This window comes from Diadema antillarum, unplaced genomic scaffold, assembly GCF_040938485.1.
Source record: "Diadema antillarum isolate AM-2024a unplaced genomic scaffold, OU_Dant_1.0 seq00000836_RagTag, whole genome shotgun sequence".
In the NCBI taxonomy this organism is placed as follows: domain Eukaryota; kingdom Metazoa; phylum Echinodermata; class Echinoidea; order Diadematoida; family Diadematidae; genus Diadema; species Diadema antillarum.
In genome coordinates this window covers 532,507-676,685 of record NW_027271712.1, presented here as the reverse complement: position 1 = coordinate 676,685, position 144,179 = coordinate 532,507, and the positions used below count along the sequence as shown (strand labels likewise).

At 38.4% G+C, this 144,179-nt stretch overlaps 2 protein-coding genes and 1 pseudogene across 2 annotated transcripts; 2 read left to right on the top strand and 1 right to left on the bottom strand.

Moving 5' to 3' along the window:
* Positions 1–55,670: 55,670 nt before the first annotated feature.
* Positions 55,671–60,863, bottom strand: LOC139740130 (c-Myc-binding protein-like). Its single transcript, XM_071650711.1, has 4 exons — positions 60,814–60,863; positions 57,682–57,803; positions 56,763–56,892; positions 55,671–55,793 (listed from the first exon to the last, which is right to left on the bottom strand). Exons 1-4 carry the CDS (start codon positions 60,829–60,831, stop codon positions 55,746–55,748), a joined length of 318 nt encoding a protein of 105 aa, XP_071506812.1. The 5' UTR covers positions 60,832–60,863; the 3' UTR covers positions 55,671–55,745.
* Positions 60,864–65,663: 4,800 nt separating this feature from the next.
* LOC139740115 (serine-protein kinase ATM-like) lies at positions 65,664–138,361 on the top strand. Its single transcript, XM_071650698.1, has 56 exons — positions 65,664–65,758; positions 66,350–66,503; positions 67,127–67,210; positions 68,837–69,001; positions 69,475–69,640; positions 70,339–70,498; positions 71,403–71,507; positions 72,213–72,292; positions 73,253–73,313; positions 74,463–74,641; positions 75,482–75,589; positions 76,661–76,795; positions 78,298–78,426; positions 80,760–80,966; positions 81,666–81,981; positions 82,383–82,508; positions 83,187–83,426; positions 83,880–84,093; positions 84,457–84,650; positions 86,212–86,247; positions 87,162–87,244; positions 87,848–88,012; positions 89,239–89,466; positions 90,563–90,662; positions 91,967–92,137; positions 92,865–93,028; positions 93,680–93,929; positions 94,625–94,861; positions 95,853–96,164; positions 97,102–97,317; positions 98,117–98,264; positions 98,732–98,842; positions 101,275–101,455; positions 102,164–102,308; positions 103,546–103,734; positions 104,425–104,593; positions 104,945–105,032; positions 110,577–110,711; positions 111,836–112,036; positions 113,764–113,869; positions 114,414–114,565; positions 115,052–115,279; positions 116,877–117,099; positions 117,728–117,889; positions 126,695–126,817; positions 127,109–127,317; positions 128,452–128,932; positions 129,484–129,628; positions 130,304–130,527; positions 130,847–130,963; positions 132,506–132,664; positions 134,064–134,232; positions 135,169–135,255; positions 136,125–136,239; positions 137,322–137,385; positions 138,020–138,361. The coding sequence occupies exons 1-56, from the start codon at positions 65,687–65,689 to the stop codon at positions 138,359–138,361; spliced, it is 9,330 nt and encodes a 3,109-aa protein (XP_071506799.1). The 5' UTR covers positions 65,664–65,686.
* On the top strand, positions 118,859–123,795 carry LOC139740111 (uncharacterized; annotated as a pseudogene).
* Positions 138,362–144,179: the final 5,818 nt, after the last annotated feature.

Sequence of the window (144,179 nt, the reverse complement as noted above, 5' to 3'; positions counted from 1 at the left end):
TACTATTGCATACTTTTATTATAACAGTTAACAAATGCTTTTATTCAACGCAAATACACTTTGGATACTATGTATTATGCATATTGTTTACCGAGGGATCCACGTCTACAAGCAGTGCTTTTTAGTATATTACTACTTTTTGCATTGCTTTACATCTTAATGTTATTTCTACAACGTGTACGTTGTTTACTTTATACTATTGTACTTTCATTCTCATGTACATTTAGTACTATTCTTTATAGTGTGTATACGTCTTTACTTTTTGCTTGTATACTTTGTATAATTGCTTTTTTGTTCGATTGAATTAAAGCAATTGAATTGCATTGAATTAAATGAAACAAACTGAGTTGATGTTTTAGTAGGTCACTAAACCTATGCTATTGCTCTTTATTTTTGCTTCGTTTAGTTTTCTTCTTTTTTTCTTCTTGCTGCTGTCACAGATAAGTTTCAGTTTTAAAGGACAATTGATATTGATCGAATGGATAGCCATACTTGAACAGTTTAGTGGGGAAGGAAAACCACTATAGAATGTTACCCTTGTACTCTGCTCGCCACGTGATTTCAAATCTATGGAAGTTGAAGTGAAAGTAATAGAAGCTTGGACGCACAGCAAAGACGAGTCCTTCCAGTTCAATAGGAGATTGTGCAATCAGCACTAAGGGTGAAACTCTTTGAAATATTATACAGCGTTTCGCCATCAAACTGTGCCAACCTTTAGCTATTTTAAACTAAATACACCCCTCACTGAGAATGGTATCTTCAGAACGGAAGCCAAGATTTGCGGAAGGAACAATCACTGCTTCATAGTTGTGGTGGCTTCTAGAGATGTGATCTTTGGCTACGAAGTATACATCGACGCTGCAACGCAAGACGGTTTACCCATCACTGTCACAAAGAACAAGGGTTGTTTATTGTCAAGCATCATACTCATTCAGAGTATTAAAGTCCGTACTTGGTAATCATTACCAGAGGAAAAAATATGGCATTTAGAGCAGGTCTTCTACTTCTGAAATGTTTATATTTCTGTGATCTTGTGACGGCTTCGACAGATCAAAGACTGGAAACTTCGGCCGTTTTCTTTCTTGAACAGCCAAGAAATGTGGTTACTTCTCTCGGGGATATTGTGAACTTTGCCTGTCTGGCTGGCAATGTCGATATCAGCCGTCATCGTATTAAATGGGACTCTGTGCAAAATAGATGGCAAGATCTCGAACAGAACACATTTACCGTCTGGAATACCAACGAGAGGAGAACAGCCTACTCTACGCTGATAATTCCAAATGTTTCAGAGGATCACCAAGGGTTGTATTTCTGCGAAGTCTATGACCATGAAACATTAATCAATTTTACAAGTGCTTCTCTGGCTCTTCGAGCGGTGAAGAAAAATCTGACCTGCTCAGCATCTTCCCGACAGGGAAATGTTATTCGTCTGTATCCCGGACGTGCAGCTGAGTGGATATCTTGTAAGATTCCCAGAGGTTTTGATGAACTCTCTTGGAATGCACTCCATTACACTTCAGACATCAACAGGAAGCTCGATCACAACAGGTTTGATAGGAGTAAGTTTGTTCACACGAGAACATTCACACATACATTGCATTTGTGACCGTGCATCACAAAACGAACAAAACGTCGCACCCCTTGATTTTACATGAGGACTCAAAAAAGTGAAATGGGGCAACCGAGTCAATCTAGAGTAACAGAGTTTTTCATATATTCTGAAAGAGCTATCCTTGTTGACTGATGTAAATTCTTCTCAATCATCCAGTCGAAGTACAAGATCAAAGATTAATTGAATCAAGAAACTGGAAATAAACTCACTGTTGCGACGTTTCACCAATTATCAATTGGCTTCTTCGGGCGAATGAAGCTCCCGATGATGGAATGGCCCTTAAATAGTGAAGCCAATTGATTATTGGCGAAACGTCGCAACAGTGAGTTTATTTCCAGTTTCTTGATTCAACTAATCTTTGGGCTATCCTTGTTCTACGTTATTCTTCAGTTTGGAATCATATATGAATGGGAAAGTGTGTTTTGAGCAGTTTTTCTACAACTTTTTTTTTTTTTTGGGGGGGGGGAGAGTAAAATGATCACCTATGTATTAGAAGCCTCCTTTCATTTTTCTAAAATCCTTTGCATACTCTTTACTTTCAAGTTTATAACGTTTAACATCCTTTGCATACTCTTCACTTTCAAGTTTATAACTTTTAAAAGGATAATACTACTGTTTTTAAAGTTGGCATTAATTATGAACAGAATGTGTTAATAGAACATGCTCGATTTCAGCTTAATCTGATAATCCCTTCATTGTTGTTGGTCAGGTTGTTTACATCCTGTGTTCTGTCCCTCTCATCACACAGCTAGCACGGCTTGGTAAAGATTAAGCGCTTCCCTAAATTGAATAGACCCTGTATTTCAGAGCCTTTTTTCTCAGTATACACTGTTCCAGAGTGTGTGTTTTCTTTTTAGTATTTAGATAGGTTAGGAGAGTCCATTTGAATTGAGTTATACATCATTTTAAAGCTTAGAGTCTGTTCTTGAAGAATCTGCCCTTACCTAAAAATTCATGTCTGGCAACTTCTTGTGGTTTTGTGATACAGGGTCACATTTGTAATTACATCAACCGCTATATGGCAGATCCCATTATTCAAGGTGTCTTTGAAGAAGTGAAAATTCACTCTAATTCTAACAAATAATCACGACTACAGTATCTTATCCAGTATTGGCAATACTGTATATATTTTGATATCTATATTTGTTTTCAGATGGATACAGGCACAAAAACACAACGTTGTCGTGGGACCTGGAGCTTGACAATGTGATTCTTTACTGCACCGGGCTCAGCTTCGAAGAGTCTTTTCCCGCTAACCCGTGCGTTTTTGGATTGATTAAGGTTGTTCATTCTGCCAAGGTTAAACCAGCGACTTACTCTATCATTCAGGGATTGGTCAACTCCGCCGAATTCCTTTGTGAAATTCATGGATTGTCATCGTCGTCCTGCTCGTACTCGTGGACATGTGAACCCGAGGATTTCATTCATGGCTGCCACAGCGACACCGAGAAACTTTATTTGTTCACTAACGCCTCCACACCTTTGCCTTTACTATCACAAGATAACCTGTATAACATTACGTGTACAGCTGAGTGTGTCAATGGCTACTTGACTTCATTTTCAGCAACATTAAACGTGCAAAGTTCTAACGAGCCTAAATCCTCAGGAGAACGTGCTAAATCCGTGACTTTTTCTTCCGATACATTTGGCTCACATAATCTTACCCTTTCTGGAATCAATGATGAACATGGCGGTATTCTTGCTGTCACGTGTTCGTTCGATTCCGAAAACTCAGAAGAGCCGTTGTTCAGGTGGTACATAGATGGTGAGCAGCTTTCGGCTAACGGTGAAGTCAAGCAGGAAGACCGAGGAAATGCATCCGTAATTTATGCATCAGATCTCAATCACACGAATTTGATTGCTTGTGATGTGGTCATTGAAGCTGAAGTGTTAAGAGTGTGGGCGCACGTTGATGAAGTGCATATGATATCGAGCACGACAACTGAACCTTTTGGAATGACTGTCAACAATGAATTGTCAGTTGCAGATTCTATACCACCTACACTATTTTCTACAGGTACTCCCACAACATCACACTTTATTCAGCTTATCAAAGATTCTTGGCAGGTAGTTGTCGTCGTGTGCTCTCTATGTTTGGTGTTTCTATTCGCCGTAATCGCATGTAATGTCATATTTCGTCGGTGTCGAAGCTCTAAGGATACGCGAATTGATAGAAATTCAATAAAGAACCAACGTCATCAGGAGCACGAGGAGAAAGAAGAATATTACGACGTATATTTAGAACCCGATGCGGCAGGACATACACTGGGAACGGATTTTTTATCGCAAGCCGATTCTCCAGCTGAACATGATTACGCTGACGTAGATTATCCGAGTCCCTTCTATGTCACGGACCTCAGTAAGAACCGTGAAAACCCAGGTTCAACCTTTCTGTCAAATGCTGGTTTTTCAGACGCATCCGACTATGAACACGCCTTTAGTGGCTATCACGGTCCCATTTATGTCACAGATCTCAGTAACAATCAGGGAAAATAGTCACGCTCAATACTCAAAAAAGTGGAAGAAATGCCGATCGACGCATCGCCTAACACTGAATAACGAATGCAATCATGACCAATCCAGCCCTACTTCACCGACAATATGCGGAAGGATGCAACCCTTACAGTGGACACTCCCGTCGTCCTCGGAATGACTCCCTCCAATATCGTCCTGGAACTTTGTCCTCTACCCTTCGCTATCATTTAGCAGCTCAAGGGAGAGTTATCGCTTACCCTCAAAGCCGTGGAAAAATGCTTTCAATGAAGAGGTACTAACAGATAAGTCTCGGTGATCTTTACAAATCAACAATTTTATCTTCCTCAGATGGGGAAACTTCAAAGTCAGGTATCGAGTGAAGTTGCAAAACTGCATGGACCCCAACAGGAGATTAAATGTGATACGATAAACCACGGAGTCCATACAAACGAGACGGTTGCTTGGAGGGAAGAAAAGAGGATACCAACACTCGCTCGATAAAAACTTTGTGTAGGTCGATAAAAGGACAGAAACAAACCGTTGAAAACGGAAAGAGTAAAATAAAATGTCGATTTGAGACAGCCTGTTCTCTGGTTAATTTGGTGGTTATATTTTCCTTCGTGTCCTCTGTTTATTTGTTGAATTTTGTTGACTCAAAATTCGAAATAACCAGAAACAGCTGGGATCGTTCATTATGTTTAAGTGTATTCGAAATGACCAGAAAGAGGGATCGTTAATTATGTTTAAGTGTATATTGTCATCTTAATGCACTTTTCTTTATTCGAGCTTACAATAAAGACACATTCACACTTACACATTCTTGATTACAGTCGGGCAAAGCCAAATATGTGCAGACTTATCTGTACGAAACAAATCTAGAGCTATCTGTCCGCATGATTTAATGATCACCCTAGTTTCCGTAGAAAACGATTGTGATTGATGAAGAATTCGATGTTTGATACCTGACTATTTACATATAGCCCGTAGATAAGTAGGAGGACTTAATAAGTATGTAAGTGCGTGCGCACATACACGTGATTTTTTCATGATAGAAAAAAATGATTAAAAAATTATTAATAGGTCCTATATATTGAACAGGGTTTCACCTTCTGATTACGCAATATACAGTAAGAGAGGAAGGAATAGGTTAGACATGTGTCGTAAGTCTCTACTCTCTTAATTTCTAGGATTTATTTTTAAGTCCTAAGGATTTATTTTTTTAAGTCCTAGCGGACTGTAAATACAGACAAAACCTTAGGACTTAAAAGTAAGTCTTAGCTAGGATTTAAAAATTTAAGTCTATGTTCGACTTAAATTTCAAGTCTATAGGATTTATTTTTTAAGTCTTATTAGATTACATTTAAATCTTTCTTAGACTTGTTTTTAAAATAAATCCAGCTTGGATTTAAACGACGAAAGACTTATTTTAAGCCTTCCTTGGATTTATTTCAAATAAATCCATCATGGATTTAAACTCAGACTACTGAAAATGACAGCCAATTGATGCACTTTCTTCACATGTAAAGGTCTATTTATTTTAACAAAATCAAACTGATGCATTTTTCACAAACATCGATAAGTTACAAAATATACAGATGATTGTCATACACATGTAGGCTCCAGAAAAAATGAAATACGACATGATGAAAACAGAGCATATTTTGCAATAGTCTCAGATGGTCACATCTTCACATTCATGTTACTGATGCTTCTTTCACTGTGTTCTGTAAACAAGTTACTAGACGACTGGAACCTTCATTGCCAAATAGATTACTTTTTTTCACTTTTTTTTAAAATCTTGCAAGATGACTCCATACGACTCGATTCACTTTCATTTTATGTATTTCTTTCCCTGGTGAGCATCGTTAAGTCGTAAGATGGAAACTATGAACAAATATAAGATTATATAAAAATTCTAATAACTTAAATTTTAGAAATGATGCTGTGTAATAAACAATACAGCCTCCATTAAGTTGACGTTTAGATTTACACGCTTTGTACGTCCCATGCATGCAATTTAAAGAATTATTTGATTTTTTGTGCATAGTATAAATTTAATCAAGAGGGAAGTAAAGGCCAAAATTAGTGTAATCAAATTAGAAAAGAGAAGAAATTTCCGTACACAGAATGGTGTAAAGACTATGAAAATCAGGTACGAAATAAGGAAGATATGCCTCTTTTCACTTTCACACATTTCCAGAAAACAGATCTTGTCCAGTCTTTATGAACGTCCAAATGAGGGAATTGATGATGTCATTCCTTCAAAATATTTTTACACTTTTCACCTGCATGTATTTGCATATTCATACGGACTAGTCAAGAAATGTTTTCTGAAAACGTGTTACATTTCCTTATTTCTTACCAGACTTCCCTAATTTTTCCACTATTCCGTAGGGAAAATTTACAATTGAATCCAAACTGTATTACATACAACAATAGGGAGCAAGATCTATGTAAACTCTGAAGTAAATTCACCTTAAAACATTAAGAAGCTCAAATAACAATTAACATTCTAAACTTACTTCTAAAATTCCTTGAATATCGATTGTCTGAAATGGATTTACATAAGTACATTTCCATACTGCATTTTGGTAGACAAAATGTTTGACAAAAGAATATACAAATTCCTGCTTAATCTATTGATATTTAAGAATCCATCTCAACTGATGACAGGGAACCATCTCAAGAGACTGTTCAAGTGAGATGGACCACTAGTTTCTTAATTACTTTGATGTCATATCTCGTAACAAAGCACTATGTTGAAGTGATGCAATCTGAATTTTCAACTAGAATTATCACTCATTGTGATTAATATACCCCCACCCACAATTGAGGGAATAAGCTCAACCAGGATAATTTTTTCTTACTTTTTAATGAAGAAAAAAATTACCATGGCAATGCACTGTTCCACCTCTCAAATCAAGTGCTCAAAAACTGAGTGAGCAAGATAAATAAACTGACGATTTCTATGGTTTTTACTAAAAATTGTGTAACCATGGCAACACAATGTTGGACATTAGGAAAAAAATGAAGTTTGCACAACTACAGGCCCTATATCATAGCCGTCATATGTGCCAAATTTCAAGCTAAATGCTTAAAGGGTGAGGGGTTTAGTTGAATTCACATTAGTGTATCATTTTCATGCAAAATATACTGTTACCATGGCAACACATTTTCCACACTGACAAAAGATTTTTTGCACATCTAGGTAATGTAGAGGTAACATGTGCCAAATTTGAAGCCAAAATGCTCTAAACAGAGACAGGAGAATCGAAATGTTTGTATGATCTCATTGAAAATGCACCGTTACCATGGCAACACATTGCTTAACAATGATGGAATATGAAGTTTGCATATTTCTGAACTACAAGCGTTGCATGTGCCAAATATCAAGCCAAATGCTCAAAGACTGAGGGAGTTACCTGAATCCAAAATATTTTTGTATGATTTTCATTCAAACTATGTTGTTACCATGGCAACACAATGATCAACAATGACGAAAGGTTAAGTTTGCACATGTGCGTACCATAGTGGTCAGGTGTGCCAAATTTCAAGCTAAATGCTCAAAGACTGAGGTTGTTACATGAATCCACAATATCTTTGTATGCATTTTAGTGAAAAGATGCTGTTACCATGGCAACGCATTGTTCACCATTGATGAAAGATTAAGTTTGCACATCTATATGCTAAAGTTGTTGCATGTGTCAAATGTCAAGCCAATTACTCAAAGAGTGAGGGAGTTAACTGAATCCACAATATTTTTGTATGATTTTCATTCAAAATATGCCATTGCCATGGCAACACATTGATCGACACTTACGAAAGAATACGTTTACACATCTACATACCACAGTTGTCTTTTGTGCCAAATTTCTAGCTAAATGCTCGAAGACTAAAGGAAGTTAGCTGAATCCACAATATTTTTGTATGTTTTTTGGTTTAAAAAAAGCTGTTACCATGGCAACGCATTGCTCACCACATTGTTTCCATATCTATATACCATAGTGGTCATGTGTGCCAAATTTCAAGTCAAATGCTCTAAATTTGTTTAAGGTGCCCATCTGCGCTGAATCTATCCTTCCTCGTGGGTTCAAGCACATACTTTGGCTGGAAAACCAAAGTTTATTTCTTTATAAATAGAGAGTTTCATATTAAAGTGTTTAGCCACAACGTCATAATGAAAATAGCAACAAATCAGCGCTCAATAAATGTGATGGACAATGGCTCAACAACACTGTGGGAGTGATGAAAATTAGGTAATCGTTGAATAATTACAAAAGTGTTCAGGGGAACTTAAACTTTCTTCTTTCAAATTTAAATCAATGCGGATCTGGCATTACTTTTTTTTTTCATCATCAACCAGACATAATATACAGAAAACAAGCCAAAGATGAACAATAAATAAATTGAAACTGAACATGTATAAAAACTTGAAATATTGTTTAAATGTTCACGTAGCAATGCAAATGCAAAAGTGAGGCACACACATACATGATAGCACCTCTAAAGGAAACACTGCGGCATTAACTTTCCTTATTGTGTTATTTTCATTTAAAAATGCACACAAAAAAAATTACAAGGAAACTTTACTACAACCAGGGCATGACAGACATGCTTCTTGTGTGCATGGATTTGTAGCTCAATATAAATGGAAAAGTGAGGCACACATAACATAACTCAATATCCATGAGTCAAACATTATGCATGATAGTATCTTCAAAGGAAACATTGCAGCATTTTACCTGTGTTACTTTGATTTAAGAATTCACCGAAAATTAAGAAAACTTTGCTGCACATCAGGGCAAGTCAGATATGCTTCTTGTGTGCATGGGTTTGTGGCACAATGTCGGAAAATCTTACCAGCATCATACACTGACGTGTTCTTGAAGTTCGTGGCTAATGCCCAGACCGAAGCCCTCACTTGGGATTGTAGCAGTACATGAATATGCCGCCACAAAATCAAAGAATGCTTCAAGCACCCAAGCATATTTGACGATGAAGACACAGTGGGCTTTAAAGAGTCTGTCAAATTCTTACTTTCGGTCATCTCCAGCCTGGACTTAGTATGGTCTTGTCCAGGATGAGAAAATACTGGATGTACGTCTAGTCACTCCCTTATCTGACTAAGCAGGGCTGGCTGAAGGTGGCATCTTTAGCATCACTGAACTTCGCGCTTCTCGCTCGTGATGTATACGTTTCGCGCGGATCAACTTGGCGTTTCCCGTTTGCTAGGGCTTTAAGGTGGGAGAATCTCCAGATCAGAAGATGCTTGGGGCTGGGGTTGGAGTCTCTGCATCAGCAATGCCATGAACATTGGTTCCTACCTGAAAAGAGATTAAACATGTATAGCACTACTGATATTTTGAACTAAATTTCACTTGAATCGTTTGAGCAAATGACAAAGGCTACAATTATTATCAAATAAACTTTGCATCACATAGAGGGAAGTTAAGTTCTCAGTGAGAGGGCACTCTGGAGGGAAAAAATATTAAAATATAATTTTACATATTGATCTTAAATACAATGTACTAATAACATATTCATCACATAACTTTTAGTTTGTGATGTACAAGTAAATATTTCTGATATATTTCGGAACATATTATTTTAAAACATTTTGTCTCATCTGGTAAACCTCAAAGCCTTGAAAAAAATTCCCAGAAATCAGATTACTTTTTGCCATCATCGGGGTGGGGCCTACTTGATATTTACATGTTCCAGACTCATAAGATATTTGATGTACATATTATTACAAGTCAATAGAAGTCAGCATGCATTTTTAATCCGTAATTTAATGAATTTAAAAGAAAACTGTCAAAACACGGTAGATACCCCTACACAATACTCATTGCTGAATGTTCTAAAGTTTGTTTGAGAAGAATCGCTTCAAAAACACTGATATATCAGAGAAGAAAACTTTGCATTTCTCACGACAGCATGAGAAATTCAGATTTTTAAATTCTACCTGTTACTGAGTACATGCAGATTCTACACGAGTCTTGCTTTGTAAGATACGAAGCTCAAATATTCTTCTCTAAACATGAGCTGGTACTTAAAAGCCCAATGAAACATGCATATTGATAATTCTCAAAATTGGAAGCTCAATGATTTGATCATAAACTGATTTCAAGTCTATAAACATTAAGCATATACTGTACTTACAGGCACATAGTCATTCTGCACCATGTACTGCTGGGCATCCCTCGGGAGCACGAGAGGTCCTCTCCCTTTCTTCTACATGGGGATGTTGGGTCTGTGAAGCATCGCTGCAAGTAGTGACATTCCACAAAATTCCTATAGAATGGAACACAATACAATTTTTTTTTTCAACTTTAAGTATTTCACCCATTCTCTTTAACATATTAGATATGACGCATTGTATCAGCTCTGACAATCCCTAACATTCAGTACGTTTTCGACTTATTATCAATATCAGTCTATGAAGAGCAAATTCGTACACATTCACTTTCCTGAAAGGTGTAATAGCAATGAAGCATAAACAAATGAGTAAGTTTTACTCTTACACTTTGGACAGAAATTGTTCCAGTAATTATAATCAATGCCACAAGATCTATGAGGATTGGCGGAAGGACTTACTGTCTCCATCCATGTCTTCACATCTTCTTACGATGTCTTGCAACTAAGGGTGGTTTCGCTTGGCAAGTGCAAGATTCTATTGACGTAAAATGGCCCCCATCTGTTCACTATCTCCTGCACTTTTCTCGGTACAACTGGGCAAAGTCCGCATTGATCTGAAAATAAACACAAAAACTGTGAAATATCAGTGATAAGGAAGTGGAAAATGAAAAACAGAAACGCTTGACAAAAAAAAAGGAAGAAAACAAATATGCTTCGGGGGTATAAACGGTCGCCATAGCCACATTTCTAGATTTTTATGTAATTAATTATTTCTTATTGGTCTCGAGGGTTGTATTTCATGCTGGAGGAAAAAATGAGACCGATATCTCTGATTTTTGTTTCAGATGTTATCGTTAAAATCAATTTTTAGAAATACCAGGGATGTCTTGCATATCTAAACACCAAGAAGGGATAGTCCTGACAGAGTACTCCTTGGAGTACAAATTATACAAATAACAGATAATTTGCATTCCCTTTATCTTAAAAAATATTAAAAGTAAAAAATAAAAAAAGGCCTCATAGGTCTATATTGTAAAACTTCACTACATTCTCTCACTGGTGTATGTGATGCTTAATGCATACATCTCAGCCCGAAGTGTAGATCTGTAGAATTTTTAAGTCTAGATCCTTCTACTCAAACACAGATCACCACATTGATTATGCTACAAAGAGAAAGACTGGAGTAGAATACCTTTATCCAGGTGCGAAATCTTGTTCCACTGCACGAGTTAATCCCATACATTATTTGTTTCATACAGCGCCTTCAACAATAAACACTAACAGACTTACTAGTTCAAGAAAGAGTCTTGAATTCAGTGCAGAAATGGCAACCATAAGGCCTAGGTGTCCAGGCCTACTACTGAGTGGTAGTAATAATAGTAGAAGTATTTTCATGGAATGCAAATCAGTAGCACATTCACATTACATACACATGTACGCAGCCAAGTGCAAGTAGCATTGAAGTTGATTATTCCAGTAAAATGAGTGACATGATGCACGCTTGATAGTAAGAGTGTTGAGTGCACACGCCAAAGGTAATTGTTTATTGTGACATCAGACTCAGTAGACCTAGTCATGCAATGGAACAGAAACTGTTTATTAATTGTAGATCCCCTATTTTAATATGGGAGTCAATGGAAATTGGTGATGTCAGCCAATATGGCCCATGCGATAGAAGTTTTTACAGTTCAGAGCTTGACGCCACTGCACTGGCATTGCAACATTGGCGCCCTAAACCCTGGGGCGCTCATCACACAGGGGGCTTCGTGTTTGGGCTGGTCGCAGTTCTATTGTAGCGCCCATAGGGTCTACGTACTATTGGTGGCCTAAACCAGGGAGCACCTCCCTGCCTAAACACAACGTTAAAAATAAAACCCATCTAACAGCATATGCCCTACATTTTATCAAAGCATAGTGGGGCATGATAAGGCCTAGAACTGTGCCTTTCTACGTAGAAATTGATAAATTAAACCTTACAAGAGTGTAGGAAGGGGTGAACTGACACTAACTTGTCACTGTTACTCAGTGTTAGACGACAGTTAGGCCTACGCTACAGTAGCCTGTGTTATGCCCATAGCTTTACCTTTCAGTCAAGACACCAACATCATAAATCATTAGGTAGAATGGGCGCTTTATAAGAGTCCCTGTATTATTACACTTGTACTTGCAGTTTCACCGAAATAGAGCCCCCACAATACTAGTATAACGTTAGCCTACATGTAACTTGTTACAATGTTTGGATAGACACATTAGCCATGAACAGCTAACGTTAGCGCTGGCGCTTCAGGGATGGACAGCGCTGTATACAGCGGCAAGGCTCAAACTCGCCAAAAATGTAGGGCGGTTAGTGCACATCTTAACATCTTTTATCTTTGGTTACTGAGTCCCAGAGTTATCAAACACATTCTTAAGCATTCATACAGTAATATGCTCACCTTAAAGCAACTTGGTCAAGCTTCCGTCAGATCATGCCCTCAAAAAACTCCGGCCTGCATGACTTCTGCCTTCAAGACCAACTCAACTGTTCGAGTCAATAGCGTTCGTTTGCAAATGGTCGATGGTAGGTACAAGATAAGTACATACTATAGTACATGTACAATGTACATATTGTGCACTGAATGTGTGTGTATGACTACGCTATCTAGCTAGCATCGCATGAAGCAAAGTGACGGCCAGCGCCAATTCCGGTTTTAGGCGGTTCAAGATAGCGCATGACGTCATTTACAAGTCATCTGATTGGCTGAAAGTTTAAGTCCTTGTTAGATTTAGATTGCGAACAGCTTCGACACTCAACTTTTAATCGAAGCCACCTAAAATAAGTCTTAAAGACTTAAAATATTTTAAGTCGTAAGAAAGATTTAAAATTTAAGTCCTAGAAATTAAGAGAGTAGCTTTCCCTTAATGTTTCCAAACTGGCAACCTTGGGACCTATTTACTTATTGTTTCACTTGATTCTTTTGTATTTGCATATAATGGTATTCTATTTAGTTGAAAATGTGCTTTTCAATGGAGTTCTGTTCAAGCAAACTCATACTCATATATACTTGCACTCCTCTTTGATTAAGATGCCCTTACGTACGATAGAAGCATAGCTTCTTAATCTTTTGGAAAGAAAAAAAAAAATGAATAGTTGCCGGAAACATTTTATCAACTGGAGTTTTCAGTATCAACTCTTGATATGTAGTCTTTTCCACAAGCATATTTTGTAATTAAATTTTTTTATGCACCAATGACAGAATGAGGAGAAGACGGGGATGACAAGACATATTGACATATTCGTTCTGACCGCATGTAATCTGAATTATGTAAGTTAATCATTCATTATATGAATAACCCATAATATCCCTCATCCATAGCATTCGGTCAGAAATGTGGGTAGTTGAAAAAAAAATCACATTCTGTGGTCTTGTGCCATGGAAATGAATATCACCGTGATGACGTAACCTGAAAGATACGTTCGTACTATTTTAAAAGGGGCCAACAAAATATTAATTGACAGAGTGAAATATAGGCCAGAACTCGCGAAGGTGATACAATCTTTGTCAATGGTAAAAATTATGGACAAAGACCGTAGTTTGTACGGTGCGCCAAGTGTGGCATGGCCTATTTCGTCGTCGAAATGTTAACATTTCGTAACGAAATGAACATTTCCTCGACGAAATGACTTATTTCGTAACGAAATAGGCCATGCGTGACACTTAAAGGGGATGGCTAGTAACCGATCAGTGGGAATCAGTGGGAATGCTGAGGGATGATTGTTCCAATTCTTGTGGGATTCATTTAAGAGTACATTATACATCTACTGTTGTGTGAAAATTATTTGCTTCAGAACGCTCTCATATTCAAGTAATGTGCAGATTTGGCAATAATGCCCCGTCACTGACCAGGCACGCTAACCTGGAAACATTAAACTACACATTACTTGAATATGAGACCATTCTGAAGCAAATAATTTTCACAAAAGAATAGATATATAATGTGCTCTTAAATGAATCCCACAAGGATTGGAACAATCATCCTCCAGCATTCCCACTGATCAGTTACTAGCCACCCCCCCCCCTTAACACCCCATACAAACTATACGGCCTTTGCCCATGGTTTAAACTCACGAGTTTGACTTCTCTTGGATCCTGCTCCTATAGTATTTTTCGAATGGATTTACAGTTTTATCTGTGAAAAGTAACCCAGGGTGAGGAAAGGTCGTATGCAAGATGGAAAATGGTATATATAAGGTAAGAGGTATAAAGAGGGCAGATGATAGTTATCTGTAATCATAATTAGAGTTACATCACTAAGAAGTATGAAGAATACGACACGAAAATTTTATGAATTGGACGCGTTTAGTATTTCACTGTTTGAAAGGGCCACAATACTCCGGGAGTGGCCAAAAGAATCGTAAGCACCTCCTTGAGGGCAGAACTTTGCAATGTTGAGCTGGCACACACAGTTATACAGGTGCGCTTTCCATTTTGCCTGATGTATACTCGTACAATTTTATTTCACTTAGAAAATATGAGGCACAGATAAATCATGAATTAAAAATCAATTGATAAGAACAATGTTTATTTACATTGATACTTTATGCGTGGTTGAGTGTATGTCCTGATAAAGCTGACGTGGCACCTTCACATGGTTGAAAGAGCATATTCAACACTCTTGATTATAAATGTTAGTGCATGTATCATGTAAAGGCATTGGTCAAATTGAACCAAGGGAGGCATCAATCCTTTGGGAAGATGATCGAGAGGTTAAGGGCGACAAAGATTTCCGTGATGGAAGTGACAACCATTATGTCATCGACGTTGGGATCAAAAAGATGAGGTCCGCTTGCATCGAATCATAGTATATGAAAGGATATTTTAACATAATTCAAAACAGCGTAATTCCTTGGAAATAAAAGGAGTGTCCTTTACAGTTGTGAAGAACCAACAAGGTGTACACAATATTTATCGCACAATGCAGACTTTCATGTAAATGAAAACAAAATGAGGCTGTGATTTATGTCCTACACACTAAGAAAAAATGATTCATTCTTGCACCTTTTAAGGGTGCAAAATGATGTCACACTGGTGGCTCCCTATGGGTGTTATCTTGCACCCTCAAGAAATTGGTGCAAAAGTAGCACCATGGTGCAATGGTATAATTTTGCACCCTGTGGGTGCACCTTTGCCCCTCCATAGAGGGTGCAACATTGCACACTTTATTGAGGGTGCGAAGTTCTTCCCTTGGGTGCATATTTCCACCCACACTAAGTGGTGCTAAGTTTCACCCTTTTCTTGAGGGTGCATCTTTCCACCCACACTAATTGGTGCCGAGTTGCACCTTTCTTGAGGGTGCGATCTTTCTCCCTTTAATTTTCGGCGCAACTTTGCACCCTCTCTTGCCTCTACTTTTGGTGCAACTTTACACCTTTCGTGAGGGTGCAAAGAAGCACCCTAAGTTCCAAGATTGTAGCCTCTTTTGAGGGTGCGATTTTGTGCCATATATATAGGTATAATGTTGCACCTATGTGGTGCTTATTTGATCCATGACTGCAGCAAAATTGCTTCTTTAAAGGAGCCAGTCAGTGTCACTGTCTACCCTTTAGAGGCGTAATGTTGCCCAGTATAACCTCAAGTGCACCTTGAGATTACTGGGCAATATTGCGTCTCTAGAGGAACAGGCAGTGACACTGATTGGCTCTTTTAAAGAAGCAATTTTGCAGCAGTTATGGATGAAATAAGCACCACATATTTGCAACATTATACCTATAAGGTAAATATACTTAACATCACATAACAAGGTACAATTTGGTTACTTAACTACTTTAAACCTTGAATAGTGCGAACTAATGCAAGCCTGTTTGCTCAGTATATCAAACTTATGCTGTTGTTGCACTCTGCAAAGTAAATAAGATTGGTGTAATTATTGGACCCTGTGAATCATGAAATGTGTATGTGGAATTTGTGAGTTTTGAAATGTTAATGTAGAAGTTAACTTATAGTTGTGTTTGAATGACATACTAAAACCAAATATTTACCCAATTACCTTTCCAATGAGGTTAGCACTATCACTATCTATCAAACAAACCCTCTAGGCAAGAGCATACATCTGCATGAAGGAAGAGGTAAAAATATGATATACATTTGTCTGGATACGTTTTATTCAAAACGTACTTGAATACGTACTTATTCACATAATCTATAAGAATAAGATATGCTTTTTACCAGTACTCAAAGCCTAAGAGAACAAAAGCATGCTACGTACATTTCTAAAGTATGCACCATTCCATATATCTATAAAAAAAATGTAAGAGGATTTAACAAGTTGTTTGTATGCATTTAAACGAATAGGCCTACATATTTCCATGCGTACAATATTCATGTAACAGTGACGTCATCATGAATCATCAAAAAGATATGTTTCCAGCATAGACATGAATTTATCTAAAATTTAAAACATGTCTTACAATTAGGAGTTTGTTTTATAATGACGATGCCAATTGTCTTAAAGTCCTTATCACGACATGTCTTGGTGTTCACACTTATTCAAATCATGAGATTCTTGGCACTTAGATTACGACTACAATTTATTATGGTTTAGATACTTAACTGACATACGCATACCATATTCAGGTATACGGGCATTTCGATGAAAACATCAAAATACAAGGTATAATTATAATATGAAAATCGAACTTGATACCAGCCCTTATAAGATATGGGCTACCAATGGAGACTAGGCAGAATCGCAGTTATCATGGTTATGTATTCAGATTTTGTTTTGGGTGATACACTCATTCCGACTGATTTGGGATCAATTCGAGTCCCTCGAGCTGAGATTCCGGAACTGCAATGAGCAAATCATCATAATGACTAACAAAGTGACTGAGAATAATACATGCACCAGTTTCTGTTTCGTTGTTCTATACATAGAAAGTTGTTACGTTTTCCAATCCTCTGTAGGCACACAGGGATTTGCAGATCACCTTTGGCTATAACGCCATGGTCGCGTGCAAAATGATTGCAGCTTATCTAACTTGTAGTTTCCGAATAGGGGACTACCGTGCTTATACATATTAATCGGATGATAGACCCCGTCAAAGAGTTAATTGCGGATATCGTATACCATTGTCAAATCCACTTTTTGTTCTGTACATAGTTTCACTGGACTCTTATGAACCACTTAAAGGACAAGTTCACCTTCATAAACATAAGGATTGAGAGAATGTAGCAATATTAGTAGAACACATCATTGAACGTTTGAGGAAAATCAGACAATCCGTTCAAAAGTTATGAATTTTTGAAGTTTTTGTGCAGTAACCGCTGGATGAGAAGACTACTCCAGTGTATGAATAACTTAGATGTCACATGCGTACAACAATATAAGGAAAATATAAAGAGAATTTCACAAAATGCCATCTTTTGAAAAAAGTACACATTCCCCTGACTCGTTACCGACAAATGTTATGGGTAATATTATTCCCCTGCCTTTAGAAAGAGGCAAGTCAAGAGCTCTTTTATTATGCGAAAAAAGTGAAAATATGTTGAATTTTCTTTTACATTTTCTTTATACTGTTGTACGCATATGACTCACAAGCTGTAGTAGTCTCCTCATCCAGCGGTTCCAACACAAAAAATTTAAAAATTCATAACTTTTGCATCGATTGTCCAATTTTCCTCAAACTTTCACTGATGTGTTCTACTAATATTGTTGCATTTTCTCAATCCTTATGTTTATGAAGGTGAACTTGTCCTTTAAGCATTACCAAATCATGGAGTATAAGAATAATCTTATGTTATTTCCTTGAAACGGCTGCATTTGTATGAGCGGGAACAGTTTGGCATCATACATGACTAAATGCATGTATTATACAAGGTTTCAGGACACTTTGAACCGTGTCCCCCCCCCCCCCCCCCCAAAAAAAAAAAAAAAAACAAGAAAAACAAACACAAAACAAAACAAAGCAAAACAACAACAACGAGTGAAATGTTGTTATACCCTAGGCCCATTAGTGTATGATCTTTGTCCTTTGAATACATTGCCCATATTTTTCAACGAATAGGCATCTGGATGCCACGTAGGTGTATATAAAATGATTGTTTTTTAAAGGAAAATACATTTAACCACTTCAGAAATAACTATGGAACAAATAGCATAATATTGACACGTTCCCTTATTCCTAAATGACGTGACAGAAAAATTTCCTCACCGAAATCATTCTGTCGTTATTCAAGTACAAGACATTGATGATTATATACCTAGTTCGATTAAAAGTATACATGGAGTCATTGCAAAAGTATCTAATGAATAGCATGCTTCAGAACTACATCATTGTCATTTATTCTATGACGCTAATAATAGAGTAATTGTTCCGCCATGCTGCCTGGCAGGTTGTAGTCCTCCTACGACGTTTGTTAAGCAAATAAGGCACAAAATAAAATTTTGCGAATTTTACACGCTGTTGCCAAAGTATCTAATCTTCTTTACCACTATTCTCAGACATAAGGTATGCTGATGCTGTATGAATTAGAAACGGAAGCTTCACAAATATTCACCATCTAACAAGGTAAAAGCGAAGTGATGTCTTGCCCACATATCGAATTTGCGATTACACTGATTTTCAAATGTAAGCTCATTGACTTTTTGACTGTTGACGGAGTCGGACTTCACCAATATCAACACTTGACAGCCATCTTTAGATGATCTGAGGAGTGAATTTGGTGGTCATATAGCTCAAAAGTGTGGAAAGTTATTAAAAGAACACCACAATACTATGTCGACAGTGCTTACAAGGTGAGATACAAAGAAAGAGCACGAAATGGCATTGTAGAATTTGACAATGACCTACAATATTTGACCTTGAACGCTGGCACCCACAAGGTGGTAGAAGTAACTTCGTCCAATCGTACATACAATACATGCAAAGTTTCATTTGGATATACCTCAAACGGTACTTAAAGGGGAATGAAACCCAAATGTACCCGTGGATTGGAGCAATATCATAAGAACACATAAGTGAACATGGAAAATCGTATGATCCAGTGGAAGTTATACATTTTTTAAAGTTTCAGTGTCACTTTCATGTATGGAAACGTATATGAAGAAAATATCAAGGGAATTCCATAAAATCTGATTCTAAATGAAAAGTACAAATTGCCTCCACTTAATTGTCGTTGCCATAATGTTAAGGGTAATATTACCCCCACCCCCTTCTGGAAGAAGTAAATCAAGTGCTCCTTTTGTAATGCTAGAAACGTGAAACTATGCCTATTTTCTTTACATTTCTTTATATAATTTCCCATGGTTGACGTCAAAGATGTAGCTTTCTCATCTCGTAATGGCGGCACTGAAACTCTAAATATATGTGTATATATAGCTCTTCAACGGATTTTCCGATATTCCTCAATTTGTGACGATGTGTTCAACTGCTAAAGTAATCTCCCTGCATTAACTTGTCCACTTGTACTTTTCGTTTCATTTCCCTTCGTGATACAACGTTGCCATAATCGATAACAGACTGATGTACGAACGGAGGGACAACCTGAACAACATCATTTCTCTGGTGACAATTCCTTGTAAAAGTATACACCATGAAAACTTAAGGCTGGTAAACTATATCAAGACAATTATTGAACAATATTGTTAATGAAATGCCGTAGGTTTTTCTTCGTGATAGTTGCCTGTTCAGATCAAGGCTTGCAATGTACTGCTGAAGTATGCATCGGGTGTTTCTGCTTTGTCTGGGATACTGAAAGCCACAGAGCACAGAAGGCCGGAAACATTGTAGCGAAGGAAGACACGATTGTATACAGGAATTCGGGCAGATTTCACAACCATCCAGCCAAATAGTGATGTCACTAGTGCGCAGCATTCACAGTGAAGATTGTGGGATTTAGTCCTGCCAGGTTCTGAAAGAGATTTTGGCATGAATAAATAATGACTGAATAAAATTTCGAAGGAAATAGGTCGTTTACACTACGCAGTTTTGTTGGTTACATAAACTAACAGGTTGCAACTATGACCATTGACCAGAAAATGGAAAATTAAATTGATTGCATAGATCTACTTCAGGTTTCTAACGTCTTTTGCTGAAATAATGAGAAATGGTTTTGAAATAGCTGCGATATCCAAAACAGAGCAATAATAATATAATATAGGACTCACTTTTTATCACGATCGCTGCGTTTTATTTTGTTTTTGGATGGCTCATCCATTTCAAAACCAATTTTCATCAAATAATCTTTAGAATTCCTCTTAGAATGGCATACTCTCTATTATCATAAGTAGGTTCTTGGTATATCACAAAAAGTTAAAAGCCCAAATCCTCACCTCCACCAATACTATACCATCCCTTTAAGCTTTGATATTGGTTTCTAAACAAATCCGGTCGGATAGATTTATTTCAGCTCTTTGTCATATAAGTAAAACATGATAATGTTGCAAAGAAATATTCCTCTTATATTTCTAGTCACAAAGCAGATGGAATTCCCGTCTCCCATAAAAAAATAAAAGTGCAGCACTTACTTTGTCACAGACATACAGCATGTCCTCTCCAGGCAGACGGGGAATTAGGAGACAGCATGCCGACATCACTAAGTTAGAGCTGAAAAAAAAAAGAATAGATGTGGAATAGCCTGAGTAAAGTCATGTTGAAAAGAAAAATGTGGCGAATTTGGACTGAGATGAAAATACACACCTTTTATGTAGGCCTGCATACATTTATGACATAGGGCATATTCAAATATTCCCACATTTTTCCTGACCAACTCAAAGTCTTCATAACATAAAATAACAAAGTAAGACAACATCAAATTACATGCCAATTTAACATCAGTTTGCTGTATATTTTACACAGTTAGGAAAGGAGTAAGACTTATAGACCTCAGCCATTCAGCCGTTGCTGAGCTTGCCACAGATGATGGTCCGGGTGCTGGCCATGGCAATGGGTGTAATGATGCCCATTATGGTTGACACCTCTAATCCTGCTACCACACACACAAAAAAGTGAAAATATAGCCCCCTCTACTTATTCATAACATTGATTTGATTTACTTTGATAATACTGGTTACAGAAAAGAAGATTACCCCCCCCCCAAAAAAAAAAATAATAATAATAAATAGAATAGAATGAAATAAAATAAATAATACATAAATAGATAAATAAATTAAAAAATGAAAAAAAAATGAAGATTCTTGCGGGGTAGAGATGCGGCCTGTATGAGTTACAATCCATCATGGAGTTTTCAGGAAAAAGTCCCCCCCCCCCCCCCAAAAAAAAAAAAAAAAAAAAAAAACTGAGAAGACGTAGAACGGAAAAGGCAAGAATGAATGATAGCAATGGTCCACTTGAGCAACATATCTCTCGATTATAGATGGTATCAAAAATTGCACTATAGTCTTATCAAATTTTCCGCAACCCACTAAACGGTGGCTACGTTATAGTAACTGATAAAACTGCGTTCATGTGTAATAATACGCTTTAATATAATATACTTCACGGATATCACATGCTGAAAATCTAGATGAATCAATAACCTGAAAATACATATACATGTATTACGGATTAATCCATTAATGAAACTTACATATTCTGTCGAGGAATCACTCTGTCCTTCAGAATTGCATATAAGTTTACGAGATCAGGAGAATGCGCGCAACTTCATCATATTGTATCTTGCTTGAATACCTGAAAAGGAAAATCAAGTGTCATGAGTTCAAGGCCACTGTTCATGCGTGTGTAATAATTTTGCAGAAGAGTTAACTTATGTAAATGTGACTACATAACTCACTCCATGGCAGCTCAATGTATAGTTCAACTTTTATGCACTGCCTTGCTGCATACAGGGTGAACTTAAAAGACGTCGGTGGCTACTCCGACTCGTATTTGACATTGTTTCTACGTTGTGTGTGTGTGTGTGTGTGTGTGTGTGTGTGTGTGTGTGTGTGTGTGTGTTTGTGTGTGTATGTATTGTGTATTATATTCGCACGTGTGGACGGTACAACTAGATGATAGATCTACGGTAGATACGCGTACGCACCCCGTACGCGGTTTGCCCTTCGCACGTACTTTTCCAGTCTCAAGCGGCTAGCGCAGCTGCAGCCCTACCTGTCGCCGCTCATGCATGTTCTATAGTACGTACAGAGTGTACATTTGTAGGTAGAAACGATTCTACACAGGCCTGCTAGTACACTACAGGGGCGACCGCATTCAGCGTCGTCTGGTCAGGCTATCTTACATCAGTAGTTTTGCTCGAATCGTGCAGAAAATTTCCCAGGAAAATCCTTTTTTCCGTCCCAGACCAACAAAAGTATCGTGAAAGGTGAGCTGTATGGCTGGGAAATATCGGTACAACGATGCCGAACATAAGAAACTTTGGGCCTACAAAATCTCGAAATCGTGTTGTGACCTACCTGTGCGTGGACAATTTGTGAAGTGATGTTTTTACGTGGACCGGCAGGCTGTGGCCCTCGGTTATAAACCGAGAAAACTCCTGAAACCAGATGCAATCCTGACCATTTGCTCACATGAGTTATAAAACAGAAACACCTCGAGCATCGACTTCGAAGAGAACCGAGGGAAAAAGCGTAGAGAGGTAAGGAAAGTGGCTAGCTATGTTTAATTTACCGTGGGCCTGCAGCCGGAGTTGGACTGCAGTATAGTGCCACTGAGCTAGCTGCTGCCAGTGCCGACTGGACATGCACGGCAAAACATGGAGCGAAATCATATCCCTACGACCCCCTGTGTTTACCCTTCCCGGCTCACGTCATATTTTTTTTTCGAGGAAAGGCGATTATCTGACTACTTACAGAAATATTGAGATACAAACAATATTTTCTTTGAAGAATTCGACTCTCTCATGCACAGGTTATCTTCGGTTTGAATGCCAAAATCGACTGGACGGAGTCGAGTGTACTGTGTATTGGTATGGTAAGGATTTGCGCGCGAGAGTGGTTTCTACGCTAAGAAGTATGCAACACGGACGGAAGCTAGAAAACGACCGTGCCTATTTGATGTCAATTTCATGGTATATTTGGTTTAAAAATACATATAAATTTATGTTTACAATATTAATTTTTCGTAAATTATATATATCTAAGCTTGAAATATTTTGTTTGAAATTATAAAACCACAAACTTTCACATTATATGATAAAATTGTAACTAATCATTTGAACACTTAAATTGTTTTTTAGAGGCACGGCTGTCAACTTGGTGAGTAGGGCATGCACTACGTAGCATCTTTTTGCCGGCTCTTTCACGGTCGCTTGCAGGAATTATTTTTCAAAAATCGCGTACGGAGACAATTTTTGATGTCCAAGCGTATAAATTGGTGAAAGTTTATATTTTTTACTCTTGTCCACCACTAACACTACCTGACTACAGAGAATTATCCCAGCATAAAGATAAGCGTGCAATGTTTGCCATTATAAGTTTAGTTAGTACACTGGTCTATTCATCCATAAGTTTATCAACAATTATTCATCAACTTCCGTTCCTTTTATTCGTTATTAATCAAATGTGGTATGGCACGACGCGATGTATTATCCTTGGGGATGTGTGTGTGTGTGGGGGGGGGGGAGGTGGCGTAAAGGTTATGTTAAGGATACACTTCCTATAGGAATATCCGATTCCACGTTTTCTTAACTATTTTGTTTTGTTGTTGATCGGCAAATATAAAGAATTACTTGAAATTTGTGATTATGTATGTGTTCACTGTATTGTGAGTATAAATTATGCTTGTATAATTGTGTATGTAGTGAAAATTGTATCATTTATAATGTGTACATGTACATGAATGTGAGTTTATGCATGTATGTAGATATTCCTATGTGCACGCCCATGTACCAACAAAAAGAATTTCCTAAATGAACAATAAATGAATCTGAAATCTGAAATCGGAATGCCATGACGTCTTTAGCAAGACATTTTATCGCTAAAGCTGCTCTAATTCCACAGGATGGTTACGAAACAAAACAAAACAGAAAAGAAAACAGCACGCATAAAACTAGCCAGTTTTAACAGAACTCTAAAATGAACATTTTAATATTACTGCCTGCAAGCCTACATTATAAGACATGACTATACAACCAAAAACATAACAGATACAAGAAATTTGATGAAGGGTAATATCGAGAGTAAGGCCTTGGTCGAGAACATTGTGGATATTTCAAATCATGCTTTACGATGATGTTTTAACTCACCATTTTCCACGTAGTAGGAATCTGCGGGGTCTTGATATTATGAAGTGGACAAAATAATTTTGAAGTCAGAGTTGCAGTAAGCCGCTACGAAAAGCCTCAGAAGAGCTGATCTGCTATGGAAATGGAATTTGCGCTAGATGCTCAGCTCAAACACGCATGAACGAGCTGTACAATGAGCCATCTGGGAGTCAACTTGTGTGCACATAAGTTTGCACGACTCAATAATTCATTGAATTCATAAATCATGTTCAAGAAAAGAATGAACATGCCCACACCAGGTGACCAAACTACTGGGTCCGTGAATTGACACTTTAGGAAACATCCATGTCATTATTTTGCATCGAATGTATTCTATGGATTAATAGGCGTTTAAAAAAAAAACATTTTCCACTTTTGATTCTTAATAATTCAGTAACAATATATCAGATAACACTATCATTGATATGGGAGATAGTTGTATAGTGTACAATTTCGTTGGAGGTGGTTTAAAACACAAATCAGTTTTATGAAATCCATGATCAATTTCACAGTTAGGTTACAGATTTTGCTCTATTTCCAACCCTCTGTACAAAATTTTCACTTTGCACAGGGGTCAATGGGTGTGTATGGGAGTATGTGGTTAACACCCTGACAGTGGTGTTGAACAATGGCCAGGGTTTGAATGCTTTATTATTTATTCATGAGAAATTCCACTATGACAGCTAGTCTTTATTCATTCTAAAATGTGGTGTTTGCAAGCACACGGAAACATGTGCTTACATTTTTCATGTGCATGCATTTTACCCATAGGCTTTACCGTGCATGAATCCATGAAAAAAAGGGGAAAAAAAATCAACCCTTACAAATAAATCGTGTAGTTTGCACCCTTATATATCCGCGAGTTTGCTCTCTAAATGATTTTAGTTTATCATTTCCTTTACTTTCACTTAATAAAATATGCATACATAAAATGTGACAATGGTATGAATAAAATGACAATGTGACAAACAAACAAACAAAGCAAACAAACAGCAAAAGATATCAAGTGAAGGGGTGAGTGAGAAGGCAATTGGCCTTATTTAAAACTAATCCCGGAAAAGTAAATACATTGTATATACAGAGAAAAACATTGGCACACACACACACACACAAACACACACACACACACACACACACACACACTCACACATACACACACATGCATACACAGACAAAAACATGGACCAGCGCATATTAGCAACACACAAGATGTCATTTTCACAAACACACCCTATCTTTCTAGTCTCTTATAAATTCGTAAAATGATAATGGTAACTTCCAGAAAACCTTTCAAGTAAAATACGTTTGAAAGCTTCCTTAAAACTTTGTACTGTTTTCTTACATTTCACATCAGAGTGGATGGAATTCCAGATTTGAGGGCTTTGAAAAAATATTGATTTTTTTTTTCTGTCCCGAGATCGAGTCGCAACGAAAATCTTTAGCGTGTAGTAGGGTTTGATTCCATCATCGCACAGTAAGCATGCAGGGAATGCTGTGACATATTCCATTTCGATTGGTCAATACCAGACGAGCAGTCAAGTATTCTTCGTTAGCTTGTTCGCAGACCCTTTCATCAAAGACTCAACTTTATTTAAAAATGCTCCGATGAATGATTATGAAATTATGGGAGAACATCAAGTTTTATGATGTCTTAAAAAAAAACATGTACATAGTAGCACCACGACGGTATGCAATATTGTATTCAAGTGTCGATCAACACCATATGGGTCTTTTTTTTAGACTTGTTATGGGCTCAATATTGCACCTTAGCAAGAATGAACCACAAACAGGAAGATATGTCTTTGTAATGGTAATTAAGTTTCGACATCCCAACCAATAAGAGATAGGTTAGGTGAATGTTAAAGACACGGGGATACACGAATAGAAATTGCTCCAAAAAAAAATGAAATAAAACGAACATTATTCTAATAGGCATGCCTGGGCAGTAATCTGATGTTTCTATTGATAAAGAATTCTATTTGAAGATTCATATCAGTTTGCATTGTCAGAATCATGAGGAAAAGTGATAAAATAAACCGGCTATCCAGGGTACAGTTTAAACACTTTCACATGAAACAGCTCTGATTAACACTTTTGCACAATAATATTTCCGTTCAGAATTGACTTTTGCTTTATATGTTTTTATCTTAAAGTATAGGATTTCATTTGAAGCAAAATATAGCCAAAATTATGTAAACGTCCGAAATGAATCTTCAGATTGCTCAGCGAGACGGCGACATCGAATCCCGATCAGCGAAGGCACAAATGCACCTGTGGAACTTCATCTGTTAAACCTCCTAGGTTATGTGTACAATGTGATTGGTCAATACCAGACAAGCAATCAGGTATTCTACGTTTGTTTGTTTTTTAGTAGACCCCTTTCATCATGGACTCAACTTAATTTGAAAATATACTCTCGATGAATGATTATAGAATATGAAAGAAACTTAAGTTTCCTGATATCAAAAAATATATGTTCATAATATCAGCACAAGGATATGTAATATTGCATTTTAGTGCCGAGCAACACCATAGGATGGCCTTTGTTTTGAGACATAGTTTGGGGCGTAATATTGCACCGTCAATGACCGTGGCAAGATCGAACCCAAAATGAACCATATACGAAGCAAAGTTCCACCATTTTCTCAAATCGTGTAGTTTGCACCCATTTTCGCGACTTCGAACCCTTCTAGCTCCCTTATTGATCCTTTTTTTCTTAGTGTTTACATAATTAGGACGGTGTTATTATTGTGATATAAAACGGAAATGCTAATATTCGGATGACTGAGATCGGAAACACCAAATAATCAATGTCACCTATCAGAATAGAGTAAATGCTATGTAGAAGTGTCTAATCACAAATAAATGACTGAACTTTGAATATATCGACTTGTCTTCTTGGTGTTATCAATTGTGTTGAGTGAGTTTTCAACCTTTTACCTCCAAGCGGTGCTAGTGGCTGTATTGTCTGGTATTCTGGAGGTAAAAATCAATACAACCATATTGGTCTGCACAGTAATTAACAAAACTTAACAGATATTCCCTAAAATAGATCGTTCATTTTAAGGTTGTTTAGCTCTGTGCATTAAGTTTTTTGAAGCTATTGCCATCCTTACGTATGAGCAGAATTTAGGAATGGAAATGCATAGTGTTTGGAATTTTATTTGGATGTAAACTCGAGTCAAAAGGGACCTGAGCTTTCGATCATGGCAGAATCTTCCTCAGAGGCAAAATGGTAATTTTGTCTCTGACGAAGATGAACGTATAAGGTCCATCCACACTCACGAGATATATGTTTTTTTACTCCTATAGTGCGTTTTTTACAACTGATTGACAAATTGCCCTACATCCATTGACATCGACGTAAAAAAACACTGAAGTGATGATAAGTGTGTTAGAAGTAGCCATTGACAGAAGAAATCATGGGCATACATACCCGAGCAGGAGTCGAACCTACGACCTGCTGATCATAAGGCAATCTTCTTAACCACTGGACTACCGAACTTTATCCCGACAGCCAGTACTGGTTCTAATCCTTGTAACATGCAGCGGGTACTGGTCATAGGTTCAAATCCTGGTCGGAGGTTCAAATCCGGCTCGAATTCGTATGCAAATGATTTCTTTTGCCATGGCTACTACTAAAACACTGATGAATTCAGTGCTTATTTCCGTCGATATAGGGCAGTTTGTCAATCAGTTGCAATAAAACAACTAATGCAAGAATTTCATCAAGTTGTATCTATATACGCAATACCCGCTACACGCTACAAGCAGTGACAAGGAGCTGGCTGTTGGATGGAAGCTCGGACGCCCAATGGATGAGACGACTTTTATTTTACTACTTTGTCCCGCAAATTTGCCTTGAAACTTTCTGCTCCTACCTCAGGTCTTCGCCATCTACTCCCAACTCGAAATCCCGGCATACGAACAACGAGACACACCCAGCCTATCCCCCAACTTAGATTCCGAACAAATAGACTCCGAGATTCCGCAATACCATATTTTGTTACTCTCATCAACCAGCCGTAATTATGTCTTCAACCAATTGTTAACCGACTCTGAAATAATTGTATCAAAGTTTTTGCAGTATATTGCTTTATTTTCTGTCACCCCATAGCATGTGTATTTAAATGCACTGATCATTATTATGCATGTGTTACACCGCTGTGCGCATGCTCAGGGCACAAGCAAACTATTATGTCGTACTTGTGGGTGTACGTGTGTGTCTGTGTTGTATACTGCTTGGGTATATTATGCGTATATACTTGTATGTTCGGAAAAGTATAATAGGCGTATGTGTATGCCTTTTATGTGTACAGCACATTATGTCCTGTATGTGTGGGGGTGAATGTGTTTGAGCGTGTATAATGGGTATGTGTGCCTGTGTGCATGAACTACTATTTGCCTGTTTGTACGCATGTATGTACCAGATCGAACACATTTATACTTGCATTATTATAGATGAGTGGGTGTGAGTACAAGTTCATATAAATTGAAATACTCACGGTAGGTGTGGCTCTGTTTGGTTGTATTATTATTACCGCAACGCGAACTGAATGGATTTAATCACGGAATTTACTATGTCCATTTATGTGTTTGTATTTTTTTTTCTCCTTAGGAGTGATTGCAAGTGATTTCAAGCTTCTGTTGCAATGTAACATGTGCAATTTGAAGTTAACATATTGAAGATGAATCTGATATAGTTTTTGAAGATACTGTGAAGTTTTTACAGCTTTGTTTATAGACTCAACAAACTGGATTTTTTTTTGCCGCTCTCATGTACCTCTGTATTACTATTCACATCCGAAATCATTTACCCTTTACGTTTGTGTGTGTAAGTGTATATGTGTGAATATGTGTGTCTGTGTGTGTATGCGTTTGTGTACGTGTGTATATGTGTGTTGGCGTGGGTGCGTGTGCGTGTGTGTGTTGTGAGGGTATGTGTGTGCATCTTAGTGTTCCACTTGTCACTTGATTGGTTTATGCCATATTTCAAAGCACGCGGAATAACTGGAGCGCTAATATTTATCACTTGGTTCAGGTTATATTTTAGTACACCATGTAAAAGCAACAAATGTACCCGATACTCATAAGTGATGCAATAATTTTTATACTTTTGATATGGTCAATGATAAATAAGTGACTGATATTTTTATTCATGTTGATTGTTGCCGTTTAAGGAGGTTTTCTTACAGCGTGAAGCAAACTTATTTTCTCACAGTTTTATCTATGAATATAATATGTACGAGTGTATATGTGTGTGGGCGTGAATGCGTGTGTGTGTGTGTGTGTTGTGAGGGTATGTGTGTGCATCCTAGTGTTTCACTTGTCACTTGATTGGTTTATGCCACAATTCAAAGCACACGGTATACAGAATAACAGGAGTGTTGATATTATCACTTGGTTCAGGTTATATTTTAGTACACCATGTAATAGCAACCCATGTACCCGATACTCATAAGTGATGCAATAATTTTTATATTTTTGATATGGTCAATGATAAATAAGTGATTGATATTTTTATTCATGCTGATTGTTGCTGTTTAAGCATGTATTCTTACAGCGTGAAGTAAACTTATTATTTCCTCACAGTTTTATCTATGAATATAATATGTACAAGTGTATATGATCATTATATATTGTTTCCATGCAATAATGACTTTTTATATTTCATTGTGTATACAATTGTACTACTCCGCAATTCAGCCATTTGGCTGCCATGGCAGTATTATGGATAAACCTGATTGAATTGAATTGAATTGAACTGTCCGATGATCAGGAGGTCATAGGCTCGAATACTGTTCGACTACGTATGCCCATTATTTCTTTTGTCATGGCTACTACCTAAACACTAATTAGTTTAGCGCTTATTTGCGTCGATGTCGGGGACTTTGTCAATCACTTGCAATAAAAAGAACTCGACGCAAGAATTTTATGAATTTGAATCATAGTGAGTTTGTTTGACCAAGGAGGTTCAAGAGATTGAGTCAGTATGCTATAGGCCTAGATCCACACAATAATTCCACTGTTGCATTTTTTTTTTTGTGCCTGACCAATCGGGGTCCGATTATGCCATCTTTCTGAGCAATCTGAAGATTAATTTCGAACTCTAAAGCTAATAAGGTCATAACTCAGAGCCGTGAACGGCCGATTTGAAGCTAAAGAAGGCGCCGCTGGAATTTAGGCATCGCCCAAGGATTTTTGTAGAAATCAAGCTGGCTGTTAGGGCCCTGCCGATGCCCTGCCAAGAGATGCCCTGTCGACTTCCCATTGGTTGCCAATCGAATTTCGGTCAAAACTTGTCAAAATCGGGGGATATCTGCACGGCGTCCGGGCAGTGACCGAATGATTTCCCACCGTCCACTGGCCGAGTCTTAAGAAATCGATCAGTGGTCATCGGCTTAATAAGATAATCAATCAAAATTTGGCACATTAAATTACCGACCTGTTCAAGCTTAGCAATGACCGGTCAGTGACTCCGTGCAAGGGAGGGGGATGTTCGTTTTCCGAAGGTTCCTCATTCCGAAATACCTGATTCTTTACGTAATTTGTGCAAAAATCTTATTTGAGCTGTAATCACAACCCCCAAAATCAACCTGCTCGACGGCCGGGCCGCGAGATTATGGCCAATTTCCCCTAGACCCTGACCGCAGGCCGCCGGGTAATATACGCTGTTTTTCAGGGCCTGTCGTTTGGTCGCCCTGAAATTTAACCACGGAGTTAAAATCTCGCTCAAAATACGCTTGATGGTTTCCGCCGGGTCACCGACCTATATAGAACGGTTGCCGATGAGCGATTTTGGGTTTGTGGTCTCGGCAGGATCTTGATAGCTGTTGTAGTTGTTTAGGTTGAATCAACGGCATCGCAGATTTCGTTGATCTCTCATTTACAGAGCAAAAAATGTTGTGGTTGTTGGCCACGGGACAGTCATATTTTCCGCGATTTCCCTCAGAGACCGGCCTGCCGCAGCTGGTTCACCCACGGAACGCCGTATAGATGCCCCGCCAATTACCGGTCGACCGCGATACGGTTTTTTTTTTTCCCACAAATCGGCCGGTGGCTGTTTGGAGATTGTCTAGTCATCGATGGATCAGTCATTCGGTTACTGCCTAGACGCAGGGCCGAGAAGACTTCCTGATTTCGCAAATCTTTGACATAAAATCGACAGTCGACCGACGGGAAGCGCGACAGGGCATGCATCGCTTGGGCATCAGATCGCTTAAATGGCCCTAATTCCGGTGGGGGTCTGGCAGGTTGCAAATCGGCCGGTCGCCGCTCTGAGTTGTGCCCCAGCCGTTCAGCTGAAAGTGAAATAGGGCTCATGAATCCGAACATTTGTGGTGTTATTCCGTGAATCGTGTTTCCGACGGTTCATAAATCCGAGCATGAAGTAATGGAGAAACGGGAAAAATTAAAAAAGAAGACATTTTTAACGCACTTCTCACACCAGCCCGACAAATAGATAACGTTAATGAAAGTCAAAGAGAATGAAGCACACTCATTAGTCGATCAGATGCTCGACCTATGCTATTGCACTTATTTTTGCTTCCTTTTATTACTATTTTTTTTCTGCTGTTGTCACAGGAAAGTTTCAGTTTTACATGATACCTATTGTTATTGAACAGAACAATCGGCTATATACTTTAGCAGTTTAGTGGAAAAAGAAAAACACTATAGAATGTTACTCTTGTGCTCGGTGCTGCACATAGTTTCAAATCTTTTGAAGGTCGCGTGAGAGTATACAATAGAAGCTTAGACACATAACAAAGACGAATCTTTCCTGGTCAATAGGATATTAATTTGCATCGACGTATGCTATCAGATCAATTGCGACTAAAACTGTTTGAAATATTTGACAGAGCTTTGCCATCAATATTAACCAACCTTTGGCTGCGTAGAACTCAATGCTCCCCTCACTAAGAATGGTATCTTCAAAGAGTAATCCAAAAGTTTCGTAGCGACCAATTCCCACATAGTATGTCAAGTTTCTGCTGATAAAGAGGTGATCTTTGTGCTGCATCTGTGTAACGCTGCAACGCAAGACGGTTTACCCATCTCTGTCACACAGAGCAAGCTTAGTTTATTGTCAAGCGTTATACTCAGAATATTTTAGTCCGTAGAATACTTGGTAGTTAAAACAAGAGCAAAAAAGATGGCATTTAGAGCAGGTCTTCTACTTTTGAATTTTTTATATTTCTTTGACATTGTTATGGCTTCCTCGGATGAAAGATTGGAATCTTCGGCCGTTTCCTTTATTGAACAGCCAAGAAATGTAGTTGCTTCTCTTGGGGAAAATGTGGCGTTTGGTTGTCAGGCGTCAAACGTCGACATGGACAGTCATCGTATGAAATGGTACATGTACTCCGTGCAGCAGGATAGATGGCAAGAATTCGAACAGTACACATCTGTCGTCTGGAATCACAAAAGGAGAACAGCTTACTCTTCGTTAACAATTCCAGATATTTCAAGGGATCACCAAGGGCTGTATTTCTGCGAAGTCTATGACCATGAAACATTGATCAATTTCACTAGTGCTTCTCTGGCTTTGCGAGTGGTTGAACAGAATCTGACATGTTTGGCATCTTCCCGACAGGAAAATGTTATTCGTCTGTATCCCGGACGTGCAGCTGAGAGGATCTCTTGTAAAGTCCCGAGGAGCTTATTTGTTGAACCCGCTTGGAACGCTCTCCATAGCACTTTTGACATCACGGAGATGTTTGGTTATAACGTCGAAGATAAGAGTAAGTTAGTTAAATTCACACAGACTTATTTTCACATCAAATGAAGATTAGCGCGCACTATGCCTGTGTATGAGGAACTTTTTTTTTTCTTTCAAACTGGTCTGGTTGATTTTGCTTGTTGATCAAAGAAGAAAAAGACGGACATAAACGTCATGAGAAAGTCTGTCTTAGTTTACAATAACAGAGATATTGATCGGCCTTCATTATTTGTTTTCAAATGATTATTTAAAGTTGTTTGATAAATTTGAGGATGAATCATGATTTATACCCACTGAATATCGAAGAGTTTGTTAAAATTCTTTGCGTTGGAAGATATTTGAACGAACCTCAACACAAACAAATTTTCAAATTGGACCATAGGCATATACCTCTATTAAATAGTCCTAAGTAATGCTACAAAAATGCTAGATTATTTTGATACGCGTGATATGTTCTACACTGGCTAAACACGATCAAAGAGGTAATGATATTTCAGTTTTTAAAAAAAAAAATGCTCTTGGAGACCTTTCTCTTTCTCTTTCTTTTTCTTTCTCCTTTTGCCACTAAATTTGTCTCCGGAACGTCAGGGCTAGGAGTCACTATCCTGGCTTTTCAGTGTTTGTTTTGTGATTTGTTTTGTTTTTGCATGTACAGTATGTATGTTGACCTTGTATTTGTCAGATGAAGTATAAATCTTAAAACTTCACCTTTAGCTATCAGTTCCAATAAACCTGTGCTCTACGTGAATAGAATAACTAAAGTTCATTTGTATATACCTCGACTGCGACAAATTCTTTAAGTAGTCATTTTATTAGCATGACTGGATTTTTAATCAGATGACACACTAGCAGATAGGAATAAATTCATAGCACATGCATATATACATGCGGTTTCTTCCGTGTAAGATTTTGTAAGATCTTATCCAATACAAGCAATTTTGTACATGTTTTGATTTCCACATTCATTTCAGATGGATACAGACATATAAACGCCATGTTGTCGTGGGACCTGGAACTAGACAATGTGATTCTTTATTGCACCGGACATAGTTTCACAAATTCTTTTCCCGCCAATCCGTGCGTTTTTGGAATGATCAAGGTTGTTCATTCTGCTAGAGTTAAACCAGCAACTCACTCTATCATCCAGGGATTGGTCAACTCTGCTGAATTCCATTGTGAAGTTCGTGGATTGTCATCGACGTCCTGCTCGTACTCGTGGACATGTGAACCTGAGGGTTTTATTCACGGCTGCCATAGTGACACCGACAAACTGAACATGTACACTAATGCTTCGATGACTTTACCATCACAAGATAACCTGTTCAATATCACATGCAAAGCTGAATGTGATAATGACTACGTGACGTCTTCTTCAGCAGCATTAAACGTCCAAAGCTCGGTCGGGTTTGAACCCTCAGAAGAACACTCAAGATCCGTGACTTTTTCTTCCGATACATTTGGCTCACAGAATCTTTCGCTTTCCGGAATTTATGATGAACATGAAGGTGCTCTTGCTTTCACGTGTTCTTTCGATTCCGAAAACACTGAAGACCCGTTATTCAGGTGGTACATAGATGGTGAGCAGCTTTCGGCTAACAGTGAAGTTAACAAGGAAGACCGAGGAAATGCATCCGTAATCTTTGTATCAGATCTTAATCACGCGAATTTGATTGCTTGTGAAGTCGTAATTGAAGCTGAAGTGCTAAGAGTGTGCGCTTCCGTTGATGAAGTGCATTTGACATCACACATGATAACTGACCTTTCTGGAATAACTGTTAGCAAACAAATGGTAAATGCACTTTCCATACCACCTACGCCATTCTCTACAAGTAAGTCCAAGACATCAAACTTTATTCAGTTTATCAAAGATTCTTGGCAGGTTGTCGTTGTCGTGTGCTGTCTTTGTCTGGTGTTTCTATTCGCCGTGATCGTATGTAATGTGATGATTCGTCGGTGCCGAAGCTCAGGTGATACGCGAAGTAATACAAATTCAGTCAAAAGCCAGCGTCATCAGCAGCACAAAGAGAAAGAAGACTATTATGACGTATATTTAGAGCCAATTGCGGCTGGACATACACGTGGTACGACCTCTCTCTCACATGCCGATTCTCCAGTTGACCATGATTACGCCTATGTTGATTATCAGAGCCCCTTCTATTTCACGGATCTCAGTAAGAATTATGAAAAGCCAGATTCTACTTACATGTCAAACTTTAATGATTCTTCAGTTGTATCCAACTATGAAAACGCCGATAGTGGTTATCGTGGTCCCATTTATGTCACAGATCTCATCAAAAATCAGGGTAAATAGTCACACTCAAGTTAAGAGAATGGAAGAGATGCCGCCCATCGCATTGTCTGGCACTCTGAATAACGAATGCAATCATCGCCGATCAAGCCCCGACTTTCACAGACAGTCATTGGAAGGATACGACCCTTACAGTGGACACACCCTTCCCTGAAATGACTTCCCTCCAATATCATCCTGCAACTCCTAGTCGTCATTACCAAAACTAAATTACCTCTACACTTCTCTATCCCTTAGCACTTCAAATGAGAGTGATCGACCCTCAAAGCTGTCAAAAAAAGAGATTTCAATAAAGAGAGACTAACAGATAAGAAATGGCAACGTCAGGTATCGACTGAACTACTTGCAAGACTGCATTCACACCAACAGGAGATTTCAAGTGAAATGATAAATCACGGAGTCCATTCCAACGACTCGGACATAAAAGACATAAGAAACCTAAAGTCGCTTGATAATAACTTTCTGTAAGTTGATAAAAAGGACAGAGAAAAACCGTTGCAAACATTCGGAAAAATGAATAAGATTTCGATCTGCGACAGTCCATTCTCTGGGATAGTTGTTAGTTATTTTTCCTTTTTGTGTTTTTCTGTTACTTCATTGGAATTCTGCTGACTAAAAATTTTAAACAACTAGAACCAGGCATCGTATGTTTCAGTGCACATTCTTTTTAATTTATTCTTCATTTGAGCTTATAACCAAGAGTTAACAAAACAATAACTATTGATAAAACAGAAATAAGATTGGGCATCTGTTGATAGCTCATCAATGAAAACACATATGAATTACAGGAATACATGTATGATTATTATCGGGCAAACCTACTTAGTGTGCAGGCTTAGCTGTAAGAAACAAATCTAGAGCTGCTTTCACTTCCGCATGATTTCATGATCACCATTAGTTTTGGTAAAAAGCGACTGCTGACAACGATGCTATTAAAATTGTTACTCTGTAACAATTTTTGTTGGAGAATTCGATGTAATCGATGGGGTTAAAATCAAAATGTTGACAATGACCTCACGTAAACTTTACGCGAGCGTTGCAAGTGATTCAGGTAATTTCAATGTTGATAAACAAGGATTCTGGAAACAAGTTTTATGGATTATGTTCTTACCTGAATATTTGCATAAATTGTGTAGATATCCGTAGATAAGTGAGAGGAAATAATAGTATGCATTTATATAAATACACACACACATACACATATTTTTCATGAAAAAAAAACTGTATACACTGAAGAGCACTTTAAAATCTGATTACGAAATGTATTGTGAGAGTAAGAGGGATCCCATGTGCCATACGTCTCCAGCCTTGCCTTTATTGCATGTTTAGAAACTGATAAACGTTTGACTTATATTGCATTTCTCTTCCGTTTTAAAGTGGTACGTCATTCAGTTGAAAACGTGTTGTTCAATCTGGCTCTTATAAACAAAACCCATACATACACTATACACTGTCTTTGATTATTGATGCCCCTATGTACGATAGAAGCATAGCTTCTTAATCTTCGGAAAGATAAGACTGGATAGTTAAAAGAAACTCTTTATATACACGAGTTATCAGTATCATTACTTGATATCATGTACTGTTTTTACATGTAAGTTTTATAGCATGTTTCTTGGTGCACTAATGAAAATAGAAAACGGTTATTATGATTATGAACAGCTCCTGGAAATCCAAATACGTCATTCCTGCTGGAAAAGAGCACAGTGTCCCACAGTATTGATAATGTATTTACAGTGTGTTCACATATTTTGATGATTTCTAATGCTCGAACAATTAAGTGTGAGGATGATTTCACACTGTGGTAAGTTTTTGGGGTATTTTTTTTTTTCAAAGAGATCCACATAGTCATAGTTTGTTTCACACAATGAAGTGAGGATTCACAATGTGTTCACATTGCTAAAACCCTCGAATCAAACAGTGAAGAGATTTCACACTGCATGTTCCACATCGTAAAACCCGGGTTGTTCTTTGCCAGAGTGACTCGAGCCCACACGCAGTTACAGGTGCACCTTCCATTTTGCCTGAAGTACACTGATGCTATTTTAATTCACCTAGAAAATATGAGGCACAGAAGAATAGAATTAATTGAATAGCAATGTTAAGGAAGTTGCATAAGGTAGAAGAATACACTGTTCATATGAAACTCTACTTTGTATTATACCAAATGTTAGTGTACAGATTCATGTGTCATTAAAAAAAAAAATCCCTAAATTGAATTAAAGGAGACATTTGTCCTTGAGGAAGATAAGAGGTTGAGGGCGACGAGGATTTTTTTTTCTTTCTTGATTGTAGTATTTGGCGTTGCCACGGTCAATTGATTTTGGTCGTCTACATGGAATGTATGAGCAACAAAACACGCGCGACTGAAACAAGAAAAAAGTCCCTTGTCTGATTTGAAAAAGAGCTAGTGAACAAAATTTTGTTTTCGCAATGCAGTCTGTCAAAAAAAAAATAGAAATTTTGATTAAAGGCTTTGAATTTTTCAACATATCAGCACAAGCGTTATTCAAAAGTAAAGAGTCATAATATAGGTATTCGGATGATTGAAATCTGATGCACCAAATAATTCATCTCACCTATTAAAATAAAGTATGCTGTAGAACATGTCTGATCGCAAATAAATACTTAGAACTTATATCGGATTGTCATGTTGGCTTTATCAGTTGTTGAGTGAGTTTTTAATTCAATACCTGCTGTCGCTGTTAATGACTGGATGAACAATAATAGAAATTATAATATTCTCTTTCATAAAGCTCTAAACCTATCATATGTCTCTAATTAATCTCTATATTGGCTCTGATGGAATTTCGACCTCGGGGAAAAGTTTACTAGACCATCAGAATGAAACTATGATGAAAAGTCAGTGGAATGGACCACTATCGAAGACCATGTCTGATAATGGTGTATATCTATTGATTTGAGTCCTCCCTAACAGAGACAAAATGTTCTGAAATTACAATAGACAGATTCCACCTGACCATTATAAATTGTCTGGTTGTTTTATTTCTAATGGTACTGTCTGCTCCACAATTAGATTGTATTAGACCCACATAACCGTAAGTAAAGTTCTATGACTGGACCATTAGAAATTCTCTTATGGTTTCTTTTGGAAAAATTTCCTTCACCATAAGTATTAGGCCTACAGATACTATTAGGACTCTAAAAAACAAGTTAGGTTTTCCTACATCAGTAGGCATTATCTAATGGTTTTTACATTCACAAGCTCCTCAACCATTTGATACCATTAGATCAATGGAAAACAACAAAACCTTCCTGGGCATTAACAACTGCTTCATGGTGGTGGACGACGTGTTGGCATGACGTAAAATTGAAACGGTTTCAACCTAAACCATTAAGAATTTACAAAGGTCTTTACACAAACATTCGATTCCTTCTAATGGTTTCCATTTTCATTAGTTTTTCGACCTGGGTTGATGCTTAATCCTTTGTGTGTGTGTGTGTGTGTGTGTGTGTGTGTGTACTTGATATCAACGGCGTAGCCAGGGTTTCATCTTAGGGGGGGGGGCGGTTAGTCTGCGAGGGAGCGAAGCGACCGAGCCCTAGCGAGCGGAGCGAGCGAGGGAGGGGGGGGGGGGGAGGATGTGGGAGGGGGGTGTCCCCCTCCCACGGTAAGAACTGTTTGCATTTGGATGTTGTAAATGGTGCAATTTGATGCATGTTTTTGCGCGTTTTATCGACGTGAAACAGTCCCACTTGTTTATGGTAGCAGTTTATTTTGATGTAGATTATCATTGAACAATTTGCCTGTAAAATGGTTATCTGATCCCATACTCAGTGCAGGTAGACAGGAATTGGAGTGTATAGGACAGACAGTTTAAACAAAATTTACCCTAATACACCATGTACACAGTACAAGTACACTGGACTGTACAAATAAAACTGATAATTTCTTTCACTGCATCACTATCAGTACAATGAATTTTTATTTTATAAAAGGTTTGGCAGGAGGCTGTGCGAAATTTGTTCGAAAAGCAGTCATTTCAGTTCTTCACTTGTGCGTTTTCTCATTTTGGGCAGTTTTTCTCAACCGATAGACCTTGTAATCCTTTGTTTTCGTGATATTTCACACGCTTTTCATAACAACCATGTAAGTATAAAATGAAATTGATGTCAAAGAGAATGACGCAAGCTGTCGCTGTTGTCACATATTTGTTTCAGTTTTGCTGGACAATTGAACTGAAAAGAAAAAAATATAGGACCTACTTGAACAGTTTAGTGGAAAGAGAAAACCACTATCTTTATGTTGACATGACAAACGTTCAAGCTCCCATATTAAAAACGAGTCTTTTTATTTCAATAGGACCCTATTTTGAATCGACATTTGCCATCAAACCCATTTCATATTGCTTAACCAATAATGACCAAACTGAAATGTATTTACACTTTTCATGAAAGCGTATTTTTGCCTTGAGATTTTGTATAATATTGCATTATAAATCAATACTTCATAACACTGTTATAATTTTGTATAATATGTAATCTTCTAGTCTTTTTTCTTTCTTATCTATACCTCTTTACAACTGGTCCCCATGGAAGACCAGCGGCACCAGAAAAGTGCAGCAGACTATGGGCTATCCAGCCGTTATCTTCCTATAATCCTACATTCTATTCTTTTTGTATATCGATGATCGATGATGTGTAACACTATTCATTTGCTATGTATGTATGTTTCACTTTATGCATGATGTTTTATTTTCCTTGTACCTTATGTTGTCTTTTACATCTGTATGTATGTTTATGACGGAAATAAAACAAACAAACAAACAAACAAACATAAACATATACATATAGCTTTGAATTGTCTTTAGGGATTGATACAACTAAATATAGTGTATCAATCCAGCAGATTTGATGAGCGTTCCCCTAAGCCAACAAACCGAAATGTAAATGAAGTAGAATCAGAGAGGAATACAGCATAAGTAATGAAGTAATTGGAACGTAAAGTTTAACTCTGTTTTTAACACCAATATAAATTTCGAGATATAATTTTGGAAATATTATCAACATGACATCTCCAGGAGAGTTTATCATCAGTGATTATTTCTAGAAATATGAGGTACACTTTCAACAGAAATCTCATCGAAGAACAATATTTGTTGGTATTTGCATGCTAGGTTGCACCAACATGGTACATGTACCAGTGAAAAAAATAGAAGACCGGGTGCACAATATATTTCTTAGTTAGGTGCACAATGTATTGATGGAGCCAGGAGGGAGGAACTTTAAAAAAAGATAATACATGTATATTACGGTACGACACATGCGGGTTGTTTAGTATTTTGTTGTTCAAGTATTTTCTGTGAAAATGTTTATAAGAGACATAACAGACCCTCGAGATATGCTTTCTCCCTTTTACTATTTTTTCCCTTTATTCTTTTATCTGATCCCATACTCAGTGCAGGTAGACAGGAATTGGAGTGTATAGGACAGACAGTTTAAACAAAATTTACCCTAATACACCATGTACACAGTACAAGTACACTGGACTGTACAAATAAAACTGATAATTTCTTTCACTGCATCACTATCAGTACAATGAATTTTTATTTTATAAAAGGTTTGGCAGGAGGCTGTGCGAAATTTGTTCGAAAAGCAGTCATTTCAGTTCTTCACTTGTGCGTTTTCTCATTTTGGGCAGTTTTTCTCAACCGATAGACCTTGTAATCCTTTGTTTTCGTAATATTTCACACGCTTTTCATAACAACCATGTAAGTATAAAATGAAATTGATGTCAAAAAGAATGACGCAAGTTCATTGACCTCTGCTCTTGCTCTTTTACTTTTGTTTGCTTGGATTTTTCCGCTGTTTCACATATTTGTTTCAGTTTTACTGGACAATTGAACTGAAAAGAAAAAATATAGGACCTACTTGAACAGTTTAGTGGGAAGAGAAAACCACTATCTTTATGTTGACATGACAAACGTTGAAGCTCCTTAAGAGCATATAAAAAAACGAGTCTTTTTATTTCAATAGGACACTATTTTGAATCGACATTTGCCATTAATTGTGTGACTGAGACTCTTTTAAATATTTTACAGAGTTTCGCCATAAAAGTGTGGCATCTTTATTCTAATCGTGGGAATAGACCCCGCTGAGAATGGTTTCTTCAAGGAGCAAGCCTACTAAGCATCTAGAGTCGCGAAAGGAACGAATTGTTGGATGACGGAAAAGTACTCTTGGGTTATATAATAGTATAACGCTGAAGGCAAGACAGTTTACTCATCACTATCCCATAACTGAACAGCCAGTGGTGTTTATCGTCAAACAATACATTTTGTCTGAACTCCTTAGTTTGTTGAAATTTTGGTACACTTGTATATTACCACCAGTAACCAAAATGCCACTGAAAGCAGGTCTTCTACTTCTGAAATGTTTATATTCTTTGGTATTGTGATGGATTCCGCTGCTCAAAGATCGGAATATTCGTATGTTTTCTTTATTGAAAGGCCAAGAAGTGTGATTGCTCCTGTCGGGGGACATATTGTGACGTTTGGTTGTCAGGTTGGCAACGTCGACATGGATCGTCATCGTATCAAATGGGACTCCATGCATCGTACTAATGTAGACTCGGCGTCTCGGTTCGAATGGTACTTCGTGCACAAGAGTTGGAGTGATCTCGAACAATATGCTTCTGTCGTCTGGAACAACACGAACTGATCGGTGTACTCTTCGCTGACAATTACAAATATTGCACAGGATCACCAAGGGCTGTATTTCTGTGAAGTCTATGACCATGAAACATTGATCAATTTTACAAGTGCTTCTCTGGCTTTACGAGTGGTTGAGAAAAATCTGACATGCTCAGCATTTCCCCAACAGGGAAATGTTATTCATTTGTATGAAGGAGGCAGAGATGTGTCAATCACTTGTAGGTCACCGAGGGAAAGACCTATTCCTGAGCCCCGATGGAAAGCGCTGCACAGCACAAGAAATCTCTCGAAGGAGCTCCTGAAGTTCAGGAAACATGACACTAGTAAGTCAATTTTCAAGATAAATGAACATCTTCCTTTCATAGTACAACTTGTTTAGAGCTGCGGTGGACAAAGAATAGCTAACCTCTATCACTTGAATTTTGTAAAGTATTACACGAGTTTCCAATTAAAAAACAAACAAACCCCAAAACAAGAAGTACTGGACAGTAAATGGAGATGATTGTGTGTACGTAAATGACAATGACTTTTTTCTCTCTCTTTGCTTGTTTGTTTTATTTCCGTCATAAACATGCATACAAATATAAAAGACATCATAAGCTACTAGGAAATGATGCATCATGCATAAATTTAAACATACATACATAGCAAATAAGTAGTGTGACACACCATCGATATACGAAAAAGAATAGAATACATTGTATAGGATTAGAGAAAGATAACGGCTGGATAGCGAAAAATCAGCTGCACTTTTCTGGTGCCGCTGGTCTTCCATTAGGACCAGTTATAAAGAGGTAAGAAAGAAAAGATAGAAGAGTAGAAGATTACATATATAAATATTACATACATATTACATAAAGATTACATATATAAATACAAAGATTAAAGTTTTTTTATTGCAATGTTATGTTCCTACAGAAGTGAATCAGCCTGTTGGCTCATTTTAATTTCTTTTCGAAGAATTTTGATAACCAATAATACACTGTCACATATTTTCTCGTCCCTGTTGTCCTGAGACACTTACAGAGTAGATTCAATTCTACTTGTATTACCTCCGCATCTATTTCTCTCTATTTTTCCATATTTCTGTAAACTTTCCACGCATCCCATTATTTTTTCGATATAGTTCTGTCGAGGATCGCTGGATCTGTTTTTCCTTTCTGTCCGTTGTATTGTCTTCCTATTATGTCAATCTTGTTTCGTTCTGTCTTGTATTTAAGTCCCCTTTCATAAGTTTTGTCGTCCCAGTCTCGTTTAATGTTCATTCGCCTGTGTATGTGTGTCTGTCTGTTACTCTGTCTTCTTATTGGGCTTCCAGGCCTTTTTTTTTATCTGACTTTATTCCCAATCTTTTTTCCCCTTTTTGCATCAGTTCATTTTCTATTGACATTCTGTACCTGAGGGGCCCACATTCTACAAACATTGCCTTTTTAGTGGGTCCCTCCATTTTTCGATATTTTTTGTAATGTTATATCGTCTATATCACTTCAGTCAATTTTCATTACAACATTATTTGTTACCCCAAGGTTCCACAATTGTTTTTTTTTCAATTTTACTTTGTTTTCATTATATGTAACCTTATTCTCTGTTACCAAAGAAGGTGAAATGTTTATGTTCTTTTCGAAAAATGAAATAAAGTTTGAATTGAATTGAATTGAAAAAGTTATGATAATCTCTCTATATTTGGTTTTTCGTTTAGTATCTTAACTAAAATTGAGTTCCCCCCTCGGGTATACTTGTTATTTGTAAAACCCTGAGTAGTCTCAAATTAAAAAACAAACACGTATAATATGCTAACTGAAAACACAAAAGAAACCATATCATTATCTGAAAAAGAAAGAGAGAAATTGGTAAAGTTTAATCATCTGGCAAGAAAGAAAATCGCAGATTTTTCGGTTCTCCTTTCCAATTTCCCTCCCTAAAAAGACCCCTCCCCCATACAAAAGTAGAAAAGGACAATGCACTGTCATTTTGGAAATGAAATGTTTTGTATGTAGATGGCGTCAGACAGATCTTTTAGGTTTGATTTGATTTTAAATTGGTTTTCAGGTCGATACAAACAGATAACAACAGAGCTCTCGTGGGACCCGCACCTTCACGGGGTGATTATATTCTGCTACGGGGCGTCATATTTTGATGCACTCCCAGCTAATCCTTGTACCATAGGTTTGATTACGGTTGTTCATTCTGCAAGAGTTAAACCAGCGACTCACTCTATCATCCAGGGACTGGTCAACTCTGCCGAATTCCTTTGTGAAGTTCGTGGATTGTCATCGTCGTCCTGCTCGTACTCGTGGACATGTGAACCTGAGGGTTTCTTTCACGGCTGCCACAGTGACACCGACAAACTCAACTTGCACACGTACGTCTCCACACCTTTGCCATCACAAGGTCTCCTGTTCAACATCACGTTTACAGCTGAGTGTGTCAATAACTATGTGACTTCATCTTCAGCAACATTAAACGTGCAAAGCTCTATCGAGTTAGGACCAGGAGGAGAACACGCAAGATCCGTGACTTTTTCTTCCGATAGATTTGGCTCACAGAATCTTTCACTTTCTGGAATTTATGATGAAAATGACCGAATTCTTGCTTTCACGTGTTCATTCCATTCCGCGAAAAACACAGAAGAGCCATTCTTTAGATGGTACATGGATGGTGTGCAGCTTTCGGCTAGAAGTAAAATTCAGCAAGAAGATCTTGGAAATGCGTCCGTTATTTATATATCAGATCTTAGCAACACGAATGCGATTGCTTGTGATGTTGTCATTGATGCTGAAAGGCTGAGAGTGTGGAAATTTCTTGATGAAATTCATGCGGCATCTAGCACGACAACTGTACTTTCTGAAATTAGTATTACAAAACGCATGTCAACTACAGATGTCATATCACATACGACATTTTCTACAAGTAGGTCTGATGTATTTAACAACAATCGGCTTTTCTCAGAGTCTTGGCAAATTGTTGTTGTCGTTTGTTTTCCGTGTCTTGTGTTTCTAACCGCCTTGATCGCATGTAATGCCATGTCCCGTCGGTGCCGATGTTGTGGGGATAGGCGAGATAGTAAAGATTCATCGAGGATGCAGCGTCATCGGCAGCACGAAGAGAGAGATGAAGGTAACTTAGAACCTGTTGTAGCCGTACACAGGGAAGAAACGACCTCTTTCTCACATGCTGATTCTCCAGTTGACTATGATTACGCTTACATAGATTATCACAGTCCTTATGTCACGACTCTTGGGGAAAATCGGGGAACAGAGACCCCCCTAAGTTTAGAAACAGGAAGATGTGCCGACGATTTGCCCTGCTCTCTGAATAACGAATGCTGTTGTGACCAGTCCAGCCCCGACTCACACCGACAGACGTTGGAAGGATACGATCCTCAAGAGTGGACAAACGCATCATCCTTCCCGGAAAGAACGTCCCCCAATTTCGTTCCGGAACTGTCGTCTTCATTATCAGAATTAAATCACATTACCTCTCTCTGCCTATTACCAGCGCGAAAGGAACTACAATGTATACAGATAAACATAACATGCATCATTGTGTCGAATATCTGCAAATGCAATTCTATTATGCAATCTATATTAAGTTCATATCGACTTAATTATAGAGTCAACTAAGGCGAGCAAAATTATAGAAATTTAATCGCACTTAAGATCAGCCAGATAGAATTATGGAATATTCAAGTTTCACATAATATTTTTAAGGAGAATTGCCTCAGGCAGGATAAGTAACCTTATGTGTATGATGTCATCACCACGTCACTCTGCCACGAGTTTGTACAGGAAAACATACAGATTATGTTGTTTGGTTGATGATTTTAAGTTAGCTAACTGCTGGGTAACTCCCACCCCTCCCCCTGTCCCCAAGAGTCTTCAGTGCTAAATTATTTAAACACAAAAAGAATTTAGTGTAAAGGATGCCAGTTTTTCTTACTTCCAATAATCATTATTTGTGTGTAGATAATGGGTGACTTACAAATTGTAATGTGAGGTTATAACATCACCTCATCTATATTTTCAAAGGTGGTTGCCAAATACCAATGTCGTTGTTTCGTTAAGGTAGGTGTATCTTCGAAACTCAATATAACTTTATTATCTGCAGGTCAGATATTAATGACAGGGGCCGCGGAACCGCGGGGGCTAGGAGCTGCAGCAACAAGCCTACTCCCTCCCCCGTTAATTTTTATTGCAACTGATTGTCAAACTAGTTGGGTTCAATTCATGACATCGGCACCCATGAGTCATACACCACGTATGCAGTCCGCGAGTCATACAGCCCATGAGCCCGACACTAGGCAAATAAAGCCCTTAAGTCCGAAAACTCGGCAAAAATGAAGGCCTTTAGATACTATAAGAAAGAAAAAAGCCCGCGAGATCCCGACACTTTAAAGGTATTAGCCCACATTTGCAAACCCACGAAAATCAAAACTGCATAAAACAGGGCCAATATGACGTCAAGTACAAGTTATAACAGTAACATACCTCACCTGTTGCTCTTTGTCTATACCATTCGATAAAAGAGAGAAAATCATCGTTTTAAAATCAATTTTCAAACCGGGTCAACCCGACCCAAAATCGAATTACGAGCGCGGGCTAGCTACGTACATTAACTTACACATGTGTCGCATGCATGTAGTACGTACGTGGACCGGAGCTAGCGAGCGTTTGATACGCATGCATACGGTGCATTTTCATTTATTTTTATGAAAGTAATGGACTAATTGGAACGAAATTTTGCACAGGTGTTACTGCAATCATACCCAAACTCAATGCTAACTATGAGACCAATTGCTGCAGGTTTACAAATGTGGGCTAATACCTTTAAGCCCCGTGATGCAAGTGTCGAACTCTGGGACCTCGTTTGTCTATTGTTGCCTGTTGTTGGACTCATGGGCCTTATTGTCCCAGTGTCGAGCTTATGCTCGTATATATGGAGATGACTCGTGGACTGTTTGACTCATGGATCTTTTTCAATGTCGAACTCCTCGGCCGTGTGGCTCGTGGGATGACCCCGACAAATTGCCCTGCATCGACGTAAAATATGTCGATATTGGGCAATGTCGTGATGTAAGGCAATTCATCAATCAGTGGTAACAAAAACAACTCGACCAAAAAAATATTAATCAAACAGTAAGCCTATATCTTTGGCATCTCTCCTTAAAGGACAAGTCCATTTTCGTACACATAAGGATTGAGAGAATGCAGCAATATTAGTAGAACACATCAGTGAAAGTTTGAGGAATATTGGACAATCCGTTCAAAAGTTACGAATATCATAAGTATCTGCACAGTCACTGCTGGAAGAGAAGACTACTACACTGTATGATGTCATATGCGTGCAACTATATAAGATAAATAAAAAGAATTTCACAAAACTTTACTTTTTGAATAAAGTGCACATTTCTTCGACTCGCTACTGACGTATGTTAAGGGTAATATTATTCCCCCTGCCTTCCTCTGAAGGAGAGAAGTCGAGTGTTCTTTTGCTATGCGAGAAAAATGGAAATATGTTGAATTTTCTTTATTCTTTCTTTATATCGTTGTACTCATCTGACATCACAAGCTATATACAGTAGTAGTCTTTTCATCCAGCCGTGACTGAGCAGAAACTTCAAAAAATTCATAAATTTTGAACGGATTGTCTGATTTCTCTCAAAGGGTGTGTACAGTTCTGGTCGAGGTGAGGATTCAGCTTTTAACGTTTTGCGAAATATTCAGAAACCACTGAGCTCTATTAGATGTCAAAGAGCATGCAATTCTAAGGGGTATTAAAAGTTGATTTGACGAAAATCGGCTTTGAAGTGGCTGAGATATCCAAAAACAAGGTGAAACACAGAGATCCTAATAAAGGTGGGGCCAGCCCTGTAGTCTTTTATTATTATCACCACTTTTTTTTTGATATCTCAGCCATTTGAAAACCAATTTTCATTAAATAAACGTTGGATCCTTCTTAAAATTACGTGCTCTTTAATATTTCATAAGAGGTTTCTCACTATCTCACTTAGGAATGCAAAAAACATGAATCCCTACCTCAACCAGTAATGTACAGCTCCTTTAAATCACTGATGTGTTCTACTAATATTGCTGCATTCACTCAACCCACATGTCTATGAAGGTGAATTACTTGTCCTTTAAAGGGATGATATAGTATTGGTGGAGATGAGGATTGGGCTTTTAACTTTTTGCAAGATACCAAGAAAACACTTCTGAAATAGTACAGAGCACACCATTCTAAAAGGAATTCGAAATTTATTTGATGAAAATAAGTTCTGGAATGGCTGAGACATATAAATCAAAGTAAAACAAAGCGACCATAATAATCATAATGATAAGGTGGGTCCCGTGCACCTTTTATTAGGATCACTCTTTATGGTTATCTCAGCCATTTCAAAACCAACCTTCATCAAATAAACCTTGAATTCCTCTTTAAATCACACGCTCTTTCACATTTCATAAGAGGTTTCTGTTAGGTCTCAACCAAAACTGTACGATCCCTTTAATATCCGCTCCCGTTCACAGAGTTTTTTTTTTCCATCCTTGTGGCGTTCAGTCCTCCCAGCCCCCATCGATGCACACTGGTCTTCGGCCTTACATTTTCTAGTTATTATTTCGTTTGACTTGTGCCGCTTTGTGTATGGTTTCATTTCAGTACTTTTTTTCACTTTATATTGAATTATATCTGAAAGTGTATCTAGACTGTTATTTACATGTTAATATGTATATTCTTGTTTGTAAAATGCTTTGAAAACCTATTTCTCAAATAGATTAAAAAACAAAAAGGTTCTCCAAATGCTTTGAGAACCTATTTGTGTTGAATTGTGCTTTATGAAAATGTTGTATAGGTATTTTTGTGTCATAATAGTGTAAGTAGTTTCCCTATATCTAATGTACTGTATGTACAAACGTGTACTTGTATAATTCATGTCTTGTACGTAAAGTAATCTTCTGATTACTCATTGTGTTCGAGTAGAAAATGTCGAAGAAAATTAATTTTATGATAATATGCGCAGATGACGAAAAAAAAAATGTACGAGTAAGAGCAAGAAAATTTGTATAGGTATACCATCCTTAATTTCTCATATTATGATTCTTCCTGCATTATAACGCTGAGTGCACGTACTTCGAAATATATAGGAGTAATAAGCATCTCGCAACTTGTCACTGTGTTTTATCTTTACAGGAACTGTCCATCTTCAGTCAAGTACGAAACTGAACACACGATCAAGCCAAAATTAAATGCATTGACAAGAACCTGTAAATTAACAGTACATGGAAAAAATTCTTCCCCCCCCCCAATTGGTGAAGTCACCGCCTCAAAATTACAAATTACATGCATGTTAATCTAACTGAATATCTTGTTTTCACTAAATTATCATTTTTACAGTGACTGGACTACATGTGTATTAGTTAATTTTCAGTGAAAGCACAAAACTTGATACAATGTAGGCAGCTGTGGCGTACCGTGGGTCAAGACATGGGGGGGGGGGGGCACCTCGTGGTAAAAAGTAATTTTGAGGGTGTGTATGCTTGTGCGTGCGTGTGTGTGTATGTGTGTGTGCGCGTGTGTGCGTGCGCTGTCAGTCTGCAAACAATGGGGACAACAATACATAACGGAATGTGATTGCAAGTTTTCCTTACATGGATTATGGAATGACGGTGTGAAACGTACGACAAATTACTAGCAGCAACATCAGGAGAAATGCATAACAATCAAATGCGAGCGAGCGAAGCGAGCGAGCTTGAAATTTTTGACATTTTACAGTCCCAAAACTGCCCTTTGTAGCTATATTTCTTCACTTTGGAAATTAAGGGGGGCGCACCGGGCGCAACTGCTGGCAATTACTGGCAGCAACATTAGGAGAATTGCATAACGATTAAATGCGAGCGAGCAAAGCGAGCGTAATTGAAAATTTTGACTACAGTCCCAAAACTGTCGTTTGTAGCTACATTTTTTTTTTCGCTTGGGAAAATAAGGGGGGGGGCGCATCGGGGGCAACTGCTAGCAATTACTAGCAGCAACATCAGATGAAGGGCAAAACGATTAAATGCGAGCGAGAGAAGCAAGCGAGCTTGAAAATTTTGACATTTTACAGTCCCAAAACTGCCGTTTGTAGCAATATTTTTTCGCTTGGGAAAATAAGGGGCGGGGGCGCACCGGGCGCAACTGCTGGCAATTACTGACGGCAACATCAGGGGAATGGCATAACGATTAAATGCGAGCGAGCGAAGCGAGCGAGCTTGAAAATTTTGACATTTGTATTTTTACAGTCCAAAAACTGCCCTTTGTAGCTCTTTTCGCTTTAGAAATTAAAGGGGCGCACCGGGCGCAACTGCTGGCAATTACTGGCATCAACATCAGGAGAATTGCATAACGATTAAATGCGAGCGAGCAATGCGAGCGAGCTTGAAAATTTTGACATTTTACAGTCCAAAAACTGCCGTTTGTAGCAGTTTTTTCGCTTGGGAAAATAAGGAGCGGGGGCGCACCGGACGCAACTGCTGGCAATTACTGACAGCAACAACAGGGGAATGGCATACGAGCGAGCGGAGCGAGCAAGCTTGAAACTTTTGACACTTTACAGTCCAAAAACTGCCGTTTGTAGCTCTTTTCGCTTTGGAAATTAAAGGGGCGCACCGGGCGCAACTGCTGGCAATTACTGGCAGCAACATCAGGAGAATATATTATATATATATATATATATATATATATATGTATATATACGGTATATATATATATTTTTTATTATTATTATTTTTTTTTTTTTTGCTTTGGAAATTAAAGGGGGGGGGGGGAGGGACGCCCGGGCGCAACTTCTGGCAGTTACTGGCAGCAACATCAGGATAATGGTATAAAGACTAAATGCGAGCGAGCGGAGCTAGCGAACTTGAAAATTTTGACATTTTACAATCCCAAAACTGCTGTTTGTAGCTATACTTTTTCACTTTGGAAATTAGGGGGCGCACCGAGCGCAACTGCTGGCAGCTATTGGCAGCAACATCAGGATATCGATTATATCATAACGATCAAATGCGAGCGAGCGGAGCGAGCGATCTTGAAAATTTTGACATTTTATCGTCCAAAAACTACCGTTTGTAGTCAGTTATATTTTTTCGCTTTGGAAATTAAGGGGGGGGGGCGGTGCTCCCCCCCCCCCGATACTCCACTGGTAGTCAAGGGTGTCCGTTTATATTCATTACTATAGGGAGGTATGACCAGCGAAGGGGCGTCGAAGTGACCAAGCGGGGAAAGGATATCTAAAATCTGCGCTGTATAAAGCATCGCCCATAGTGTGTTTTATTATATACATGGAAAAGTTAGGAAATAGCCCAGGTCAAGTCTTATGATAAATGGCAATGAAAGGCATTTCAATATAGACTAGTATGTCAAGCAACACTGCAAAATCAATGATCTAGCTTTGCTAAGATATCTTTTTTCTTGATCTCCCTTTCATGTCGACTTCAAAAGCAGTTTACTAACCCTTGAATTACCATTTTGGCTTTTTGTTTTGTTTTGTTTTTGTTTTTTTACCAGCGGATGGGGGTGGGGGAGGCACGTACCCCCCCCCCGTAGTTACGCCACTGAATGTAGGTCTTTATACGTGTATGTAGACCTACATTTTTAAAACAAAGTATCAACACTACACTGGCAACCAATCGTTAGTAGTAGTGCATTCTTGACCAAATTAATAATAACATTTTGTGGTGAAAAAAACCACTAAAGAGAATTGTGAAAGTAAATGTCAACCTCATTCGCAATGTGGCTTCGCAACTAGGCATCAAGTAATGTCACTGTTTGGTGCAAACATGAAAAGCAATATTTGTCCTACAATCAATTTTCAAGTTTGCTAAAATTGTTCTCGTGATAGTTTTAATGACAGGAAACCTGTCAGTGAGTTGTATGTCTCGTTGTGCCTCGCTGACAATGAGGGCGCTCCCATGGTAACGAACAGGTTGAAATATCCTTACAATAAGTCAACATGGAAGCCCATGGTGCCCTTTGGTTATGACCAAATTTCGATGAAATGAAACGAAGCTGCCGGTCCGGAGGACTTCGTTTTAATGGGAGTCGACTGTACGAAATCTTCACCGATTTTGAATTATCTGATAGATTGAATTACACAACACCAGAGCAAGTTATTTATTTTATTTCCAACTTTACTTCTAATAGTAATGGTTGAAAAAGAAAAGAAAAGAAAAACATTTAATCAAAATAACAGTAACTTTGTCTGTTTGATATAGACTGTTCACCAATGTCATTTCAGGAAATTATTGTATGTTTTTCATATCAGATGTTTATTCATTTTCATTATTCTCGGTGAATATTCCCGTTAGATATTTATGATAACTAGAATTATAGATGGCCTCTCAGGCTTTGCTAAAGGTGTGACAGGATGACAGAAACCTTTGACTTTGACCTCTGGTTATACAGTACATTCCTCAATTTGTCAAAAATCTCAGTGTATTAATCACCTCAGTAAAAACATTTATAGTACCAGGCCCATTATTTTATTTTGTTGTTGTTTTCCATCCCACATACACCAAAGTTTCTCTCTAAGTCAATGTTTTTTGCAGTATACGCAAAAGATATTCAACATAAGTAGTTAACTGTCTTGGTATCCAATCATATATATATATATATATATATATATATATATATATATATATATATATATATATATATATATATACATATATATATATATATATATATATATATATATATATGTATATATATAGACATACATATATATATATATATATATATATATATATATATATATATAGACATACAATAATGTGATTACAAGAAACATTTATTTCAACAGAAGTGATGATTATGTAATTGAGGATTACAGTACATACATGTATTTGTATTCATAGTTGTTGTATGTTTGTTCTCTTTTGTTAATTGTAAAGCACTTTAATTTGCAATCAAAAAGCAAAAATCTGAGCTAAGGGAATTTATTTTTCATTGACAACAAAGCGTTAAAGCACCACTGGCTGAAATGATGTAATCTTTAGTGATGGGTACATAATAGTACAGTACATGTACTTTAATTTTTACACTGCAGGTACATTAATGCTCTGACGATGTATCTCTGAGTGGGGCGAGGGATATTTGAAGTGTACGTGTTTGTGTGTGTGTGTGTGTGTGTGTGTGTGTGTTTGTTTGTTTCATGTATGTATTATTCCTCACAATCCAATAACCCATTCCTCTGCACTGGCCTACACAGGGGAACCTCATTATGATGAGGCTGGATACACTGCAAAGAGAAATGCATTGTATCTAATACAGTGAACAATGAGGTAATTTTGTAGGTCCCATTTGTTTTTATCCCAGACAAATCGTACAATGTAACAAGATACCGCATATTATGAGGAAATTTCAGCAGTCCCAACAACTTGTTCTAATGAAACATAAATAATTTAAAAAAAACCCTTGTTCTAATGAGGTTCCCCTGTAGGCCTACATGTAAGCTGTTCATGTTGTATATATTGTATTCATATTCACACAAGTAACATCATAGTATTATGACACAAACACTGCAGAAATGAGCTTAGACATTTTTCAGCTTATATTTAAAAACTTATTTAGGAAACAAATCTTGGTGCAAGTAAAGGAGTAAGACATTCAAGAATTGACATGGGATGCATTGTACAAAACACAGAAAGTGAATGCAATAAATATACATACATATAAAGACCTTCTTTTTTTTTTAATTGTGGAAAATTGATGACCAACGATAAAGTACACAGGGCATATACACCAGTACCATTTCAAATGCATATGCAGGATTCAGGGAACATGTAATGTAAATGACTGCAGACATTAATAGAAAAGATGAGCTTCAACTGTGAGCATATATTAAAAAAAAAAAAGGATTGAAAAAAAAAATGTGATAGATATCAATGAAGCCATAGTAGCAGACTCGCATATAAGCTTGAGCATGGTCATATACAAGACTTTAGTCTAGATGTACATAAAGGAATCAAGACACTTGCCGGCAAAGCTTTCAATATACTGTTGATAAAGGTCTTATCACAATCACCTTTACTTGTAGCATGAATACAAAGATTAAAACAGTCTTTTTACATTTGTGTCACACAAACACCTTCCACTGTCCAGATTGGAAAGCAATATGATTAAATTTATAGCATCTTGTTACTGCATTTTGAGCAGACCTACCAACAAAAAACAAAAATGTAAAAGTAGATACTGGTCATACATTTAAGGAATGAGTCAGGGGAGTGACAGTACCTGTAGAAAAACATTTGGGGAAAGAAATCAGTTTTTTTTTTTCAAGCCAACTCTTATGTGCATTAAACTGTGAACATTTTCTACTGCAGTGTACATGTATTTCAACTGCCAGAAAGTCTGAAAAGTGGGTTTTGAGCAGAGTAAAAAAAAATCTAAAATGAGATTAAACTCTGAACTTTCACATACCTGATGAGTGATGGGTGACATCCAAGCAATGTCACAAACTAGATCCAAAGACAATCTTTTTTTTTAAGATTCTCAATGCATGCCATGCCAGACTTTGCAACTTGAAACACTCTACACTTTCCTCACACTTCATTAAAACTTTTACTGAACTACTCACTTTACACTGCATAAACAAGAAAGAAGATTCTCTCTCTGAGAGGTTAGTTTTCCATAAGACAATCTTGTGGTGGGCCATCATCTACAAGTGTGTATAACATTAACTTCTTTTGGAACATAACATTTGTAAGTGGTGCTATCTTAGGTTTAGTTTCAATCTCTCCATTAACAAAATATGTACAGCAATAGGGAGAAAGAATTCACCTTTGTTGCCTCACAGATATTCACATGGTGTGAAAAACTACAGGAAATATGACATAATAAATTAGAATGGAGACTTTTACTCCTATTGAAAGTGAATCCATAAAGGAAGACATGCATAAAGTACAAGTAACTAATATCAATCCACTATCAGCTAAGTCAATGCCTAACCTTTTGCTGAGGTGTTTAGATAATCTGCATTAACATGGTGTCAGCAATCATTGTACATTAGCAACATCGTGACATTCGTATGGCACCTACAATGGTCACCCATGAGCTCAGTTTTTTGTTTTTTTAAAGTGAATGGAATGTCACCTCTGCCTCCAGTCAAAGCAAAGCAAATCTCTAGAAATGCTTGTTGATTGATGAGCTCTTCTGCTAACTGATAGCTGTTTGCTACACGTGATAAACTATTCCTGCATAAAACCCCAAAGAAAAAGGATACACTACAGCCAAACCCATACCCTGGACATGCTGTTCTATCACAATTTTGAGTTTTCAAGTTTACCTGGTAGCAATGAGGAGATTTAGCAGGCAGTACATCTACAAAGACTTGGAACAAGATATTGTAAGGTATTGCACCAACTTCATAACATCTATACTGCAGAGTATTCATTCAGAGATATCTATTATCACATTGAACATTGACAGCAGATGTCTTTTGATGCTGTGGTGTCGGCTGAAAGTAGTAAGAGGGATTGAAGGTGAACATAATAAACATTTCAACACACTCTATTTGGTTAAGGCAAACATGATAGCTTTACACCTGCTTCCATCCCATATGTACACTAAAGACCAGCTTCCCTCTCCACTAATTTTCTCCTCCTCCTTGCTCCATTTCCGGATTTTCTTGTTGAATCTGTTGATGAAAAAACATATTGAGGAAAAGCGATTAAAAACACAAAGAATCTTGCCTCCTGGACAATCAGAATGGTTCATCTGTTCTACCATAGCAGCATAAAAAAGTACAATCGTACATGAAAGATGGCTCCTAGAAACAGCTAACATTTAATTGTAGCTCCACCATACCAATACATCAGTGTGTACTGCTGGCAAGACGAAACATAAACGAACATTATCATGAAGCTATGAGCAAAACAGTAGTAAAATATTCTAGGTGGGGGAATACGGAATGTTCTTTAAAATCATGTTTTCCAGTGTCACAATGGCTATATATCTAACATACTATGGAAAACAAATGAACAGTGAGTCTGTGAAGATCTGCATGGATGCATGTACACTGTACTACTATGGTATACCATGAAAGTTGTATGTGTTCATAATATCAAAACCCTACACAGAAGGTCTGCATGGAGTGCTGTACAGAACTCTGCTATCAAACACAAACACTATTAACACCACAACTATCTAAACTCACTTTTGAAAAGTAATAGAAGAGTAAAAAACAAAGGAAAAGTACAAATGTATACTCTTATCTTTGAGCAGATCCTTGGACCACAGTCATTACATTACATTAAATAGTACAATACAGTGCACTCCTGTTATAGCAAAGTCCTTTGGACCACCAGTTTTATTATATCAAAATCTTGTAATTGCTGAATGATGAAGTATATAAAGATATACATTGTATATTGATGATAAATTTGGGACATACCTTTTTATTGCATTGGACAAGAATTTTGTTATAGCCGTGCTTGCTATAACAGGAATGCACTGTAGCCACATAGCCACACCCAGAGCATATTTGCATGATAATTCCACTTTATTCATGCAAGCATGACTATTTGCATTAATATTTGTGTACTGTAGTGTTTTGTGAACACAATCTCCTAATTCCATGACATAAATGCTCGAAATGACTGCTGACCTTTGCCCTGAGTTCCTTGTTTTCATCCTGCAGCTGCTCCACCTTTTGTTGCAGTTCACTGACCTGAAGACGGAGAGCCTCTACATCAGCAGTGTCTGGGCCTGCTGTGCCCATGTGCTGCTTCAGAAAGCTGGAATCAGACATCCAAGTTAAGGCAAACTTCTGTATGCAGGGAAACCCCCTTGTAATAAACTCACTTATGAGGTACAAATGTACTGCTTTGACCAAGGTAAACGTAGCAGTCCAAATGCTCTGTATACATTAATCTATGACAAAGAGAATGTAATAAGGTTTGTGATGGCGGTGACAATTGACTAAGGATTGATTTGGGTATGAGATTTATGCTTGCGCTGCACTCTGTTTGAACTAATTTCCCTCCCCTCTTCTTTCAATATACTGTAGAAACGTAGAGTCACTCAAGATCAGTTTAAACACCAGTTTTCACAAAACATTAAGAGGCAAAAAAGCCATTTCAATTGGTTTATTTTACTACATAAGTAGTGAATTACAATAACTGGAACTTTGTGGGGTCACCAATGTAACAGTGGAACAACAAACCAACATATAAATGCCTTCATATACTAAAAAAAAAAGAAGACATTTCAGCTCTACATTGTTTCTTCCTTGTACAATGAACACATTACAAATGCAAGAAATCTGCAACATTCCTTGTTACCCATCCCTCAATGAAACTCACAAGTGAAGCTGCAAGTAAGGAGAAATATTCAAATCAGTATGACCCATGCTATCATAGATCACTGCTTTGAAAACAACAGTGAGAAAAATTGTGGTTCTATTCTATTCGATGGAGTAGAATATACAAGTGTACATGCCCCCTGGTACTAATGGCAGATGATTCATTAAACACAAGAGGCAAGGGGCAAGAAAAATTCTAAGAAATGAAGTGATTAAAGGATACTCCAGTGCATCATTTGGTTTCTCAGGCTCTTCGTACAGGGCTACAAGAATCTTGGTGAGGGCATCCAAGACTCCTGCCTTCTCGAGATACTTGCGGAATTCCTCACGCTTTGAATCTCCTGGCTAGAAGGTCAAAACATGAGAGATCAGATTTAGAGACAAGAGGTGCAACAAGCAATAGAAATTTGTCATTTCCAGACTCATATGAGTCCACAGCTCTAATGAAAACCTCATTAGTTGTGCAGGGTACCTGGTCACTGCACAACTAGTACATAGTTACCTAGCACAATATGCCGTGCAAAATACATTTAACTCAGCATGAGTTACAAATACATGGACCATATTTTACATCTTAATTTTGAAGCCAGAGTAATTCAAAGATTTTCCACCATGATTTCAACTTGATACAGAATTTCTGCCAAATTCAAGTTGCAGAGTCGAGTTTCATATAAGCCAGTGGGAAAATAGTTCGCTTTACTCAAAATAGAAGGGAAATTCGTCATCTTGTCAGCTGAACTGCAAATCTGTTTCTTCATGTCAATTGTTATATCACGAAAGAAAGCTCCCATTTCCTTGAAAGTTAAGGTCTGAAAGATACCAAGCCCTAATAGATATAGATCTAGTCCCTACTTTTTTTTGCCTACAATTAGATGGCTAAATTCAGTTTCAGATTGAGCAGTGTGAGTGCATGAAGCAAGAATGTTTTAATGACATGAAAGTTGATGTTGATATCAACACTTCTAGAAAACCATTTTGTTTCACACCCAACTTGATGAGATTGGAATGTGATTAAAATAAGCAAGCCGAGAGATCTTTTCTCTAACGATAATGGTGTCTTGTATTTTCTGTCATTTTGGACGAATTTAGGTCACTTATTTAATATACTGTACAGAATCTGAAATACATACATCACATGTACAGTACAGATGCATTCGAAGCAGTTGTCTTAGGCTGCGTTTATCTAAAAATTTTCTGAGGCAGAATCACGATCCTAAACGCGTTTGAAGCATTTTCAGGGGTTAGATAAACGTAACTGTGGTTTCAAACGCGTTTAGGAACGCCCTTTTGAAACGCCTTTCAAAGGGCGTTTTGAAACGTGTTTGAGACCACGATCGCCGTTCTGCGAGTAGATAAACGCAATGCCATTTTGAAACGCGTTTATATCTCAAGGTCAAATCCCAGCTGTTTCCGGTCGTACTCTCTACCCATTATTTGTGTGTGACTGATGAGGCATGTTTGGTGGTGTGCAGTTGACCTTTACTTCCCGGGTCAAACGGCGCAAAGCAGCTGCGCAGTGACACCACTTGAATCGTAATTGTATGATGGTTAGATAAATGCGGCTCCTCGAGAATCGCGTTTCAAACCACGTTTACAAACACCATTCCAAGCACGTTTGGAAACGTGATTCTCTCTCTCAAGTTAAGGCCACCGCACACTACACGATCCGACTGGTCTTAAAGTCTTAAGCCAAGCTGGGTCTTAAGACCAGTCGTACGACCGGACACCGCACACTATACGACCCGACTGTAAAGCGCGCGCAGTGCGCACATGCGTGCGCTTGCATTTTACTGCATTGTGAATGGCTGAAAGCCCACGACCAGTCGGTAGAAATTCAACATGTCAAATCTCTACAATTGTACGACTGGCGCTAAGACCCAGTCGTACGACTAGAAAATGGCAAGACTGTGACGTCACACTTCTAGTCTTAAGGTCTTAAGACCGGTGAATCGGGGCAAAATCGTGTAGTGTGCGGCGGGCTTTAGATAAACGCAGCCTTAGACTGTAGTACATTTTAAGAGCGCGTACACATCAGTCCGGGAAACCCGCTCATGAGGACCGCTCCTGCGTACGAGGACTGCCCCGCCTCATGAGGACCGCCCCCATGCCTCATGAGGCCCGGGGGGAACGCCTCATGAGGCCCCCCTATTCATTTCTATTCATCTCACATCTGACGTATAAATTGTCGCAACTTTGCACGGTGATTTTTTGTTACACACACATGTCCACTATCCATGATGAAAAGAAGAAAAAATCCTGTTTTTTTTTTCAAAAATCGAGTTTTAATCAACCGATGCAGAGCGCCCATTAAACGTTGATTAAAACTCGATTTTTGAAAAAAAAAAACAGATAGGATTTTTTCTTCTTTTCATCATGGATAGTGGACATGTGTGTGTAACAAAAAATCACCGTGCAAAGTTGCGACAATTTATACGTCAGATGTGAGATGAATAGAAATGAATAGGGGTGCCTCATGAGGCGTTCCCCCCGGGCTTCATGAGGCATGAGGGCGGTCCTCATGAGGCGGGGCAGTCCTCGTACGCAGGAGCGGTCCTCATGAGCGGGTTTCTCGGACTGACATGTAGATCTACCCAACTATAAGTAAATAATTCTGCAATACGCACTTGTGAATTCAGATTTTCTTTGTGAGTAAAATTTTTAGCGTGTGGTGAGATATTTTAAGGTTGATAGAAAAACGTTACGGTGTCGACATGTGATAGGACATCCAACCGTAATTAGAACCTACTTGTTAATGCGATCTACGTGACGGCAATCGAAAGCATGATATTTAGCAACTGAATTTTTTGTGAATTGGACATCTAACGTTGTTGTTAGTCTAGCTAGAACCCAACCCCCCGTCTGTATAACCGTTAATAGCGTTATACTTTAGCTTTGGTTTTGTTGAGCCGACAGCGCAGCGGCAGCGGCGTTTTTTAGCTGCTATTATTAACAATCGGCAATCATGCATTGCCATTCAAGAGCTGTAACGTTAAAGATACCTAAACTAGACAAGAACTTTCGCATGCATGATCTTGGCGTTCACGAATCTTGGATATCGCGAAATTAAATAGAAGTCTAACGGTTAGCTCAGTCACCATCGCATCGGCAGTAGACGGTCGCTGCACGCACTAGCGTAGGCCTGCTACTGCAGAGAGTCGGGCGACGGGCTGGACGACGGAACACGTCCGACAAGGCCAAGCCAAGGGCAGATAGTGCAGTGAAACACACAGGGCAGAGGCAGGCACGTCGTGGAAGCTGGAAGCAGCACGGGCCACGGCATGCGGCATGCATCTAATCAAGATATGAGTCATATACATTCAGAAACTGGTAAACGAAATAGAATTTGTGTTCATACCCTATATGCAGTTGTCATTGTGGTTGGTTCTCAAATGAAGGTTGGAAATATTTAAATTGGGTAGATGATTCCGCTGGTAGAAATTGTGTACACTTTGATCGGCGGTCGCAAACACAACTTTACAGCGGGTTGCTAGCAGTGATCTGCGCATGCGCTAGAGCTCCGAAGGCATAATCACCGAACTAAATAATACTAATTTACTGATTTTCTGTGCAAAATGGATATGAACCTTATTAAAATTCCCTAATGATAATATTTAGCAAATAATAATTATTATCTAAGACAATAATATTTTTATAAATAAAAAGTGGCGATAATCATAATAAACTAATACTAGTTTTTCATCTAAATATACTACATTCTTTTGGTCGAGGAGCAGTACCTTCAGTGGGGAATTTGACGTGAACTTCTATTACACATCATATCGGGTCACAATAACACATGCACATCGAATGCACGGAATGCCCAGACGAGCCTAGAATGAATGTCTGAATTATGATGGTGGAACTGGTGCTGGTAATTGATTGAGTTTATCGTTTGTTTATTGTAATGTTTAATATCAGGTCCTTGATTGCATTGCCGTCATATCATGTTTGTGTAACCACTAACAGTTACATGATGTTTGTATAAATATTAGTTCCTCTGTCTCTGACTGTTTTCTTTTTGATGCTGGCAAAGTGTATTAATTACTGTATACAACCACACGCGTGTGTCTTTACCATCCAGCCACACGAGTGTGGTTGTAGGCAGCCATACTATGGCCCATATGGCCCGAGTCACTGGATACAGCCACACTCGTGTGTAATTAAATGTACATATCCACACACATGGAGAACCTTTATATTGCGTAGCGGGGAACAAGCTGTGTATGGCCACATCAACACGCGATAGGTCTATATCAGTTCGGGAAACCCACTCACAAGGGGGGCCCCTCCTTATAAGTAACCCGTCCCCCTTATAAGTAACCCCGTCCCCCTTATAAGTAACCCCCGGGGCACCCCTTATAAGGAGTCTCCACGCTTTTTTGCAATGCAACGCGAAAATGAAAGGACTGCGGCAATTCGCTTGATTATGTCCATAAAGCTTCACAAGTTTCCTAGTTACTCACGAAATTTGAGCAAAATCGGTTCGAGGCATCATATCTAAAATCATGGATTTAAATGCGATGTCAAACGACCTATGCGAATGCTGAAATGCGAGCGATTACTGGCGTGAGTGTCGCCAGGCGCGGCGGCGCGGCAATGCTTGAGTGCAGACGTGGCGACTGAGTTACGGAGACTTTCGTTCATTCAGGTGGCTAAGTCGCCACGTCTGCACTCAAGCATTGCCGCGCCGCCACGCCTGGCGACACTCACGCCAGTAATCGCTCGCATTTCAGCATTCGCATGGGTCGTTTGACATCGCATTTAAATCCATGATTTTAGATATGATGCCTCAAACCGATTTTGCTCAAATTTCGTGAGTAACTAGGAAACTTGTGAAGCTTTATGGACATAATCAAGCGAATTGCCGCAGTCCTTTCATTATCGCGTTGCATTGCAAAAAAGCGTGGAGACTCCTTATAAGGGGTGCCCCGGGGGTTACTTATAAGGGGGACGGGGTTACTTATAAGGGGGACGGGTTACTTATAAGGAGGGGCCCCCCTTGTGAGTGGGTTTCCCGAACTGATATGATGTATGGTTGGGGCACCACCTATCGGCAGGGCACCTTCCCATCGGCACCCTGCGTATCATGGCTGTTTGCGTATAGAACGAAAAGGTACGCGCGGGATGAAGTGTCATTAGCTATAAAGACAATAAAAATGAAGAAACGAAAATCAAACTCAAACAAACCAAGCTAAAAATTACACATCCGCTCAGGAACGACACATGGCTGTGAAATTCACGTGTATTTAATACCTATGGCCTGTGAAATTCACGTGTATTACCTATGCTGTGAAATTCACGTGTATAGAAGTCTACCTATGCCATGGAGGGGAGGGGGTGCCGATCGCAAGGTTCCCTATTTAGCTGCACGAAGAAGACGGAACGCACGCACTAAAATTGCGCTATTTTAAAACGGAGATTCATAATCAACGAGACGGTCACGACATTCAAAACTGCAGTATTTATGGCATATTTGAGGTAAGAATTAGGCGGATTTGTGTTATATTTTCAGAATAAACAAGCTACAGATCCTTAGGGTGACGATACGTGGTACTCCTAACCCTACCACCGCAAAGCGATGAACCTACCTCCTAGATTAATTTCATTTAAAGGACAAGTTCACCTTCATAAACATAAGGATTGAGAAAATGCAACAATATTAGTAAAACACATCGGTGAAAGTTTGAAGAAAATTGGACAATCGATGCAAAAGTTATGAATTTTTAAAATTTTTGTGTTGGAACCGCTGGATGAGGAGACTACTACAGCTTGTGAGTCATATGCGTACAACAGTATAAAGAAAATATAAAAGAAAATTCAACATATTTTCACTTTTTTCGCATAATAAAAGAGCAATTGACTTGCCTCTTTCTAAAGGCAGGGGGAATAATATTACCCATAACATCTATCGGTAACGAGTCAGGGGAATGTGTACTTTTTTCAAAAGATGGAATTTTGTGAAATTCTCTTTATATTTTCCTTATATTGTTGTACGCATGTGACATCTAAGTTATTCATACACTGCAGTAGTCTTCTCATCCAGCGGGTACTGCAAAAAAACTTCAAAAATTCATAACTTTTGAACGGATTGTCTGATTTTCCTCAAACTTTCAATGATGTGTTCTACTAATATTGCTACATTCTCTCAATCCTTATGTTTATGAAGGTGAACTTGTCCTTTAATAATATTAAATAATTAGTCTATTACTGTACACACCCTTTAAACTTAGTACAGAATCTACCGACCACATCAGGCCATATGAAATGAGATCACCGGTTTCAAGTAGTAGCTAGTACAGTAAATTATACATGGCCGGCGGAACTGGGGGGGCTTGGGCCCCCCCCCCCCCCCCACTTTTTGTGCACCATTACTCATTATTAAAACAAAGGAATACATTGTACATGAGGTGTCATCACTTTGGCCCCCCCCCCCACACTTTTTCAACCTGGAAGTATGTTAGTGGCATTGAAAAGAAATAGAGATCTTGACAACCAATTCTTGAAGTGTGAGCGTGGTAATGTTATGTTTTTTCGCTGAAGACTAGACCCCCACCCCCCTTTTTTTTTTGTCGGCTGAAGAAACCCGGAAGTGGAAGGGGAGAGAAGAGCTGAAATTTTTTTTTTTTTTTTGCTTATATAGCTCTCAAAACCCAGAAGTGGCCCCCCCCCCAACTTTTGAAAATGCTACACCAGCCCTGGTAGTAGTAGTACTCATAGTACTACTATTCAGTATAGCCCGACCAGACGCTGTAAGTACGCTGTGCGAACCTACATACCTACGTACCAGCGACTGGGCTGTGTATAGTTAACTATTTAGCTGCTGTTAGTACACAGCCCAGTCACTATAAAAACAAGGCTGTACCAGGATGGTGTGCCAACAACAAAGCAAACACAAAGCGAACATGCCGATCGCATTGAGTGTGATACTTGACATCATTTTTGTCACTTCAAACTTGTTCAAGACAATTTTTGTTTATTAGACTTCATGTCTATGTTACTGGTATTGACATTTGCAATTTACAACTTTCCGAAAATGAAGATTATATGCAGCGTGTGCGAACGGTACATTTGGAGTTCATGCAGAAAATGGCCGTCAGTGAAAGTCATCCTGGAGCTTGACTGTGTCGTCTTTGAATGATATTGTGCGATATACTAGGCAATCATCCACAAACAGGTTGATGGAAGAGGGTTTTTTTTGTCCCCGATGTCATTGATGATGACTGGTACTACCAGTAGGTTCCAGAATCCATTTTGTTTTCACAGCTTTCACTTTTAATTACACCAAAATAAAAAACATTAGCAAGGTTTGTCATCGAGGCCATAGCTTATAGTTTTAGATAGGGGATTTACCCACTTTTCAGAATGTAGACCTAAATGACTTCATATTTTTCTGTAAATCAAAGGCAAAAGCCTAAATATGAATAGTTGAAGGTGCTTTGTGACATGGTAAATGCAGAAAGTCTTTTGAGGAGATTCAGCCTCCTTGTATTTTGTTGTTGTTTAGTGACAGCTAGACATGGGTACAAATGTATGGTGATGAGAATACAGTATGAATTTGTAATGAGATTATAGATTGTAAAGTACTTGTCACCACCGTCGCCACTTTTTCAAAAGGGGGGGGGGGGCCCACTTTGGTTTTCATAAGCTAACGAGCAAAAAAAAAAGGCCTTCACCGCAACTTCCACTTCTGGGTTTCTTCAGCTGACAAGCAAAACAAAAACAAAAAAAAAGGTCTTCAGCTCATCCTTTCTCTTTCCACTTCCGGGTTTCCTTTGTACGGTGCAAAAAAAAAAAGTGGGGGCTATGCCCAGCCCCGCGGTTCCGCCGGCCCTGCTTGTAACAGCGAAAATGTTAACGGTAATTCCATTGATGTTATGGGCAACAGGCAGTGTACTAGTAGTATTTTTTAATTGACACACTCAACAGTGAATGTTAAAAACTAAATTTGTAATGCAGCTTCAACAAAGAAGTTAACTGAAAGTGATAGAGTGATATTGGTCTCTTCTGTTTTGCTCTGACAGTGGGTTATTATAGGTAGCAATTTTATTTTTTGTTTGAATCTTAGGACTGTTTTGACAAAAATACACAACAGTCATGTCAGACCTTCGATATGTGCAAAATTTAACTGTTTACTTTTTTGTACATTTATTTTTTTTTTATCCCCATATATTTGTTTCATGTGCATGGAGATCTGAGGAGAGAGAATAGATCTGAGTATTGCAGCAGTGATGGCCGGAGTGCTGGCTGCCTTGTACACAGCTTGCTCCTTTGTAACCAGTGACAAGATCTCTGAGAGGAAGGTAATCCCTTTTCCTTGATTTTCTAGAAATTATTTAGCAGAAAGTTTTGAATGTTTGAATGTTTTCAGGAGAACTTTGTTTTTGAAGGAAAGTTACTTTTAAAGTGCACAGAAATTGTCTCAGATCACACTGGATGTTAGGTGGTCCTGAGAGTGATGCCCAATTTCAGGTCCGGGTTTTTGTTTTGCCAACCCTCATTCTGCTAATTGTCATCACCAACTAGGGACCAGCATATAGACCATGATCAGAATGAATCATGTTCCATTTAATGTCAGAGAACTGTTGTCTGACTTGGCCTCAAAGTAAGTCAGTATAAAATATTCCAAGGAAGATTAGTGTACATGTAGTTGACACTTCATTGTTTGTTATGCTCCAATTTTTGGTTGCTATCATTGTAATTTTTATGCTGGAAATGCATGAAATAAGTATGAAGGTTCATTTGTATGAAAATGTTCTGACATTGAAGAAATAAATATACGTGTATATTATGTTGATACATTTCATTACAATTGAGATAGCACTAAAATCACTTTCTACAATGGTGACACTCCAAGACTTGTGTGTATTTCCTGTACAATTTGTCATCTCCAGAAACAAATTGAGGCTGTGAAGAAGGAGCTGAACAACAGACAAGCCCTCAGAGAACTGGACAGCAAGAAAAATGGCTGGGATCATATCTTTAACTCTGTCTGGGGATATATTCAAAAAGAACTTGAGTTGCTGGAGAAGGGGGCACGAGAAAAGAGTAAGTGCAGTCCTTTCAAGTCGGTAGATCTGTAGAAAAAAAAAAGTGATAAAAAGGAATGTCTAGGATATAGAAACTCTATCATACCATGATGATCTCTGGTTATATATCAGTATCAGTAGTAATTTTCTTACTATCATTATCATCAGTATTGTCATTAGTATCATTGTTATCATTATGTCAATTGTTTCATTGTCACCATCGTGGTTATTATTGACTTTGTTTTCAATGTTTCTTATGATTGTATTAATATCATTAGTGGCATTACCCAGTACTAATTACAGTAGCAGTTGAAATGGCTACAGGAATTAGTGTGTGATCTTTTGCTCAAGCATTTGGTCAGACACTTATAAACATCTGCAGAGCGAACTACTTCAAAGAGATGCTAGCAATTTATGTTGACTTTGATGTTTTGTTGTGTAAGACTCATTTCAAGATTTGTAGAAAGTGCGTTGTCATGAAAACAGCATAGTGTACAAGAGAAAACAAAAATCAGGAAAGCACTATGCAAAGCCAACAACATTTTTTTCTGTTTATAAAGCTATTCGTATTGAGGTGTGAATATGTCATACATTGTACTTTAACTTTTCCTTATCAGTATTTTTGACTAATGTGTCTTTCAGGTGGAAGGGCCAGCACAACAAACAGTCAACGAAAAGGAGATATCCAATCAAAGCTAAGATGGATAATTGCGGTTGCCAATGCACGTAAGTCAATACAGAAGTTCATTATGATAACTTACAATAAGTTTCTCTTGGGAGGAAACTCTTCAAAGCTGGTAAGAGCCTCATTTTTAAACCTCCTTGTCTTTATAGATGAACTCTCCAAACTTCACTTTCAGCATGTGGCTTTGCCCCTGTCAGCTGGCTACAATGTATTTGACTCTTTGGGTGATTTCAAGTTTGGTGCTAGTGATTTAATGCTAGTGCTATCTCAGGGCTGCACACTGACCTATTTTGCCTACTGGTCCAAACCTTATATTTAGTGGTTCTGTACTTGTTTTCAACTGGTCCCAACAATGTAATTTTTGTTATTTTACCTGTCATGTTGGACTAGTAAATCTAGCAATCCCTGAAAAGCTGAGTGTCCAACTGATTTTTACTGATCTGGGACCACTGGAGCAGTGCCAGTGTGCAGCGTTGGCTATCTCAACACCAGCACCGGCGATAAAATCAAACTTGAAATCTGTTGATGTTTGGAGGTTGACCTCGAAATTATGATGTATTTCTGGTAGTTAGTGTTTGGCCCAATGTTGAATGTCATCTGCTGAACTGAGCTCCACCATTTGTGTTGCGATTCACTTGTACATGCTTTTTACCACTGGCTGACACTAGCCCCTACGGATTATCATCTTAAAAAAAGAGTCATTTCAATTTCAGTGTTGGTGTTAGCATTGCTGTGCGAGACCCACATTAACGCCCATAATAGATGCACGTTGTACATACAATTTTGTACATGTAGTATGCAGAGTCTATGCTAATGCATTGGTTGCCCACATATCATACATGAACACTCTAGACATGGCCACATAAATCTGATCCTGGAAGCAAAATTAAGATCAGTATGTTTGGAGAGGAGATGAAATTTGTGGCATTTTGATCTGTCTTTCTTGCGATATATGTCTAAAAAAACTAAGCAGTCATGACTATATGTTTGAATATTTGACTTAAATCATGCACCATCACTTTTTTCATCACGCTATTCCCGCAGACTTCACTGTGTTTTGATGCCAACACCTGGTGGTAGGATTGATGATTTTGATTGGTATCGTTGCTTTAATCTGACTGTCAGTGTTGGAGCTCATTGTATGGCAGTTGTTACTGGGAGATATAGCACAAGCACTAGCACCAAACTTGAAATCACCTGTTGTTATTGGCTGCCTTATTTCTGCCAAATAATGTCCATTTACGATCTGAAATGATTAAGCACACACCTAGGCAAAATGTCCCCAGGGTAGACAATTCTATAGACCGATTTTCGTATTGCATGGCAGAACACTGGTAGATTTGTGTGTGTGTGTGTGTGTGTATGTCCAAACTAAAAAAATCATCTGTATTTCATTGACATTGCAGAAGTTTTATATTTAGAATCATAATAAGCCACATTGTTGAGTGTGTGTGAACATGTCTTTAGTGTCCAGACATCTCCTACCAATTGGCAAATACAGCAAAGTGTTGGTTCAGTGATTCTACATGGCAGTTTTGTGACTTCAGGCTAGGAATTACAAGGTTCATGATGCACCTGTATAAAGTGTGAATATGTGTTGTGCTAAACATTTATTGTCTTTCAGGTGATCAATGGTTCTTGTGATCTTTGTTCATTTCTCTTTGAAGGTGGACCTCAGCTGCACTGTTCAACCATGGTGAAGGCACTTCTCTCCTTGCTAAACAATGAGTATAGGTGTGCAGAGTTTGGGGGAGACTGCTGCGCTGTACTGACCAAGGAAGTGCTGGGATGCCAGAAGTACTGGTGTGAACTGAGCCAAGATGACTGGCAGGGTAGGATTCACATCACTTGGCACTCAGCCAGACTGTTCAATTTGCCAATGTGATAGATTCACATCTTTGTGCAGTTATATCAAATTGTTTCAAAACTTTGGGGAAATGTTACATAAACTCAGCACAGACTATAACGCTCCCCTGTTCGATACAGCTTGTGGATAATTTTCAGTATTGATTGTTTTGAGGTTATATTGTACTGGGAAAGAAAACTTTTCCACTGTACTTTTCAGTTTCGTTTTGTTTTTGTTTTTTGTTATTCATTTTTGCTTTTACGATATTGATTTTGTTATATTGTTCATGTCATTTATGTCATTCCTTTTCATTAAAAAAAAAATGAGTGTAGGAACTGTAGCCATTACAGACATCAGCAAACAGGAAATTACAAGTAGACAGTGGTAATCTATATCATTGAAATCATATGAAGATTTGGTTTTTTTTTTTTTCTCCACATCTTGTTCCCTATAAAATAGACCTTCTCAAAGCAGTAACACTTGCTTTGCACAAAAGCCCTTCAGGAACAACCTCAGACTCACATGCCAAGGCTGTCCAATGTCTTGTTGCCGGGGCAACCATCCAAGGAAGGGTACCCACAGGACATATGTTCAAGTTCTTCAGCAAAATGCTTCAAAGGATGAAGTAAGTGTAGAATACAGGGCTGTAGATGATGTGGCATCATGCAATCTCTCTCTCATAGATTTACATGATTTGCATATCGCACAGTTGGTTGAAGTGGCACACATCGTATCATAAAGAGAGTTTTAAGCTAAAATACAGTTCTGTTAAGGGCTCAAAATTCATCTTCCAGCATTCATTTTGGAATTTGCCTGCAATATGTCAAAATGGTCTACAAAGAAACTTGTCTGGCTGTCACCGTTTTCCAGGACAACAATTGTTTTTAGATCAAAATAAAAAGAATTTCAATTGTAGTACAGTACACGACTTTTATTCCTGAAGCGCCCTCCCCATTCATTACTGGATAGAGAGATTGTGAGGTGATTAATATCGTTTTCTAGCAATATTATTAGTAGTTCCCAACAAGCTGCATGTCATCTACTCTTTTGAGGAAGATCAATGGATACTGCGATGGCCTGATTTCTTGATTATTGATAATCAATTTTAAAACATTGTGTACCACATTTGATATATTTACAGATTGCAGTACTAATGGCATACCTTTTTTGCTGATATTTGGCATTTTCGTTGTCACCCAACTGAAATCTTGTTATTACAGCATTATCTCACACATTTCGTTTGCATATGTGTCCATTTTAGAGCAAAAATCAGCAGTTTCTGCTGGCATATGAAAACCATGTTTTTCCTTTGATATCTTGAAGGTCAGAGAAGAGTGTGACTGTAGTTTCCTGCATCCTATCAGCACTGAACTCCTTTTCTCTCTGGGCTGCCCCAGACTGCCGACACCAGCTGGCTAAACTTGGTGAGGATTCCTTTAACTGCCTCATCAGCACGTGGAAGACCAACTCGACTGTCATAAAGGTATGTGAATGTTCAAAATTCACATTGTCAGTCTTGGTATTACCGTATAAGGAGTCAGTGCTGTCATATGCCTTCATTCCACTAAAATGATAGAATGACTTTTGTCTATTTGCTGCTTCCGTTGTCCGTCCAGTGTTTTGAATGACATGTATAGGTGCACAATTCAGAGTAAAATGCTCTATAACCTGTTGAGGATAAAGTGATTTTGCTATAACACACATTTCCCCATAGACACCTGCCTGAGTATACTCAAGACTAGTCTTTAAAGGGTGAACATACCATAGGACTTTATACTTACAGTAATTCCCTCTGTGAGTGAGTATACCGCTATTCAACATACCTATTATATTTGTCTATTCGTTGTAACAAATCTGAAAGCCTCCCTTCCTTCTTCTCCCCCAACAAACACATTTACCTATTGAAGTTGCATTCAACACAGGAATGACATCCCCTGTGATTTTGACTCAATTTTGTTTTCTACTCATTTGTAGTGTGGGTGAGCTTCAAATGGCATTAATTTGTTTCAAATATAAGCTGGACATGGTCATGCAGTTACAGGAACACAGGGCGAAAAAGAAGAAATGTACAACTGGCGTGATTCTTTGCAACTATTAAAGATGGTCCTCAATCTTTAGGTACTTCTGAAGTGTAGGATGCCATGAATTAGGGTTAATGACATTTCAAATATTCTAACTTACTGCTAATGAGTTTATTATCAATTATTTGATAATTTTACATGTTTGTTTTTTCATTTGGTAGTGTTCTCATTACCCCTTGAGGACGAGCTGATTTTGCTATAACACGCATTTCCCATTGGCACCTGCTTGAGTATACTTGGGACTCATCCCCAACGGGTAAAATATGTTTTAATTTTTGTTTCTTTGTTCTATTCCATTGTATTCAGGATGAACTTGTGAAGTTTTTTCAGTACCAGATGATGATTCATCATCCTAATGGAGTCACTGCAGAGAAAGAGGGAGTTTTTGCCGCTGACTATGACTTGTGGAAAGTGAGCTTTAAAAAACAACAACATTTCTCTCTCTAAAAAAGAAACAGATAGTTAAATTTCAATGTGTATTGAGTTAAAAGTTGTTCATCTTCAGCTTGCAGCATAAGTGTGTACCAGCAAGTATATACATTTCTGAGAACTAGGTTTTCTCAGAAATCTAAACCAAATCTACACTGTATGTCATAATTTTGCTGAAGTCGTTACAATCACGTATGGCCACATTTACTCTGTAACTTGTTTACAGTTGGCCTGAAATCACACCTTTCTGTGTCGTAAAGAATATGCTAAAGTTAAACAATCATTACACTGCTGCAAGGCCAAGTCTTGTAAATGATGAGGAGTGTCATATCTTTGACAGAGAGAGTTGTGTTCTTTGTTTTTATTGGTATCCACATCAATCTACTTTGATGATTGCTAAAGAAAGAGTTTCTATTCCAGATTCTGTGAGAATGAGACTTTCAGTATGCCCTCCTTGGAGACAGTTTTATCCCAAGTTTTGACATGAACTACATCTTAATCTTCTCACCAATGAAAAAAAAATGAAATTAATTTTTTCACCTAAGATGACAGCATGGCATTCTCTAAGCAGTTTAAAAAACAAGAGTTACCAACTGTTTATGGTTCTTACAAGAAAAAAAAAATAGCGTACCCTTTTAAATAGTTCCTGCTTCCTGCATTACATTGTGATCTCATTTTGTGCTGTAGGAGTGTCTGACCACCTTGTGTGAGGAATTGATGAAGGAGTGGAAACAGCAAGCAGCAAAGCTTAAACTGAAGACATCAGGGTAAACTTTATTCTTTCATATACCTTTAAATGATTTGCTCATATCATTTACATCAGTGAATCTTTAGTGTCAAAAATGTCTTCTCAGCTGAAAGATGTTGGTTCCTTGGTTCTTGTATACTGTAAAGCTTGGTATTTTAGCGGCATGAAATTTTCGCAAATTAGAGCTGACGGCCTTTTTCACGGTTTGACATTTTTGCGAAGTGCCTCTGGCATGCAATGCATATAGTGTAGACAAGAGCCTTTGCGTGCATTTTACTTTTGTGAATCTTGGCTCTCGCGAAAATCATGAAATTAAAATGCACGAGAATATTCATCATTTTACAGTAACTCTAATATTTGAAGCACTGCTAGCAGGAGTCATATCACACAATATTTCACATGGCATGCTACATGAACACATGACATCTGCGTGTCATATAATATGTGTTTTTACTCTGAGCACAAGCACACTGCACCAGTCGTATAGAGCTGACTCAATAATATGTGTGAGGCATGGGAAAATGTTGCACAAGTTGAGTTGTTAATATATCAACTGAGAATCGGTGCTTTTTTTAACAAGGTAACTCAAGGACAGTGTCTGCTCAGTGTAATTTTGTGCCTATGGTCAGGGGTTAAAGCCAAGGTGAAATTGTGATCTTGATATTGTTCAGAGATCCGTGTGTCTTCCTAAACATCAGAGAAAAGTAATCATTTCGGTACTTAATGCAAGGATATGTGGTGGCAAAAATATCTGGTTTGTATTCCCTGTATATCAAGTATCAAAGGTTAGGGATTATAGGTAGGGGAAAAGCTTTAAGTTGAATATTGCAGGATGATATCATAACTTGGAATCTTTTCATATTTCCTCCTCCAAAATTTATGGATACATCTGGACGGACAGAAAATATTGAAGATTCCTTTTTAGGTTTGTGATGATGTCTAAATGTTATTGTGTTGTTAATGTTTGTTTGCCATGCAGGAAGGAAGAAGTCTTGTTTAGTCAAGACATAGTGGACCTAGCTGCCGATGTCTGTCACCAGGTATTGAAACATAGACTATTATCTTATCTATCCTAGGTCTTCTTTTCTGATCTGCACATCCACAACCATACTTCTGCTCTTCCTTCTGCAACCAATCAGTCCCTCTTAATTTTCTAGTGGCCTCCTTGAGAGCCTCTCGAATTATCTTGAGTCTATTTCCATCGTAAAATATGGCTGACTTTGGGCAACCAAATGCAAGTAAAAAGCTTGGCCAAGTTATAGCCATTGCGTGTGTGGGCATATGAAAGTGAATTTGTTTCCAATCCAATCGCTATTATGTAGCCACTTGAGATGTGCACAATGTTTAGTTCTGAGAGCCGCTTGTTGGAAGGACAGCCAAGTGCTGATTGGTTAATATCCTTGTGAAAGATATTCTACAAAATCTCCTGCATGATGAGGGTGACTGAAAACCAACATAAGCTTTCCACTAATTGTCAGGACTGTGTGTAAAACTGCCTGTCATTGATGATAAAGGCCAAAGTGGTATGCTATTGGCTGGCCTTAGGGAGACAAGAATATGTTGAATATTACAAGGGCAGTACTTATTTGTGTCCCCTGAACGTGACTAGCCTTTGTTTTATTATCAGTATTATTGTCTATAGATGAAATAATCTACTATTTTCCTCTAAATATCATCTCTTCTACTCTGTGCGTTTTAATGCATATCTTGAACTATCAGTGTTTACAGATTAGCAGAATACATGGTGCCATACACATATGATGATGATGCAGTGTCACATATGATGATGATGGTGTTGCTCACATGTTGTACAGTGAGTCTGCATATTTTGAAAGGAAGAATGGAAGTCCTTACATAATCTTGCAATGCTTAGGGATGAGATATGGGCACTATGACTGGCAAATTTGTAGAATGCAGTGGTAGAAAAACTACTACAAATTACTCCCAGTACTAGAGCAATATAGTATGGTATGGTCTTTGTGTAATCTATCCTTCTAGAAAAAAAAAAGAGAGGTTAGTATTCAAAGTAAACTGTGTATTGGTATTTTACCTGTACAATGTATCTTTAAAAGAATCGTGTACATACATACATACATATACATTTTACAGTGTACATATAGGTTCACAGGCCATAGTGGGTGATTATTTGTTTGATATCTAGTTCTCTTTGATTATCTTTATACTTTAAGGTATTCAGAGCAGGATCCATGCCTTTTGAAGCAACCCAGATGGGTACCCAACCAATGTCCACTGGCAGAATGTCCAGTCAAGCCACCACACCGGCCAAGAGAAGACGACTGGACACAGGATGGGAGCTCCTGAGGGAACATATAGGCAGACCTTCCCAACACACTTCCCTCGTTCCTTGGTCAGCAGTATTCATAATCTACTGATGTAGCATGAAAATCAGAAAATACAAATTTACAGGGAGATTGGTAGAGTCTGTACAGAAAGACTTCCATCAGGCATATTATGGATTGGTGAAGTTTACTGAAATGTGAAAGTGTCAGTTTCTAGATTATGGTATCTCAGAATTATTTACCTTTGAATGAGGGGCGGAGAATTGATAGAGAGTACAGCATCACTTTTTGAAATCATAGTCAGGTAATGAGAAACTGAGATATACATAAAAAAGTTATCCTGGGATACAAATATATTGTGCAATGAGAGGCTGTAGTTGAATCATGGATCCTGAGGTGGCAGAAAGAACACTATTTGCTGAGGAGCACCATGAAGTCAGTAGTGGCTTGAAACGGTGTATGATATTTATTTGTTTATTCTAGGGACTGTACAGTACTGGTTGAGGTGAGGATTCAGGTTTATAATTTTTTTTTTTGTGAGATAATGAGAAACCTCTTATGAAATATGAAAGAGCATGTAATTTCAAGAACGATTTAATGTTTATTTGATGAAAATTGACCTTGAAATGGCTGAAATATAAAAAAGAAAGTGATCCTAATAACATTTACATGCCATGACTTTTATTAAAGATCTCTTTGTTTTACCATGCTTTTAGATATCTCAATCATTTCAAAACCGATTTTCATCAAATAAACTTTGATACCCCTTTAACATTTCAATAGAGTGGTTACTATATATCTCGCATAACATTACAAGCTGAATCCTCACCTCAAGCAGTACTGTACAGTCCCTTTAAACAGCAAGTAAATGGTGCTGATGATTTGATGTGATTGATGTTTATCTGCAGGCTGCAGCTGATACTTACTATTCTCACCAAGTACCCAGAGGACCTCCCAGAACAAGAGTTTCACCCCTACCTCATGGCTCTACATCAACTCCAGGCACAGAGCAAAAGGTCTGTACAGAAAAACATTGTTCAGCCATTTTGAAGTGGAAATGATTGATATACAACAAACTGTGTTTTGCATATATGTGACCCGCTACAACAAAATGATCCTAAAGTCGGGCGAGGTCGATTATTTGAAAATTGCATGATGTAATCCCCTAGTCTTTCTGCTTTAAATTGATATATAACACATTTTATAAAAATAATCGGCTGCGGAGATATTGATGTTTAAAAGAGAGCATGTCGAGATGTCTGGAAAATCACTGTTTCGAGAAAAGCACCCTAAAAGTCTTCCTTTCGACGCAATCGCGATCAAGGGACACGCAAGTCAGTTTTCACCTCTGGACAATAGAAGGTAAGCCCTAGCAACCCCCGAAGAGCTCATTCAAGCACATCAGCATCGGCAGTCTCCTCACCAACCAATCAGTGACCAGGATGTGAGAAGCGGCTGAGCATATCCAAATTTTCGAACCAGTTTCTGCTTCGTTGAAATGCCAAAAAACATGGCTCAGAAAAACGCTATTTCTTGGTCTTTGCTTTGATCATTTTGCTTCAAAATTTTGACCGATGATAGAAGACATGTTAGACTCCAATGATATATCAAAATCAGAAAATCGTAAGTTTTGACCAATTTTAATGCTCTGACTTCAAACTCGATTTTCATGGCTTCGACCGTGCGTGACTTTAGGACCTTTTTGTTGTAGCGGGTCACATATTATGATATAGTAGTTTTATTTCATGTACGCATCATGGTATTATGTCTATGATGTCACTGCATTGCATGCAATGTTAGTACTTGTAAGCATGATGGGAAGGATGGACAGGGACTTAACTTTTGCCCCCCCCCAAAAAAAAAAAAAAAAACAAAACTCATTATTTTCCCAGGATTCCACCAAGATACTTTCATTTGAGGAGAAGGGTCGGGACTTGCTTCATGCCCTTGTCCTAGTAGCCCCCCCCCCCCCCAAAAAAAAGGGCTCTGTACCCTCTGCACATGTGCATGTACATGTATATAATGTTTTTAAGAAGTTACAGTACAATGCATCTTTGGCTCTATACTTTTCTTTTATTTCCAACCAGAGGCAAGCTTCAGATCTGGGTGCTAAAGTGTCTTCAGGCATTTGCATCCAGCCAGAAGGTCAGGGAAGATCTGTCCTTGACCACCAAAGAGAATTTAGGAAGAGCCTGGACCAAGATATGGGCAGCTACCATGAGGTATGGCTGTTTGAATTCTTGATTCGAATCCTGTAACATTTGTAAACTCTGTCTGTTTATATGTTTGTGTTTGTATGTTTATGCATTGTATGTGTGACACGAAGTGATCATTTCGTCTTAATGTAGAATTTGTTCAGTAAGCATTAACCCTAACTAGGCCGGGGGGGGGGGGGCCTCCGAGGCCCCCCCTCGACGTTCCGCGCGATGTATCGCAATCGCAAAAAGCTATTGCCGCGACGTTTCATGACATTTTTGCGACGCCCGGGCGCGTGGTTCCGAAGTTACGCATAAATATGTACATGCATGTCAGACCAAAAATTGCTCAAAAACGTGAATTCGTGTACAATTTCAATGCAAAACTGTGCTTACAGGCAAATTTCATAAAAGCATGATTATTTTGGTGTTTTATTGATTAAAATCAATGAATAACATATTTTCTTGTTCGGAGCGATGTCGCGGACAAATTTCATCGAAAAAACAATGAGAAACATAAAGTCGAAAAAACAGAGAAATACATAAGAAATTCAAAAAACAATAAAATACTTAAGAACTTTTTCTGATATCACAATTTTTTTTAATTACATTTGCTAAGGACACTAAAAAGAATATTTACACAAAAAATGTGCCTCTTTTGAGCTTTATTTTGTGATTTATGCCAAATAGTCTGATTTTATGCATCATCATGCATAAATTAGCATAATTTAGCATAAATGATGATTTTTTGAAAAAATAACTTCATGGTATTTTAGATTACATCATAGGCAATGTGTGTGCCAATTTTCATTGCGATAGCGCAGTCGACAGCCGACAGCCCCCCCCCCCCCCCCCCCCCCCCCCCCCCCCCCCCCCCCCCGGCTCTATCAACTACCTAAATAGCCCGGCCTAGTTAGGGTTAAGAGAGAGAAAAAAAGAGGATGGGGGTTCTCACTTGTAGAGTTGAGTGGACATTATAATTGACTAATTTTAAAGTTAGCATGACCTGTCCTTGAACCCTATCTCCCTCATTATAGCTTCTGGGTCAATCTCCAGTTTGTGTTGCACACTTCTGTATCGTCGCATATTATTAGATTTACTGCTAGTGCTGCATGCATGTATTTATTCCAGTGCTGTGGTTTTATCGCTCGAAAATTCATTTTTCAAGAGTCCACGTAGGTGTTGTGTGGACATGTGTCATACACGTAGTTAAAAACTGCAAGCTAATAATTGAGGTCTTGAACTTCAAAGATTACAAATTCATTGCAAATTTCTGGGTCAGCCTCCAGTGCATGTTGTACATTAGTGTATCATGGCACAGTATTGGGGTTAACGCTAGTCCTGCATGTATGCATTTTTTCCGTTTCTGTGGTTAAATCACTTGAAAATTCACTTTTCAGGAGTAGGTGTTGTGTGGAAATTTGTCATAGTTTGAAACTACAAGCTATTATAAGAGGTTTAAAACTTCGAGGATAACAAATGTTGTGTTGATAATGTCTTGCTCTTTCCATCCACTTTGCCCTGACTAGAACCATCTGTCTTCACTCAGCAGAAGATGAAGGTTTTGACCTTTTGACCTCTCTCCTTCATCACTCAATTGTCAAACCTGATAGAGAGGTGTGGAAGCTCTTCTTGCCAGAAGTCATCAAACCATCAAAGTGAGCAAACTCTTCTGGCATGTGTGTCTAATATGATGTTGTGTCTCTGGTTCATGGATATCAATATTCAGGTGTGAGTTTCTTCAATTTGTCTCCCTCTACAAAATAAATGGTTAAGATCGCAACTGCTAATCTGTAAATCAACAAACATGTCAGAAAAAAGGAACCAGTGGGACTCGAACGTGTCATCTACTGATCAGCAGTTGCGATCTTAACAATCTAACTTGTAGAGGGAGACAAATTGGAGAAACTCGCACCTGAACCTTCACCCCTCTGAATAATATCTATCTTTCATTTAATATCAATATTGTTTAGCTCTTTTTAAAAGCATTTGTAAATGAATTATTCTTCTCGTAAAAAACCCAACAACAACAACCAACTAGTCATAGTGATTCTGTTACAATTTACAATAATTGTACCTGTACTTCATTGTTATTGCTTGTTTCAAATGTCAGTATTGCAAAGCTTAGAATTCTGAAATAGGTTATGGTTGTTTTCAGTCTGGTACTTTCCTTGTGATGATCAAAATAAATGAGATGATTATGTCATACATTTGATCAACTATGTTCCCAGAAATCAATAAAACTTTTTAGCTCACCTGAGCCAAAGGCTCAAGTGAGCTATTGCGATCGCCCTTCGTCCGGCGTCCGTCGTGCGTCGTGCGTCGTGCGTCGTGCGTCGTCCGTCGTCCGTCGTCCGTCGTGCGTCGTGCGTAAACTTTTTACATTTTCATCTTCTTCTTGAAAACCCCATGACCGATTTTCATCAAACTTGGCAGGTAGCATCCCTAGGGGGTTAGGAACTCAATTTGTTAAAATGGGCACCATGCCCCACCCAGGGGGCCCCCAGGGGGGCCCAAACCCCCCAAAATTAAGGAATCTGTAAAAATCTTCTTCTCTAGAACCAGAAGTGATAGAGCTAAGTTAATACTATGAGTTAGTGCATTGATGACTGTAGTTTCAAGTTTGTTCATGGCAGAATCAGGGGTGCCCCCCTTGGGACCCGGAGGGGGGGGGGGGGGGTGAGGAGGGGTCCTAATGGGGCCTAAATTGTACATTTTTATCTTCTTCTTGAGAACCCCATGACCCATTTTCACCAAACTTGGCAGGTAGCATCCCTAGGGGGTTAGGATCTCAATTTGTTAAAATGGGCACCATGCCCCGCCCAGGGGGCCCCCAGGGGGCCCAAACCCCCCAAATGAAGGAATCTTTAAAAATCTTCTCTAGAATCAGAAGTTATAGAGCTGAGATAATACTATGAGTGAGTACATTAATGACTGTAGTTTCAAGTTTGTTCATAGGAGATCCAGGGGTGCCCCTCTTGGGGGTAGGGGGGGGGGGGTGGTTGGAAGGGTCCAAATGGGGGCCTGAATTGTACATTTTCATCTTCTTCCTGAAAACCTCATGATGGATTTTTGTCAAACTTGGCAGGTAGCATCCCTAGGTGGTCAGGATCTCAATTTATCAAACTGGGCACCATGCCCCACCCAGAGGGCCCCAGGGGGCCCCAATTCCCCCAAATTAAGGAATCTTGAAAAAATTGGGCCCTTATTGTACATTTTCATCTTCCACTTGAGAATGCCTCGTCAAATTTTGGTAGAGCTGTGAATAATTTAGATTAGTGACTGCGTGAAAGGTGAACTTGCGATACTCAGGTGAGCGCTAGACCCGCGGGTCTCTTGTTCTATCACTGCTGTGGAACCCTCAACATACACTTCTAGTACATATTTAATACTTAACTGCTACAATGTGATGCTTCTACCGTGTATTGTAATCAGAAGTATGCATGATACCTTTGATACTATAGTTGCCGCCATCGAAACAACATATCATATTTCCAAAACTACTGCTACTAGTACAGTTCTTTATTCTTCTTATACAATTCAACTATTACCTTCACTACTAAACGACTACTATTCAATGATATCATCACTACCAACTGAACTACTCTTGCCACTACAATCATGACTCCTGCTGCTACTGTGAGCTTCTATTACAACAACTGTTACTACAACCATTACTGCAGCTACTACTCCCCTCCTGCTACTAATGTAAATGCCAAGACTGCCAATATTATGTTGATTACTGCTACAGTCCACTCCCGTCATAACGAAATTTTGGTTACAACGAAGTAAAAATTCAGGCTGCAACACTATCAACTCTGTGTATTCTTATTGTTCATTTGTTCAGTTATAACGAAATTTTGATATAGTGAAAGAAAACTGCCGTTCCACAGGGCTTCGTTATAACAGGAGTTCACTGTAGTGTTACCACCGTTACTAATGTTTAGTTTGCCACAACTACTACTCCCAATGCAATATTTGCACCCCTCAGCTGCTCTGTGAGGTTCCTGGCCACACTCCTTCACCTTAACCCTGTACCTGAGAACCATGTGTGCGAAGTGGGTCTCCTAGCCTCCATGACAGGAGTTTTAAAGCGTCAGCACCCTCTACGACACCAGCTCCTGGACTGGTTGCTGCCTGCTGAAGAGGTGGAGGAGGCTGGAGAGAGACTAGTGGTGATCCCAAAGATTTTACAAAGGTAAAAGCTTGCAACAAATTCTTGATATGTAACTCTCTGTGATATAAAGAATAATGACTCTATGGTCAATACCTGCTTGAGCCAATTTCTTGTGCAAGAATTTTTGCAATATCTTCCAATTTCTTGAAGACTTTATCTGTGAGTGATATGTGGTGTTGTGAATTCAGACTAAAGGCGCGATCAGACTAGCAAAAGATCCAGAAGTTTAAGATCTTCGCGATCTTTTGTTGTGCAGTCACCCTGGCAGCCAAACTTGATCAAGAAGTTTGGGTCATTGGTACGCGTGCGCAAGAAAGAAGAAAGAGCGTGCTGTCCGACGGCTAGTGATTGTGACGTAACAATGCACATCTGTACCTGACAATGGCCTCGTGCTTCGGAGACACACCGTCCGCAAACAGATTGAGAAGTTTGGTGGGAGTGAGGGAAATATCCCTAGTTGGAGTGAGAAGTTTAGCAAGAAGTTTTGCAAGAAGTTTCACGGGAAATTTGTGGTCAAACACTGGCAAAACTTCGAGATCATTAAAGATCGCGAACTTAATCTTCTCGATCTTTTGCCAGTCTGACCGCGCCTTAAGTGTTTTCCTGGCTTAGCTGGAACAAATGAAAGTTAACTCTTCTTTGCCTTTCCGTCTTTCCTTGACACACTCTGAGCACACTCAGATTAATTTTAATACTGAACACGTCTTACACTTCTCTCAGTGTATCACCTGACACCCTTGCCCACGTACTGACTGTACTGATAGCCAAAAACTGCAGCAGCCTGCAGCCACCAGACGACATCGACTTTCTTGGCTGCACTCGGAGTGCCACGCAGTCCAGACTGAGCACCATCGCAGATCTCTACCTCAGGTCGGGATTTCACCTGCCACTAGCCAGGCCAGCTGGAGGCTGTTTGAGGGGTGGGGATACAGCCACGCCCTCGTCTGGGGGTGTGGTGATAACCTCCATGGTGGACAGCATACTGGAGAGGATAAGTTTTGTGACCACACAGCTACAGGACACTCAGTCCAGAGAGGTGAATGTCCTGAAGATACTATCTTATACTCCAGTAAGCTGCTTTTTCCCTGCCCTGGTTACAACTTTAAAGTGATTCTTCAGTGTCATCGTACAAAATTCACTCATCAAGTCTCAACTCTTGAAGAAGTTGTTGGCACCAGTGAAGTATGTCATTATGCAAGCTGTCTCCTGTTAGAATTAGTTGAATAAGTTATTAAGAATTTGCAGTATGGTAAGACTGTTCTCATGTATAGTGACAAAGTATCAAGCAAAAAATTTTTAAGATTACTGGTAGTCAGTTTTGCTCTAAAATTTGCACACTGCAACAGGATTTACTGATGTTTGTGCTAGCCTTATCATGATTAGCTTTTCTTCTGCATCTCGTTCTTAATTTTATCCTCCTTTCTTCTCCCTGCACAGGTTGACCACTATGAATCAGTGGGTCATCTGGCCAGACTCCAGGTGGCTGTGATGACCGGTATATCCAACCATTTCCCGGAGGCAGTAAAGGGAGGTCTGAAGGATACTCTGACCAAACACATCAAGGTAACTGACCAGTTCATCCAATCTGGACATGAGGGTGTTGCCATGGCAAAGACTACATCTCTCTCCCTTGTATCAACCTGGTATATAATTTAGTATAATAGTTATCCAAAACATCATCTGTGCACTTTCAGATGAACCCTAAGTTTTCAGAGCCTATCAAATAGAATTGATAGTCTGCTGATTCAACACTCATTGTTGTCAACCAATATATTTGAGTACAATATCATTAGTATTATGGGATAGTGGCTTGGGGGGGGGGGGATTGGGGCTGAAGAATGACAGTTTCTATCAATAGCAGAGACTTTTGTTACAGCATAGGGTATCAGCAGCTGTACTTCAAACTAATCCTTTAATCACGTACGTTTTTTTTTTTTTTTAAACCACCCTTACAAATTCAAGTGAAAGAAGTATAGATAATGTCCGATAAATGTTGGTACTCATGTCCACGTCTAGATGAAATGAAAAATAATTCCATGTTCCTTTTTTTTTAATTGTGTGATTATCTTTTCATGTAGATAATAAAAAATGTAACTTGCAGGGTGATAGGTTATAGGCCATTTGGGTAACTACGTGGTTAACTACCATAATATGACAAAGAACTTGTCCTGAAAAATATGTTTGATTTCAATTAAGTAATTTTCATTGTATTTTTCTTTTTGGAAAAAATATAATCTAAAGGTGCTGTTGAAGAGACTAACTACTGGCTTGAAGGAGATGTGCACTCCTAGAACAGACTCCATCACAGACAGTGCCAAGAGTCAAACACACTCCCTTCTCACCCTCACATCAGTGCTTCTGTCTCTGTACGAGTGTCAGGGAACAAACCAGAGGGAGGGTGACCGCCTAGTGGCACATCTACTGAGATCACTAACCCCCTCTGAACTACTTGACAATCTTTTGAACCTAGTCCACAATAAGGTGAGATCTACAGATTCAAGGATGTTGCACAAGTATTGAAATGTAAAATATTGGCACTTTCATAGTACATGAAGTAAACATGGTAAAAACTTATACCCAGCTATTTATTGACAAACAAGTTAATCAACGGTAGATATGATATTGGAAATCTTGAATCAAAATGCAAATTCAAACAAAATGAAATAATGTGTGAAAGGAGCAAATAAGAATTTGAGCAAGCATGTATAACAGTCCTTGGTGCTCATGACTAAACCAAGCAGCCAATATTTCTTATCATATATAATGTGAATCAAATGAGAATATAAAATTATTATCAGGAAAATTAAATGAATGAGAACAAAGTGATATCAAATAATTTCATGTACCAACTCATATACATCAATATTTGTAATTGTGTGTGCATCAAAAGACAAAATACTACAAATGTTATGAGTCTTCAACGATTCTCTTCAGGGTTCACGCATCAGGCAGGGTTCAAAGGTCAGCGGCCGTGACCTTTTTGGTGATGCCATGGACCAAGGCTCAGACGATGAATTCCCCAGCACCCAGACACAGCGAGATCTTGATGATGAGTTTGGAGATGTCTCGACGTCGACATCGGTGATGAGGAGCACCTCGAGCTCGTCGTCAGGCAGGATGGAGAAAGATCACAGTGGGACTTCATCTGGTTTGTCTTCTCTCAGTTTAACACAATTTGTATCACAAAACATCCTACCATACAATAATTTTGCACTAAGCCGAAAATATAAGGGTATATCACTATTTTTTTTTCTTTGGATAAACCATACAATTTAACTGTAGACAGTTTATTCTAGAAACAATTCTATTAATACTATTAGTCACATTTTGTATATTTAACCATACTCAACATTGATTATACTGTTCAACATTTTTACATTGGTTGTTTCTATCCCTAATTCACATTTAAGAACTCTTCTGAAGCGCTAAAGTGGGGTTTTTGTTTCAGTTGCGAATGGGAAATAATGCCTTTAAAGATTCTTACAACATTTCTGTCTTTCAATACGTGTAGGTACCCACAGCTTACTGAGTGTGGACAGACTAAGTCCAGAGGAGCAGCTGGCCATCCGATGTGCATCCCTGCTGTCAGCCTGGTGCTGGTCACCTGATACTTCTACCTCTAGTCAGCTGACCACTGCTGCTGGGAGCCGAGGGGTTAACAGAGATGTCGTCACCCAGAAAATCCTCGAAGAGCTTGATGAAGAGGTAAAGTAGATTGTAATATGAGGAAATTATTTTTATGTACTAGGAAAGATGAAATGTCATGCCTGACAAGGTTTTGCTTTGATGCGCGTACGATATGTTGCTCAAAACCTTGATTTATCCTTTTTTTTTGGGGGGGGGGGTGGGGTAGTATTCGAGACGACTATGAAAGTTTGATAAGGAAATCAAGTATTTTGTCTTTATCGTACTAGGACCATAGTGAAACTAAGTTTGGTATGGAACGAGAAGAGGTGTTGATGTAATTGTTAGCATGATAGCTGGCCTATTGTGTCTCAACGGTTCTGTTGCTGAAACTTTGTGTTTAACCCTAAAAAGGCCGGGGGGGGGGGTTTGAATCAACCCCCCCTCCACATTTTTTGCGACTACTCCGCCGCGCAAAATTTTTTGGCTGCGCCATTCACTGACTTTTTACTTGCAAGTCTCGCGCATCTTTTGACACCATTTTCGCAAAAATCGTGCATACCGTTACGACGCTGCAAAACGTATTATACATGCCTGTCAGACCGAAAATGGCTCAAAAACGTGATTTTGTGTATAAAGTCAATGCAAATGGAGTTTTCTCTTCTTATTCATAAAGATATGATTATTTTCACTTTCATAGGCTGAAACTAATTAATTTTAGCATAATTATGCTTGAAATAGGTTCTGTCATAAATTTTGTGGAAAAAAAATAATAAAACAAAAGGTCGAAAAAACAAAGAAATACATAAGAAATTCATAAAACAATAAAACACATAAGAAATTGATTGTGATACCAATTTTTTTTTTCAAGTACATTGTTAGGAATGCTACAAAGAATGTTTTCACCAAAAATTAGGATTCTAGGAGCTTTAATTTCTGATTTAGAGCAAAATGTATGATTTTATGCATATATTAGCATAATTAATTATTATGACGAAAATTTCCATTTCTTTTTGTATAGCTTGGTAGATTGCGCCACAGGTAATGCACATGCCAAATTTCATGGCGATTGCGCGATCGACGGCTGAGATCTCGGGGGGGGGGGGGGGTTGAATCAACCCCTCCCCGGCCACAGAACACCCAAAAAAGCCCGGCCTGGTTAGGGTTAAACACTAACTCCAGAAATTAAAAAAAAAAATTCCTCATATTGCATGCAACTTTGTGTGTAAACGCAAGTGCATTGCTGAAAGGATTTGCATTTTATTTTGAGTGCAGATATCATAGATGTAACTCCCTGTTGAAAATCAATCGCAAAGTAGTGTTTGATTCATCCAGGCCAAAACCATTTATGACACTTCAGTGAAAAATTAATGCATTGTCACCACCATTATGCTAGTACAAATGTATTTTGTGTATAATCTAAGACAGCACAAATTCCTTGTGAGGAATAATGTGAATGTTCATTGTCTGCTATTTAAACATATGTGATGAATTAGTTGTTACTCTCATAGATTCATAATAAAGTAAATACATTGCAGTATTTGCATTAGATCTCCACATTCATTCAAATGGATTGACTTTGATTCTTTAATATTTGTTGTTGAATAAAGTGTTACCTATTGCTTCTTGTTTTTGTTTGCAGAAATGGGATGAATCCAGTCCATATGGAATTCAGCTGGTGAGAAACGTATTCCATTTTAGTGTTGCAACTAATAACTATACCATTTTGTGTTAGAAACCTTCATTGGTTGTCCACAAAGTGAATGTGGTTGACATGCATGTATTCTACAATGCTGACTAGATAGAAGTGAAACCTGAACAACCTTGAGCATTCATTTCCTCTTGGTTCATGATAATAGTCTTTTTCTTTGTAGGGTCAATAGAGGATGTTGCGTGCTGGCCCATTTATTGCACATCATGAATATGGAGACATTGTGTGGTTAAAAAAAGTAGAAAAAAAAAGGGAAGTTTATGGACTGCAAGCCATTGATAGCAAACAAAGCCAGAAGTGACTCTGTTCAAGACATGACAGTTTTAATGTTCAAACCATGTCAGAGTCAGCAGTCAGTGTCTCCACAATGTACACTTGTGGTTTCAGTGGGCAAAAATGACTTTACTCCTGCACGCGACTTTGTGTAGTGTAGTAAGCAAGTTATCAGAGTGTATTTTCTTAATTCTATTTGTTTAGTACAACAGGCCTATAAAGAGTAGCTGATACTGCTTCTATTAAATCATGTGACTTTATGCATTCAAGTCTTGTTTTAGACTATGTAAGAGAGAAATGTAAAAAACAACAACTGCAGTTGTTTATTGAGATAAGCAACTATTATAAGATTCATGATTCAAAATATACATGTACAAGATTCAAGAATATTTTGATATTGCAGTACTGTATTGACCTGTGCATCACAGGAAGATTGTAACATGCTAACATGGTTTACTATGTGTGTGAGTGAAGTAGTGCGTGAATTTGACATGGCTTGACTCTTGATGAGCATCTCACTGTAATTCTATAGGACTGATATTGAGGGATAGTTGAAAACTGCATTATGTGTTGAGGATAAGCTTGATGACTATGAAACCTTCTTGCAGTTCTTTGCAGTAGCAGCAAATGTTGCATTGGACTGGACCAGAGTGGAGGATTCAGAGCTTTTGTCTGTGCTAAATGCCTGGAGGTGAGGTTGCCTCTTTCTGTGTAATATATTTGAATCTCAGTGTCTCAAGTTTATGAATTCTTAAAGATGAGATCAAAGTTTGCTTTCAATCTTGTGGTCACTATAACACTATCCTGTGAGTACTGCTGTCATTATTTCAATTTTTATTAATTTGCTATAATTGTTATGACTTATAACCATAATTATTCAGTCACTTCATTATCTGTTTATGCATTGAGTACTTTATTTTTTGATGCATGTACAGCTGCATTTCTGTACTGAATAATACAAGTTTGGCAACTGCAAATAAAACATACAACAAAATGTTGACTTTATGTATGAGGAATCAAACATGTGCTTGCAAAGGATGACTTTCTTTTTCTTGTTGGATGTGTCAAAGAGTTTTTATAGGCATGGGTCAAGATGACCATTGGCCTTTTCTTTAGACAATAGGATAATCAGAAGACTTCACAGTAAATTATGAGTCATCACATGATATCCAAACTCTGTGATGTAATCTTCTTCAAGTTACCGTGATGTTGATTGACAGATGCTTGGTTCAGCCATTTTGTCTTGCAGTGCAAGTAAAATCAGCCATTGCATTGTCCTCCAAATATCCTGCAGAGCGCTTGTTTCAGCCAACCGCAGGGTCCAAGAGGTGTGTCTGGAGGCTCTCAAGTTCCTTCACGCTGTCAGTCCTCGCCTTTCATCCACGTCAGATGATGACATGGTGTCGTCAGACATCCAGGAATCTCGAGACGTGGCCGTCTTCATCTTGAATGCATTCTGGTCTCTTCTCTCTCCTCTCTGTCTTGTTACTGTATAGGCTGTTATTTTCTCAAGGGTTTGAAAGGGATGGTATAGTATTGGTGGAGATGAGAATTGGGCTTTTAACTTTTTGCAAGATATCACAAAACCACTTATGTTGGTAGTACAGGCCATACCATTCTAAGAGGAATTCAAAGTTTTTTAGATGAAAATTGGTTTTGGAATGGCTGACACATCCAAAAATAAAGTAAAACAAAGCGCTAATAATAAAAGGTGGGTCCCACTTTTTATTAGGATCACTCTGTTTTAGATATCTCAGCCATTTCAAAACCAATTTTCCTCAAATAAACTTTGAATTGCTCTTGGAACTACATGGTTTTTTTTTTTCATATTTCAAAAAAGGTTTCTCATTATCTTACCAAATAATGTTAGAAACCTGAAGATAGGTCTCAACCAAAATTATAAAAATCCTTTCAATTTCCCAAATTTCGCAAATTGCAGTTGGATTGCGAATTTAACAACACACAAAAATGTCGCCATGTGCTTGGGGAATAGTGTAAATTGGCGAAAACAACATTTCACGAAAATGTCTGTGACTCCTCATTTGCAAAAATATATGTATGCAAAATATTTACAGCTCTTACAGTACTTGTTACACCAGGAAGATCAAAGTTTTGCTTGTCCATTTGTTCAGTGGCTTGAAAAATTAGAAATAGAGAAATGTATTGTCTTGCTCGTCGTCTCAAAGTGTAGAAGAAGAATATTTACTCTTATCTTTTTCATCTGCTAGCATTTTATTTATCCATGCACAGAAGACAAACCTAAGCACCTTCATTGTAAAACCTCCAAACAACTTTGCCTTGATGTATAAGTAAGATGTATTGATATCAATGCAAAGGTTACATGTGATTGCTATGATTGTGTTACAAAAGAGATTGTTTGGAATGCGCAATTCATTCCTTGACTGCTTGGTTCAATATGTGCACTTGATGGTAAAGAACAAGGCTTGCTGGGCAATTTTATGATTGATCAACAAAGCATGGTTAGGTTTTTGCAACATATTTGGCATTTCAAAACAACACATAGGATTCAGACACTGTGGATGATTGAATGTAGTCTATTGAAGAGGGTGTCCTCTTGATTTGTTGATAATTACGTTCTTTCTTCATCAGTGCGTGTCTCGTTATAAAATCAATGCTTTTGAGCACAATACAACTCCACTTCCTGCTTCATGTTTACATCTAAAGGCAACTAAAGTCAACCTACTCAGCCCCTGTGAAATGCCAACTGGCAGTGTGCATGGAAGCTTTCATCAGGGCTGACCCTGAAGGTCAATGGACTATAATGAGGTCAAAGGGCAGAGAGAAAGGTCAAGGAGACTCTGATGAGAGGTCAAAGGTCAAGACAAAGTTCCCAAGCCTCCTGCGGGATGGTGCCCATGAGATTCGTATGCACATGACGTCAGCTGTGGGCTGGTAAGTCTTCTGGCAAATCTATTTGTTGTGACAACGTTTAGAGAGTTGGGATGGAAGCTACACTTTCATGCCCCTGCTTTTTCATAACTCTGGTTTCTCTTTGCAGTCATGATGAACTCTTTTGATTCATCCCTCTTGTGTGGGATCAGTTTTGAGTGAGTAGCTATAGTAGCTCACCACATCTATTAGTTCTGTACCAATAAGTGTTTTTCACCATTGTTTGTGTGTGTGTTTGGTGCCCTAAATCTGAAGTAGTAACTACAGACATAAACCGGTTTGTTCAAGACTTTGTACATGTAGGGATGATGGAAGGGAAGTGAGAATGTAAGGTTAAAATTCAAAAGATTTTGAACCTTGTGAGCCCCATTTTTGTTTTCACACACACACAAAAAAAATCCAGTTAATTCTGCTTACATTGAATCTCTTGAGACTAAAAAAAAAAGAAGAAAGCTTTGACTAAGAGAAAATTTGACATATGCAGGATAAAAAAAACCACACAAAACAAAACAAAGGTAGAATGAAGGATGGTCCCTGGAAAAGTTGTTTGAGTTAGGGAATATTTGACGAATGTGACTTTAACATATGCAGAGTTTGGTGTAATAATATTTCTTGTATGTTGCATGTGTAAGAAGGATGAAGCAGTCACTTTAGCCAAGCTTGGTAGGTATCTTTAGTGAGATGAACTGCTGGGGTCTGATTTAGGCATGGCAGACAGGAATACATGATGCTAGGAAAAATGGAAATGATGTACTGTATTCGCCGTACATTTTGCAAGGTTCTTATTTTCATGACTTTCGTTAGAGGGGTGCTATTCGCAAATTTATCAGCCAATGAAATTATTACCCAATAACTCTCGACATAAATGTGATGTTCATGTCTACATTTAATCTGTGGTCATTACTGTACTCCACAATCACAAATTTAACCACTCATGAAATTGTCAGGAAGTCCAGATTTGTGAAAAAAATTAGACTTGATAGATATATGGCATATACAGCACTTGGGTAGCCTTACATTGGAAAGAAGCCATGCTGTTGAATGAGATGAATTCAAACAACTGCTACATGGAGTTTTTAATGTGACTGTTGTTTTCCAGCCTCTTCTATAGAAGTCCTGGTCATCCTCACAAGTCAGACATCCAGAATCAGGTCTTTGATACTATCTATCAGACTCTGCAGGAGGCCATGGAAATTCCTGTAAGTCTCTGCTTTTTTGTTTTGGTTTGTTGTCAAACTCTTCCATTAGAGAGAGACAACAGTGACAAGATTATTTTTATATTGTGTTATTCATTTGTGTGTGTGTTTGTTTGTGCAATGGTCAGTACTTGTAATGTGTTTGACAGCAGGACCACATTAACTACATTAAAGCCAACAACATGCAAACTCAAGAGAGTGTATCAGTAGTTGTGATTTACATTGGAGATTGATATAACAGAACTACAAACAAACTCACTTAAAGCAACGGTTTGCTGGATATCAATTGGCTTCCTCAGGTGAATGAAGTTCCCGTAGAAGAAATAGCCTCGTGCTACAATGTGTGTGAGATTGTGTGAGGGCTGTTTCTTATATGGTATCTTCATTCACCCAGGGAAACCAATTGATAATTTTAAATTAGCAAAATGTCACTTCAAATGAGCTTATTTCCAGTTCTTTGATTTAGATATTCATCATTATTTACTTCCCGTGGATGAATGAGAAGAACTTACTTCACTTTATCAGTAATTGTGATTAGAAATCATTCAAGTTCCATTGTCCTTAGTTTCAGGTTTCTCAATTCGATATTCTGTTACAGGTGGTTAAAGGTTACTTCCCTTCAAGTTGTGCAGCTTGTACGGGTATCATTAATTCAATAAAATTATTGTGTTGTATCTCCTTTATGTGCATTCTGTAGTCTTACTCTTCAACTGTCTCTCTCTTTCTAATATCATATTAGAAGGGAAGTATTCAGTACCAGATGACATTTGTAAAGTTACCTCTTTTAATGTATTCAAACGTAAACTTAAGGAGAATTTTATACAAAATTATCATTCCTAACTTCTTGACATGCTTTGCTGGCATTATTTCATCTAATGATTATAACTCATTTTGTGTTTGTACTGTCTTCGTAATGTAATGTCGTGTTTTGTTTATCATTGATGTACTGTCTTTGTAATGTAATGTAGTGTTTTGTTTGTCATTGATGTATTTCTTTGTTTTGTTCTTACATCTGTATTTTTGTTCATCCCTTGTTGTTTAGAAATATGAAAACGATTACCACCAATGTATTTTTTATTGATTATCCGGGTCAGCCAGATTTTAAGGAAACTTTTAATTCCTCGTTGGCTGCTTCCCTTCAGCTTTATGTATTCCATAGATCCGTTTTTACTTTGTGCTTGTTATGTTTGTTAATCATTATATTCTCTGTTGTTTTTATGCTGAACAAATGAATTCAAATTCAAGTTAAATTCAAATATTTACAAACCATGACTGTTTATCTTTTTCGTCCCACGTGTCATTTTTAGGATGGCCTCACTGGATCAGAAGCAAGGGAGGAGGCTACAAATCGCAGGGCCAGTCTCTTGCTGACCCTGGCTAACATTGTGGTCAAGAGTCCAGTCTGTGAGAAGAAGGCCATCTTTGCCCTGCTGCAGACCACTCAGATCAACCAGATGTCCACTACTCTACTGGCCAAGGTCAGTGGGAGTCAAGGAATTCAAATCAACAAAGATAGTAAAACAATCCAATATATGTACTAAACTGTGTTTTAAGGAGCCTAGTTTAAATAAGAAATTCAACATAACCAGGTACAACAGTTTCATTTGGACCGCTGAAGCTGATTATTTTTACAATATACCACAATGTCTTGTATGCATGAAGAGATATTACCTTCAAATTCTCTCAAAGACAGAAATCTTATTGCTATGCTTCAAGTTGTAAAGAGTATGATTTTATTAAAGTCTTCAAATGAAGTTAGAAATATCCTCAATCTTTGTAATGTTTGCTAGATTTCGTTGAAACCTCTTCTCCCCTATGCTGTCAAACCAGTTTCATGGATTCAGTATAATGCCTCCATCAAATCCATCTTCAAATTTTGGACATTCATTTTTACTCTGAAAGTTGTTTTTTTTTTCAAATATTTGTCATATTAAAGCTGACAGTGGTAAGATAAGTAACGTGCAAAGAAGTACATTATCATCTGACATGTGACAGGTACTCCATTACTACAAAACTATGTACATGTGTGAATACATGCTTTTCTTCCTTTATATCTTGATTGCCTATGATTGTAAACTTCAATTGCATGATTTTTTTTTTCTTTTTTTTAAAGTGTGAAATACATTGGTTAGTAGATGCTTCAGAACATCAAACTAGTAACTAATTAACTTTTGTTTTGCCTTGTGTCACATATCTACCTTTTAGGTGTTAGACTGTATAGCCCAAAGCATACCATCCTGTGAGTCTGGGCTGGAACTCGCCAAACTGAACCTCAGCTACCTGGTACATCAGTGGCTGCAGGAAAATTATGTCATTGGGAAATTCCCCTATGCCCTTCTGGGATGTTCCTCCACCAAAGACTTCTTAAGGTGAGGTGCTTGTTGGCATGGCAACAGCTTCAAACAAACATTCTCCTTGTTAGCTATTCAGGAGTTGAGTACACACTATGACATTTGTGGTCATAGAGGGCAGTATGCCATCGAAGAATTGCAAACTTTTATTTTGTAATGCAAACCTACCTATACTCATCAAAGCATAATCAGTAACTTGCTTTACAGCACTGATAGTTGGTACTCCAACAAGTGCTAATCTACTTTTATTTTGATGTCATCATTCATGTGTTCACCAGAACAATGTATATTAGCATGTTTACGTTCATACCTCCTTTTTGCAGTAGCAGAAGAATATATGTATTTCACATTCATCTGTTTATTATTATGTACAATGTATGTTTGTTCCCCAGTGATGTTGGAATGATGTCAAGAATCTCAATTCTAACTGTTTGTCATCTATGACCATACATACTTCTAGTTTATTGGAATGTGGTTATAACTACCTATTTGCCCTCAAGAAAAAAAGGTATAAACTTTCTACTATTGTGCAACTGCACATTGCAACATATGAGTCATTATATTTGTTCATTTTCTTTTTGATGTCTTGCAAACTTCTTCATCATATAAGACAGCTAGCTTGAGTTGTAACAAGGCAAAGTGTTCTTCACTTTGAATTGAATATTCCAGGAAGCATCATATGACGATAGTACCACACCTGGCCACAAGGAAAGAATTTGATGTTATACAGTCCATCACAGAGGACCTAAACATGGACGTAGCTGCACTCTTGAGGGCGTCCTTCCCTCGGACCATTGCTAGCCTCCTACCCCTACTGGCTGACAGTGATGAGAGTGAAGAAGACAAGGGAGACCAAGAAGAGAGAGCTGCTTGGGCCGTGTTGTGTCTTGGAGAGCTGGAGACGGCCATCGGGAAAGATGTGAGTCGGTTCTCTGCTGTCAACATCTCCATATCTTTGTATATTTACAGGATATCATTGTCCCTATGAAATACAGCACTTAAGATATATGTACAATGTTTCATATTTATAAGATGATTCTTATGCTCCTGAATTTACCTGATGGTGTACTTCTTTTCTAAAGTAATAATTTGACTATGCAATGTGTGTAATTTCTAGGTTACTCATTGTTGGCAAAGAAATTTCAATCAAAGTGCACTTTCAGTTATAGTGCTCAAGCACAGAGGTGTATGAAAAAAAAAATGGTGAGAATCAACTTTTGCATGGTATCTCTTGATGCCCACAAGTTTCACCATTTATGCTGTTCATGCATATATCATACTGGCAACCCAGCCAGTAAATCTTATATATTTCTAACGTGGCATGCAGTCAAATTTTTCTTGAGCTGAATTATGAAGCAGTCAATATTTGTTTTATATACCAATCAGTGCCAAGGCATCACCAAGACCTCTGTATGATTCCATACTGGCTACAGACTAACTGCATTATTAGGCCCTTACAATCCCCCCTACACAATCTGATTTTCTTTAGCAATCAATGTCACACTGTACAGTAAACATAGTATATTGGTGGCATTTTATCTGGCCCTCTCAGAGTGGTCATCTGAAATGGAAATGCAGTTTAGTCTTTACAGTTATCTTTTGATTTACTCCCAGACTCGTGATGCATGGATCCGTACCCACCTAGACTCCATTGTGGTGGAGCTTCTCACGATGCTCCGTGAGCCTTGTGGTGGATCCAGCGAGTCTTCCAGATTTACCACTGACTGCGACCCTGAGCCACATCCTCCTTATTTCTCATCCTACGTCATCCAAGCTACTCTGGACTACCTGACAAAGTGTCACGCTGGAGGGAGTTCACTCACCCTTATCTCACTTCTCTCTAAAAGCCATGTGAGTTTAGAAATTTGCACTAAGGTAGAGGCCAATGTAATCTACAAGACTGTATAGTTGGATTTTTCAAATTTCAATTTATGTATTTTATATTAATTAATTTATGCTAATTTATGCAAAAATATATATTTTTTTGCCTATAAATCAAAAGATAAAGCTCCAAGACTTCTCATTTTTCTAATTGTTATATGAATTAATTGCAAAAACACAATTTACAGTGGGAATAGGGTAAAGTTACGAATGACTTACGAACGACTGGTGATCAGTTCTGATGTGCTATACTTATCAGAATTTCAATAATTCAGCACAAGAACTGATCACCAGTAGTTCTTAAGTTGTTTGTAACAGCTCTGTGAAACATCCCCCAGTATGCATAGCCAGTGACTACCAGTGACTTTCATGACTCATAAATGTCATGCATAGTTCGTAGTTGATCGGGAAGCAGACTTGTAAATTTGCTTTAATTTAGTGCAGAGCACACCAGGCATCTTCGGCTGAGTGCATTTTGAACATACAAACATACATCTGTATAAAAGCTTGCCTGTGAAAAGGAAGATTTAGCGCAGCCCTTATAAATGTGACATGCTGGGCTCACCTCTCTCCTTACCTGTCTTGTGGCTAAAGTAGAGTTATTAACAACTAATTTGTGGCTTTAAAAATTTTACCTATAGCTACAGTGTAACTTGTGACTGTGTTGCATAAACGCTGCCTCAAGTTCATCTTGCATGAAATGAAAGCGTACTGTAAAACATGATATTTTCTCGGCATGACATTTTCGTGAATTGGAGCCGATGGCCTTTTTTGCAGCATGAAATTTTCGCGAGTTGCCTCTAACGTTGCCTCTCGCGAAATTCGCGCAATTAAAATGCACGCGAACATTCCTCGTTTTACAGTAGTCACTTGAAATGCATACACATTTGTCCTGTGATATTGCATAGCAAGTGTAATGATATGATCCCTGAGTTTTGATCAATTTATCATCACCATACAGGACAGCATTCAGAAAGTGCTTCTAGAGCTCCATATCCGCATGGCTAAGTCCTGTCAACCTCACGAACATCACAGACTCCTCCTGGCTTACCGCCTCTTTGCTCTACTCCTGGTCCGAGAGCTGGGCACCACCTTGGGTGGTTCCTGGGTCTTTGTGCTGCAGGACCTGGTCTACACGATAGTTCATACCATCACCAGGAGTCAGACTGGGAGCCTTGAGGGTTTAGGGGTGGGGCAGGTTTCAAGCCTGGTCCCACCCTGTCTAGACCTCTTACATCGTCTCAGTGAGGTCGCCATGGAGAAATGCACAGATGTAAGCATGCATAGTTGCTGGAGATTGGGGACAGCTGAACTCTAATTTCCCTTTCTGTTTCTCTATTAAGAAAAGACTGCTATACTCCAAAATTCCTTTCCTTAACCCATTTAGGACGGTTTGATTTTGCTACAACTTGCATTTCCCATACACCCCTGCCCGAGTTTACTCGGGACTTGTCCTCAGTCGGTTAAGGCCATTTGCATAAATTCCTGGGACAAATCTTAGGCAGGTGTATGATATCTGATATGGTAAAATTTTGGTCTATCATCTTTTCCATCTACACCACAATTATAGTTCATGTTCTGGACACAGGTTGAGTGTACTAAATATCATCATGTTGTATGGTAAGGTGAAACAAAATTGTTCCATCAAATTGAATGTATTATAAAAGGGTGTGAATTTCCAAAGTTTCATGTACATGAATTTTTACCAAAGAATGATATTGGACATTCACACATAAGGTAGATGAGGGGATGGTATAATCACCCTACAATTCTGCAATTGATTGCTCACAAAAAATAGTGACAATAATTTATTATTTATTTTTTTTTTTCAATGATAAAGTAGCAATGAACCCTCCAAAGGTTACTATCGCTTGGTGATTACAACACTTGATATCAAACCAAGGATTTCATTATTTGTTATGTTTCATTTCACAAAAGGAAATTTGTATGAATATTTGTGTTGAGGTCAAGGGAAGATTTATTCATTGATGGGTGCAAAGTAAACTAGGCCTGAGAAGTAAGTATGAATTGACTTCAGAAGGTAACAGGGGAATTGGAAAAATGCTGATGAAAATTGATGAATCATTTTGATTAACTCTTTGACATTTTGTGAGATTTCATTTGATACAACCTTGATAACTTGTAACCATTGCAAGCTTCTCACAATTCCAGGCCTAGAAGTCCCATTTTCCATGTTTGTTTCACCACAGGAATTCACCAATCATGTCAGTGTCATTCTGAGGGCTGTCGTGCCATTGGTGGAGTGTAGTGATGATGTCATCAGCAGAGAAGCCATTTCATTGGTCCAATTACTCGTTGAGAAGAGCAGCCGCACTCAACGTGCAATGCTGCAGTATACCAACCCTCTCCCTGCCAAGATGCGCAAAGCGAGGGCGCTTCTTGCACAGTCGTCCCGAGATTCTGAGGTACTTGATACTAACCTCTTGAACTGTAGTGAACTCATATAGTCATTGATTGATTTGATGTGAAGTCTTCTTGACTGTGCTCTCTTATTCTGCCTCAAGAATGAGTTGCCCCATCAGCTATTTTGTTTTGTTTTGACAGAATTTTATTTGTTTATATGTAACATCATAACTCAGAAGAAAGTAATGTGCACCCTGGCATGATAATTCTGTGTATTCCTTCTTGTAACTCTGACTTCCTATTAAAAAGCTGTTCCGCAGTTTGTTGAAATACCATTTTGAGAGGGAATGAATTAATAAAAGAGTGAAGAATGATATGACACTATGATATTCATAAATGAATGATTAAATGAGTAGATGATGAATAAAAGAAAATGACTGTAAAGTAAGTAGGTTAATATATTTAGTTAAAGCGTTGCTCCAGTCCAACACCAAGGCCATTGTGTGATACAAATTGAAATACAAATAGGAGTGTTCACTGACAGCTAGTTTTGGGATCTGGCTGCTAAATGACAAAAAAAACCTCACGAAATATGATGTAGGGGAAAAAAAGGTATAGTGACCATTGCTGCACTGTTTCTAATAACTTCGATAGGATTTGTTTCTCTCTTGTGCTTGTTATTGTCATGTATGATGATAGTAAATATCATTTATAATTTTAAGCACTTGTTACTTAACCCGTTGAGGACGAGTCCCGAGTATACTCGGGCAAGCATCTATGGGAAATGCATGTTGTAACAAATCAAACCGTCCTCAACGGGTTAAGTTTCTATGTATGTACCAATGACCCTTGCTTTGATAGAACTGTGACTTCAGCCAGGAGGTCAGCTATTTTCTGAGAAGTGGCGGTCAGCAGAGTAAGGGTCACACCCCTGAGGGACTGGACAGACTCCGTGGTCACCTTGCCTCCAGGAAGGCAGAACTGGCTGAGCTGCTGACTAAATGTGCAGGTAGTTTTATTATAGACAGTCCCATTGATAAAGTCTATCAATCTGTATATGTGACACATGCACACACACACACACACACACACACACACACACACATGCAAACATACACATTAACCTGACATAGACCCAAAGGATGCAAATGAACTTGGGGATAAATGTGAGGGATCACTGAAGTGATGCAGCTCTTTGAATATGAGTATGTACAATGTAATAAACACAAACAAAGGGAAACTGACCAGAAATGTATGTAATTCATAAGTGAAAATTGAGCAAAGAAAATGGAATTCCATTGGGATTTGAACCCAAGACATCTGGTGCTAGCCCAATGCTCTACCAACTAAGCTGTAGAAAGCCCTTGTACAGCATACAATGTTTATTCCTATGTAGTACTGTTGATGTACATGTACTTTCTTGCCTTTGTAACCTCGTGTAATATGCAAGTGTACCATCATCACTTTCAACTCCAGGGGATTGCAGCACCAGTCTGCTGCCAAGGCTCATCTGTGAACTGGTGTCAATTTGTGGCAGTTGTCATGGCAACCCAGATAAAGAAGCCCAGATGCTGATAAGTGGAGCTGGTAATTAAAGTATTTCTCTGTGTGCTACATTAGATATGCTGGGAAGTGAAATTATTGTTTGTCAAACACATGTAAGTGCATTGCACTCTGTTGAGTGACAAATTTGTGATCATTTGATTTGAAAGTTGTTTTTTTCTCCTCCGTGTGAATATCAAAGTGAGGACCATGTACCCATACAAAGTGATGAGATTGATGTTCTGAGGTAGCAATGGAGATGATGGTGTCGATGCAAGACCTACCCTGTGCTCCTCTCAAGCAGGCATTCCTCCACATAGCAACTGATAAAAAAGCTGTGTACAATAAACAGAATAATGTTGAAATACTTGTTGCAGATAAAGTTGTTACACTGGACTGGTTGATTGTAACCCTGCATTTCTCATTAACCCTAAAGGGGCCGCCCCCCCCCCCCCCCCCCCCCCCCCCCCCCCCCCCCCCCCTTGAGATCTCGGCCATCGGTGGTGCGATCGTGATGAAATTTTGCATGCATGAGACCCACGTCAAAATCTACAAGATTGTTTCATAAGATTTTTTGAAACAATCAATTTCTGATTTTGATTAATTAATTATGCAAATTAAGCTCAAGATCATATTTTAGCCTAATTAAAAGCATTGAGAGTCTAATTTTTTATCTGTAAATCTGTTTTAGCATATTCAACAATTGTACATCACAAAAACTTCCAAAACTCATTTCAATTCTTATGTACTTTATTGTTTTCAGAATTTATGTATTTCTTTGTTTTTCAACTTTTGTTTTTCCTTTGTTTTTTCATTGGAAATTGTCACTGACCACTTTTCTACCATAATTAGCACAAAATCAATCAATGAAAGTGATTAATTGTAAAAATAATCAGGTTTTTATGACTTTCATGACAGAGCACTGTTTTCCATAGGAAATGTACACAAAATCACAAAACTGCCCGTTTTGGTGCAACATTCCGTTACAAAAATAGGCGTGGCTTCGCAAAAGTATGTGCGGACGTTGCAAATTTGGTCTCAAAAGTTGTGCGAGACTTGAACGAAGAAAGTCAAGAAGCCTCGCGACAAGGCCTTCTCACGTTACAGAATTATAGCACGAAACTTCGAGGGGGGGGGGCGGATTCCCCCCCCCCCCCCCCCCCCGACCCTTTTAGGGTTAATACTATACCAGTCAATAAACCACTAATATCTATTCTCATTGATCCCAACAGCTTGGATTAGAAGTGATTTGTGGTACTGTTGTAATCTTTGTTTTATAGACATAATTTTCTTTTTAAAAAATGCCCCATAGAGTTGCACATCAAACACAAATGGCTCGTAAGACATTCAACTAAGTCAGCACAAACATGTCAATACAAGAGGCATGGAGAATTTAAATGATGAGATGAAATGCCAGTACCAGTTTATGCATGATGGAGTCAAAAGGGGCCTGAGCTTTCGATCCTAGCAGAATCTTCATCAGAGGCAAAATGACAAACAGGCAGGGAAAGCAATCACATATAAGGACTTCACACAACAAGAACAGACAGGGACAGGCTGGGTACACAAAACAAAGAAAACAAAGGAGAGGGTGGGAAGTCATGGGCAAGGAGCCCAACAGGTAAAGGGAGGGGGATTAGAGCGAGCAGGAGGGTGGACAGACAAAAGGCAGAGGAGAGCGGACAGACAAAAGGCGGAGGAGGGTCAGTAATGATCATGAGGATCAAGGAGGCAACCATTGAAGGAAAGGATGAATAGGGAGGCAACATCAAAGAAGATAAGGAACACCAGAAGGATATGGAAAGGGAAAGAGTGAAAAAAGCAACAGCAAGGGAAGGGGGGGGGGGGGGCTGAACAAACAGGGAGCCCTAAAGGTGTACCAGGAGGAGGCAACAAAAGGAAGTAATCAAACATATCAAAGTATATACACATATAGTAATGGCAAAAGTGACAATGGAATAACAGTAATGAAAAAATTAATTTATATATATATATATATATATATACAGATAGATAGATAAAAGAAATAAAATAAAGCACATGTGAAAACTAGGGGAGAGAAAATTGTATACATGTATGTAGATAAGCAGGCAGGGCAAAATAAGCACAAGTATGTATAAACAAACAAACCTAGTGTGTGTATGTGTAGGCGGAAAAGGCTGTATAAAAAAGACTCGGGCTATAGGAAGGAATAAATTGGGGAAAAAAGGATCTGCAAATGAAAAAAGCGCAAAGAAAGAACAAAATGAAATCAAAAAATGAAAAAGAGAAAAAAAGTTTATGCATGAGACGCATTATTTGTATTTCTTTGTGAATAAAGAAAGAGACTTTACTTTGGGATTAGATCATACAAAAGGACAAAATAAAATTTGTGTTTTGGCTTGACCTTTCACCTCTGTGTTAGCCAAAAATACATTGTTTGATGTGAAGGAGACTCCACATCCTTAGATACTTTCTGATTGTCGATCTCATTGCAGCCAAGTGTCTAGGTGAGATAGGAGCACCAGATTTGTCCATGATAGCCATCAAGACCGGTCAGCAGGAGGACAATGCCAGCTATGGACCAGCGGTCAAGGCCTTCCGTGAGGCTGGAGACACGGTCGGAGCAAGGAATGCTATCATTCTTCATCTGTTGAAGGATTACCTCACTGACCCGTGGTGAGAATAATGGCCACATAATACAATGTTTGCATTGATTCATTTACCTCAATGTAAGTTAGTTCAGACAGCGTCTTCCTCTGTTCTCTTGATGAACATCCACTCTTCTCAAACCCATCTCAAACCTAAGGCTAACACGGAAACATTTATATATTATTGCTTACAATGACTGATACTGATAATTACCTGGCTTTCCTGCTTCCGTTTATTGTTCTACATGATTTTTACTTGTATTCACCTACTGTCGTTTTAAGGTTTACACATGATGTAAGCCCATACAGTAAAGGTCTAAGATAAACTGGCAGACTTCCATTATAAAGAGGCCTTGTATGTACCCTGACCAGTAGGCAAAGCGTATGGTAGCACATTGTTACTTTGTTCTGATACAGGGATCTGTAGGATTTCCTTTAATGACTTGATTCTCTTTCATGAATATATGTACATATCTTTTCCTATTGCAACAAACAAATTATATAAATTGCGAAGTGAGCTACAACAAATAATATGAACCTTAAAATGTAGGATTTTCTAGATAGGATTAAGTTGTGTTTGATGCATTGATGTGCAGATTTTTTTAACATTTGAATTTGTTAATAAATGTCATAGAATATCTCCTACATGTATATAGTGAATAAACTTTTGCTGATTGCATATATGAAAAGAAAATAATGGACATTATATGACTGTGTAATTTTGTAATTTTCAAAGTGTGGACACCATAGAAGCATCAGCTAGCTGTCTGAAGAGTATCTTGGCCACACCAAGTGGTCGCCAGTTCTATGAGAAGTACAAGGACCTTCAGACGGACCACCTCTTGGCTTACTTGCACCCCTTTAGGACCCCCAAGAAGAAGGTGAGAAACACACAATAAAATCTTTCATCTTACCCTTTTGTAGCCCAACAGATTGTCCTTATTTTTTTCTTTTTCTTTTTTTGAAGTCTTCATACTCCACTCCTGTAGTCTAACAGGTTTTGCACTGAGCCTTTAACCCATTGAGGACGAGTCCTGAGTATACTCGGGCAGGGCTCTATAGGAAATGTGTCCTATGATAAAAATGTGCAGATACCTGCTGTGGCATAATGCTGTATCCCTTTGACACTTTATGATGCTGTTTCAGAGTGTTTTGATATTTGCAATGCAAAAATTCACTGCGTTAGATTTAGCATTTTTGCACCAGAATACTATTTTGTTACCTCATTTTGTGTCATTTTTAAAGTAAGGCTTTCTCACTCATAGGTAAGACTATCCCATGATTCACAAAATAGGTTGTTACAGCAAGAGTCCACCCAGTAACCTTGAGGCAGTAGTGAGATGATTTTCAATAGCCCTCTAAATCTTTCTCTGAAGATTGAGTGGGATGTAGCAATATCCTTTGACAAGCACGCTTACCTAAGACAATGACATTCACCAGCATTTTTTTTTTCTTGGACTAGTACATGTTTTACAGGTGTTAAGGAATGGAATTCTATTGATGGTGACCTTAAATCCAGCACTACATTTTCCAGATTTAAAGTATTATATAAACAGAGTGTATTTAGACAGATGGTATCCATGACTGACTAGACTTCCTTTCTTCCTCTACCTTTCTTTTTCTCATCTCTTTTCTCTGTATACTAAGGATGGATGTGTGAATGTGAGTGTGTGTGTGTGTGTGTGTGTGTGTGTGTGTGTGTGTGTGTGTGTGTGTATGTGTGACTGCCAACAAATTAAGCTAAGATATGTTTTTGTGTCAATAACAGATGATTTAAGTACACATATGTGTTACATATTTCAATTTGGACTAATCTTCTATATGTGTTGGTCCATATCACAATAAGTGTTGGTTGATTGTATGTACAGTATTTTATCTTTTTGGGTTTGAGGGCTCCAGCCACAAGCACAAAATTGCTTCTTAGGAGTCCTGGCATGTATTTGTTTCTTTGTAATGACCTGCAAGTTGTATATTGTTTTATATTTTGCCAAATAAATGAAAGGAAATGAAATGAAACATGTCATCTTTTGTAAGGCGCAATTAAACTTTCTTCTGCCCATGTTGTCATTTGTTTCCTCTTGATGCACATACAATTTATGTCTTTCGCTACAACCACAGGCTGCAGCTCTCCCTTCTCTAGACACCAGTGATGAGGCATTCATCCACAGTATCTGTGAGGAGTCGCTATGGCAACCAGCTGATGGTAGCCATGAGCAGTGGCTGCGGAATCTGACGGTTGCTCTGCTGCGTAGCGGCGGAGTGAGAGATGAAATTCTCAGACTGCTGGAGCCAGTGTGTGTTGCCAAAGTAAGTTGGAATCTTGAAATACTTATAGACTAATGGATGATACAATGTCAGTCACATGATCTATACAAAAGCATCACATGATAATAATAATAATGATAATGAAATTCTTATAGCACATATAACAAATGAATGTTCCCTATGCGCTTTACTATCTCATCACAAAACATACTGTAATAAACAATTTACTTTCAGTACACACACACACATGTACACACAAAAAAAAAGTGATCCAGACAAAAGCGTCACATGATCCTGACTCCTCAGGATTTAATGAAAGAAATGTATCATTGCCAGTACCTCATATCTTTTTGAGTTACACATTAAGCTCTTGAATGACAATTTGGTATGAGAAGGTAATTTAACTGTGGCTTATTACATTCCATGGTTTTTTTTCCCTCATGCTGCTGCTGTAAGTAATTCACAGTCCACTAGTCATTCCACATTCAAGTGGACATTCATTTATAGAGAGAAATCTTATTAAACCATCAGAAAAAAATTTAGTTTTACCATGATATAGATATAGAAATTTGAGTTTGGTATTTCTGTCACAGAACAGTTTTAATGTTTATTGCAACCACACTATGCAAGTAGATACGGTGATGATGTAAATGTTGATTATTATTGTGCAAAGTGTTTCAGATCTACAGCATGATGTATAATGTTCCCTATGTGTCTCTCCTGTGACAATAGGTGGAGTTTGCTGAGAGGGTATTCCCTTTCCTCATCCACAACATTCTAGCGGTCAACAACATCGTCTATCGTCAGATTCTATCAGAGCAAGTCAAAGCAGTCTTTGCTTGCTTCACTGAGTCCTCCTGTACCCGTGGCCGCTCTGTGACCCCCATGCCAAGCTCGCAAGGTATTTGGACATGTGATCTGCAGCTTCCTGCATTAACCCTTTGAGGACGAACTGATTTTGCTACAACATGCATTTACAATAGACACCTGCCTGAGTATACTCGGGACTTGTCCTCAATGAATTAAGCACAAGGAATTCGGATTCTGATTCCAATGATAACGTATGATAATGATGTATTAATGATAAAGATCTAAGTGATTGATATAGAAGGCCATATGAAATGCAGAATCCTCAATTGTGGATGTAGTCAGCTCAGTAATGAAATTCAACAGATAATGAAGTGTATGTTGTGTAGTTTGCATATCTATCCTAATACCAGGGTTCTGTGTTGCTTTCCATTCTGATTTTCAGACTATAGAGGGCAGCCTTTGGGTCAAAGGTCAATCAAAACTCTCCTTGATACAATTCACTATTTGAGAAATCAACCGAGGAAGAGTGGGTAAGTGTTCATCCTTTTATGTATTTTCCTTTTCTTTTTTGCTCTGTGTATCTATCGTTCTACGTGTATCTCTTTGTATTTCTCTTGGTTCTACTTTTACAAATTTTGTATATCGACACTACCAAGATACCTGTTTATCAATGTATTGTGTTTATTTGTCATCATTGGGGCAGGAGAGAGAGAAGTGAAAGTAAAAAAAAAGAAAAAAGATGGTAGTCATGAGGGGATTTGAGGAAGAGCTATTTTTTGATTACCTCCGCCAAGGGAGGAGGTTATGTTTTCATTACCGTTTGTTTGTTTGTACGTGTGCAAAATAATTCAAAAAGTTGTTGACGGATTTGGATGAAAGTTGCACGAAAAGTTGAGAATGACACAAGGAACAGATGATTAAATTTTGGTAGTGATCCTGCAATTTTTATGATGGATTTTATAAAGGATTTGCGATATTTTGGCAGGTAGGGTAAATGAACTTGGGATTTTAAGCTGCACATTTTTTAGGTTTTCACACGCGCGCTAAAGTGCATGCTCTAGTTTCTGTGAGGACAAGGCGTGTTGCGCAGTGGAGGGTTGATGACATAATAAACGGCTTGTATACTCCAGTATTGGGAATTCGAGCAATTTAAATTTTCAGCATGCATACAATTTGTATGTATGGGTGGAAATCACTAATCTATATGGAAGAACAAGATCATTGGTAGAAACTGGCTGCTTGGCGGAGGTCTTCACTCTCAGAGTGCTTCTCTAGTTTATTTGTGACATAGTTTGTCAATCATCTCTAGTCAAGTATGAGTTTGCATTGGTAAAATACACAGAATTTAAGTTCTGAACAGAGCCTAAAGATGCTAATATTGATGGAATGGAAAATTAAGCAAAGCTAATTATTTTTTCCACGGAAATGCCAGAAGGTCAAGGATCATGTTGGATGACTTCACTGAGATGACACAGTCATACCAGAAACAGTACTTATGATCCTGGAACGACGATCTGTGATGACCTGTGATGCCATCCGTGAAAGTGTTGAAGGGGCATTGGTATACACAGGACTGAATGTACTGCATTAATTTGTGTTGCTGTTAAATACATGTACAGTGTATATGTGTAGTAATTAAAATAGTAGAGGCTACTATGTAATCCCGTGAGATTTTTGTGCCAAAATTGATTTTTTTGGCTAACTTTGTCAATTTGGGGGTGCTGAATCCAAAAAAGTTTGGTTCCATTTTTTCTGACCACGTCTTCAGCCGCCATTTTGAATTTCAAAATGGCCGCCATAGTAAACTGTAATTTTATCCATATCTCATTAAGTGAGTATTATAGAAGCTTCAAATTTGGTGCAAAGTGCATGGTTGTGATGTCAGACACTCTGGTATATCTTTTTCTGATATTGTGGATTGTTTTGATACAATTTGTAGGCTGCCATCTTGAATTTCAAAATGGCCGCCATAGCAAACAGTATTTTGAACCATATCTCATGCAGTGAGCATTGTAGAAGCTTCAAATTTGGTGCAAAATGCATGGTTGTGATGTCAGCCACTCTGATATATCATTTTCTGTTATTGTGGCTTGTTTCGATACAATTTCTGGGCTGCCATCTTGAAATTCAAAATGGCCACCATAGCGTTTTTACCCATATCTCATGTTGCAATTATTGTAGGAGCATCAAATTCTCAGTAATAGACATGCTAGTGGTGTCCAACGTTCCAATACAGCTGTTTCCTATTGTCGATCATTAGATAGGCCACCATCTTGAAATTCAAGATGGTGGCCATAGAAAAACATATGATACTGTGGTAAGCGCCCTACATAAATTTGCCAAAATTGTCATAGTTAGACCGAATTCACGTTCAGGTCACGCAGAACGACAGCCATCTCTTAATTCAAAATGGCCGCCATAAATTCAGACTGTAAGGACGAGGTTCCAATGATGTCATCAAGCCATCCTGAGGGGCAAAAACTGTGTGGGGGGGGGGGGGGGAGGGGAGGGGTCCCATACCATTTCCCATAAGTGTGGGCAAGCGTGTAAGCGTTACATCCCACGTCCCATAATAGCGCCAAGCGGGTATGTGATTCGCTTACACGTGATTTGTTTTTGCCTTTCAGGCAAAACATTATTTGGTTTCGTGGAACCTCGGCAATAGTTACATTCAATCCCAGTTATTAAATATTTGTACAAAAGTAAGCATTGATACAATTAAAGGTGATCTTCAAAAACTTGATGCTGCCTTGAGAGAATGAAGACAAACACGGAAAAGTCTCGCAATGTCAAGAAATGCCATGGTCACCCTACCAGGCATCCCATTCACAAGCTTGTTTGTTGACCACAAAATAAAACAACTCATCAGGGAGCTCATAATTGCTGGATGTATTTCTGGAATAACACAGAATGAATAAGGAATGCCAATGAGTAGGTTTTTCCTGATTGCCCTTGTGTGGGTCATCCTCAATTATCAAGACTTCCAAGATGCTTACTGCTGTACCGCCAATGACTCTAAAACTACCAAGGAGCAATAATAGCTCAGTTCTGTGGCACTTTGGATGCATAAGAATTCCTCAACAATTTAGAACTCCATCACACGAGGGTAATCTCAAAAATTATCACTGTATTGAAACTGATGAACGTGGTGTTTGGCAATCAGGTATCGGAAACATTCAAGGAGGATATTCTAGAAAGAGATGAAAATGGATGTTTTCATGTTCTTTACTAAGAATTTGTATCTGAAAGAATTAAAAAAAATCTGTCTGGGATAATATGAGAAAGGCCAGTCATTCAGCTCTTGCAATTGAAATTCACGATGTAAGATTGGATCAAAAGTCACTAAGCTTAAGAAGACCACTGCCTTCTTATAACACTTCTTCCGGTACAACAGTCTGATAGACCTGTCATTATCCAGTCATTACTGGAGGATACAATTATCGGAAGTTATAAGTTCTACTGTTCTATCAAGTAATTCCACAATCACTCTTCATCTCACAATTTATGGCCTTCTCCTCATTCTGACTAACAAAGGTTCATTTTTTGTACCCATGCCTTAGAAACCCACAAAACTGAGCCAAATAATCAGCCTGAAAGTTGAAATACTGATCAGTCAATTCCATCTGACACAGAACGGGGAAAAAAAGAAACAAAAGGTTCATCAAAGATGCCATGGGAGCTGTCACCCGTCACAATGAGGAAGCAGATATCCTCATTCCGTTGCATGTATTAAATGCTACTTCAAGAGCAACAGGGAATTTCAGAGATATTGATGATTATTACGTATAGACACTGACATTTTCATTCTCCTAATGGATCTTTGCTTTACTTTTAATACTGCATCGCATGTTGTCTGCTCCATCACTAGAAAAGGGGAGATGATTAAGTACAATTGACAATGTTGAGAGATTATGTTCTGCAAATTGTTGCGAAAAACAAAGGTCTGCTTGGTCATGCCTTTCATGGCACAGGATGAAGTTGAAAATTTGAGGATGTCTCAAAGAGCAGATGGATCAAGAATTCTCTAAGCCTTGAATCATGCAGAATATCCAATGACACAGTCCATGCCTTCCAGAAGTTGGGCGTGGATGACTTCAACCTGGACAATCTCCCGCTTTGCTTTCGTAGAGTCTTGATACAACACATCCAGAGAACAAACCTTGTAAACCTTTAAAACCTAATTTGTGCCTCTACTATACAGGGGAATTTAATATGGTACATTGTAGTTATTTCCAGCGGATATACATAAACTGTGCAATTAAATGCTTTGAGCTTCCTACACCAACGGTAGCCACATAATTCATTATCATGTTCATAATAATGACAAGAAATGCAAAAGTCATTGTTTCTGGAAGAATTTAGAACCAATTCTCCCCTGTGTACAGCCCTATATACAAGTGCTGTGACTTTAAGAACACATGCAGGGAATGAGCCTAGAAGACATTAACTAAAGTAAATTTCCAATAAATTTTCTAGTACACGGCTAATATTGTTTATTTAAGTTCTACAACCAAATCGTCTAAATGGGGGCATTTAGTCACCCAGACACAGTTATTGAGGCACTTTTGAAAGTCATTTGCTTTGACACCAGAATCACATGATTTCCCATTCACAAGTTTTACCCAAATGCAATGCTCTTAAAGGAATGTTTCCCATGGCAGCCATTTTGCATTTCAACATGGCAGTGTACCTACAGGAAGCAGTCCCTCCTATGCAATGATAACACTATTTATTGAAGTGATTGACTTACACATAGGTCCTACATGAAAGTGCTCCAGCATGCTTGAGTTTGCAGGGTAAAGATCTTTAACGCAATACAGTACCAAATATGGGTCGAAATCATCTTGAATTTCATGAGTGGCAGCCAATGCGAATAATCCATTATTACAGAATGTATATGATTATGTGTGTGTGTCTGTGTTTGTAAAATAAAGTACAATGTACACCACCATAAACATTGATATGCCTAAAAGCTGCTTGTCGACCACAGATATTAGCTGAAGAGCAGCCATTTTGAATGATAAAATGGCAGCCTCAAAAATGATCTGCAATTTTAGGGAGGGGATCAAAGTACATCTGAATGTTCAACATCATGAGCCCGGTTTATGCCCGAAATGTGAACTTTTGTATTGTTTACAGCATGAAATACGGGTCGAAATATACATTCTGGTATGGCGGCCATTTTGAATTTCAAGATGGCCACCTATGATATCAAAATGGACCATCATTTCAGATAAAGATGTTTCAGAAAGTATGATAGCAAACGCATGCTCTTTGCCAAAGTTAGAACCTTACACAATGCATACAATATGAGATATAGGCCCAATTATATTTGCTATGGTGGCCATTTTGAATTTCAAGATGGCCGCCAACCAAAATTATCCATCATTTAAAACAAATATGTATATATTAGCATATCTGACATCATAAGCATGCTTTTTGGCCCAAATTTATACTTTCCATAATGCTTACAACCTGAGATACAGGTAAAAGTGCATTTAGCTATGGCGGCCATTTTGAATTTCAAGATGGCAGCCCTCAAATTGTATCAAAACAATCTACAATATCAGGAAATGGTGTATCACAATGTCTGACATTATAAACATGCTTTTTGCATCAATTTGAACCTTCCATGATGCGCACATTATGAGATCTGGGTCAAAATACAGTTTGCTATGGCGGCCATTTTGAAATTCAAAATGGCGGCTGAAGACGTGGTCGAAAAAAATGGAACCAAAGTTTTTTGGATTCAGCACCCCCAAATTGACCAAGTTAGCTAAAAAAATCAATTTTGGCACGAAAATCTCACGGGATCCAATATTTCGACATAGCAGACCGTACTAAAAGGATCATATTGACAGTGATGATTATTATTTCCCATGAATGCTGCCTCTTCTTTAGTCTACTACGGCTACTACTGGTATTACTACTGCTACGTGTATTACTACTACTACTACTGCTACTACTACTACTACTACTGCTACTACTACTACTACTACTACTGCTACTATTATTACTACTACTACTCCTGCTACAAAAATATCTTTATTGTTGTTTCTGTCAATATTTTGCAGTCAAAAGCGTTTCACTCCATGGGATAACAACTTCTGGCTGGATGTGGACTACCTGGTTGTAGCCAAGGCAGCCCAGATGTGTCAGGCCCATTTCACCTGTTTGCTCTACTCTGAGATGTGGTGCAATGCTCAGAGGTAAAGATACTGACAATGAAAGAGAAAGGTTTTTGGTAACATTATGTGTATGTAGTCCTTATCCAGATCATTGATTGGCAGAAGAGCCTAGAAAGAGGAGAATTGAAGAGGGAAGCGACATATGGGGGTTGTAAGGAGGGCAAAAAGTGAAGAGTGGGGGACAGTAATGGGCTTGAAGTTGAAGTTGTACTAGTGGAGACGGTATAGAAAGGAACAGAGAGAATGGTAAGGAAGAATAGAGTGAGAATCAAGTACGATGTTCAGACATCGTTGGGAGGAGAAAGATGAAATAGAAAGGGAGGGGAAGAGGGAGGAGGTTTATGGTGTGACTGTAAACCTTTCTGTCTCATTTACTTCACCATGCAAACCTTCAAGCAACACAGATACTGACAGTGGTCTTAGGAAGTGTCTTTGGTGCAGCCACTGCTCTTCCAGACGGGTTTGCTATTAGTACTCCCCCTCCCCCCCCCCCCCCACCAATTTTGAAAGGTTTTCCCTTTACAGCTGACTGAAGGGGACAGTGTAGATATAACATTTTTGTTAAGGGATGCATGCAGTGGGCAAGAAATAAACTGAATATCTCCTTTTGCTTAGCTGTTACTTGTAGCTGTATTTAGTGTACCACAGTTTGCCATGAGAGCTTCTGATAATGACTGCCAAGTTTGTGTTAAATGGTCCTTTTTAAGTTAAATGGTTCAAATTGTAGAATTCTAGGATGAGAATTGAAGGAAGGTATTTTGTATGTTCTTGAATCGAATTGACTAATTTTACATTAAACAACTCAACTTGAGTAGTGGATAGGAAAGCATTTAACATTGTTCCCTTTGTGAATGCAGGGTAAAGTCAAGATTTTAAAATTGTTTGCTTTCATTTTTTCAGGTGAATTTAAGGCTGCCATTGCCTTGTGAAGAGTGTAAAAAGAAAACAACAGAATCATTTTCTCTTTTTAGTGTCTTATCTTGGGTAGCTTTGGGGAAAGAGGGTTTTCTTCTTCTTGTTGCTTTGCTTGATGTTACTACACATATCAGACTCGGCAGTTAAAGAAAATAAAATGACACATTTCATCCCACGGCTGAGCATTTTAAAAGTTTCAGGTGAAAATACAGTGATGATTTTCCCCACAGGATGGAGGGGTCATTGTCCACCAACCCAGTGACCATCGAACCCTTCAGCCAGGACTCTGGGGACTCCGTCTCACTGGGGTCCCTGGCCGGAGAAACGGGCATCAACGTCCAGAGCCTACTGATGGAGGCATTTGGGAGCATCGGTGAGCCTGACAGTATGTACGGCTGTGGCGCTGGCAGACTGGTCAATACGGATGCAAGGTGTGTGTGTCTCATAGTTTCTGTGTATTCATTACCATGGCAACAGTGTGTCAAGTCCCTGTGTACTGGAGGTGGATGTTCCATGCATAAAATCTATGGAGTATGTCATTTCTCAGAAAGAAGGGGCTAGTCAGGGGCGGGTCTCAAGGTAAAGTCTTAGATTCCTGTGTTGGTAGATCTTTGTATGACTTCCACTGAGTGCGTCACCAAAGTATTAGAGCATGCTTACTGTGTGGAAGCATACACAGACAATGAAGTGTTACCTCCATTCAACAATGATTGAAATGGAGATATTATATCAGCTTTGCATGTGTTATCCAAGAATATGATTTATAAAGATTAAAGTCATGAGTGACTGAACATACCATTCATATTGAAAATGTTTTTCTCAGTTGGTCATAATGGTGACACAACATTTGTGACAGTTGCTCCGGTCTTATTTTCTCCAAGGACTTCGGGTTAGAGTTAAGGGTTGTGATAGGGTTTTAAGTCTAGTATTGATGTGAGGATTATGATTACGGTTAGGGTTACATTTGAGGGTAGAAATTATGTTTGGCATAGTATGCAACTATTACATGGGAACAATTTTCGCAGGAGCAAATGTCATGGAACCATTCATACTTGAGCAAGGTTTTCTTTTATTGACATGGTATGCAATTTAAATTTGATTTTCTGGACAGTATCCCTGTATTGTAATGAGTAATGATGTGTTTCAAACCCAACATAAGAATAAAACAGCACATTTTTATGCCACAACAATCTGATATCAGGGACATTTTTTTGACCTACAACAGTACAAGCAAAGGAATGATAGTAGCGAGCTTTTGATATATAAGTACGATGCAAAGAGTAAAATGACAGTATTAGGCTAAATATGGTGTTCTACACGTGCGTAGGGCAGCTGTTTCCATTGTCGGACCAGGGAGGCTGGGTCGTCTTAGCGTTCGCGTAGCAAATCTAAAGCTTGCACTACATCTTTTTCACAGGGTGCATAATACTTTCAGTAAAGAGCATCTTTGTATTGAAGTTAAGAATACTGTCTGGCCTAGTATTTTTCACTGTAAATTTGTAGCTTTTGATATGAATTTCAGATAAAAGTAGAAACATGAAACAAAAGCATGAGTGAGGAATGAAGCAAAATAACTGGCTTTTTAAGAAAAGTGGATACTACTAGCTACTTAAAAGCACATGGTCCTGGTGGTTTAGTCAAATACGTAGTACGTGGACGCACTGCGCAAGTTTCCTATTAATAGAGACCTACGCTATCAGTGCTTACGCTTTGGCCCACTTCCCCGAGTCCAAAGAAGTTCGATCCACTGTAGTCAGAGGTCCGATCACAGTTCGGCTCATGATTCGGCTGAGAGGAATGACAGCTTTAGCAAACTCCTTTTGTGATGTCGTACTAAGAAGCACATAAGCATACTTCCTGGCATCACTACAGACTGCGTGACCCGCAGAAAAGATAACAAAGGCAACGTTACCAAGCAACACCTACATGCTTTAACTCTTGATGACCACTCAACTTCGGCAATCTTCGAATCATGCGAATGGTGATCGGCAGTATCATCCGACAGTGCCCTCCCACCCACCTGGACTATGCGCCTTTAAAGTAAACTGTGTATTGTCTGGTTTTCTAGCTCATGAGAGAAGATGGACTACAATGTACATCAGTTTGCTGTAGCATTTTATCATTCAGCTAGAATGTCCATCATATCTTGGTTTCCTAGGATACACACCTATGAACATGAGAGAGAGTGGGGAAAGGCGCTAGCAGCCTACGACCTCCAGATGAAATCTTCAACCAATGAGAACTCACAGCTTGGTCTCCTACAGGTAGGCTGGTTTTATTTTCTACCCACATTGAGGCATAGTTTCTCAGTTTGAATCGGCCCAAAGATTGCAGATATAAGGTCTTGTGTTCCATACTGTCTGCATTGGGACCAAAGGGATACAACAACCTGAACAAGTGGCCACGCATGCATATTAAAAATCACTGTCATTATAGTGTTGATATACAAAATGTAGGAGGATTGGGCAAGTTATTGGAAGATTCTGGTTTCTCTTCTTTTGTTTTTTTTATATGATTCGTGGACATGCTATCATGACAGAAGCTGTACAGGCCGGAAGAACAATAAAAGAAACAACATAAATATACAAATAAGGATTTTTTTACCAATATTTGCTTGCATTTCAAACGGATCATATGCTTGTTAGTGTTATGTCATATGAGAATCAAGAGAAGAATGTGATAAAGTATTGTGATGTAATGATGATAAAGTATTGTGATGTAATGATACATTGTGTAACAACTTGTGTGCAAGATAAAGTTTGATCTCAATTTTCACATCTCCCTGTGTTTGTGTGTGTGTCCCCTCAGGCCATGCAGAACTTTGGTTTGACTAACATCATGCAGACTTACTTAGAAGGTCACAAGTCTGTTGGGGGTCAGGACTACGACCCCGCCCTGGCTGAGTATCAGTTTGAGGCAGCCTGGAGAAACTCTGTATGGGACCTTGACATTGAGGAGAGGTAATAGTTGGCTGGTATAGGGTTAGTAAGTTTAATCTATTGACACATTCGTTCATGTCTTCATATACTTCCAACAACTTCATTTGTCTCTGCATGTTATAAGAGGGAATGATATAGAGCTCAGCTATGTAAATGTAATCTAACATTAAAATGTTTTAGGGTTGGGAGAATTTGAGACTTGCAGTCAGCACACTCCTCATGAAAATAAGAATATAGATGGAGAGCAAGAGAGGCATATGAAATAAAGCAGGAAAAACTGTAAGTCACATAAAAGCCTTTTTCTGATAGCTAGAGACAATTTGAACAAAAAAGAAAATATGAAGGCACAGTCAAGAGAGCTGGATGCTAGCCCTCGAAGACAAACAAATCTACATCTTCCAATATCTCCCCCCCCCCCCCCCAATACAATGTATTTCTGTGAGGGTCACCTGCCATTTCTCTTTCTCATTTCTTCATCAACCCTCTCCTGTCTCCACCCTCTCCCAGTCCCGCTGACAAAGACTCCCTCAGCTACCACCATAACATCTTCTCAGCCCTGAGCAGCCTTAGAAGTCGGGACAAGACCTCCTTTGACCGGTCAGTAGAGAGGGCATCGTTGGGTCTGGCCCACCAACTGGCTGAGGCCAGCATGGAGAGTGTCCAGCACATCTACCCAGTGCTGGCCAGACTTCAGGGGCTGGTAGAACTCCAGGATTGGGCTCCTGTGGTCCTGAGGTAAGATGCAAGGAGTCCTTCATTTTTGCATAGCAGTTTTAGAAATAGGGCATGATGTTACATGTTGCTTGTACCCACCTTTCCTTGTGTGTTTACATGTTATTATAGTGTTTTCTCTTTTTATGCCTCCGCAACGAAGTGGCCGGAGGCATCATGTTTTCGGGTCGTCCGTCCGTCCGTCCGTCCGTCCCGTTTTGTTTTTGTCGATATCTCAAGAACCATGTGGTGGTTTTACATCAAACTTGGTATGAGGGTATATCCTTAGGGGATAATACTTTGTGTGGATTTTAGGGTCACAGGGTCAAAGGTCAAAGGTCACAGGTTATTTTGTGAAAAAAAAATTTGAAATTTCATGTTTTTCTCCATATCTTACAAATGGTTCAAGGTATCTTCATGGTACTTAGTATATATGCTTGTACCGATGGGCAGTGATTATCTAGGGAAGTTGGGGGTCATGGGTCAAAGGTCAGGGGGTCAAAGGTCAAGGTCAGCTCCTCAAAATATCACCACTTTCCTTAAAATGCAATATGCCTGAAGGTTTTTGTTTTTTTTTAACTTGATGTATGGCATGTATTACCCAATATATATTTTGGGGGAAGTTTCTTGCCAAAAGGTCAAAGGTCAAAAGGTAAAAGGTCAAGTGGAAGTGCTAAATTGCACTTTTTCCTCCATATCTTGAAAGTAACTCAAGGTATCACCATGAAACTTACATATTTATGCATGTTCAACCTAACAGTGATTCTCTTTGGAACTGTGAGGTCAAAGGTCAAAGGCCAGGTTTAGATAATGCTATTTTCCCATTTGATACTGATATTATACTTTTTCTCAATACCTTCAAAATTACTCAATGCATAGACTTATAAAAGGGTCAAAAGTCAAGTAAAAATCATCAGTTCCCCAAATACCTGCACTCTGACATTTTAATCATTCATCCAATTGAACCTAGTTCTAGGAAAGTGAACATTCAGCACATTTGTGTCAAACCTGTCATTTTAATATTTTGCCAATTGTGTGAAACTGTCATCACACATTGTCAAGACATTGTACTATAGACCTATTAGGAGAACCATGCATTATGGCGGAGGCATATCAGTAGCCGTAGCGATATATCTAGTTTCAGTATAGCACAATTGTGTTTTTATTTATCATTCTTGTGTGTACCTTCTGCAGGCAGCTTTGAAAATCATTAAACCGTTGAGGACAAGTCCTGAGTATATTCGGGCAAGCATCTATGGGAAATGTGTGTTGTAGCAAAATCAAACCATCCTCAACGGGTTAAAGAATGGGTTTGCATGAAAATTTTTATTATTATTACTACAAAGGAACTACTGTTGATTTCATTGTCATTCATGTTTGTTATGTTATTATTATTATTATCAATTATTATTATTATTATTATTATTATTATTATTATTATTATTATCATTATTATTATTATTATTATTATTATTATTATTATCATTATTATTATTATTATTATTATTATTATTATTATTATTATTATTATTATTATCATCATCATCATAATCATCATCATCACTGTCTTCACTTTAATAACTACCATTTTATGATGTTATTTTTGTTCATCTTGTCACAGTGGAGATGCTGACCCACAACCAGTCCTGGCTAAGTGGCGATCCCAGCTAGTCCTCATGGCCAATGAGTTTGACTTCAGTGAGCCTATCCTGACCCTGAGATCCACTCTCCTACACATGGTTCCCCAGGGCGGGGACAGAGATAGACAGCAGGCAATGCATGATGGGATAGCTGGCCACCTCAAGACTCAGATACAGTGGGCAAGGGATGCTGGCAGATTTCAGGTCTGATTCTAAAGACTATAATACAAGTCATATTTCTTTGTTTACTGTTATTGATTTTACAAGATTCTTGTCTTATGGGATTGAATTGATGGGATGTTAATAAAGATAAGCACATGATCCTTGCCTACAACTTCATTTTCTCATTTGACAGATAAACTTGACAATATATCAATCAATCAATCACAGGGATAGACTAGATAATAATAGAATGTGAGTTTGCCAGGGGATAGGGATGGGGCAGACTATGTATGAAGTGTAAATGAGTGTATTGAGTGGATTTAGGTTGGTCATGTTTTCATTGCAGGTATGCTGGTATATTTAGGACCCTTGTTTTTATTGTCTTTTTTTTTTTTAAGATAAACTGCAACTTGTTAATCTATGGGCAGAGTATTTCTTTTGTTTTTGTTTTGGTGTTTATTAAGTTAAAGACAAAAATAATGTCACATATTAACCAGCTTCCATGCAGGTTAAAATGCCTTATTTAGTAAATATCACATCTTGATCATCACCTGATAATGCTACAAAGTAGTCTACATATAGGTTTCAGAAAAAAATGCCAGTGCATCAAAGTTATTTCGCAGACTCACTTTTCATTTAAATGCACTGGTTGCTGTTGTTGTTCTGTCAGGTAGCTGAGAGGGCACTACTTAAACTCAAGGAGCTGGAGGACCGGTCCACTTCTACAGAGGGGTGTTCAAGTGCATTGGAGGAGGCGCAACTTTTCTGGGCCAAAAATGAGCGGACGACAGCACTGCACCTGATGAAAGCTGTCACCAATCAGTTATCAAAAGTCAGTTCTTGTTGTTTAGGTGTTTTTCAGTGAGGTAGATTTAACTCGGTTCAATTGTTTTGTGTTCTTTTAGAAACAACAGGAGTGAAAGCAAGTGTCATGGTGATTTCTTCAAAATTAGAGGAGGGAGTTAGAAATTTGATTTGAAGCTGGGGTTGTATTTACTTTTGATTTGAACAATCAATGTTGATTTCTGTAGTATTTTTTATGTTGGGTGAATTTATGGAAATGCTGAGACATTGAAGTGATATTTTTCTTTCCTACAGACTGGTTATATAATTTCTTTTAAATATGTGACCCGCTACAGCAAAACCCGACGCTTCTCGGCAAATTCCATTTCTCTGTACAGGCCTCCGAAGACCAAATTTCGACCTAAGGGGCTAACTTGAGATTTTTACATGATCGAATTAAACATCCATTCAAGATTGTTCTCCCAAAAGTTAGATTTGATTCGTGATCAGGAAATATTTTAAAATAATTTTCAAAATGATGAATACAATATTGGGTCCACTTCAATAGTTGAGACAATGAAGCTAAATTACAGAAAATCGCCGAAAATATCACATTTTGTTCCCCGCGAGAAGTTCATTTTTCTGAGTGCATCCCCGGCGAGTTTGGTATCAAATAAACGAGGAAAGCGTGTCTGACCCAAATAAGGAGATATGGGGGACGTCCTATATCAAGCAACCAATGAAAACTTCGCCTGAAGATGACGTTATTTATGTCAAAGTGTCAATCACACCGTAAACAAAAGGCTGTTGCTACCCACGTGTTCGAAATCACGGCATCTCATTCGCCAATCAATAGGTATGACGTAATGCATCGTTGTTTACCTGCTGATCTCTCGAGCTCGCTTCGTCTCTTCGATCCCTGCACGTGTTTTACTGTTGCCTGTTCGTCATCTTTCAGACTTTCTTTTCACTATTTTGAGAGTTTTTCTGACTGTGTACTACATCAAATGACTTCAAAATGTCGCGAAAGAAACAGGATTTGAGCGACAAGACAGTCGCAGCTATGGTAAATGAAGCGACAGCGTGTGGCATGGATATGTCGGGTTTGGCTGACGTCTTGTCGGACTACTTTGCTTCGAGCACAACTCCCGAAACCTCCGGCGCTCGGACGAAAGGAGCTGCTTCCACTGCAGCTTCCGATGATTCTGCCACCGACTCAGGTAGGCCTATGTTCGTTTGTTTGTTTGTTTGCCCACTGTAATGACAGTTTCTATGTAGATTTACTTTGTCTTTAAACTACGTGAACAGAAATAAGATTCTGTAGCCATAAACGCGTAAATTACGTGTGAGGTTTACACGAGCGAAATTTCACAGATCTCGTGAGTCGAGGCCCTGCTAAGAATCTACGGTAACGTGTGTTCTATGCAACAACAGTTAGACTGAGCTGGACAAAGCATAACGTTAAGGGGTTTGTAAACACTTCAAACGTATAACAATCTTGTAAAGCTAGTGAAGTAATTTACATTGTAGCGTTAGAGCCATCTGGCAGACCTGTAACACTAACAGGTACCGGTACACATCGATCCAGTTAAATACGGTCCACTCAAAAATTGCCAGTTAGACATCTAACTTTTGCTCACGTTAAGTTGATCTACAAAAGTAGGCGTAACCAAAATTTACTTACATACTTACCATGGGCATGGCATGCTTCTACAACTGAAGTTACGGTAAAATTTTTACAATTGTACGGATACGAAACAAATTGTCCTTCAAAGGTATGGAAGTTAGGTAGAGTTACCAATGATCCGCGTGTACGGAACTGTATTCAACGCCTGTGTAATGTCAACGGTGGCCTAGTATTAGTAAATTGTTTGATATATCTCTCTTCTTTGTAATTAAAATTTCACGTGGTAGTTGCTACTCTAACATTAGGGAATCACAAAACTGTGTGGTTCTAATGTGTCTATTTCCATAAGTTATATTCATATCTAAGTTAACATGTTATTATTGTACTTGTACAATTTGTGTACTAAATTGTAGTCACAGGTAGGGTATGCAGGAATCTTTACGTTCATCTGGGACGTGAATAAAGCCCATCAGACAAATGAAAAAAAAAGGGCAAATTCCTGAAGAAGGCCCCACGGCAGTGTGCGTACACATGTGCGTTAGCAAGCAAGGTTAGGTTTAGAAACTTTAGGGTTAGGTAGGGTTGTATTTATGGTTAAATTGGCCATTAGATTAGTCGAGGGACAATGGGGAGTCCTTCCGAGAATAAAAAGTTGAAGACCAAAGGAAAAAAAAGGAGAAAGGGAGGACGAAAGATGCGATGCCATGGAAATCTGCCCCACCGCTGTATCAGTCTCACGTGGTGGGAGATGGGGCTGCATTTAGGAGTATTAATCTATCGAATATACTGTGGAAGAAAACCCCACCACTGTGCTTATCTCCTGATGAAAGCTACACGGTAGGGCTGAATTCACAAGTTTAAACAGGCGAGTCGCCATACACTTATTAGTACGGACATGCAGTGGTGGGGCCTATTTTACGTGGTTTTTTTTTACGTCAAAATAAGTCAAAATGTAGGAATGATGGTGTATTGGGTAATCTATTGTTGCACTACCGTACTACTCTAGTTTGTCTATGCTGCATTGATGTGTACATCATGCGCCACTGGCATTCACTCTTTGAGCCATTGGGGACCTTTATTTGTGTGGTTGAAATATTAAGAGATGTTACTTATTTTTGCAAAAAGAATTGCACATAGTATGATGTTCAAAGACCTGCCATTTGCTTCTTAGTGTTTTCTTCCGTGTAGTTCAGTGATACCACTTATTTTGTTGTTACATTATTTTACTCTGTTTGTATTGCTATGTAGAGCTAAGCAATGTTTTAAAAAATGTGTAACTTGCATTTAGATTTATTAAGAAACTTTGGATGCATTAAATGGCAAATAGTGAATTCACAACTTATTTATTATTTGATCAGTTCAGATATGGCTATTAGATTTGATGATATATTAATTTTTGATCTCTCTCTTTCCTATTTCAATTATTTGGAACAGATTCTGATGATGAGGAGTCTGATGATGAAGGCGCTGGTCCGTCATCAAAGCAGTGATGGGTCAGCTGATGAGCCAATGGACTTAAGCAGTGACGAGGAAGGGGGCGCTGACAAGGTTGATGATGTCGAAGAGGAGGCACGTGCTGCAACAGAACAAGCCAAAGATGCGGACATCGACCTTGAGCCACTGAAGGAGAGGAAGAACAAATGCAGCTGCACTCTGTTCAATGGAAGACGCTGCATTGAGCAGTTTTCTCAGGCCGAGCAAGATGCCATAAGGTATTTTTTTTATTCTTGAGATGAAGTGATGATATTTTTGAACTTTTGTACTTTTGTGTGCTTGCAGACTTGCAGTACTACATGTACATGCACCTTCCCAGACATTCTTGCCATTTAAATGCATCATGTTTCTATCTTTCTGACATCTACTCAATTTAGAAAGGAAGATGGACAAAGATACTTTGTATACTGACTTCCAGAGCTATCTGCCAAAACTGTAGGGCCTATTGCCTCGCTAGAACATTATCATTATCTTTAATCTACCTTTCAGAACATTGCTTTATTTATCATACTTTGGTTTTTATAATGAAGATGGATAACCATAGCTTTAAGAGAGTGATACAAAAGGATGTTGAAATTTATTTTGTTGTTTTGCAATTTGTCTTTCTAACCATGCTCCATGTATTCCATCAAAGAACTTACGGAATTCGAGAAAGATCTCCTTCTACTGGGCGTCATTTCATCATCTTTAAATGATGGTGAAGCCACCCAAGGCAAGAAGTCGAAGCGCAAAGAAAGGAAGCACACAAGAATGAGAAGCTTTAGCTACGGGCACAGAAGGATTTGCCGTTACTCCTTCTTCTACCTGATGGAGATCGGGCCGGAGAAATTTACCAATGTCAAGGCTTGGTACAACACCCACGGTCTGGTGCCACGGCGGAAAAAGTCAGGTATAGATCTTCAATTCTAATCTGTGCTTTCTAACATACTATGTAAATTTGAAAGAAAAAAATAATTTAAGAAAATGAAATAAGATCTTGCAGAAAAAGTTATTTAGTTTTTATGAGTGTCAAGGAAGAAAATGTTACAGAATGCTATGAGTGTCAAGGAAGAAAATGTTACAGAATGCTAAGGTTTTATTATTTTTTTTTAGCACGCATAATGAAACAAAAGATGCATGAAAAATAGATATCATTATTTTATTGGAATATGTTATTATCATTACCATTAAAAGAAAGGTATCATGCTCTAATAATGTGGCATGACAGACCCGATGTGAATTTAAGTTCTTGTACTTATTTTTATTGTCTTTCAGGTGGAAGAAGGGGCAAGAAGCTGCTCAAGCTGGCACAGGTCCAGGGTGTGGTTCAGTTCATCCTGAATTATGCAGCAGAAAACTGCATTCTCCTGCCTGGAAGAATTCCCGGCATCAAGTCGTCTGATGTAAAGCTCCTGCCGTCCCATGTGACCAAAGCCAAGCTCTGGCGGCTGTACAAGGCCTCGCTACCTGACCATGCCATTGCCTACTCAACATTCCGGAAGCTTTGGAACGACCTCCTCCCCTACGTTGTGGTGGCAAAGCCTGCGACAGACCTCTGCTGGACTTGTCAGCAGAACAACAGTCTTATCACAAAGCAGGTATATTTATATATTTCTTTGTTTAGAAATATTGATTTTCATGAATGTGTTTGATATTAATGACAAGATTAACATGAACAGAGTATACATAATCTTCAAATGGAAACAAATTATTGAAAAATCCTTCTCAATTAGTGAAATGCTTATAACACTGCACATGTACATAATTGTAACATACACAGGAAATGTAATTATCCTTTCTACTCTTCATTTGTAATCGCATTGTAATGTTCTTAGTGATTTTCTTCTTCTTCTTTACAGGTCAATGTTCCAGAGGAGCAAAAGACAGAAGCTCTTCGTCAGCAGGAGCTACATCTTCTGCAGGCTAAGACGGAGCGGGATGCGTACAATGCTGCCTGTAAAGCATCCAAGGTGGTCTCTAAAGAACATGACATCAACAAGCTCGAAAGAAACGAACCCAACTCCAGGCCGGTGACTTTCCATTACTCCTTTGACTTCGCTCAACAAGTGCACTTACCAGCTCATCCCCAACAGCCTGGTCCGATCTACTTTAGGACTCCGAGGAAGTGCCATATCTTCGGGGTCACAGCAGAAGGCTTGCCAGCACAGGTCAATTACTTGGCAGACGAGGGCGTGAGTTGTGGCAAGGGCGTCAATGTGGTTGTAAGCTATGTACACCATTTTCTAGAGAACTATGGATGCGGAGAGCAGCACGTCCAGTTGAATGCTGACAATTGCCCTGGACAGAACAAAAACAATACCATGCTGCAATATCTGTGCTGGCGTGTGTATGCTAATCTGCACAAGTCTGTGTCGCTGTCATTTCTCCCTGTTGGGCATACCAAGTTTGCCCCTGACTGGTGTTTTGGACTCCTCAAACAGAAGTACAGGAAGACACCAGTCTCCTGCCTGCAGGATATCGTTGATGTTGTGGAAGAGTCAACTGCGACTGGCATCAACATCGCCCAGCTTGTTGGCAATGAGCGAGGAGATGTGTTCGTGCCGGTGTACGACTGGGCCAACCATCTGGGTAGGCACTTCAGGCGGTTTCCTCGCGTGAAATCCTACTACCACTTCAGAGTTTCTGAAGAGAATTGTGGTAGGATGTTCTTCAAGGAAAGTGCCGAAAGTGCTGAACAGATGTTTGACCTTGCTCGTACATCTCCTGCTACCACACTCCCCCCTGTCATCCAGCCTGGTGGTCTTGATGCTAGCCGCAAGCAGTACTTGTATGACTACATCAGAGAGTTTTGTAGTCCAGAGACGAGGGATTTGGTCTGTCCAGCCCCAGAGTAGTTGGTATCAGAGGGTTATGTCAGTGAAGTCTTGTGTTGTCAGATATGGAACTTTGTTCATACATAACTGTTTCAGTAATCATGTTGCAGTACACTCGTTTTGTTAACAAGCTTGCACAAGCTGAAGCACAGGCTGCTATTCGTACGTGATACATTGCCACCAAGACTTGCCTTTTCTTTTTGCAGCATCTATTTTTTTTTTTTTGGTTCTTTCTCTTTCTCGCTTTTGGAATTGAGAGGCTTCATTCCCAGTTTTTCTTCTTATATTTTACTAGACTGGATATTTAATCCTCACAAAATGAAGAATAATAGCATTGAGCAAGAAGCACTTGCAAGGTCTTCATTTCGGTGGAAGATTATCTGCTGAGTGACATTTGTCGTTACAAACTTATTTTGTTTTCTATTATTAAATGTAGCTATTGTATTATTGTTGACATACCCTTTTTTATTCATGTAGAATATATCACATGAAACCATCCAATGCTCTGGAGTAGTGAATCTATCCATCTCCCATCACTTTTCAGTTCTGCCTTTACCGTTTATGTACAGTACTTCGTGTGTTCAAATGCTCGATTGTGAACTTTCTCATGCAAATAGTGCCATACATTGTGAGCTTTCTGGGACCAAGACTCTCTTGATTATTTTATTGTCATAGAGAAACATGTTGAAAATCGGATGTTCAGTAATGTAGCATGACAAACAAAGAAAGAAATGGTACTTGTCAATTATCTTTCTATTTTTTTATTTCGATATCCACAAATTTGTGTGTCTGTATGTGTTATTGCATGCTTCATTCTTCTTAACTGCTATTGTGACCATCCCCTTTAAACACATCACATGTACAATGTGTTTCTTAGATGACTGGACGTATATGACAGTCATGTGTAGAAAAGGCTGGGGAAAATAATGTTGCATTTTTTACATGTCAAGTGCACATCGGATTTCATACCATTAGCTTTGTGGTTATAGAAAGTACATTCATATTTCCTTGTACTGAGACTACCAATTTTACATAAATGTTTGTATTGATACATTTGCCTATAGGATTTAAGGTATTGATCATGATAATGCAGCAAAATATTTGAAGCTTGTTTGTTGATTACGGCTACGAGTTATGGATACTTGTATTATTATTAACAATTTTTATGTCTACTTGCATCATACATTCTTGAGAAATTTTTGTTAGGATTATCTTCTTTAAACGTGTTACATGTGTGTTCATATACCTTTTTAATCACATTAGACGTTATACATTTATTAGGTGGGTTGTTGTTGTTGTTGTTGTTTTTTGGTAGCTGGAAAAAAAGCACAGGATTGTTGCATATTACAAGTCTAGTACACATTGTATTTCCCAATGACGGCTTCTTATAGTATAATAGTATAGCATAGTCAGATTTCCTTGCACTGAGACTACATGTATGTTACTTTTGTTTTTACATTGAATGTTCATATTGATACGTGTGCTGATCATAGAAAGTTCACACAAGGTCCTGATGATACAGTAACATTTGTGAAGCTTTAATGTTAAATACAACTATCAGGTAAATTGTGTTCAATTATTACCACAATTTGTATGTTTTTTATTGTTTTTTATTGTTTCTATTGTATTTATTGAACCTATGAATTCATATTTTGTTATTATATTATATTTGGATCTTGTACGATTCATTTGACTTTTGACTTTTGAAATATGCGTCGTTTTGCACACACAGTTTGGATGATTGCATGTTATAAGTTATTTGTATGGTGTCGGAAATTGAAAGCATTTTTTTTATTTCTCCCTTTATTTTTATTGTTTTTTGGATATCAATATCTTGAATAAAAATATATGAAATTCTCTGAATTTCTCAAAATCAGTTGCCAAATGAGTGTCCATTGGGTGTGTGTAATTTCAAGTTAGTAGCTAATCTAGAAATGCCCGTTGCTATGGAGTGAATGTATGCTTGACTTAATGAGTGAAAGTTGAATTTCAAGTCAAACTTTAAATGCCATTATCTCGAAACCGACTTTCGCTTTATGAATTATGAAAAACAACCATAACTTTGCTATTTTTTCATCAATTCATATAAATGAGGTATCATTTTAAAGGAAATTTTTCACTTTATCCAGTAATGTCAAAAATGCAAATTTGATTTTTGCCTTGAAGTGTTGGGTTTTGCTGTAGCAGGTCACATATATCTTTAAACTGTTGAAGACGTGTTCCGAGTATACTCAGGCATGGGTCTGTGGGAAATGCATGTTGTAGCAAGATCAGCCCGTCCCCAACAGGTTAAAAGATAACAGTGTATTGATAATATGTTTGCTCATTATTCCCAATGCAGATATGGCAGGTTACTATACCAGTATGTCAATGTGATGATTTTTGAGTAAGGGTGTGGCATCTCAAAAAGCTGTGAAGTATTTTGAGCAACTCAAAGGTCCCAATGTGCTGTGTAGGCTCGTCACCATTAGGGTCAACAGTTATTCCACAAAGTAGTCTTACCTAGTCAGTAAAAGTGATAATTATTTTCATGTATCACCCTTCAGATCACTTTGCTTCACTTATACTGTATACTCTGAATGTTTCGTGAATTTCGCGAGTCATGTGCTGTTTGCGAATTTAAAGACATGCAAAAATATTGCCTCTGATCCTGATATGAATGTGACTTGCATGTAAACATTTCTCCATTCAATACTGTACCCCACTATCGCAAATTGAACCACTCCCAAAATTGTTGGGAAGTCCCTATTCATGAATAGTTAGACTCGCTATATATGGTGTATACAGTACACGTTTATGCAGATTGCTGTAAGTGAATGATCAAAGCACAGTAATATGTCCAAAGTTTCCAGTGTTTACAAGAGATAATGTTGAATAGTCCTTGCAATGATCAGTGGCAATGTTTTCACACTCCCTCTAGGCACACTCATCAAACCCCGCGAGGTACAAGACATATGCAGCAACTCTTAGTCTCCATGGCAACTGGCTGGCTGAGACGAGGTCACAGAGTCCCAACATCATCCTAGAGGAATACCTGGAGAAGGTACTGGAGGAGATGTTGAAATGAAATGTCTGCTGGTATTTTACAAGATCCTTTTCCACAAACTGACTGTCATATAGTATGCATGTTTTGTAGATTGGCTGGATGTATGTGACCCAGAATATATCAGCTGTATTTGGATAGGCAATATAAGCCAAATTATGCAGTATTTTGAAGGCTGCAGTCAACCAAAAGAAGTAGTCTGATGATATTACGAATTAATAGTTGATTTTGCATAGGTTGTGCTCCTGACAGTGTGGTTTATCTCATGTTATCTCACACGATTTTCTGTAGTCTGCCAACATTTTTGATTCCAACAACGACACTAGTCAGCCAGCCATTGCAGCCTACCACACCCTGGCCCGCTTCGCAGACAACCAGTACCAGCGGCTAGTAGACTACATGAAGTCTAAGGAATATGAAGCAAAGAGGGCACTCTTGAAGAGTTCTCAGTCCAAGGTGGAGAAATTGAGTGCACTTGGTCTTGCCAACACCACTGACAAGTGAGTATAATTTAGTTAGTTCATCTCGTTGACTGCTGCACTTTACCTCCCCACGTAGTTCAACTATGGCCATGTCACAGTAGGTGATCTATCACTTGGTCTACTCCCACTTCGTCCAATAGCCATCTAGTCTCAACTCACATGGTCTAATCCCGTTTCATCCAAACCCAGTTCGTCTAATGACCATTTAGTCCACTTGCCACTTAGCCTCATTACCATTTGGTCTAATTCCAGATGGGCTTTGCCCATTTCGTCTAATACCCATAGTATATCATAAATTTATTAAGACTTTAAATTATTATAAATCCCAAGAAGACAAAATTGCGATAGACCATCTGGTTATTAGACGAAATGACCATTAGCCAAACTGGGCATTAGACTAAGTGAGGATTAGACCAAATGGGCATGAGATGAAATTGACAGTAGACCAAATGAGTTTAGCCGTAGTAGTGTTTTTGTTTTGTTTTGTTTTGTTTTTGTTTTTTAGTTGTAACTGACATCTAATTCTAGTCCTGCATAGTCTCATTGTATGCTGACATCAATGTGTCTTTACAGTTGTACATCACAAATTCAGGATTTGTTTGATTGAAATGTGTAACAAATGCTTTAAGTCATTGAATTTGTTGTATTTTCTGCATCCGCCAAGCTTTACCCCTCAAAAGCAGCTATCTTCACTTTCATAATATCATCAAAAGTAAATTCAGATGAAATAAGCACAATCATCTGACATCTTACACTTCTCGTAGTCAAGAAGACCGTTGGGGTGCCACAGAAGACTTCACAGCCAGTTTCCTCCATACCTCCCTCTCCTCTGCCTTCCTTTGTGTCTCTCTTAACCTTTGACCTGTCCAGTCTCGTATGTTGTCTTCCCATCTCTTCTTAGGTCTTCCTCTTGCCCTCTTAAGATTGTTTTGGCCAGTCCTGATGATCTCGTCATGATACATTTTTTATTGGACAGTTCCCAAATTTGTGATTTGTTTACCAGTTCACATGAGAAAATAATTTACATGTGATGGGTGTCAGAGGTCTTCATCATGGTGATATTCATTTGATCATTATTCTCTTTTTGTCAAAATGTTAATGTTTTCATGAAAGTCCTCTAAGATGAATTCCTTTCAATCATTCCTCCCTCAGATATTTCCGCATCCTTCAGAAGCAGTCTGCCATTGACAAGCAGGAGGTAGACTCACTGCGTGAAGACCGAGATCGTTTCCTCTACCGGTCCATGGAGTGCTACCTACGCTGCCTGGAGTCCTCTGAGGAGACACAGGACATCCGTGTCTTCCGGGTTTGCTCCCTCTGGTTTGAGAACACCACTGATGACGAGATCAATCGTCTTCTGGAGGAGAGTTTGACCAGGGTGGAGAGCCGCCGGTTCCTGCCCATGATGTATCAGCTGGCCGCCCGGATGACCACCAAGACGCAAGGCAAGGAGCGTTTCCATGGTAACCTGACTGGACTGATGAGGAGGATGGGAGCAGACCATCCCCACCATGCCCTGCCAGTCATCCTGGCTCTAGCTAATGCTGACAAAGATAGTATCATCACAGCTTCTAGTCGACCTCGTTTGGCCAGGAGCAACAGTGGGGTCAATGAACTATCCAACTCTGACAAAGTAAGTCTCACTGTAATCCAGGAATGCCCATACATTACTAGCTTCTGTCTGTCAGTTTCTTTGATGTGGCCTCTATTAATCTTATGTTTTTAAGCTTGTTCAGTATAATGAGAGAGGAGACATGGTTGGAATATTGTCTCAGAAGACAGTGCTTTTTTTGCAGTGTTGTGAGAAATTAGGCCAGGTCATACTGGTGTTGTGGTTAGAAAATAACAAGTCAGTGGAATACGTCTTAGGATATAACATCAGCTCATCATCTAATTTGTATAATCTGGTAGCAACTAATATCAATGTTTAATGATGATCTGTGAAACTTTTAAGTTCTGTAACTTTATTGATCTATTTTAGGTGCACTTTTGATGAAACTGTTACTTTCGTTTGATTTTTTTCTTTTGTAAAAGTCTACTTGAGCATTGAATGGAAGTGCATGTTGTCTTTGTCAATGAAATGGTACAATAGGTATCTAATACCTGGTATGGTGGTATGACATGGCAAAGTTTAATGGAGAGTAAATGATTATTTGCCAATTATGCATCTTTGTTGGTTTAAAGGATCGGATGCAGGCAGCCAGGGATGTGTGTAGTCATCTTCAAAAGACATCACCATGCAATGAGATCATTGACTCCATGAACAAGCTGTCTGATGCCTACGTGCGCCTGGCCTACTGGGATGTCAAGCAGTTTAAGAAAGAGACAAGTAAGAAGCAAGCGTCAATTCCCAAGTTATATTGTATATTGTGTTAGCACAATAAATGATCAACATTCTAACAAAATTTTTAGTTTGTGCTCACTTATTCCAATGCTGCACACTGGCGCTTGTCCGATGGTCTCTGACCAGTCAAATAACTGTTGGATCAGTAACTTTCAGGAATTTACCAATAAAAAAATCAAAAACTGGGTACCCACTGGTCCAACAGACAGGTTGGACCAGTAGAAAAAAAAAAATGGGTTAGTGTGCAGCCTTGCTTATTTATTGGCCATACAGACTTATCTTTTTAGTAGATAGTCCTTTGGAATGGTCCAGTTGTGGGTCGGTCGGTGGAGATGCACACTGATTTTGATTTCATTTATACTCTGTATCTATTTTTTGTATTTTGTATTATTTTGGTCTAAATATTAATTTTTCCAGTAAACTGTGCGCTTAGAAACAGCCGTATTAAACGCCTCATAAATGTATTGTATTATCATTATTATTTATGATAAAGTTTGAGATAAACTACAGTATGAACTTCTAGATGCAGGAGACTAGTTTGTGAGTTGTGTCAGACTCTTTGATGGGAAGAAAACATGAAAGATTGATGCTCTTTATGATAGTGAAACTGTCAATATTCTTGTGTTTGTTGGTCTCTTCTTCCTCACCATGGACTTTTAGGACCGATCCGAATTCCCCCCAACCAGCCCCTCCTTCAGATAAAGTCCCTCCAACATGTTGCCCTGCCCACCCTGGAGCTGGAAGTGGACCCATCCTGTCGCTATGACAACATGGTATATGTGGAAGGTTTTGAGCCGACATTCAAACTGGCAGGAGGCTTGAACCTACCCAAGATTATTTCCTGCATGGGATCTGATGGGGTCAAAAGAAGGCAGCTTGTTAAGGTATAACATCATCTAACCAAGGAAGGCAAACCGTGAAATTATCAGTTTCCATGGAAACAGAGCACCCTTTTAGTACACTTGTAACAAACCAACCATGATGTAGGATGAAGGAATGCATAGCATCATAATTCAATCTTATTATTTTGTAGCTTTTGTATTCTCTGGCATATGAGGTTTTGCTCAATTTTCTTCTGAATGTTTGATTTGTATTTTTCATTCCATTTCCATATATTTATGGTCTCATAGGGATACTTTTCTCATCTTCACTGAGAATTATTTCTGTAATTTTCTTTTTTTTTGTCCCATGTTACGCGTGTAGGGCAATGATGATTTGCGACAAGATGCAGTCATGCAACAAGTGTTTGGATTGGTCAACCAGCTCCTGAGGAGGAACACAGAAACCAATCGTAGGAAGCTACAAATCAGGCGCTACAAGGTGAGCTTAAACATTTCAGGGGATGTGCATCTACATACATGTATTGATGCTTTGATACATGACTGTGGTGTGACAAGAGTAATTTACATGGCATGAATACATGTATTTAAGACTATTAGTATGTCAATGTATTACTGTCCAGCAGCATCTAAACTGTTTAAACATCCATTCAATAGAGTGAAAGGATTCAGCTGATCTTGTAGTATAGTCCAATTTATTCCATGTATTTACAGGCTGCACCAGTCACATTCAATTTGAAATTTTTGTACCAGTTGCAGCATCACATATTGTTTCTTCTGTTATGGTCAATGGCTGTGAAATATAATTTCAATGAATGAATTCTTCTATACAGTAGCTATGTGGGTGGTACATGATGTGTGCAGTTATGATATCATTTTACCCAGATGAAATGCAATGTTTTAACAGATGTCATTTGTTTGTTTAATAGATACTTTATTTTCTGCAGATCAACAAATCAATCAGCAAATCAATATACATAAGGCACATGATCATGAACATGTGGGAAATATACAAAATAAATTCAAAACAGAGTCATTTGACTTGCGTAAACAAAGATACAAAAGGTAATTAATGATACAATATACAGTATGCATGTCTATGCAGCGGGGATTACAACAATTATAATTATGGAGCGATAATGCAGAGGGCCGCCATTGTAAGCATAGCTTGAAAAGATGGCCGGCCATCCCTCTGTGACTTTTACAATGATCATGAGCATTGTGACAGTAGTAGTAAGGAAGTGTGCTGTATCTCTTTGAAGGAGAAGTCTGTATGCAGAAAGATGACGGAAAAGAGTGAAGGATAGTCAGTGTGTATGAACTGAAGAATGGGGGATACTAGTCATGTTTGCAAGTTGCCTTTGTATTCTTTTCCTCTTATGATTCTCTCAGAGCTTTCAGAGCTCCCAAAACAAGATTCTTTTTGTAGGTCGACAAAGAATGGACAGGTTGATAGTACACCTGTGCAAGAGCAGTTGAGCAGTACATGTATATCCCCTTTTCAGTCAACCGCTATTGTCATCTGACATTGCAAAATACAGATCGGACGTTAAAAGTATGAATGGAGCATGCACTCATAGGCTCGCAAACTCTTTGGTCAGACACTGTAAGGCCACATAAATGGGGTCAGTGAAAGTCAAAATCTAGTGAGCTCAGCCTTGAAAGCTACATGTATGCATGTCTTCATACGACTTTTACAGCAAAACAGTTGCAATCAATACTACACTTGAAAAAGGTAAATTAGACAAAAATACACATATCTTCTTGTAGTTTTGATACAGATATTGATGGAAGAAATTCTGATTTTTCAGTCAGGGCATTTTTCTGGTCAGCTTCTGCAAATAAGTGTGAAAATTGGCCACAAATGCAGGCACTATGATGGTATCCATTTTAAGAGCCTTCTATACCAGCTTCCTGTGAGGAACAGGTAAAAATCGTGTAAGTCTTTACAGAATTTTGTTTAATGCACCTGTAATAAGTAACCTTTTGATGAAATGATTTGCCTACATGTGGTTGTTAACAGGTGGTTCCTCTCTGCCAAAAAAGTGGTCTCCTAGAATGGTGTGAAGGCACCATGCCTCTAGGACTCTACCTCGTGGGAGACTCACGCACTGACCATGGGGCTCACAAACGCTACAGGCCCAGTGACTGGTCAGCTATGCAGTGCCGAGGCAAAATGGCTGTAAGTCAATGTGAATGAAGACTGCATATGTACACATCTGTTCATATAAGTTTGATGTGTCGTAGACCTCATGACTAGAGATTTAAAGGGAAGAATAGCATGCACTGGTCAAATCTAATTGGGCTGAGGCATAATCAAATATAACTGGAAATATGAATTCATTTCTAATTGATTTTGAACGTCTTCCTTGCAAAGTGGAATTGAAGACTATAAGCGTTTCTACTTTTGTCAAAGTGCCCCCCTGACATTTTTTGTGATAATTTTAAAATGCAACATTTTTTTGTGCTGAAATTTCATGACTTTTCCTTTGACATTTTGCGCACATTTCGAGATCGTATTTGTGAAAATTGGGGTTACACTTGCCAAGATATAGCACTTTTCCGTGACCAGTGTCACCAAAAATGGCAGTTCCAATGACTTTTGTGTGTGCAATGTATGGGTTTTACATGAAGTGTCAGATGAGTGTTTTTTTTTCAGATAACATCCTTTTTGGTTATCATCAACTATTCTAGACAAAAAGAAACAATGAAAAGCAAGAATAAAAAGCAAAAAAATACATAACAGACTAAAAACAAGGAAATACATAAGAAATAAAAAAAACAATGAAATACATAAGAATCAATTTTGATACTGCAATTTTTTTCACGTAAATTTGTTTATGCTACTACAAAGAATATTTAAACAAAAAAATAGCCCATTTGAAGCTTTATTCAGAGTTTAAGAGCTTAAAATTTTTTTATAAATATTATGCATAAATTAGCACAATTGTCATAATTTAGAGAAAATTACCATGTTTTAGGAAGAATTAAAGATTCATTCTTGGACATCACATAATGGGCAACGTGCGTGCCAAATTGCCATGATAGCTTGATCAACGGCCAAGATCTTGGGGGGGGGGGGGGGGGGGAGGGAGGGGCAAATAAGCCAGCTCCCCGGGCTATATAGGGTTAAGGTTTTATGTATGCCCCACGTTGCTTGCTTTGCGCATGTGACTTTCTTAATGAGATATTTTGACTATAATTATAATTGTTTTTACAGTCACATTCAACTTTTATAAATGTAAAGATGTTTGTTACTCCTCTGAAAGTAGATCCTATGGCTGGTTTATATTATATTCACAAATGTGAAGGTACTCCAGAATGGAGGTGTAAGCACCACTGTAGTGATTCCACATCTTGGCTCCTTGTTGCTGTTACGACCCTTGAAGACTTATTTCTGATGTCAGTGACAATGTGTCCATAGTGAGTACAAGCAGTTTGGCCAAATCACCTTGTTTGTTTTAAGTTTTCTTTCTTTGTCTTTGCTATGTTCCTGCATTTTGCTTCAGCTGTGAATGAGCAACATGTTCGTAGTTAGTTCAATGATCCATACCAAATTATCCCTCCCCCCCATGTTGTAGGCTGCTCATCAGGCAGGTGACTATAGCACCAAGTATCGGGAATTCTCAAAGGTGTGCAAGTATTTCCAGCCTGTCTTTCACCACTTCTTCCTGGAACGTTTCCTTGACCCCGCCGACTGGTTTGAGAAACGTCTCAGCTACACACGCAGTGTTGCCACAGGATCTATAGGTATGAGTGGAGAACTAAGGAAACAATTTTACAGTTTGATTTTAAAAAAAAAATGTAAAGTGACAAATTAATTCATCTGGTTTTTTAAGAAAATAAACCTGTGAAATTGATGGTAACAGAGACTTTCTTTTTCCCCGTGTATTTAATCACTTCCGTCTTGTTGTCTGTCTTGTCATTTTCTGGTGTTTTTCCCCTTCAGCCTACCTGTATGAATTTGTCTTTCTGCTGTTCTGTTCATGTCAGTTTTTATCTTCTTCATCTCCTTATCTACTCCTTTGCCATTTGTCTGTGTTTCTCTCTCGCTCCTTTTCTCTTTGGCTGCATTTATCATCTTTCCCTGTTTGAAACGGCTTTCCATACCCACTATCAAGGTCATTTCCAAAGCCCTTTACAAACGCCTTTCAGAATAAGTTGTGTTTATCATCTCATTGCCAACACGAAATCTGGTCTTGTCACTCCGTAGCTGCATTGCACTGTTTGACCCGAGGAGAAGGGGTCATATATGGCGCGCGCAATACAAAGTTGCTGAACAGCTTTGCGTTTATCTCACTTCTAGAAACACGTTTCTGGCTGAAACCTGTTTCGGAAAGCACAAATTTGCAGTTTTCAAAAAGACTTTCCGAACCCCATAATCAAAAGAGCTTTGTGTTTATTATCTCTAAAAAAAATCTCTGAAAGCCATTTGGAAAACCTGTTTCTGCCGAAAAAAAAAAAGAATTGATGAACGCACCCTTTTTTGACTGAGATGAGCTGCTCTGTTGAAAGAATGCTTTGCAATGAGTTAGATATCTGATAGCAATACACTGGTCATGCCACTCATGTGACCACTACTCATCATAAGTAATCCAAGTGTCTGAATATCGTACATGCAGTATACAGGAGTTGAGGTAATGGTTCAAAACATTTACATTGTTCGTTTCTCCTTTGCCTTGACAGTGGGCTATGTGGTTGGGCTTGGTGACAGACACGTGCAGAACATTTTGATCGACTGCAAGACAGCGGAGCTGGTGCACATAGACCTGGGTAAGAAAGTTTGGAAGTTTGGGAGTGTCCTAGAACCAAGGTGAAGAATAAATGGTCATGATATTGAGATGTATTATCGTATCCACTAAATCTGTGGAACTGACAGTGTAACATTATGTTTTCGTATTGTGTACTTCATGTGCAGATTTAATGATCTGGTTGTTAGGGTTGAATCACTTTATTGTGTATTCCTTACAGTGGGCAAATTTCATCCAGAGTTCAATCCAGTGTGCTAGGATTAAAAACCTAAAAATAGTCATCTGTTTGATACTAATACTCTGTGAGACATAAAAATTCAAACATTTGTAGCTTTGATTTTTTCACTTTTTCTAATACAAGCAAGTTGTGTGAGCTAATGTTGGTCTTTCAGATATGATCATGAAATTCAAAACAGAGCCCTGTTGCATTAAAGTCAAGAGCACAACAAAAGTCAGAAAATCAATCATAAGTCTGTGAATACTCAGTTGTGAGTGGCTAATGCCTGATTTACGTTTGATTTACTGACTTGTGATCAACTTCATCTTTTTTCTGCTACAGAGCCTAGAATTGTCTGGTACAGCTCAGCTTCAGTGATGTAGACAGTAGGGAATGATTGCTTGCATAATTATACTCCCTCCTTCAAACTTTATACCTCTTCCTTAAACCAAGAAAATTATTTCTCTGAAGTAGCAGATATACAGCACCACTTCTTTCCCATCATTATATTAAAGGTTGAAAAAGTCTTCTTTTTTTTTTAATGGGGAAAAAATGCAAATCAGTCTGATAAAAAAACCTTGTCTTTCATTTTATGTCATATTCTGTATTTGATATTTGCAAACTGCCAGTGAGTTGATTCAAGATATAACTCTTCTCCTCCTGCTACTGTGTAGGAATTGCCTTTGAGCAGGGTCGCAATCTGCCCACTCCTGAGACGGTTCCATTTCGTCTGACGAGAGATCTTGTAGATGCCATGGGAGTGGCCGGTGTAGAGGGTGTCTTCAGGAGGTTAGTGGCTCTACTTTGATGGGTGCATTACCAGTGGCGGATACAGATGGGGGCGCACTGGGCACGCCCCTGTCTTTATTTTTTGTTAAAACAAGGAAATAAAAAGAAAAACTGGGGGCACATACGCCCCCCCCCCCCCCCCCCCCCCCCCCCCCCCCCCCCGCCCTTAATTTTGTAAAGGTGCCTCCCATTTTCGGAATTCCTGGATCCGCCTCTGCTAATGGAGTGGAGTTCATGTGTAATGGGTCTATGCACAGAGCAGTAATATGTCAATCTATTTTACCTGTTCCTAATGTACAGGAGACAAAACCAAGCATGTGAATAAAAGGGGGGTGGGGATTCACTTCAGACCAACAGCTGGTGTGATATGTCGTGCATCATCACGTTGCCTGTATAAAGTCAGAGATCATAAAAAGCAAGACAAATCAATATTGAATTGAAGCTTGGCACCTGGTGAGTTAAACCCTCCTCTAAAAATATTTGCCCAACATGAAATGTGTTTGTGATGATGCATCACATAATGATTCTACAAGTGATATACACATATGCCCGAATTCACAAAAGTGGTACAATTAAAACCATGGCTTAAACAATGGACAATTTGTATGGAGCGCCAAGTGTTGCATGTCCTATTTCTTTACAAAATCAGTTTTTTTATCGACGAAATGACACGACGAAATGACTGATTTCACAACGAAATGGGCCATGCGACACTTGGCACTCCATACAAATTGTCCATTGTTTAAACCATGGTTTCAATCGTACCACCTTTAATTCGGGCCATAGAGGCAGAAGTTGGTTGGTAAAGAACTAAAAACATTTTTTTTTCTTTTCAAATTGCTTTGTTATTTTAAGAGAGTTTGATTACAGGTGTATTTCAACATGTGAATCAAGCACCGTTGCCTAACCTTGTGATACCAGTTTGTTTGGTGTTACCACATTATGACTCTTGGTGCAATCTCTTCTCCTGGCTCCTTTCCTCACTCATGACTCTTCTTCTTGACTACTTTTTGACTCTTCTTCTTGACTTCTTTATGACTCCTCTTCTTGACTACTTCTTGACTCTTTTCTCTGACACACAGGTGTAGTGAGAAGACAATGGAAGTGATGCACAATTCCAGGGAAGCACTGTTGACAGTGGTAGAGGTACGTACATTGTATATCCATTGCCAGTCTTCACATTTTTTATGTGCAGAGTCAGTTACAGTGATCTTTCATTGTTCATAATTTTGTTCTAATGAAAGTGTTTCTACACATACTTTAATGCATTCCCCAAAGTATTCACAAAGATTCTTTGCACTAGTTTAATGAAGTATGCAAAATGCAGTGATGATATTGCCATTATGATTCAATATGTAGACTTAGCAGTAAGTTTCCCGCATAGATGACCAGACCTTCATTCCTTGCTTCAGTCTTTGTCATTGCAGTATAAAGGAAAGAAAGAAAACTTTTGGGTTTGTCATAAATATAAAGATTGGTGTTTGCCTCATTGTCATGATTCATCTTTAGATGCTGTAAGGATTTTGAATATCATTCAGATTATTACACATGGAAACAAAGGTACTTTTGTATCATACCAATAATGAATTTAAAAACATTACAAATTTTGTGAAAATTACAGAGCATTTCACCTGGCAGTGCATAAATGCTTCTAGTATTGTGTGTGTATGATATGTGTGTATCATTTCTTTTGTGTTTGAAACAGAGTGATAGCTTTTCTGCACACTAGAACACTTAAGTCACTATAACAGAAAACTCTTGGTCCCACTCCTTTCATCAGGTGTTGCTGTACGATCCTCTCTACACCTGGACCATGTCCCCCTCCCGGGCCCTAGCCCTACAGGCCTTAGACCGCACTGAGGCGGGAGAGGCCTCAGAGCTCAACGCCACCGGGGCCGACACCCACGATGTCCTCCCCGACGACGATGACGGCGCAGGAAACGGCCGAGAGGACGTGAATCAAGTCGCTGAGCGGGTGTTGATGAGATTGAGACAGAAACTTGGAGGGCTGGAGGATGGAGTGGCCCTTAGTGTGGAGGGTCAGGTTAGTCTCTTGATCCAGGAGGCGAGGGATCCTAAAAACCTGTCTAGACTCTTCCCTGGTTGGCAACCATGGATCTAAAACTTGACTATTAAAACACACAGAGTAGACTGTTCCCTCAATTTGCCAAAGTGGGTATGCTGTCCAAATAAAGAGTATGTGTGTTGTTTGTTTCTGACAATCCAGACTTCATTGTTGTACATTTTATGTTTTCTTTTCTGAGAACTAAGATATCATTAAACATGCAGGGCAGGTGGCTTATGCATTATAAAGAATTTGTTTTGACTCATGTGAATGTACAAGTATTCAGACATGCTGCTACAACAGTGTAGTATTTTTTTCTTTTGCCAAAAACACCTTTTTTCCATTTTTTTTTTTGCTTTGCATTGTTATATATGTTGCAGTGAAGGTAAAAACATCTCCCCCCCAAAAAAAAAAAAAAAAAAAAAAAATTATGCATACATTTTCAGCCCTCTGAATAATGCACTGTTATTTTCACCATGTTGGCATCCCTACGATGTACATGCGTATGTGTTTTAATGAGGCAGTTATTTTTGTGACATAAACCTAATCATACAGCAGCTATCTTGACTTCTTCCAAATTTGGGAAAAACACAAAGTGAACACCATGGTGCCATGATATACATTTTTGTTTGACTGCAGTCCTTCTATGTGTCACAAAATGTGTGTCTTCAGTATTGGATATCTGTTGCTGTATAAGATCTGTCACTCACTTTTATGCAGACAAAAATTTGCATACATTGTAATCCATGGCCTAAATTTAGACTACCTTTATGAATTCGGGGCATTGAATTCTATTTCTTTTCCAAATAATGAGTCGCATGCTGTAAGAGATGAATTGGTACTGAAGTATTTGTGTGTGTGTTCACAGGTAAAGGAGGCAGTAAGACTGAAAACCTCCCCAGAGAACAAGGCATGAGACAGCTTCAGCTGTCTGTAGCAGTGAACAGTGAAAGTGATGTTTTTGTGAATGTTTTGTTTACACATTAAACCGTTGAGGATGAGCTGATTTTGCTACAACACACATTTCCCATAGACACCTGCCTGAGTATACTTGGGACTCATCTTCAACGGGTTAATTGCACATAAATGTGGTGTACTGTTAGCAAGTATGGTTGTATTGTATAACATTCACAACTTCCAACGCATTACTCTAAAAGTGGAAATTTTCGCGGTGTTGAAATTTTTTGAACATTTCGCACAACCAAAAACTAGCACGAAAATAAAAGCATGCAAATATTTATGCCTGCCGTATGTTCCTGTAGTTGATGTCTTGATTCCGGGGAATTAAAAACATGTAAAATTCTTCTTACCCGGCCGAGCGTGAAATATAAGTTGCGCGAAAATGTCAATTTTTACAGTACTTGCAAATATTGTAGGGACCTATCATAAGCAAGCATGGCCGTGTATATGACATTCACAACTGTCATCTCTTGAAGATGTACATGTAACATGTACACTGTACATGTATTTGTTGACATCCAAAGCACTGTGTAATAGTGCTACTTTGTATGTTACCTTGTCAATAGCTGATGTTGTTGTTTTTTTCCTACTTTGTAACTTTGTAACAAATGTGAACATGTCAGGTCCAAGATCAATCCATCCTTTGTTCTCTTTTGTATTCCAAAGCCATAGCTATAAGAGATGTCAAAGACATTTTATGAAGTAAGTTGTAACACAGTACTACTGATTTACTTGTAATTTCTGATATGTATTTTACTGAACAAGTCTTCCTTGCCTGAGATGATAAAGTATGCTACTTTTTTCTTTTGTTTTTGTTGTTCACCATTTTGCCTGCAGGTTGTGCTAAGAGATTTGTATTGATGTATAAGTATTAAGTTTGTCTTGGACATGTTTAGTATACTAGTTTGCACAGATATCAGTATCATTAGTGCGCAATAGTTTACACCCATGTCAGGGTACTCAGTAATACACTTGATGTATATCATGTCTTTGAGTAGTCGTCAACTTTCATGTTATGCTTTAAGGTAGAATATCAAAGTAGATATACAATGTACTTTCTCATGCTGAGTTTTCATTAGACTGTAAGGTACAAAATGTACTGTTTTGTATTAGAATATCATAATGCAGATGGTGTACATTTGTTGTGGTAGACTATTAACCAAGTGACTGAGGGTACACAGGTATAAAGTGAATTTTTCACCTTGGCTAGTCTCCTATGCAGGTTTTTGAGGAACATCCATGCCTACATTGACTGTAGATGAATGATATGATACAGGGGAATATTGTAATATTGAGGACCTAAATTACCTTGCCAAATTTGGTTCCTCGCTGTATCTGGATGCAAAAACAAGAATCATAAGAGTTGGGACCTGCAAAGTCACCTTGTTTAAAGAGGGCTTTGTTATATCCGACCTCTCTGCAATGAGGTCCAGTGCCACTCTAGATTCTTGCTGATGAAGCAAAATACAAGATACATCTTTGTATATACCAGGTTTTTATTCAGTACTTGGTATCTCACAGTGCTCGTGTAGTCTTAGATATATTGCAATACTATTATAGGCTGTGAAAGTTCCCTCTGATTAAAGGGTCCTGAAATAAATGTTGAGCTGTGTAACTTCTGTTCAGTGGCTGAAAAGTTGATTCTGGTGTTTGTAAATTCTCAACTTTATAGAGACTATCAGAACTCAAAATTACCAAAGCTTAATGAAGTCAGTGTCTGCTGAGAAGTGCATGCATACATGTGTGTGGAGGATGAAAAACACTTTGCACTCATGACAAGGAATTTGTGTAAAATTGTCATCACATTTATTTTCCAGTGATTTGTTTGTCCTTTGGACCAAAGATAGAGTAACATCTGTGTGTAAGAAAGGCAAGATATCAATTTTGTCTTGATGATGATGATGATGGTGGTGGTGGTGGTGATGATGGTGATGTTGAAGATGATTTGCAAAAGTTATAACCCACTTCTTGATATTGTACTCTTCAAGTCTTCACTTTCCTGCAATTTTATGAATTATTCAGATTTAATATGTAAGCGGTCATTCCTATCTATGCTCCGCTTCTCTCGTTTATCGCTAGAATCTCCTCCAACATTCTTTCTGTGTTTGTTTTTGTGACCATAATTCTGGCCAAATATTTAGTGCAACTGGTAAGAGCACTTTGTAGAAAACCATCTTAATGTTCACTTGAAAATAAAGCTTCAGTATGAGTCAAGCATGAAAGTGTTTTAGCTCCAGTCATATATCGAGTCATGAAAATACATGTAAAAGCAAAAAGTTGCTTCAATTTCTGTTTGTATGTTGATTAGCTGCTCAAAATGGCTTAAGGTCAATTAAGATAAAACCATCAAACATCTCAAACTTTGCGTTGTTATGAACATGTGTTTTCAACTTTGAGAAATTTGCCTCAGATGTCATTGACTTTTTGCTGTCAAATAGAATTCTTTTTGTGACCCGATCCACTTTGTTTGCAAACAAGAGTGATGCATTTGTGTAGATTTGTCATTTGTTGCAGCCACAAGCACCTACTGTAACTACACAGAATTGTGGAATGTTGTGAGGAGCTTTATGTTGCTGTACATTCCTACCACGATGAGCACTCTATGATAGATGAGTTGTCATGTGAAAGTACATTGAACTCATTTTCTCTTCAAAATACTGATTTGAAATCAGGTTTCTCACCTGTCGAGAAGTACATTGTATGCAAGTCATTCTAAAAATGTTGAACACTCTTTAAAATCTAAAATTTAATGACTATCGGCTGATCTATATGTCTTGATCACTGGAAGTCAAATACACTATTCAGCAGAAAATAAGTATCACTGTAATATATGTAGGCATACACTGTATCCTAGATCACTTAAATTGTGTTTTGTTTTCGGTCATAAAAGCTTTAAAGCAGTGTACAGTAGTGTACAACGTAGGTGCACTGTGCCTTGTTGTACAGTTCATGTATTACATATGGGCTGTACAGAAAATGTTGCATTTTGATGAAATACTGTTTCTTGATGTAACCATGAATGCATTCTACATGTATTTGAGAAATGTAGTCACCATTCAGCATATCAAATTCACATTTCATTCTTTACAAGCATTTTCATATCCATGGCTCTGTCATCAAAGAATTGATAGTTTGTCACTGTAGGATGAGTTGAGAATCAGTCTTGTAGCCCAATGACAGTTTGTTAGAGAGATTGGCATATTAACTGGCTTTCTTTCTGTGCAGATCAAGATATGTCCTGAAACTCAATAAAATTGGCGTTTAATAATTCTCCATAATATCCATTTTGTGTAAAAGTTGCTTGCTTTTTATTGGAATTTGGCATTGTTGAGTTGCCTAATGTATATTACTGCACACTTGTATAATAATGTATTGTGTTTTACAGGGTCTCAACAGAATACAGATGCACATCTCTAGCTTGGAAAGTTATGTTTGGTTTTTTGTGTGTTGGAGTACTAGAAAGTACATCATAGGTCAAGCTATCCAGAATAATTCACAAAATATTTGAGTCACTAACAAACTACATGTACATGTACCATCAAATACTAGACAAAAACTTCCATTGATGCATGTATTGGGTATTTAACTCCTTATGTGCCACGTTCGCATGCCTGACTCGGTCGACAGTGGGGTGTGTCAAGTGTGCATATTCTGCTCAAATGCACAAACCCGCCAGAATTAATCGATAAATCGCCACATTCCACCTTACTATGAAAATGTTTCTCGTGATTCCCTTCTTGTCACATGTAGCTTGCATTTTATGTGGTACAGTGTAATTGACTATCAAGCGATGTTCTCTACTGGATTTGCAAGTACATTCTGAGTTACATGTCCACGGTAACAACAATCTATAAAAGTTACACAAATTTGAAAAACAGAATACAGTTTCCCAAATCATAACTATGTTGCTGTTTCAGAATAATGTTGCACACAGGGGGTTTAGACCAAGGCACATAAAGAGCTACAGAAAATTGATAATTTTACAAGAAAACTTATGTGTTTTGCCCTCTGTCTGTGATAATTTGTCTAGTCGCTCACACGGAAAAGCAAAACTGACATTGATTACAGATATTAATATTATGATATAAATTTCTTGCTTATAGGGAAAGTTGGTGCACATTTCTAGTTGGCCCTGTCACGAGTCAAAATCTGCTTTTCATTCATTAGTCCAAGAATGCTCGTACAATACTTTCAACACACACAACAACTTACACACACACACAACTACTTACACACATGTACTGTTTACTAATAAACACATTTATTCCTTTATTATGAAATAAATAGTAAAGAGCAGTTATGGCATGAATACAGTACTATCAGTACATGAAAATGAATCCATAAATTTGTCAAACGAATTCATGTCTAGATTATGACGTGTAAACTACTTCCACACAGCAATACAGACAAAAAACAATGACTCAACTTTAAACAGCACATACAGTGATAACCTGTACGTCACTCTTGCTATTAAGAACTTCATATCAAACCAAAATAGAAAACAGAAAAACAGGGGGAAAGAAAGCAGGCCACAAATACACAACACAATAACTGGTATGGTCCCTAAGTGCTACGTTGGTCTCTTGATATCACTGATCAGTTGTTCCCCATGTCATTACACGACACTGATAAGGCCATCATGGCATTCTGTAAAATAGTGCGGTCAACTCTGTTAACCTGTTGAAGATGAGTCCAAAGAATACTCAGGCAGGTGTCTGAGCAATACGTGTTACAAAATCAGCCCATCCTCAAAAGGTTATAAAGGAAGCTGTTCCTGTGAAAATGTTGGTACCATAACTCTTACTTCTGATGCTTGGTGACGTAGACATACAGCATGTATCAGGATATACTTACCAGTTCACAGCAGGATAACATGGGATTTTAGAGGCTTTCTGAAACTGGAATCAAATTGGCT

Coding starts and splice junctions, on each gene's coding strand:
- LOC139740115 (XM_071650698.1), top strand. CDS start 65,687: ATGGCCGGAGTGCTGGCTGCCTTGTACACAGCTTGCTCCTTTGTAACC. Junction 71,508..72,212: donor CTGACTATGACTTGTGGAAA/GTGAGCTTTAAA, acceptor TTTGTGCTGTAG/GAGTGTCTGACCACCTTGTG. Junction 97,318..98,116: donor AGTCGTCCCGAGATTCTGAG/GTACTTGATACT, acceptor TTGCTTTGATAG/AACTGTGACTTCAGCCAGGA.
- LOC139740130 (XM_071650711.1), bottom strand. Junction 56,893..57,681: donor AAACCAAATGATGCACTGGA/GTATCCTTTAAT, acceptor GTCTGATTCCAG/CTTTCTGAAGCAGCACATGG. Junction 55,794..56,762: donor ACAAGGAACTCAGGGCAAAG/GTCAGCAGTCAT, acceptor TTTCATCAACAG/ATTCAACAAGAAAATCCGGA.